This window comes from Brassica napus, chromosome C1 (genome assembly GCF_020379485.1).
Source record: "Brassica napus cultivar Da-Ae chromosome C1, Da-Ae, whole genome shotgun sequence".
Classification (NCBI taxonomy): domain Eukaryota; kingdom Viridiplantae; phylum Streptophyta; class Magnoliopsida; order Brassicales; family Brassicaceae; genus Brassica; species Brassica napus.
The window spans coordinates 44,335,105-44,465,915 of record NC_063444.1 but is presented as its reverse complement, the minus strand read 5'-3'; the positions used below and the strand labels follow the sequence as shown (position 1 = coordinate 44,465,915).

The following is a 130,811-nucleotide window of genomic DNA, read 5'->3' as shown; positions in this document are numbered from 1 at the left end:
TAATAATTGGCAACCGTTTCATATGCAAGATACATTTATATATGATCTGATAAAAATATGTATATGATTCATTATTTAACTTTTAGTTAATTGGACCTGTTGTTAGTCTATTGATTACCTATTACAATTTTGAAAATAAATAGGCCCTCCGCTTTTTAATATATACATTTTAAAAAGGCACATAGATTAAAAAATATTTACTTTTATATTTAAAAAAAAATATCATTATCTATACATCTACTCATAATTTGACCAATAGTAAAATAGGTTGCAGGGATGATTGGTTCAGATGTAGTTGTAAAAATTTTACTATAGAATTTAGTATGTAAATTTTTTTGATGTAGTTGTAGAAATTAAATGAAAAATAAATAAAATTTCTACATCAATTATTATTTTTTTACTTAAAAAACAAGGCTTCTATAACCATTTTTTTTTAAAAAAATTGTTTTAACTTTAAAAACTAGTTTAAACATGATTGGTAATTTATATAGTTGTAGATTTTGCTACATCCTAAACAATCATCCTAAAAATTTTACTATAGAATTTAGTATGTAATTTTTTTTGATGTAGTTGTAGAAATTAAATGAAAAATAAATAAAATTTCCACATCAACTATTATTTTTACTTAAAAAACAAGGCTTCTATAACCATTTTCTTAAAAAAAATTGTTTTAACTTTAAAAACTAGTTTAAACATGATTGGTAATTTATATAGTTGTAGATTTTGCTACATCCTAAACAATCACCCCCCCCCCCCCCAACATTATGAATTATTTAACAAAATTTATCTTGAAAATCGAAAACGTTATCTAATTTAAAATAAAAAAATTCATGAAAAAAACAAAGTATTTAAAACGGAGGGAGTATAAAATGTGACGCACTATGTGTAATAATGATATCTAGAAGGTGGACCATATTATTTTTAGCTCTATTAAACATTAAAGTTAAATTATCCAAAACTGACAAAACTAAATATTAATTCAGACTACTCATGTTGTTGTTTTTTTTTTGAAAAAGACTACTCATGCAGGGCCGGCTTAGATAGGGGGCGAGCGGTGCGACCGCCCTGGGCCCAATCCGTTGTCCCCCTATTTCTTAATAGATAAATGTCCGATTTTTTTAAAAAATACATGTATTTTTATATTAAAAATAAAAAAAGGGGTCCAATTTGTTTTATATGAAAGTATTTTTTTTTATTTCCATAGATTTATTTTTAAAAATACTTCTGGTATTTTGAAAAAAAACATATATCTATCAGATTTTTTTAAAAAAAACAAAAGTTTGGAAATTAAAATTTTTTTTCCTCCAGGGCCTATGACACCATTGAGCCGATCCTGTACTCATGTTGTTGAGAGAATTGTTTTTACATTTGGCCCAGTTTAGATTGTTGCCGTACTGAGTAAAGAAAAATAATTATGGAGCTTCTGCAATTAGGATTTATTACAAGCTCACGGGTCAACAAGGCAAAGTAAAGACAACAAACAAACCAGCTCGAGATTGAATGGAAAAGTCCACCGTGATCAAACAAGACATTTTTTTTTTCTAATTGGAAGGCATCATAAATGTTTAAAGGGCACAATAACTCTTTGAGACTAGATAGATCTCTTCCCTTGGTATTTGTGTTGGTCCTGTTGCTGAATTTCACGTAAGCCTCAAAATCAAAAGGCTTATAGAGACGAGGATGTTCATCATCTACGTACTACCTCCTCAGGCGCATTTATGATCACTCCTTCTCTAGGAGGCGAGAACAGGCAAGCCACATACCAATCTTTCTTTCCGGTTATAACCACTTGGTGAAGGGGAGGAAACACCCCACCATTCAATAGTAGCTGCAAAAATCCATATTATATACAAGTTAATTAATCACATAATTAAAGAATATTAAATGATGAAATTTGAGACTCAAGCAAGGTTAATTTTAATTACATGAAGAGAAGCTCCGGCTATAACAAGGAAAGAAGTGTCTTGAGATGGCCTAGCTTTGATCCACTCTTCACCATTTTTGGTTTTAATTTCCAAGCCGTCTACTACATCGTTCTGGCAAAGTACGGTGAGGAACTGTCTATCGATATGAGGTTTAAAACCCAGAGTTTCTTCTGTCTTATCGCCAAGGCCTTTGTATTTAAATATTTGAAGGTGGTTCTTTGCTGAGTTAAGATGTTCCTCGATGTATTTCTCGAGCCCGAAACTCTCCATGATCATTGTCCTCACCTTCACATTTAGTTCTATCAACCTCTCCCCAAATGACTGGACATTCTTGCTGAAGATTTATCGCAAACCGTAATTAGTGCTTCATAATCGATTCTTCTGTTTTGACATTTCTTAATTATTAAAACTAATACAGTATATAATACAAACGGATAAAACAAACTATGATTATGTTAAAAATGATTATGTAAATCTCCATGCGAAATATTTTAATTTCTGATTAAGTACTTGAATGTTAGTTTTTAAAGTTGTTTTTGTTTCCGCTTTTGAGAAGTTCTCATACACTTCAACAAAAATGTTTATTTAAAATCAATTTATGCATATAAAATCAAAGTTCTCATACACTTCAACAAAAACAAATTTCTCATCTCTACGGTACCTTGTTGTATTATTTATAAAACCCCGGGAGTTATATTTTTATTACTAAAACTTTAGATATATATATATATATATTTATATATATATTTTTTTTTAATTTTAGACACAATAAAATCTAAGAAAAATTATAACAGTAAGTTTTTATACTCCCTCCGTTTTAAATACTATACAAATCACCATTTACGTTTTTGAAAAAACAAAAAAAAAAACTGAATCTTCAATTAAACAATAAGAAAAATACTAATCTAAGAAACTACAAACTTTCATGGCCTTGCCCTTTTTCAAAAAAAAAAAAAAAAAAAAACTTTCATGGCCAAAATTTTCTAAGAGACATGAACAGAACTTTATAAGATGGGAACCTGAAGGTGACGTTGCCTTGAGGCCAAAGCTTGTGAATCAAGTCATCGACAACCTCAGGACTATCTACACCGTAGAAGCCCAAACCTTCGTATAAAGGCATAGTCGGAATCGTCAAGTACCCTTCGTAAATGATTTTGTCTGACTTTGTTCTCAGTTTTGTCTCCAGAGGCAAATCAAAAACCTCCTCCGTGGCCTTGAGAATAGCCTTCCTCAGCTCCGATGAAACTCCATCGAACGTGGCCTCGAAACATCCGTACTCTTCTAGAGCTTTTCGGACTTGGGCTCTCACTGAGTCCCACTCGGGAGTTTCCGGTTTGAGATCTCGATTAGAGAAGTCAATGACTGGGAGAGAAAGAGGAGATTGGCTTTTGGAAGTCGTCATTGTTAATTTAATGAATTAATACTGTATATGTTTGCATTATGTGAAGATTTTGAAGAGCACCTTCGTTTAAAACAATACTATTATAGGTTTGTCGCATGAATAACTAAAGTGTCTACTCTACTATCTTAAAATATATAAAAAGACGACCATGTGCGTTTTTTGTAAGCTAATAATGGCTTGGTAATTCTATATAGCAAGAGGAAGTTGATGTGCTGCCTAATCAATGGAGCACGGGTCCTGCTAAAAATAGTTAATTAATAGTGTGTTAGGTACATAACTATATAATAATGGAGAAAGTTAAAATTATGTAAGCCTCAATGATGCGATGTATTTAACAAACAGTGTAAGATTTTTTTGTTATTACAAGCTCAAGAGTCAACATGGCAAACAGAATACCAACTTGGCCAAATACATGGAGAAAATGTATTTTATGTATCCCTTTCTCGATATCATATCATCGCGACTTACATAAAAGGCCAGGCATATACGGCCCAAAAGGCCCATTTGAACACCCCGACCGAACCTAGTTTAGCTTTAAGCCACTGTTTTGTCTGATTCAGCAAATCGATTCGATATATAACGCTGGAAGCTGGGAACTGAGATGGTGTACATGACGTCGGTTCCATTCACTTCAGCGAAGAGATTCGTCTCAAGATTCTCAACTACTATACCAAGACGTCACCTTCCTCTGACAAAAACAGGTAAAAGTCTGGACACTTTGTTCCTCTTTTTAAAGGACTGCCTTTTTAATGGGTTTTTGACACTGTACATTTATGTTTCCCCGGAATATGATAGGTTTGGTATTTCGAGACAGGCTAGAAGAGAGAGGTCAGTGCGGGTGCTGGGTGAGCCCGTTGTAGGGATAATGGAAAGCTTCAAAAGGAGGAGAAACTTGAAAGACTTGCTTGATTATGCACATAGAGTGGATAATCGCTTTGTTTGTTCAGTTCTTGACATGGACGTTGACATAATTGCCAAGATTACGTTTTTCAAGTGGGCTGGTAGATGTGGAAACTTTCAACCTAACCGCTCCACCTACATGGCCTTTCTACATTGCCTCGAAGAAGAGGCTAGGAACCTTGATGATAGTTCTGATGTGACAGAGAGTGTATACATCGCCCAAGAGTTGATAGTCCAATGCACCTGATTTAGAAGTGATGTATTTGTTTGATCAGATGAAGAAGGCAGACGGTGTTTCCCCTACTAAAAACACTTACTCTGTCCTTATAGATGGCTATTGTCAAAGAAATAGTGGACAAGGCTCTGTTGCTTCTTGAGGAGATGGATGAGGGAGGTCTCCCACCTTTTCCGAAAGTGTATTGCAGCTTCGTAAACACTCTTGGAAAGGCAAATTAGCTTTCTAAGGAAGAGAAAGAGAATCACAGAAATGTGATTATCAAACATTTTGGGAAACATGGAAAGCTCAAGGAAGCTGTTGTTGTGGATCTTCTCAAGGACCAAGGAAGTGGTCTTGATGTCAATGCGCTTATGTCAGGAATGGTGAAGAATATCCTTTCTCCATTAAGATTATACCTTCTGAAATTTTGATCATATCTGAAGATGGTGAAAGTTTTTTTTTTGTTCATTTATAACCGGTAATGTCCTTGACTTTGGTAATGGCTTCACTAGATGACAAAGGAAGCCGGATCAATGAGCATGAGCTAAAAGCTGAGATTGGTGTACAAAGCACTCCTCCAAATCAAACGAGACACACGCTGGTTCCCCCTAAAATGGTGGTTCATGCTCAAGTTATTAGCAAGCTTGGCTAATTATGTTGTGTTGTACTGTATAGTATTATTTAGTTTTAATTATGATGATTACTTTTCTGTGTAATAAAGTAAGTCTATTAATATATTAATTCAGAGGGAATTTTGAAAAATTACTTCAAAAGAAGATTTTATTTTGAAAACTACACATTTTTGAGGATTACTCATTATTCGGTTATAATAGATGATCTGACTTCAACATGTTCACTAGTAAAACAATGGTTTGTTCAGATGACCAAACACAACAATCTGAAACCAATTAGCATTGAGATGTTAGAATCTTGTTTTGTGTTTGCCTTTTAGAAATATTTAAATGATAGAATGCTTCTTAACGAATTATTTCAAAGTCATCATCTGAATAATAAAACCCATAAAATTACTTTAGGCATGGAAAGATATTATAAAATTTTCAAATATTATGACTTTCGACTTGTTATAACAATGTCCCTTTTTAATTTCACATTTGGGCATACCGGAGAGTAGGGGATCAAAAATACAAATCTTTGGCTTCCTAAATGAACGAGTAAATAATAAAGTGAATGGTTGGACAGTTCGGTTTCTTACAAGAGGGGGAAAGGAAGTATTAATTAAATCAGTGGCTTCACCGATGCCAACACATGTCATGTCATGTTTCAGACTTCCTAAAGGGGTAACGAAGAAAATAACAAGTACTCTTTCACATTTCTGGTGGGGAGGTAGTGGAAACAAAAAAGGAATGCATAGGCTTTCATGGGATAAAGTATGTACCCATAAGGAGGAGGGGGGCTGAGTTTTAGAGATCTTCAAGATTTCAATACATCCATGTTGGCTAAACAATTCTGGCGTTTATTGGACATACCAGATTGTTTGTTCTCAAAGGTTTTCAAAGGACAATATTTTCGGAATACCGATCCCCTGGACGAACACAGATCTTACTCATCCTCTTATGGATGGAGAAGTATCTGCTCAGCTAGATCTCTGGTTAAAAAAGGGCTAATCAAAAGAGTGGGAACATGACAGTCTATCTCTGTATGGACAGATCCGTGGATCCCCGCTCCTCGCCCGAGGTCAGCACTACCAAAAAATACTACTCAATTTTTAAATCCTTCTATAAGGGTGAAACATCTCATCAATCCGGTTGATCGTTCATGGAATGTGGATTTGCTAAATGCTTATATACATCCTGATGATGTGAAACTAATTAGGGGTCTGGCAGTAGATTCCATAAACCAGACACATTTGGATGGAGTTTTACGGAGTCTGGTAAATATTCGGTTAAATCAGGGTTCAGGGTTATATCTTTATATCCAGATAGAGTTCAAAGAAGTTTATCTTTTGGACCAAATATTAAACCTTTGTTGGCGTTTTCTTGGAAACTGAAGTGTCCTCCAAAGTTGAGACATTTTGTGTGGCAAATTTTATCTGGTACGCTACCAGTTTCAAAAAACCTTAAGGCACGGGGAATTGATTGTGACACACGCTGTAGTATGTGTGGGGCAGATGAGGAGTCCATTAATCATGTCCTTTTCGAATGTCCCCCAGCACTACAAACATGGGCACTTTCGAGGATCTCGTCCTCCCCGGTAATTTTTCCATCATCTTCGGTTTTCACCAGTATGGATTATCTATTCTGGAGACTGACGAAGGAGGATGATTTTAGTTATTTTCCTTGGATACTATGGTATATATGGAAGGCAAGAAATGATAAGATTTTCTCGAACAGGAATGGAAACCCGTTGGAGATTCTTCGGCTGGCTGATGTGGAATGTACGGTTTGGATGGAGGCTCAATTATTAGTGAACTGGGCTCTGGAAAATTCCCAGCGTGAGAACTTACAACAGACGGATTATACGTCCTTGGAAAATACTAGAGTTTGTTCTATTGATGGAGCCTGGAAAGAAGATGACATATTTACAGGACAAGGGTGGTTCTGCCGAAAGAGTGACTCGACAGATGTTATGATGGGGGCGATGAATCTTCGTAGAAGCCTGTCACCCCTGCATGCTGAGTGTGAAGCACTAATTTGGGCAATGAAGTGCATGAAGACCCTACAATTTTTTGATGTAGTTTTTGCGACGGATTGTTCTCAATTGGTGAAGATCGTGTCGACACCTGAAGAATGGCCAGCTTTCTCTACACACATGAAAGAATTCAGCCGCAATAAAACTTTCTTCCCTGATTTTCGGATCAGACATATTCCAAGAGCACAAAACACCTTGGCGGACAAACTTGCACGTGGTGCGAGAAATTCTCCTTCAGCTATGCTTTATGTCGATTCTATCCCACCGGTTTGGCTTGCTGAATCGGTTGGATCAGCTTAGTAGTTCTAAATGTTATTGTCAAAAAAAAAAAAAATTCACATTTTAAAAATTCAAAAAGAAAGTAGCAAGTATATCACAAGAAACCTAACGAACTCCATTAGGAGGAGGAGCGTGAGTCCAGCGTGGCAAGTAGCCGTTACACACCCAAAAGCCGTTCACATGCTTACGTGGCACGACAGCTATTTTTTTTATTTAAATTATATTAGATATAATAAATAAAAAGATATGGTCGTCGTTGAAATTTACGACAGAAAATCCGACCGTTGTTTGAGTTCTATCTTCTTCTTGCCCGAAACAGAACTCACATTCTCAAAAAGCTTCCTTTTTTCTCTCTCTTAGATCAACAAACACAAAACCTAAAGAGAAAACAGTTGATCTTGTTCTACTCTTCGTGACGAAGATGTTGGGAGATTACGATATAACCGAGGAAGACATGGTAATCGACGAAGCTCAAGGCTACCCGATAGCTTACGCAAAGATCTGTCGCGATTTCGACGCTTATCCGTACAGAAATGGACCTCCTTTCACCTTCATGCCCTACATCCTTCAGCAGAACGAGGTAATAATCTGTTCGAATCATATATTCGCCAGATCGAAAGTTTGATCCTTAATACACTTTTGTGTTGTGTTGTTTGTCTTAAAGAGCTCAAGATGCAGAGAAGCAGATCAGATGTTCCCTGTGATTGATCCGAAAGCAAGACCAACTACAAAACCAAAGATCTTCCTAAGTCTACTCTGGAAACAACTCAATCATCTAGGGTAAGCACTCATTGATAAACTAATCAAGCATAGGCCAAAATATTAGGTTAAAAAATTATATAAAAATATATAGGTTAAAAAAATTATATAAACCATTACTAAATTGTATAACCTTTAAAATCTCAGGACCTGCCATGACACTAACACTAGAATAGTAGATTTTCTGATTCTAATGATTTTGATTTATTTATTTTTTGTAGAAATGCTGGGTTTGATCCAGCTGTAATCCGGATAGATCCATATGGGAACGTTCTCTACTTCCACGCGGATTCAGCTTCTCCTCTCGCTTGGGGGTTTGATCATTGGTTCCCTTGCTCAAGTAACTAACTAAACACATCCCTCAAGTTTTTATCTCATTTTAAGGTTACATGTTTGTTGTCTGATTGATTAAAAAAGCTTTTGAATTGATTTAGGAGGAGGTTTAACAGTACCAAGTAACCTAAGGATAGTGCAGTGGCAAGCACGCAAGAACAAGAAGGACAAACTCGAGTTCCTCGTACCATGGTGGGAACTTCAAGTCGGCATCTCAGTGAACCAGTTCCTCTCCATTTTCGCCGCTTCGAGTTCTGATTTCAAGAGGAGAGCCTTTTCATTCTTGTTCAAAGAAGGCGAAAGCGAGGAGCTTAACGGCTCACAAACCGTTGACTCGCATCGTTTCCCGCAGCATTTTGTTGAATCAAAAGACAAGTTTGGTCTTGCGTCAGCTGCAGTTGTTGTCTCTAGAAGAGAGCCTTATGACCCTTCTTTAGTCTTGAGATCACTTGATCACAATCGTCAAACACGTTAGTAACTACTACCCTCGGTTTTTCGGTTATAGATAGAGACATAAACACTCTTTTATCCAATGTTCAAGAAATCGTTAGGTGGTAATTAGTATTATAAGGGATTAGTGCTTCGTGGGTGTCTAAACCGATTTTTTGAACGTTTTAACCAATTTTGTAAGAAAATAAAATCGTTTCGGTTATGCCCCATTTGCTTCCTAGGCGGCCTAAACCGATTTTTTTTATCACTGCCTTTATCTATTGCTACATTGAAGCAACTACGTATACTGCTGCAGCGAGGAAGATGAAGGAGACTCCAGATTTAATGAAGAATCCGTATCAAGCCATTGTTGCTGCTAGGGACTCGCTGAGACACCGAGAGGAAGCGCAGAGTATGAGAGTTGAGCTGAAGAAGCTAGATGATGGGATGAATGATTTGAAAAGAAAGAACAGTCAAGAGCAGGTTAGTATTCAGGAGCTTGAGAGTGAGCTGATTAAGCGGAGAAGAAGAGCTGAGAAGTGCAGGAAGTTGGCGGAAGCTCAGTGCTCTTATAGGAACACACTTGAGAAGATGATCAGGGATGCCATGCACCAGTAAGAGATTTTTGATTTTCCTCTTATATACAACAACAACTCCATTTTATTATATTAACTTTAGTTTTGTTTTGTTAGGAGTGTTGTGTATAAGGAGCAAGTGAGGTTAAACCAGGCTGCTAGTAGTGCACTGATGGCGAGACTAGAGGCGCAGAAGGCGATTTGTGACGGTTCGGAGAAGGAGCTTCATAAGAAGTTTAAGGAAAGAGAGGAGCTGGAGAATCAAGTGAGGCCTGAGATGGAGAAAGCAAGGAAAAGATCAAGAGTTTTGCTGAATGATGAGGATGAATTGTTGCTAGAGGATAGGGATAAGAAGCTGTCTTTGTATCTTCCTGGAACAAGTGAAGATACGTCATTACAAAAGGAGTTAAGATTAGTATACCTTGAAGAAGAACATAAAGCAGTAGCAGCTTCTGAGAAGCATGGGGAAACAGAGGAAGTGGAAGAGGAGCATAAGACATTAGAAGATGTTGAAGAGAAGCTTGAAGAAGGGAAGAGAGGGAGCAGAAGCTTTAGAGCATTTCATGTATTCAAGGAACCAGAGAATGAGGAAGATGAGGAAAGCAGGAGAGAGCGAGGGAAAGGAAACGTTGAGAAATGGCTCCACGTTTTACTGGAAAACAACAGCAAAGACAACCTTCAAGGTAGCAATAAGATCGATGAAGTGATTGAGAAACTAGACCACAAGCTCCCTCTACTTGAAAAGGTTAATGAAGAAGGAGAAGATGTGGCTGAGGAGGCAAAGAACAAGGTGGAAACAAGAGGTGAAAGCAGCTCACGTAGAAGCAGAACGAGTTCTGATTTGAAGAACACGCCAGAGAAGAGCGGGAGAGACAAAGTGGTGAAGAGATCAGAGAGTGCTAGAGCTTTCAGAAGGATCCCATCTTCTCCTTCGCTCTTCTTTGGAATGAAAAAGGGAAATGACCTCGTCAGGAAGAAGCCTGTGGTCTCAGGTCAGGACGATGAGAACGAGTATCTCGTTAAGAACAACTTCATTAAGTCATCTTTCCAAACAATCAAAAGAGCTGTCAAATTCTAGACCAAACTCTTCATAATATTGGCATTTGTTCAAGCGTGTGATCAAATATTGTTTGTGTGTATAAAAAGACTTCCTCATTGTTTGCTCTCCTCCATGTGTAATAATAACAGCTTGTTGTGTTGTTTACATTAAATACCTTGAAGGTGTTGTTCTTTGACAAGTCTTGTCTTTTGCAAATAGTTGGTTATCAAAGTCGAGTATGTTCTTAAGATTAGTTAACTTATGCCATGGATAACCACAACAACACTACAACTTATACCTTGAAGGTGTTGTACTTTTTTCAGTTTCAGGTTTTTTCAGTTCAATTTGTTGAAAGTTTATTATCCATGTAATGTGTTTTATAAACCATCTTGATATAAATAAAATTTTAGCCGGAAGAAAAAAAAAAGATTAATAAACTTATGCAACTGTTTTCATATGAACAAACACCAAAAACATTAAATCAGAAACAAGAGCAACAAGTCACACGTGAGTCTTTAACAAAACAAACAATCTCCCAAGAGTTTTCTCTCTACTAATGTCTTAACACATAAACGATTATTTAAGCAAAAAGGTTCGAGAGACAGAGACAAAAGCTACTCTTGGCCAGATTTGTTGATGAGGGACTTGTGAATGTGAGGAATGACACCACCACCAGCAATCGTTCCTTTGATGAGAGTATCAAGCTCTTCATCACCGCGAATAGCAAGCTGCAGATGCCTCGGTGTGATACGCTTCACTTTCAGATCCTTGCTCGCGTTGCCAGCCAGCTCCAGGACTTCCGCGGTTAGATACTCCAAAATAGCGGCTGTGTAAACCGCTGCGGTTGCGCCAACGCGTCCGTGAGCGGTTGACCTTCCTTTCAATAGTCTATGGACTCTCCCAACTGGAAACTGCAAACAAGGGACAGAGAAACATGTACTTTTTGTCGTTTTTAAAGACATAAAGATTCAACAGTATCATTAAATATGGATAGTACTTTATTGTCTAACCTTCTACACAGTTCATTTTATCGTCAAAATCTATGGAGAAAAATCTCAGGAAACTAAAACAGAGAGGATAAACTCAACTCCATCTCTAGACTATTATAATCTACATCAGAACCTTACAGATCCGTCACTTATACGGTTCACACATCCCAAGAGAGAGAGAGAGAGAGAGAAACCTGAAGACCAGCACGAGAAGAGCGAGTAGTGGGTTTCTTCTTGTCTTTGTCCTTGTCGTTGCCGCTGGATTTCCCCATTATCAGCCCTTTCGCTCCTTTTCCTGACATTTTCCCCGCCTAAAAAACAATCACCAGTCTTACACGTAGAGAGAGAGAGAGAGTGTCTGTGAAAGATAGAGAGAGATCCGGAGCAGATAAATTAAAAGACAAGTAGACGGGACGCCTTTCTCAAGTTAAGTCAAGTGGATTGATTGACTTTTTTATCTCTGTCTTTGGTAGTCATATTGACATTTTTACCCCTCGGCCCAAGTCTCATCAAAAGCCCATGGCTAATGGATAAAATATAACAAACTGGTCCTTCTATTTAGTTTTAAACAGGAAAGTATCTCTTTTTCTTTGTCTTTTTTAATTTGGCACCGATACTTTAATCCTTTACAAATAGCCTCCTCATCTACTGTTTGCGGTTGACTCGTTGACCTTAAATAGAAGAGCATTTTAACATTAAGCCCATACCACCAGCTACTACAATTAGTTTTTATAAATGCCTATTTCATCAAATCTCATTAGATACTTTAGTACTTAGTTGAGTTTTGGTCGTTGATTCCTGATGTTCGACTCTTCATCTGTCTCAAGCTTTCTCCTCAAATCCTTCAAGTCATCATCACCGATGTTACCATTCATCTTCTTGTTCAATGCGTACGCTTCTCCCATCTTCCTCTTGCACTCCTTGCTTGCTGCATCATGCATAACCACTGCCACCAACAAAGTCACAATTATTTGCAAAAGACTTTCCTTTCCCTAAATATAAATACACTGTATATTGATTCTAGTTTCACAATTTTTTTTAAGCTAGAGTCACAGTTATATTCACATCTTTCTAAGAGTATATGTACATGGAGAAGGGAATATTAACTTGGCTTTGGGTAGTCCTTCCCAACTATGCACTTAGCTTTAGTTTGAACGCTCAACGGCGCTGTCCATGGCTCATAAATATACTGCTTTGGCATATCTGAATCAGACTCACTTATTAGCCAGTTAATGCATAAAATGGTTAACAAACTTACAAGGGTAATGGAACTAACTTCAGTTACCTTTCAGGACCGGGAGAAAATGCCTAATGTACTTGCCTTCAGGATCATACTTCTTTCCAAAAGATACAGGTGAGTATATGCGATTGTACTGAAACCCACCACCAGAGAAACATCGTCTTAGAATGTGAAGCATGACTAATGAAACTATGGAAACAAAAGGAGGAGGCAATGCCTGATAAAAGAAGGAGGAACATGATAACCACATCCAGTTCCCATTATTAATTGCCCAGTCTGAATCAATCAAAAGCCTCTCGAACACATCACGCCCTTGTTCCCAGTGTATGAACTAACACCAGAAACATCGTTATGCATGTCAGTGAGATTTTCTAAAGAAAGGAGAACCAATAACAGTAGAGGCAGCAGCATTACCAGATCCCCACGAGTTAGGAAACAGGCTACAGAGTGACGCGCTAGATGGTGCATCCAACCCCATTTCAGAAGCTATAAATTACAGATGACAGAAAGATTCATACAAGGAAAGCTCAAAGAATTCACTGAAGACTAAAATCAAACCTGAACCATGATGGCATCAATCCAAGGGTACCCTGTCTTACCATCCCTCCAAGCAGCCAACATATCATGATCCTCTTTCCATGGAATCTACGTTACATGTGGAACAAAAGTGGTCCAAAAAGCATTAAAATAACCTAAGCTGAAGGAGCTTGATAAGAAAATACTCAAGTTGTTATCTAGTACCTGTTTGCAGATTGGGTTTCCCTTCATTTTGTCAAAGTTACGAGTTCCAAACGCAGTGGTATAGAAAAATTCTCGCCACAACAACTAAAGAGACAAAAAGGAAGAGAGATATAAACTTCCCTTAGTCAGGCAGCATAAGAAACTGTTAATCAATGACTGACCTGTCCAAGGAGAGAAACTGGCGGCGATGTATGCTTTTTCATATCCTTATAAACACGTTGAAGGCATTGATAAAAGTACCTCGAAGACAGGCATCCAAACTTCTCCAAGGTCAGGTAATAGACAGCAAAAATAAGTAAACAAACTATCTCAGTAACTCACTTTCAAATAAGGTGACAAAACAGTAGTTGCGGGCTTCAAGAGTGCAGATGGATCACCCTTTGGTTTCTCAAAGTTAGCCACCCATGCCTACACTTCAAATAAAACACATAAAGGGTTTACAGTACTATTGACACTGATAAAGAAGATATAATATCTCTGAAGGGAAAGCTTCCAAGTCCTTCACCATACCTTATCACTGATTGACTTGGTCAATCGTTCCAAGGCCTCTGATTCACCTCCTCTAAAAGGCGTCCATTCATCCTACAGACATTTTACACAAGCATAAGTTTCTCAGACGGAAACATTTTTAACTACTATAAGAAACAAGATCATCTCTTAACTTGTTCATCCTCTCTGTATCCAAGCTCCTCAAGCTTTGGTACTTCCGAAACTCCAATACTCCCAACATCTCCAATCGGTGGAAGTGAAGAATAAGACATCAAAAGTTCAGATTCAGCACAAGAAGGCTCCCCGGCGATCTTCAGAAACGACTGATAACTCAAAGGTGCCTTCCCACCATTCTTACTCGCAAGAAAACACAGAATCTTCACAGTTCCATAAAAAAAAAAAATCTAAAACAAGGGCAAAAGAACTTACTTTCTGTATAATATCAGTGGGATTGAAAAGAGTATGGCTCACTGGAGAGAAAACCTCAACACCAACCGAAGAAGCATACTCCTACAGAGACGAACATTACTTGAATTAGCTAAAAGCAAGATCAAAACTTTTTAAGGCGTAATGTTATTACCTTGACTTTAAAGTCTAGAGCTTGATAATACGGATCAGTATCATACTCAAAGCAAAGCCTCTTCACCTTCCACTATCATCATAAACCATTTTTTCAGATGATCTCTACTCCCTCAATTTCACAAAGTTTTGAACTTTCTCTACATTACCTCTCGCAAGCAACGAACCAGGACCTCACCGGGTTCACCTCTCAGAACCAGCAACCGAGAACCGAGTTTCTTCAAACCGGAATCGAGATCCTTGAGGCTCTCAAGCAAGAACCGGATCCGGTTTACTCCCGCGCGCGACGAACCGGGAGAGAACGCAGATGGGTCCGGCTCCATGTAACGCGGGTCGATCACGAAAACCGGGTACATAGATCCGGAGGAGGCCTTTGAGGCGTGTTCGAGAGCCGGGTTGTCGTGGACACGGAGACCTTTACGAAACCAAATCAGTGAATTAGATCCGGTGGCCATGGATGTTACGGGGTTGAGACGGTGACTTGACGGTGAACAGACAGAGGAAGGTAATCGTCGCATGAAATTTGTCGGATAATTCTGGGAAGATTTTCGCGCCTTTGGGAAGGTGGTTAACGTGCGGTTGGTTGATTTACGCTCCCCAACTGTGTGTTTGACTAATATGCGCGCTAATCGGCGTAGGATAAAGGAAGCGTGTAGGTTATTTCTCAACGGTTATATTTGTTCCACGTCATCGCTATTGAGGAGTTTCATTTCAGTGATGTGTTCAATTTTCCAACGTTTAAGTCGCTCAATAAATTGGGGAACTTACTAGGCAAGCCTGTTTATTTATAGACTATCTCTGAAAAATTTTAATCTCATTAGTATATTATAAACCCTAAAGTTTGTAATGTGTTAGGTAGATATTTCTTTTTCTTGATAAATCATATTGACTTATCCGTTCGGCTTTGGAAAGAACGCATTTAGTGCTACAGAGAGATGACTGACTACCACACTATCTGACCCGAGTTTGGAATACTTTTTCAGGAAGTGAACCGATCATCTGTTACAATCTATCATGCAAACCATTTAGACTGAATCCATAAACCAAGTGATTAAATTTAGTTCTCTTAAAAAATCGAACTTTTGTGAATATACCAAATCCCAAGAGATTTGTCACTAGACTACGGTTAAAATTAAAACATGTTTTTATTGTCAAAACAATAGTTCAAGCATTAGAATTTGATAATTCAATGAAAAACTAACTCAATCCAACTTCGAAAATCGATTAGCACCAATTTCGATCGACTAAGTTTTAATTGATCATCCTCATCTTCTTATTTCTACTTCTGTTTTTTTGTCTTTTTGCAGGTTGAACAATGAACACAGATGATACGTTGGGAAGATGATGTGGGCTCCGTGGCCCATTCTAGCTTTGTTGTTTTGGGCTGTGGCATGAGAAGTGTGTTAACTAATAATCGTCAGCTCGTCACCCATTATACTGTGTAATTCGACACGTGCGTACCTTGCTCACGTACGCGTTAGTCTGAAGTAGAGAGTGACCAATTCTCCCAAAGGGCCGGCCACTAAAAAAACGGAGCATCAGTGAAGAGATTCGCTAATCCTTCGCGGTGTGACCTGAGATCACGTCACCATGTGGAGAAGAATCGTCTCCTCTCATCTCAGAACCCTCGCCGCCGCTGCTTCTCCTCGCCGATCGATAGCCACCACCGGTGCACCGGTTGGCTTCTATCTCTCTGCCAATCGATCCGCTTCTTCCTCCGCATCCCTCGCCATTTCAGCTCCGAATCAGGTGGATAAATCATTGCTATAGATTCTCTCCGTTTTCCGAATTCTGTTTATGATGGAGTTAGATGCAATTCTAGCTGTTTATGTTGAATCGCGTTACTGTTCTCTAACCCCATGGATTATGTATTTGGTTTAGTGCTTACGTCGTTGTTAATCCAAGTCTCTGTCACTAATCTAGAACTTTTATCTACTACTGCGTCTTTGTCGATTTTTGCTATTGAAGCTGTGCAAGACGGTGGTGAATGACTGTTATTGTAATTTGCAGTAGAGACGGTTGCGAAGAAGAAGGTGGAGGATGTGATGCCCATTGCTACTGGACATGAGAAGGAGGAGCTTGAAGCTGAACTCGAGGTGATTACTTGTGTTTTCGTCTCTTTGCATCTTAACATATATTAATATAAGTTCAGCTGCGGAAATGAAATTTAACTTTTGTCATTGTAATCTTGGAATCTTGAGGGCAGGGGAGGAGGCTGCTTGACATTGACTTCCCCGAAGGTCCTTTTGGAACAAAGGTTAGTAGTTAAGTTTCTATTACCAGAGATTGGTTCTCACGTTGAATGTCTTAATTTTATTATCACCGCCAAGTTTTACAACGTATCAGTGTTTTTAGCAATCATAGATTTTATACTGAACACCTAGCACAGCTAGTTGATTGACGTATACGAACCACCCTTTGTTTTCATCCGTAGTATTCCATCACCCAGCACAGTTAGTTTATTTATGCTGTGTATATTTCAATCTTTCACACTACAAGATTTTCTTGGTGAACAATGTAATATTAGTTCCATGGATAAAGCACTTATCTTGTATATGGGGTTTGGTGAGTTTAACAAGTCTCTAAGCTGTGTTTGTTAGTTAAACTGTGTCCACGCTAGAGATGTTAAAACGGGCTTGACGCCCGCGGGCCTAACAGGCTAACAGGCTTTAGTATAAACGGGCGGACCCGTGATCTGTTTATTATGATATAAAAATAAACGGGTTTATACGGGTCTGCCCGTTTAGGCCCGTCTCGTTAATGGGTATACCCGCTAAATAAACGGGTACCCGTTTAAACCCGTTTATGAGTTTTTTTTATAAAAAAATTATATTTAAAGATTATTTTTTCAAAAAAATATTTTTTTTTATAATTTTTGTTTTGAAATAAAATAGTTATATTATATATAGTTTGTGTTACAAAACAAATATATATAGTTTGTATTTTTTTTTCTAGAAAAAAATTTAGGTTATAATTGTGTTTAAAACCTATTAAAATTTGTTGATGTTTTTTATGATATTATGAACTGATTAATATTTAATAAAAGTAAAGTATTTTATTCAAATTTTGCTTTAATTGGAATTTCTATTTGTTATAAGTTTTAAAATCAAATAAAAACTATTAAAAATTATATAAAGATATGACAAAAGATTATTGATAAAAAATAGAATTCACAAAAAAAATATTTTAACGGGCCTAAACGGGTACTATCAACATAGATGGGCTTAACATTAAACGGGTCTAAACGGGCTTGACATTAAACGGGCCTAAACAAGCAGGGTCTAAACGGGCAGGGCCTAGACGGGCCCGGGTAGCCCATATTAACATCTCTAGAGCCTAGACTCCACGCTACCTATGATGCTTACACGTCCACGATGATCACGAAATTTTTGCAGATGTCACATACAACATGTGAAAGTGTCTGTAGACCATTAGAATTCATTTCTTAGCATTCCTATGTATCTTTTCTAAATTACTGATATAATATAGGTTTTGCTTGCTGTATAATTACTGATGTCATATAGGAGTGGATGAGGTGCTAAATCTGCATGCTGTATAACCAATTGAAACATTTGATCTTTTTTCATTTTCTCATGTCGTTTTATCTCTTGAATGAGCAGCATTCATCATCGTTTAGCTACCATTTGATAACAATTTTGTCATCTTATTGATACCAATTTGTGTTGACCTCAGGAAGCTCCTGCTATTGTAAAGTCATACTATGACAAGCGAATTGTGGGATGCCCTGGTGGTGAAGGCGGTAAGTTAACCTCGTCTTCTCTCTATAAATGGCATATACTCCAAGTTTCCGATATTAATTGTTGTCTTTATTAGATATTTCGTATACATATGTATCCAACAAAAACAGTTGTACACATTATCTACCAAAGACATGTCTAATCAATATTCCTCCTGAAAACTGCAGAGGATGAACACGATGTTGTGTGGTTCTGGCTGGAGAAAGGAAAGTCTTTTGAGTGCCCGGTCTGCACTCAGTACTTTGAGGTAAGTTAACCATGAATCAATCAGATGATCTAAATGGTAAAAAAATTCAAACGAGTGTCGTATCATCATAGTCATAGGGTCTGAGTCAGAGGAATCTGTAAAAGGATTAGAGCACAAGAGAACCCTGTTGAGATTTTCCATATATGAATATTGACTTGGTTGAAAATGTATGATTGATTGCAGCTGGAAGTAGTTGGTCCCGGTGGGCCTCCCGATGGTCACGGCGACGAAGACAATGATCACCACCACTGATTCCAGCTTCTTAGTTACCGGCGACTAGTTTAACATTATATTTTCACTTTGTTACATATATTATACAATATTTGTTTAATTTGGAGTGAAAAAAAAAGATTCCTCCGTTGGTGAAACAAAGTTGAAAGTGTTTTTGCTCCTTTTAGAACAATGCTGTTTGTGACTTGCCATTCTCATACTTCTTTATTATCAAGTTAAAACACCATAAACAAGTTAACACATGATCGGGTTCAGGTTGAGAACGGCGAGTGGCTAAGAGATACAGTATATATTAAAAATCGATTGGCACGTGCGTGCTTTCATTTCACACGTAGGAATTGATTTTGAAATGGAAGTATTAGTACGAGTGACCAATTCCAAATAAGAATCTGAGCAAAGAGCCGCCACCACTCAGAAAGTAAAAGCATCGGAATCGTTTCGCTTGATTCCTTCATCATCAATTCGTCATCATGTGGAGAAGAATCGTCTCCTCTCATCTCAAAGCCCTAGCCGCCGATGTCGCCGCCGCTTCCCCTCGCCGATCCATAGCCACCACCGCGAGACCCGTTGGCTTCTACCCCGCCGCCAATCCATCAGCCATTTCCTCTTCTTCTTCTTCCGTCATCCCTCGCCATTTCAGCTCTGAATCAGGTGATTAAATCGTCTCTGTTTTCAGATCTCGGCGGTGGATTTTGATTCAGTTGTCGATGTAGTCTTTCTCGCATACACGTGCCATAGGTTTTAGAGGATAGTATATGTTATCTACTTTTCTGGTCTCTGAGATTATATTTTGTTGCGTTGCCAAAAAGAAGCGGGAGGATTTGATTCAATTCTCATCGCTGTTAAATTTAGTTTTCTGAAATGTGATTCTACTATACAGTAGAGGCGGTTGCTGCGAAGAAGAAGAAGGTGGAGGATGTAATGCCTATTGCAACGGGACATGAGAAGGAAGAGCTTGAAGCTGAACTTGAGGTGATTCCTAATCTTTGATTCTCTATGCATTTTTTAAAAAAAAAAACATATATGATTAGTTGATACGAATTTGCTTTACCGCAACATATATTTTTTTTAACTTTGTCATTGTCTTGTTTGGTTAGGGGAGGAGGCTGCTTGACATTGACTTTCCCGAAGGTCCTTTTGGAACCAAGGTTGGTTTACTTTCTTTTATTTTACATATCTTGCAACTCTCAAGCTTATTTTAACGACCTGTGTGGGCTAACTTAACACCCTTTATTTGGGTCCGTGTTATTCCTTCATCGAGGACTCTGTTAGCATGCGACGCTCACTTTCGTTATGTCTATTTTGTCTTGTTTTGGGCTTTTGTTAATTTCTCTAACGAGTATTAGTTCGCTGAATGAGGCACTGGCTTGGATTTGAATCATATATGGGATTTGAATAGTGCATTCAACAAGTCTTTAAGCTCTGTGTTTATTTGTTTTCCATGGTCCACTGCCCATCTTTCCAGATGTCTATGGATCATGGAAATTTATTTCTTAAGAATCATTTCTCCTAGTATAACACAGTTGAGACGTTTGATCTTTTTCGTATTGTCTCTTGAGTGAGCAGCATTCATTCTTGTTTGCCTACTACCCATTTGATAACACTTTCCAAATTGTTTTACGTCAGGAAGCACCTGCTATTGTGAAGTCCTACTATGACAAGCGAATTGTGGGATGCCCTGGTGGTGAAGGCGGTAAGTTCATCCATTCGTCACTCTTTTGGTGGATATAAATTGGATGAGAAGTGGCATAAAATGAATAATTTGTATCTACTGCAGAGGATGAACACGACGTTGTGTGGTTCTGGCTGGAGAAAGGAAAATCTTTTGAATGCCCTGTTTGCACTCAGTACTTTGAGGTAAGTTAAACTCGTATCAGTAGCTTCTGCTAAATGGTAAATACAATAGTCATAGCTCAGACATAACTGTAAAAGGATTAGAGCAAGCACTAGATTGTCCATTTATTTTGGTTGTGACTGTATGTCACTTCTAGAGTAAATAATAAAAGTGAAAAATCTGTTACTCTCATTTACTCTGAAATTTCTCCAATCAGGTTAAAAAGCATTTCCACCTATTTCCTCTAGTTACTGTTATAGGAGAGTAAAACACACAAATAAATTTACTCCATCTTAAGCAAGAGTAAATATGTTTACTCTACTTTACTCTCTCTCCCATTTTCATTTTTCCACTTATTTTCACCTTTTTATTTCCCTCTTATTTACTCCATTTTTTTCCGATCACACTCTTAATAATGAATTGGGTTACATGTATGTTTGCAGCTGGAAGTGGTTGGTCCGGGTGGGCCTCCCGATGGTCACGGCGATGAAGACGACCACCACTGATGCAAGCCTTCTCCCTTACCGCGAGTTTTGCTTTTTCTATTTTCACGTTCTTAAGATATTTTAGATTTTTTATAATTGGAATAAAAAAAAGAAATATGCCGCTGGCGAAACACGGTTGAAAATGTTTTTGATCCTTTTAGAACAACAACACTTCGGGTATCGGAAAGTTTGTGAAAATGCCAAAACTCTGACGACCGTTGTTTTACTTTTGTAACAACTCTTGAATCAGAATCATTCTTGCCTTTTGCTTATTATATATTCAACTTTTGTTTTTATGGGTCGACGTCTTTTCAATATTGGACGTTTTGATCTTGTCCTTTGATTCCTTGTGAACGGAACAGCCATACACTTCTATATATTATCGAAAACCCAAATTTTCTTCCGACCTTATGCAGTAATTGGTGTAACATTAATTTACTCATACAATGCATGGCACCTAAGTTTTACTTTCCATCTTTTTTTAAATTTATAATGAAGGTGTGTGCAACACGGTGGGGGTGAACATCAAGGCCTCTTTATTCCCTTGCGACTCTAGAATTCATAAATTATTCTCATAGGACTTGAGACCAAATTAGTAAACTTGATTAATCGTAAATGAGACTATGCAGATTGTTAATATCACAAAATTTGTCAGTTCTTATTTATTTCGTATGCCTTTTTGGTTTCATGTCATTTATATGTTGACAATGAAAAGACCAAGCAGAAACTGAATGCTTTTTTTTCTTTTACCAACACAGAAACCTAAATGCTAGTACATATATTATATATGTTTTTTTTTTAAATAGACCACCCTATGAAACCAAAGCAAAACCTAACTAAGCTATAAAATAGAAGGAAATAAAGACAAACAGACGACACCATTTTCGGAAAAAGCCCGTGGAATATATTCGAGAAAACAATCTAAAATGTTCCGTTTCTATTCTTTTAAACGAAAAAGAAACAAACTATCAAGAAAAAGGACGTCGGAGTTTAATATTCCGTCTCTACTTCAGGACAAATCACCAGATAAATTAGTTTTTCTCTAATAATGTTCGACACAGCTTGCCCTCACTATGAAACCCTCTCGTCTTCAGACATGCATGCATATATATATATCGTATAAGTGTACTATGTATAAGTTAGTCTTTCTGGTATTAGATTAGATAATTACTAGGTGGAGAAAATAATAGTATGCCTTTGGAAAAATGTGATGATTTTACGCCCTTTCCAGTTAGGTGCTTTTAACAAACTAAATAATAAAATTGAAAGCCTTTTAGCAAAAAAAAAAAAAAAAAAAAAACTAAATAATAAATTAAACGTGGTTGACAAAAAAATAATAATAAATTAAACGCGTATATTTTGTTAGCTATACACGTGTTTAATATTCTTTGATTTTATTTTCATTGGTATTTGTTGTGATATGGATACTGGATATAGTTATGTTAACCAGTTGTATATGATTAATTATTATTTTAGTATTATTTATCTAAATAAAATTGTGACATGAGGAATATACTATTGTCAAAAAATATCTTTTAGAGTTTTCGTATTATATATAACATACCTTTAATATACTATTGTCAAAAATATATTTTACAGTTTTCGTATTATACATAACATACCTTTAAATAGTACAAACATTACATAAGAATTTTAGTGCTAATTTATTACAAAAAGTTATGCTTAATTAGTACCATTTGCCGATATAGTTACACCATCGTAACGATATCAGATGCCACTCGTTCCCCAAATAAAGGATTATAAAACTTGTATCAATATGTACTAATACATCATGGACATATACTCTTATTGATGTGCTCGATAATAATAATAATCAATACGTCTACTAATACTTTGAAAGGGCGAGTATATTTTTTTCTTTAATTTTTTTTAGAAATTTAACTTTTATATTTTTTGTAATCATATATGTGTATACCTGTATTCTTTAATTTTTTTTAGAAATTTAACTTTTATATTTTTTGTAATCATATATGTGTATACCATTTTAAAAAAATTATTAGTAAGAAGTTTTGATAATTATATTGAATTTGTAATATTGCATAGCTATACACTTGTACCCAGTGTTTTGAAATCCGATCCAGATCCGCGGTTGAATCGGTAAATCAGGTGATCCGGTATGTAATCCGATTTGAGTTTTAAGAAAAAATTATTATTTAATAATACAGTAAAACCTACGAAACCTGCTAAAACCTAGAATCCGGCTACCAATTAAACCAGTGGTTGAATCAATACATAACTTTTAATTATTAATTTTTATAAAGTTATAGTATTAGAATGTTTTTGTATTCTAATTAGGAAGTTAAATTTTTAGTTTTATAAAAAGAAAGATGATATGATTTTGTAGATTAAATAAAACCCGCTAAAATTCAGAATCCGACCTACCAGTTAAACCACTGGTTGAACCAATACATAACTTTCAATTATCATTTTTAGTTATATTATTATAATCTGTTTGTAATATAAATAGGAAGTTAAATTTTTAGTTTTTATAAAAAAAAGATGATATGATTTGTAGATTTTGAATCTATTAACAAAACTAATTGTTTGATTTGGATTAGTTTATTTTTATTATCAGTTATCAATTATAATTTTATGATAGTCCACTGTATATATATGTTGTAAAATATAATAAAAGAAAATCCACAAGAAACCTGTGTAACTAATTGGTATGAAAAAATATTTTATATTATTTTCTATCACCCAGTAATACAACATATTTGTTATTATCCTCTTTATGTTGTATAATATAAATAAAAAAATCTTCAACTGCGTTTTGACAGTTCTATTAAGATAGCATCGATGGCGTTTTACAATGATCATAAAACGTTATAAATTGTTTCAACTGCGGTTGCGGATGGTTGTAGATAAATAAATGTAAAAATATTTTATAAATGTATTTTAAATCTTAAAATTTAAATATTATAAATAAAAATATCATAAAATTCATTTTATATTTTAATTTATAGTCACTAACAATATTATAATTTATATTACAAAAAATTTAAACCAAGAATATCCACTATAATTTGAAGTATTAATATTTCTCTTGCTGAAGATATGAAATTTAAATAGTGTAATCCAATTTCTTAAGGTTATTAGATATATCATAGTTTTCAGGTTTCTTAACTATATAAAAAAAAACAAAGCCTATATTAAAGTTCATAACCCAATTTGGTTTAATCAATTTACGGGTTAGCTGTATAAATATTAGGATGATATGCTTTTTTGAAAATAATAATAATATTGATATAGCATTACATACTATAGAGGTTGTATGTAGACTTGTAAGAAATGTATGTTACGGAACTAATGTCAGTGGACAGTTTTACATATTAGCTATTGTTAGTGGGTTCCTACTATTAAGGAATTAAGTAGATATTAATCCGTACTTCCGTGCGGATATATTTATATTTTTAAATTAATATTTAAAATATAAAATATGTTATAAAGATATATATCTAATATCAATTTTATGTATATAATTTTTATTTTGAAAATTTATATTTGTTGAAATTTGTTTGATGATATTGTACAAATCATATATTAATGAAGTACTTTTTTATTTATTTAAAATGCAACATCAATATTAATAGTTTAATTTTAAAAATTAGTTTTATATGAATTAATAAAAAAAATTATTACCTTCTTTGTTTAGAAATTTTTATACTCGAAATGTTTTTATGTGAATAAATTAAATTATTTTCGTTATATTTTAAAATATTATTTTATTTAATATATTATATTTCAGTTTAATGTTTTTATTTTTACTAAAAATATCAAACATAAAATGTTACAACCAATAAAATATTATTTATTTTGTTTTATATAAAAATTTAATTTGATAATTTAAAAAGAATTGGGCTATACTATTTAATTTCAAAATTAGTTATTGGAATATATAAAATATGGTCTATATTAAATATGATAAACAACCAAATGATAATTACCTAATGATAATATATTTATCTTTTCTTAGAAATGTTATTTTTTTTTGATGAAATTTGAAATTTATTGATCAACATTTGAAATTTTTACAAACGATTAAAAGTTGTTTAGTGTCTTAGGTGCCAACGACAGACAAATCGAATGCTAAAGAGTAACTTGAAACCATCTTCTTAGTAACCCTTCCAATCTGTGGCCATGAGTGTATCGCAAAGAGCAAATGCGGTTCCGAACTGCCTTGTCTATGAGTTTTCTTAATTGATCCCTCTGGATCCCTCGTTGCTGGTGACGCCTTGAATTTCTTTCCTTCCAGACGTAGTACACGGCAGTTTGGAATAGCATCCTTGCGAGAATTGAGTCGAGGCTTTTTCCTCCCATAGTACGTAGCCGATTGACAGTCCATGCCCAATCTGGGTTGATGTTCCGTCCAACAAGTGGTCTTGCCAGAGATTCCCATATCGTGTAAGAGTATGGGCAGTCGAAGAACAGGTGATCTCTTGTTTCATATCTCTCTCCACAAAAGCCACAAACCTGAGTAATACCCCATGTTCGCATGCGATCTCCCGTTGATAACCTGTTCCTTATTGACAGCCATGTTATGAAGGAGAATCTAGGAACCCCCTGTGCGAACCATACCACTTTACACCAATCCACGTTACTTCTCCTTTCTCTTAGTTGATCCCAAGTTCTTGCCGCTGAAAACGTGGTCCTGTAATCATCAACCCCATGCTTCCATAGTATAATATCGCGCCCTTTAGTGGAGGAGGGAGCAGCCGCCGCTAAGATCTTGCTATAAAGCTCCCCGTACCGCCGACTCCTACGTCCGCGAATGTTCCACGTATTCCCCCTCGCTGCGTCACTGACTTTGGCATGGCGTGATATACCCAGATAAGTGGTGCCCACCGCTCCTGTAATATTAAACAATTTCCCAATTCCAAGCCAATTGTCAAACCAGAAGGAAGTAGTTCTACCATCCCCGATATCAAATCTAACGAACTCATAGGCCACATCTCTTAGTTTCAGGAGCTTCCTCCATATCCAAGATCCATTTTGTTCTCCTCTCACATCCCAAAAGGAATTATACCTGAGCAAGTAGTGTCTCACCCAACTTACCCATAGGGAAGCCGGTTTTGTGTAAAGTCTCCAAATGAGTTTAAGGGCAAAGGCTCTTGCCGTGTCCTTGAATTTCCGCACACCCAGACCACCTTCGTCCTTAGGCAAACAGAGATCCTCCCAGCTGACCTTAGCTTTGTGAGTTTGTGTAGGTGAGCCCGACCATAGAAACGCGCTGCACATGCTTTCGATGGTGTCATAACACTTGGCCGGTAGGATAAAAGCCGAGCTCCAGAAGTTAACCATGCTTGTAATGACCGACTGGATCAGTTGTAGTCTTCCTGCAAAGGACAGAAATCTGTTGGACCAACACAGCATCTTCCCACGAATCTTTTCTATAAGCGGTTCATAGTCATGGCTGGATAGTGTCTTCGTTGTTAACGGCATTCCTAGGTACCGGATTGGTAGGGTACCGAGACTGATACCCATAGAAGCCGCAGTAGTGAGGAGAGCAGAGATGTTCCTTCCTGTAACATAGATGGAAGACTTTGCTACATTTATGTGTAACCCAGAAACAGATGCAAACCGGCGCATTACACCCAGAATACCCAATAGCGATTCGGAAGTCCCGTTGGTGAAAACCAGTATGTCGTCCGCGAAGCACAAGTGAGTAAGTTTTACATCTTGACACTGCTGATGATAACCAAATTCCCCCGCATCTGCAGCTTTGTTGATCATTTTTGATAAAACATTATTTAGGATGACATACAAGTAAGGCGAGAGAGAACATCCTTGTCGGATCCCTCTGGCACTCTGAAAAAAACCCTCCAAACTTCCATTCACATTGATAGAAAAAGCTGCAGTTGAGATGCATAACCTCATCCAGTGGATAAACTGAAGAGGCATTCCCATTGCTTGAAGCACCGAAGTAATGAAAGACCACTTGACCGTATCGAATGCCTTAGATATGTCAAACTTGATAGCACAATTTTCCTTGTTCGTGCTCCTGTGGTATCCAGTGACCAGCTCAGAGGCGAGTAGTACATTTTCTAAGAGAAGGCGATCTGTTATGAATGCACACTGGTTTGCTTCAACCGCATCGGGGAAAATGATCTTTAGCCTATTGGCTAGTACCTTGGAGATGACCTTGTATAGCAGATTACAGCAAGCGATTGGCCGATAATCCTTTAGCGTCTGTGCAGTAGTTGTCTTAGGTATCAGGGAGAGAATGGTTGCATTTACCCCAGCAGGCATGAATCCAAATACGAAGAATGATTGAACCGCCACGATGAAGTCCCTTCCGATGATTGGCCATGCTGCGATAAAAAATTCTTTAGTGAACCCATCTGGACCTGAAACTTTCCCATTTGGAAGTGAATGAAGCGCCCGTTTGATTTCCGTTGGTGTGATAGGTCGGACCATTGCAGCAGAATGATCACCAGGACACCTATAGGTCAGCAAATCCTGCAGAGCAGTTACCGAAATTACCTCGCTATTTGGATCCTGTCCTTGTAGGAATGATTGGAAATATGAGACTGCTTCTTTTTTGATATCAGGTAACGAAGTGAGGACTTCTCCTTCAGTCGTGACAAGTCTTCTAATTGTGTTTTTTGCATTCCTCGTTTGAACCATACTGTGGAACACCTTGGTATTTTGATCTCCAACCGAAAGCCAGCGAATACAAGACTTCTGCTTGTAGAATTTCTCCTCCACTCTAGCTAAGGTGTTCCATCTGTTAGCTGCCTCCGCTGCCCTCGCAAAGTTTCCAGGGGTTGGGTCTAATAGTGCTATGTTTTGACAGTCACACAGCACATCATAAGCATTCTTCGTACGAGCCGGTAGGTCCCCGTATTGCGTTTTGTTCAGCTCCCGCAGCGGCTGTTTCAGGAGTTTTAGTTTCTTGTGAAAACGTGAAAGGGCTGCTCTAGAATGGAACAGCGGTGGCGTTGTATCCCAGATTCGCTGAACTGTTGGTAGGAACTCGTTGTGCTCAGTCAGGTAGTTGAAAAAACGAAATGGTTTCCTAGCATCGTTAACATTTCCTGTCGTACGGATCAGACACCTTGCATGATCTGAGATTCCACCAGCATCGAAGTGCGCTGAGGAGCTTGGGTATTGACTCATCCAGCTTTGGTTTACCAATGCTCTGTCCAGTTTCTTTCCGATGGGGTCCTCCTCTCGATTGTTCCACCAAGTAAATAAAGCTCCCGTATAGGGGAGATCAGTAACCGAGCAGTCCGCCACTAACTCCTGAAACTGATACATACCCGTTAAGTCTCTACGATACTCCAAAGATCTGGAGTGCTCACTAGAAGCCAGTGTTTCATTAAAATCACCAATCAAGATCCAAGGAAGCTTTAGGTGGCCATACGCAACTTTTGTGCCTCTGATTTCCTCCCATAGTCTGGTCCTTTCCTATGCCGTGTTAAATGCATATATGGCTGAACAAATATATTGTTCTCCGGTGGAGGGATTCTGAATAGCACAAGTGATCACATGTGCACTCATGTGCAGTCGTGTGACTACAACTTCATCCGTCCAGCAAAACCGGATTCTCCCCAAAGGATGATATTCGTAGTTAGTAAGAGAGTTCCATCCCGGCATAGCAACATTCATACACCACTGATGGTTAGATTCCTGGACTCGTGTCTCTACTAGGCAGCCATAAGAAGGCTTTTCCTCCTGTAACCATGATTTGAGGGCTCGATGTTTGCGTGGTAGATTGAACCCACGCATGTTCCATGCAAAGAAAGAAGTCATAACTTCCTACCGGAAGTTTTTTTTGACGATCCGTGCCTTCCTCCATATCCGCCTTTACTCATATCTTTAGAACCAGTTACTCTCCCCCGAAGTTGCCTTGGCACCGACCCCTGTTGCCTACTTGTCGATGACACCTGCAATTCCTTTTCTTTTTTGCCATCCACTATATTTCCCTGAAACTCGACCTCTTCAACTTCCGTTCCACTTCCTTCTAAGCATGTTTCCTCCTCTTCATCGATGTCCTGTAAAGGACTAAATCTTGACGGGGAGATCGTAAACTCCTTTTCTCCGTTCACGTCGCCTGATGCCTTCACTCCCTTCCCGTTAACCCACACGTCAATGGTATTAGAAAGCTCCTTAGATGTTTCAGATATCTTGCTCGTTTTTTCCTCGTGTGAAGATGCTACAGGTGAAAGCTCTTCCAGGTCCTTTATTAGATGCTCCATAGCGTTTCCCTCCTTAGGCATTGTCTCCACTGCTTCCACAATCCCAGTCTCGTCCCCTCCTCTTATCTTATCATCCTTCACACCAATATCCCTGCTACCCTCCACTTCTTTGCCCTTGCCTCCTCCGACAGTTATCCCTTCACGCGGCATCGAGGCGTAGATAGTTTCCCCTGTTCGCTTACTAAGGATTTTTATCTCCTTACTCGAACAGTCCTGTCCCTTATGTCCCCACCTGCAGCAGACATTGCAGCGGGGAGGGAGCCAAGGATAATTGACTTCAACTTCGTGTGAAGCTCCCGCTTTGTCCGTGAAAGTGATCTTTTCCACCAGAGTCTTATGTAGATCGACTTCCACTAGGATTCGGGCCATGTCCAGCCTCACACATTTCTTCGTGTTCGGATGCAGTTTCACAAAATGTCCCACTGCCCCAACCAGGCACTTCAGTCCTTTATGGGAATAAAGTGTGTTTGGTACTCCTCTGAGGTCAACCCAGAGTGGCATGGCTGACAAGTCTGGAGGATGCTGAGCAGACTCTGGGGTCCAGACATTAACCACCAACGGAATATCCGCTATATGCCAATACTTTCTTTGAATCACCCGGTTCCTCATTTGATCATTTTCAATTCGGAACAACACAGTATTCTTCGCAATAAACTGGACATCAATCTTGCTACCCGCCTTGGGAGCGGTCCAAATACGATTGACGGTTGCGTGAATTGAGCCCACGTGGGGAGCGTCTCCAATGAAGTAGCCCACTACGAAACTTTTCCAGAGAAGCTCCGCCTCGTCAAAGATCGCATCTGGGATTTGAAGTGTTGCAATGCCATCGACAATGTCGATAACAGGTTCCGCTCCTGCTCTACCGGCCAGGTCCTTCGACCATGGGCTTGATCGGACACGCTCTTCCTGCTTACCTCCGTCCCTCCCTTCCGAATGTTCTCCATGGTTTCCGGCCATAGATTTGTGCCGATTCTCTCCACCATCGCGTACCTCCGAAGCTGCTCCTCCGTCAGTTGACTGAGTGAGCAGGGCGAGAGATGATGCGCCACCGTCATGAGTCTCTGAAGCTCCGACTCCCTGGACAGCTGGTGGTGTAGTGAGCGACGTAGAGCTTTGAAGACTGTCCGTTTCATGCGTTGACCCCTTCGCCGGAGCTGCAGTGTCGCGCGAGGTCACGTCTGGATCCTCTGTCGGCTCGCTTGGATCACCAAGCTCAGATGCGATCGGATCTCCCATAGTCGTCGCTGGCTCGCCCATGAAATCGCCGGTTTGAGCTCCCGTGATAGGAACTCCTGGCAGCGTCGCTGGATCGCCATCGCCTGTAGCTCCCGTGATTGACTCCATCATTTTTATTTCTATAGTTTTTCTTAGAAATGTTATTGTTTAGATGTGTATTGTTTTTGTTAGGAGAATATCATATATGAGTAATTTTAGGATGTCTAGTTAAATTTTTAATGAATAGTCTAACATAGACTTGCGATGGTAGATAAAAAATAGGACTCTATCTTAATAGAGTAGAAGTAGTGGTTACAAAATATATATTTAGATACAGTTAGAAATTATTATGGTATATTTTTATAAGTATATATTATAGGATTATTTTTTTTGGACTAAACCTATATCAATAGGTCATATTCTTAATTTAATAGTATTGATGCAATAATAAAAACAAAGATGCAATAATATTTAACATTGGTACGTTATGTAATAGTTTTATCTGCGAACATTCTGTATGCAAATGAAAACAACCAGTATCGGTTCTTTTTGGTCGGCAGAAAAAAAGAGTAACAAAATTAAGTTTTAGAGTATATATTCTATAAGCGATGGTATTTATATTATTTAAAATGCATAATATCCTTTTATTCTAAGAACAACGCTATATATATTACTTTATTTAATTTAAATGATCAAACTAACAAAGTAGTGCTGGAAGCATCCATTATTTTGTTTTATGTCAACTGATTTAGGAAAGTCTTGATGTAAATGAGTTTATAATCAACTCTTTCTAGAGATGTCAAATGGGCGGGATGGACGGGTTTGGGTGTGTTCGAATGGGCTTCATTTTTTGCTGGACAGTTTTGGTCGAAGTCCAAATAGAATCATGTTCAAATGAGACCTTAACCAAATAAGCCCGTGATTCGTTGGGTTATCCATGGACGACTCATATGTCCACTTAATGTAAACAACATAATTTCAATTTTAAAGATGCAAAGATTCTTAAGTTTTCAATTTTAAAAATGCCATATACAGTTCAAAAGATTTATAAATATGATATACTTAAGCTTTATGTTTTAAACTTCATGTTTCAAAGTTAAAAAAAACACAAGATAAGTTCAAAAGATAAGTTAAAGTGATAAAAGAAAACACACAAGATAAATTCACAAGATAAGTTCAAAGTGATAAAAAAACACACAAGTTCACACAGCAATGAAAAGTGAAAATACATAAGTTCACAAGTTCACAAATCACAAGTTCACAACATTGTTTTATAACAAAGAGAGTTTCATTTCTTCACTTGGTCACCACCTTCTTCTTCTTCTTTCTTCCACCTTCTTCTTGTTCTCCTTCTTCTTTATTTTCACTTTCATTTTCCTCATCTTCATCTTCGGAATCACCTAACATATCAACAAGCAAAAGATATGAGACTGGAATCAAACCAAATGACTATATATACATAACAGAAACAATCAAAGATTTCATATAAATCTAGGCAAAGACAGCAAGCAAAAATAAGAGCATTTAGCATAACAACATCAAGCAAAAATCAGAGCATTTCGCATAACAACATCAAGCAAAAATCAAAGCATTTCTCACAACGCCAACAAGCAAAAATCAGAGCATTTCTCACAACGCCAACAAGCAAAAATCAGAGCATAACATCGGTTCATCCCCTAACTAAGCATCAAGTACAAGTTCATCCCCTAACTAAGCATTTCACATACCAGAATCAACATGAAATCTAGATGAGACGACTTACTCATTGGTTCAAACCCACGGAGCCAGTTTCTTGTACAGATGAGAGCTTGTACATTGGATGGTAGTAGTCGGCTTCTGTACTTAGTAAGGACCCGGCTTCCAGCACTAAAAGATTACTCTGAAGATACAGTTGTTATGGGGATGCAAAGAACATCACACGCCATACGAGACAACTCCTTAAACCGAGCTTTATTATTTTTCAAATATTCCAAAACATCTAGTCTCGGAAAGGCAAACATATCCATGGCCGGTTCAGCCAAGTACACATCTAAAGCTGATTTCCCTTCTCCTGCATTTTGAGTAATGAATGCATAAAATCCCTGCAGTATAAACATTAAAAAAAAGTGATTAAGACTTAAGATAAACCAATGAGCAAAACAAGTGACTTTGATTGACAACTTACCCCATATCCGACAGGTAGACTGTTCTCCATTGATGTTTCTGAAGTGGTTGTAGTAGTGGCCTTAGTATTCTTCTTGTACACTCCAAACAGCTTTTCCAGCTTCTTACGAATGTGATCCACTTTAGCCTTGCTTGTTAACGGGTTCAAAGTGTTATAACAGTATTCTAAGCACCCGAATTTCAATCTTGGATCCAAGACAGCAGCAATTGCAAGTATATCACTGTAATCATCTCAATATTTGTCGAATTTAAGCCTCATGATCTTCACCATGTCACGTATTGTCTCATCATCTGAAGTCGCATGCTCTCTCAACCAACTCTCAATTTTCCACACTTGCATAAAGTATAAGTTGGCAGTAGAGATTACGCAATGTATCCTTAAAATCAATAGCTCTAGACAACATTAAGAAGGTCGAGTTCCACCTCGTTACCACATCCAAAATAAGACCAGCATCATTCTTATTCACAATCCCAACAGTTTCCACACAAGCTTCAAACATCTTCTCCCTAGACTCTGAACCTTTTACAAACTTCACATTGTCCCTAATCTTCTCTAGAGCTTCACCAATCACTGACAATCCATCTTGAACAATCAAGTTCAAGATGTGTATCGCGCATCTTATATGCATAAACTCACCACTACGAACCAAATCCTTACGAAGCTGTCTCTTTAAAAACCCTTGCATGTTATCATTTGAAGTAGCGTTGTCCACCGTTACAGTAAACACCTTCTTCTCTAAGCCTCATTCTTTCAATATCTCCATTAACTTCATAGCAATGCTTGCACCAGTGTGAGGTGGAGGAAACACACAAAATGTCAATATCTTCGTTTGTAGCTTCCAGTTTGCGTCAAGATAGTGAACTGTCAAACACAAGTAACCCTCTATTGTGATTGCTCTCCAAAGATCAGTAGTGAAGCTGAGCCTACCAGGAACTTCACTCAACACCTTCCTAAGATGGGCTTTCTCCCTCTCAATAATCTTAAGCACATCAGATACAACTGTGTTCCTACTCCAAAATTCAAAACTTGAATTCGCATAAGCAAGAGCATCTCTCACCCTTCTATACTCGACAAATGCGTAAGGCAGATTATGCTCTATTATAGCAATAGCCATCATCTCACGGAAGACCATCATATCCAGATTCCTATTACTACCAGGTGTACTTTCAGGAGTCTTTGAACACTGTTTCGAATGCCTAAGCAAAGTACTAGTTCCATTCCTACCTAGATCTATGTTGTAGAGATCATGGCAATGATTGCACTTAATGTTATGACTACCATCAGACAGCTTATCTCCTATAATTGTAAAGTTCTTCCAACATATCGAGTGCCTACGTTTGTTACCTCTAGTCTGAGCAGCGCTCGTTACAGAATCATCTTGTGCATTCTGCTCATCTTCATTCTCAGCCATCATATCTTCAACACTCAAAAAATCATCATCATTCAGGTTCAAAGTATCTGCATTCATCTACACAAAAGAGAACAAAAGAGAAAGCAACAGTTAACAAACAAGAGAAAGCATCAGTGATCAGTTAATCAAAGTCAAAGCTTAAAACAGTGAGATCTGATAAAACGGAAAGGTCACATGACATATGTACCCTGAGACTTAACACCCATCTTAAGAAATCACCTAATAACACATGTGTCATGATCTCCTGAACCTGATCTCGAAGGTACTAAATTGTAATATTTGATTGTATGAGCAGGTTTCATATACGACACTAGACAGCAGGATCCAGCCAGAAATTTAAAATGAACAAAACCATTATCGTACGTCCATGAGTCATATAGTTTACTGCTTTATGAAGATTGGTATCAAAAGTTATGAACTAAAAGACAATAAGGGAAACAAAAGAAAGTCTTTACAGACAGTAAAGATACCCATTATCAGTATTCAGTACAAAAGAAAGTCTGTACAATCATATACTTAGTGTTCATATGAAGGTTCTAATTCACGAGCAAATAAATTCACGAGAAGATCATTAAACAATACCTTAGTGAGAGGTCAACCAAGAGCTGCAACAGCTTCTCGCGAACTTCCTAGCTCCAGACCCGTAAAGCACCTGAAAAGTTCATCGAGAACAATTAACCATTTCATGATTTGTGCGAGAACAAACCGAAATTAGGGAACTAATCAAAGATTGTAGCTTTTCAACCTTTAGTTCTGCTTCTATGCCAGTGCTGACTCGACCCACAACCACAAAAGCTTGTTTCTGGTTATCGAAGGGATTAGGATTGTTTTTGGCGTAGATAGCCTCAGAAGTCGAATTGAAGGAGAATCGAAGGAATCGAAGGAGAACCGAAGAAGAACGAAGAAGAGGAAGAAGAATCGAACACAAGGAAGAAGAATCGAAGAAGACGAGGAAGAAGAATCGCAGAAGAACGAGACTGCGAAAAAAAAAGATCGTATTTCTCTCAATTCCCAAACCCTAGACATTTAATCTTATTGGGCCGCCCATTGTCCAACTGGTTAAGCTCAAATGTGGCTATGGATGTAGTTGGGTTCGCCCATTTGGACAAAAATTATTTATGGTTCAATATGGGTCTCTCCATTTCGGACCATATCTATTTAGACACGGACCATCCATTTATAACCCGACCATTTGACATTACTGACTCTTTCTAATTTACGTTGACTATTCACCACCAATTTAAGTTGTTTTCTTATTTTAAACGGTGGGTCACTAGAAGAGTTGACTAACCAAACGCTATATACATGTTAACGAAAAAAGGATCGCAAGAAAATATAATTAACTTTAAGCAAAAAAAAAAATATAATTAACTTACAAAAGTTGTTGACCTTTGTTAAAAGTTAAAGTTATGTAACGTGATGCCGTCGTTACTATGAATATGTCAAGTAATAGTTCAACAATATTGTCGAGGATATGAAGTTCTTAACTAATTCATAAGTTCATAACCACTAAGAACACTATTTTCATTCTATATATGTTTGTTACATGAGTTTCTATTGTTTAACTAGTTTTCAGATATATACTTAGGTGCCCCGTAATAGAAACCTCACATTTAAATCATACAAATTCAATGCCATATAAGATAACCGGTCCTAAAGTACTCAGTTTCTATTACTATTTGTTTTTTTAATCAAATAATTAATTAAGTGGTGATATATTCCTTCACGAAAGATAAATAGTAATCATTCCATCAAATCTGTAGAGATCTTTGTGGTAGAAATAGAGACAAAAGGCAATTATCAATTTATTATGCGCAGTGCGGGTCTGTGGCATAAAATAAACCACTTATCAAGGAGTTGATTAGGGCATATTGATTGTGCTAAAACAATTTGCATTACGTATTCAATATCCATGCAACTATGTCCATTGTTTTGATCATATACGTATACATTTTGTTTATGTTTCAACATGATTTTTTTCGTTTTGTTATCTATTTTTCAATGCAACGTGCGTGTTAAATTGTTAATGGGTACTTTCATTTAAATACATAAAATTGTAACGAGATTATACATAAAATTAGATCACGATTAAGCATGATTCCCTTACATTGGCTTCAAAATATACAAATGGTTCTGGCCTTTTGGGTATATTACATGAAAATTTAAAGTTTAAGTGAATGGATTTTGAATCATGCAAGTTGCATTGCTCGGCCTCAGACGGTCAGACCCATTCTGATTTTGTCATCATGTAGGTCACTCCCACTAAAGCTCCTTTTCTTTTATTAATATAGCGTATATAAATACTAGTTAACCTCACTCAAAATAGAGCTACACGTGTGTAAAATATAACTTTTAATAGAATTTCTACCCATAAGTTCCTTCCATTGATTAGAAAACTAAGCACTCTTTTAATGTCAAGAAATACGAGGATCTGAATAATTTTTAAGTGGACCAAACGTACTGAATAAACCAAACTAAGAAAATGTAAATGTCGAAGGAACGAAAGGCGACGAATCTCACCACTACACTCGAAACTCAGGCTTTACAAGGGACAATGGAGTGCACGACTATCTTCAACCCACCTCTATATTTACCTCTATAATAACATTCAGAGATAAAATCACTACAATCTTATTCTATTTCTTTCTCTAAAATACAAATTGCTATTTTCACATCTATATTTAGAGGAAAAAATAACATTCCTCTATAAAAAAGGCATACTTTTATTTACAAAATGATCTTTTAACTTTTTACTTTAACAATTATAACTAAAATAAATATTTTTAGTGAAAATTTACTGTTTATATAAATATATAAACATATTTTTTATTTACATAATAGTTTCTATAAAAATATTCAGTGTAAATAATATCATAATTTTATAAATGTTACACTAAGTTGGGTTGGTTTTCAACTTTCACAAATAAAATATACTATTTGTAAAATTAGAAAAGAATAAATCAAGAATATTTCTTTTTAGAGGAAGAAATAGAGGAATACATTGGAGACAAACTCATCTCTATTATAGAGTTTTTCTATTTTAGAGGAAGAAATAGAAAAATACATTGGAGATGGTCTTACAGCTATCGACTTGTCAATTTTTTAGCACCTATTATAAGGATTTAGTCTCGATGATTCAAGACTTTGGAGCATGACCTAACTTCTCCACCGAGCTGAAGGAGCTGATGAAGTTGAAGAACAGATTCATAGAGTTTTTGATAGTTTTTATTCCTCGTTCAGAGTTTTCGATTGTTTTTATTCCTCGTTCTAAAAATATATTATCTGATTCATTAGCTAAGATAGCAAGATATTTTCATAGAAACTTGTATTACTTGATTGTTCTGTTTCGATCTGGTTTTTTATACCACCTAAATATTGAGTAATAGAATAGCCGTTTCATTTAAAAAATTGCGTAATGGTTTGTCTTATTGTCATGTAATGCTTTGTATTATTGACCTTGATGTCACTATTCATATTAGTTCAAATCAACGAGAACGATGAATGTTAATGAAAAAAAACTTGTTAAGAACAAAAAAAAGAAACATTAATGAATAGAACACATGTTTTACAATGATCACTATTTAGTATTTACATATTAAAAAAAAACAAAGTGTACTTTAGTTAAGGTTCTTTTTTTGCCAACTAGCAACCAACAAGTAAAGTAACAGATGTATGTATTCATCAAATAATTATAAAGTCAACCAATTACATTAAATTTTATTGAAAACATTTTCATGTTAGTTTTTTCATATACAGTTTTTTACGATTTGGATTTAGATAATGACACGATGGCAAACTAATAAAAAGCAACACAACGTTAGAAGATCCATCAAAATTTGAGTGTTATCAGATGCATTAAAGAACAATAATATTGTTAATACAAGTTTTGTATCTTTTTTTTTTGATGTAGTAAAAATGACTAGGTAAAACCGTAAAATAAGTGGACATGATAATTAACGTAACAGGGTCAAACAAAATAGTAATGAAAGAAGCGTTGAAGGAGGTGAGAAAAGATCAAAGGCTTTTGTTGGTTTTATTGCTTCCCCCACATGCAATCCAGGTTGGTCACTGATGTTTCTACGCATCATCATTACACTCAGTGCTTTCAGATTTCACAAATTCAAGAGCCCTACAAAAATCCTGATTAATGGGTATCCATCAATCTTCTCACTTTTATATGTTAATCCATTAAACAAATGATTGAACAAGGAGATTTTGATTTTTCGTTTCCTTCTTTCTTTTTCAGTTTTGGATTATGCCCTCATGTTTCTAGTAATATACTTGTGTTATATTTACATAGAACTAGTTACTTGATACATTACACGGGATAAGATGTCTATATTAATGTTGAAATTATATATTATGATTATATATAATATAATAAGGTATATTTTAAGCGATAGTTAGATACAACTAAAGGTATGATTGTTATCGGGAGCGAAACCAGAAATCTTTTATAATGGGTTCACTAATATTAAAATTTAATATATGGTGTTTGCAAATTTGAAAAAAAAGTTTTGGAAAATATTTTTTTTTGCCTATCACGTTGTAGTAGTATGGATTTAGGGGTTTAACACATAAAATCGAAAAAAAAGGTGGATCAATAACATATTATAAGCAAAAAATAAATGTGTGAAATAAAAAAAATTATAGCTCCTTTAAATTCAGAAAACATAGTTGCATAATAAAATAAATTGAAGGTTATTTGACCCTCTATATTGTAAAGGTTGTTCCAAATGCGACCATCACGTGAGACTTGCTGATGATTCGTTCCTAAAATTTTCTTCTCATCTTCAAGGTCGTCTAATGCAGAGATGAGTAATACACTAAACCGAGACGATTTACAGTGATTCAGTCTCCTCGAAACAGAGATCACCTCATCGAGCAGTAACAAAACCGAGTACGACACATTTATCTAGAAATAGATTTTTGACGTACTCTTTCAGCAATGAGAGGTGTTTCTCAAGAACGTGAGTACTCTGCTAAATGCATGAAAGCATGTACAAAGAAAAAGGTTCTTTCATTAACACTTGGCATCGTACTAAAGTTTCATCGCTTTGTCGTCTCTATGGATCTGTCGATTTAATGGCGATAGATCAGATGTGTTACCGTTTTTAACAGAAACGTATAGAGGAATAAAGAATCTTTATTGATGTTATGATTATATTGAGAGGATTGATAAATCAACTAATCAAACTTGAAGTTAAAAGTTTATGACGTAAAAGTGTTCGTCGGAAAAAGTATAGAAGGTATGAAGCTTTTTTAAAGAAAAGTTAGTGTGAACGCATTAAATTCACAGCTTTGGTAAGAAATGTTCTATGCGTGACACTTAAGCGTTTTACTAAATAAAAGTTTCTCGTAAAACCACGTCACCACGTCACATTTATTGCCAATAAACTTTTAAGGTAAGTTTTAAAAAAGTGATTCTCTTTAAAATACAGAGGATTAATATTCTTTTACGCGGAAGAGTTTATTTTCTTCCACCGCCACAAGGCATTGATTCTCTCCATCTCTCTCCTCTGAGTATTTTTGCCGCTAGCTCTGCTCAAGGTTTTGATTTTGATTCCTTATGTTCCCAAAAGATTTATTTCTTTTGTTATATTAATATAAAGAAAACTAAAAAGAAATTGTGTTTTCCTTATTCTATTTCCATGGATGCTTTCTCTAGCCTTCTCTTAGCAGTAGTTTTTTGTGTAGCTGTTGTACACATTTAACATCTCATAATGAATGATTCAGATTCACATCTCTTTTCTTTTTATTCCCTCTCCTCTCAACATCACCTCAAATTTTTTCTATAAATACACACTTCCCCTCCCATACCTTCTCTTATATTTTCAATCATTGTGTTTTGTGACATTTGAAAACACTACCAAAAATCACAACAAAGTGTCCGAAATTGTAGTGTCCATTGAACAAGAATGAGCTACTCTCGTCAAAGCATGGGTTCTGGTTTGTTTCTACTTCTTGTTTTCTCTGTCTTATGTTATCTCTAATGTCTTTGGTGTTTATTTATGAAGTGTGTGCTTGTAATAACTCTGTTTTTTGATTACTCTGGTTGGATATGTTTCTGGCAAAATCTTTGTAGGTAGTAGCGGTGCAAGGGGGTATGAGTTTGGAAGGACTTACGTTGTGAGGCCCAAAGGAAAGCACCAAGCTACTATTGTTTGGTTGCACGGTCTTGGAGACAATGGCTCAAGGTACTATAATGCTTTTTCACATGCCTTGTACTTATGATCAGTGCCCATTTCTTAAGACATGTCATAAAGAGAAGTAACTAATCATGCTTGTAAAAGTAATGCCCAAATGATGAGTTAAAAGATATCAAACCAATGTCTTGTTGTGTTGAACAACTTCTAACTTTGTCTCCGTTCTCTATGCAGCTCGTCTCAGCTATTGGAGAGCCTGCCTCTTCCAAACGTAAGGATCCATGAACACAAACACACTTGGAAGTAATTTTATTCATTACTGAACTCTCGTTGAATGGTTTCTGATAAACATATATGGTAATGTACAGATAAAATGGATTTGTCCAACTGCTCCCTCACGTCCTGTTTCGCTTTTGGGAGGCTTTCCTTGCACTGCATGTAAGATAATTCAACTTAAAGGCTTCTCTAACACTTTATCTGAGAGAGATAACTAAACGATAACAACCAAACTCATTCCTTGTCAGGGTTTGACGTGGGAGAAATATCTGAGGATCTTCACGATGATATTGAAGGCTTAGATGCTTCAGCTGCACATATTGCTAACCTCTTATCAACCGAACCAACAGATGGTAAGCCAACCAAAGAGTTATATAATATACTACTATCCATCACAATCTCAAGCGTAACTTGAAAAAAAATGCTCTGCTCTTTGTGGTTTGTTTCAGTCAAAGTTGGGATAGGTGGTTTCAGCATGGGTGCAGCAATAGCTCTCTACTCCACAACGTGCTACGCTCTTGGACGTTATGGAAACGGACTTCCTTATACTATAAACCTACGCGCTACTGTAGGACTCAGTGGTTGGCTTCCTGGCTGGAGGTATATAATATAGATACATTTCTTCAACCCCTTCAAATCATGTCACTAGTTAACATAAGAGACTAAATATTAGAACCCTCAACGTAACATTGCAGGAGCTTAAGGAGCAAAATAGAAAGTTCAAATGAGGCTGCAAGGCGTGCTGCATCGATACCAGTTATACTTGCACATGGAACTTGTATGTGTACACATCATTCCGTAGTACAAACTTGAGTTCATTGTTAATTTCTTCAAGATAAACAGCTGATAGTTATGTTTTTTGTTTGGTTGCAGCGGATGATGTAGTTCCTTACAGATTTGGAGAAACATCTGCGCAGGCACTTGCCATGGCTGGATTCCGACAAGTTATGTTCAAACAATATGAAGGGTAATAAATGTTACAAAACTATTCTACCGAAGATATATCTGTTTAGTTTGCTTTACTGTGTTTGGTCTGAGACTGTGAGGTTTGTTGTCAATTGTGTAGGCTTGGTCACTATACGTTACCGAAAGAAATGAATGAGGTCGTTCACTGGCTCGCCTCAAGGCTCGGTCTTGAGGGCTCACGTTAAGGCTTCAAAAAGCATCTATAGCTATTTTCATACATGGTATTATATATAGTGGGTGGTTTCTTGGGGTATACGTCGACTGTTTTGTGATTTAATTTTTGCTTTTTCTGCTCTTTCGATTCTTGATTATGAATAATGAAATAAAAGCTCTTTAATAATATAATATATCAAGTTTTGTTCATAACAAGTTTCTTGAGACTTTTATTATTACCGTACATCAAAAGGCATTCTTATGTAAAGAAGAAACAAGAAAGAAAAAAACATAATAATAGCTTCATTCAGCAGTGCACATATAACTTCAGACTTGGATCAAAACCTCTAGAAGCTTACTGAGACTTATGGTTTGCAGAGACGTCTTTAAGCTTCTCCTCCAGTTCACCTTCCTGGAATTGAACAAAAGGACTTGAGATCATAAGCCAAAACAATGTGAATACAGTAAAACAAAAAGGGTTTAGTCTTGGTGATGGTAACCTTGTGCATGTTGAGAATGATGTCTGAGCCTCCAATAAACTCTCCCTTGATGAAGATCTGTGGAAATGTAGGCCAATGGCTACACAGAAGAAGTCATTAATCAGATTCAAAACATATAATATCCTATCTTGGAATGAGACTACATATAGCTCTCTGTATAAAGCCTAATCTCTCACCTGAATGATTTCACAGCGTTTTTCAACTCTGGATCTTCAAGAATGTTTCTGGCACCTATAGGAACATCTGAACACCAGAAACACATATTGACTGAGAGCATCTAAAAAAAAGCGATGGCTTCAAATTCTACAACTACAAAGTAGATCAAAACTTACTATACTGTTGGAGAACTCTCACGGCTAGTGAGCTAAACCCACACTGAGGAGCTTCAGGGACTCCTTTCATGTAGAGCATTACAGGATTCTCCTTCACATCCTATTAACAATCCAAAGCAAAACATCATCATCATCAAACAACTCCAAGCAGATGCAGAACTCAGAATATAAAATAACAAAAGCTCCAAGGTTACATTCTCAACGAGATCCTTTAACGAGTCCGAGGAACCACCAGGAGGGACTTTCTGTGTAGGCTTGAAGTCATCATGTGTGTCTGAATCGCTGGGAACTGAAGATGAGTACCTCCTCATCCCATTTTGATAGACTGATGACACAGATGCCTGCAAACACAAAACCATATAATTAAAACGGTTAAATCTCCTAGTAAACTCAGCTGACTCGATTCAAGATCAAAACAGAACAAAACATAAAAGAACTAATCTTGTTTATGAGAAGCTCCAGATTCAAGATCAGAACAAAAAAGAACATCAAAGTAGTAATCTTTTTTTAATAAGAAGCTCATGTAGTCTATGTAGGAGACGATAAAAAGAAACCATTTTTTTGAAATTGGGAAAAGAGAAAACTGATGGAGACACATCATCATCAGATACAAAGAAAGAGTTTTGAAGAAGAGACTAACCAATCTGCTACAACGAACGGTGTTGAGAAATCTGCTCGACAAAGCAGCCGCCATCTCTAAATCAAATCAGATTTATTCAGCAGACGAAAGAATTTTTTCGTGGAGGAAAGAAACGACCGTTTCTTCTAATCGCTACACCGTCTCTACAAAGATCTTTACGACGACCGCTTCTAGTGACGGCCGAACCGGAACGACTTCGTGTCATAGCTCATAACCCTAAGGCGTTATACGGTGTCGTTTTGGAGTGGTCACGTTTTTTTTCGTCCTTTTGACTTCTGTTGTTTTTTCGTCATTATCGAATTATTATAAGGCAAATATGTTTTATATCGTTCTATAAATTTATTTTTTTCGTCAGCAACAAACAGACTCATATAAACTCTGTTGACCAAACTGGTAGATCTGCGTCTAAATGAACAACAAATGACGGTTGATTTCTTACACTACGTGCAAGACTGTCCGCCATTAAATTCTATGTCCGTGGTATATGGATGAACTCTGAACTGTTGAAACTCATCTTTAAAAACTTTATATCTTCCAGATAACTTGTAAAGGCTAAACACTCTTCATGATCAGAAACCATCTTCACCAACTGAGACCAATCCGTTGCAAAAGTGACGTTGAACTGTCTTAAATTCTTCATACATTTCATAGCCCAAATAAGAGCTTTTATCTCCGGGTGAAAGGGTGATTGACTCGCTCTTGTATTTCTTGCTCCCATTAGACCATCAAAACCCTCTAGCGTACTATACCACTCTTGGCTTGAAAAAATTTCGCCGTCTTTCCAAGATCCATCCGTGAAACACCATCTATTTTGAATAGATGGAACAGACGCGTCTGTTGCAATCCGAGCTTGGACTGTTCTCTGCGTAATTGGAATTTGCGCCTCATCCCAGAGTACCGACTCCGTTTCTACTAATTTAAGAGTTTCGCGCTGATCGATATCCAGATTACTGAAAACTTTGTTATTCCCTTCTTTCTATATATACCATAAGATACATGCAAGTTGATGATTTTCCATATCCGGTGTAACCCTCCAAAATAAGTGATCCATGTTTGAAATAGAGATTGTAAGGGAAAGATGTCTGGATTCGACGGAATTCGTGAAAGTGCCCAAACCTGAATTGCTGGTGAACATTCAAATAACACATGATTTATGGACTCTTCTGATGCTCCACATCGTGCACAAGTTATGTCCCCATGGATTCCCCGTGAGCGTAAATTTTTCTTTACCGCTATACATCATGTTACTGGTTGCCAAAAAGTGTTTTATCTTAGATGTGCAAGGTACTTTCCAGCAATGCACCTTCAGGGGTAAAACCGAAGGACCATACTCTGGTAATGTCCATCCACTGTCGGGATACACTTGTTTTACCTGATATCCAGATTTAACCGTATACCTCCCACTTTTAGTAAAATGCCATCCATCCCGATCTTCTACCTGAAATCGATTTAAAGGAATACTCTCAATAATTTTTGCATCTTGCGGGTCCACCAGAGTCCGAATAGCCTGTGAATTCCATGTTTTGGATGTTACATCTATGAGAGAATCCACTGTAAGGTCCGAATAAAGATTGTGTTGATTTTTATTTGCTGGTCTTGAGCGAGTGGATGGAAGCCAGAGATCATTCCATACTGAGATATAAGATCTTAATCCCACCCTTTTGATTAGTCATTTGCTAACCAGAGATCTAGCAGGGACAATACTACGCCAGCCATAAGATAACGAGTAGGATCTAATATGTTCCAGGGGTGATGCATTCCTGAAATACCTTTCTTTGAACACTCGAGAAAATAAAGTGTTTGGTTTTTCAATCAGCCTCCATAGTTATTTCCCAAGCATTAATGTATTGAAATCTGCGAGATCTTTGAAACCCAGCTCTCTTTCATCCTTAGAGGCACAAATTTTATCCCATGATTTCCAAAGCATACCACGAGTATTTCCTCCCGGACTTCACCAAAACTGTGCCACTGTACTCGTCAGCTTCTTCATCACCGTTTTTGGGATACAGTAACAGGATATTACTTAATTTGGCAGAGCTGTTACTACAAACTTTATAATTACTTCTTTACCCCCACTTGGTAAAGAACTTGAAAATCCATCCATTTACTCTATTGTTTAAACGTTCTTGAACGAACCCAAAAACTTGGATCTTTGATCCTCCCAAATTCTCAGGTATTCCCAAATATGATCTCATTCCACCTAAATTTTGTATTCCGAGAATATCCCGTAAATCTTGTCTCAATAGTTCATCAATCTTGTGCCCAAATTGGATTGAAGATTTTTCAAAGTTTATCTGCTGTCCTGAAACTGCTTCGTATTCCTTTAGGATTCTGAGAATAATCTGATATTCCTCACTTTTTATTTTGCAGAAGAAAAAATTCATCCGCGAAGAATAAATGGAAGATTGGAGGACAAGCCCTTGCAATCTTTATACCTGTCGGGAGTTTCTCTCTCTGCCTTTTTAATGTTCGCTACCAATGCTTCCGTATACAAAATAAATAAATAAGAAGATAAATGATCCCCTGACGTAGACCCCGCTGCGGCCCTTTGATTGTCCATTCAGTAAAACTCGATACTGGAAGATATGGTTCTGTAGTGTATAACAAAGAAAAGATGAATAAGAATATTTTATAAGGTTAGTATACAATAAAAATAACTTACGTATGATTTTTTTTTAAATCAATAAAGCATCATTTAGATTTGTTTAAAAATAATATTTATAAATATGTAGTTAAATTTTGTTATTATCTTATTTTAAAAATATTTTCAAACTCGATTTATTTTTGTTACTATGTCAATAATAAATTGAAGCCATATCACATTCATAACACATTTTTAACCAAAATATGTCATCATATTTTTTCAAAATGAATAGACATAACAAAAACATGAGAAAATTTTAAACACTTAGAATTGTTTAGGTTAATGAAAGTAAATGGAACACATTCAGTTTAAACATCTACATTGATTACAATACTAATGCTTGAAAATCCATTGCATAAAGTGGACCATGGTATGGGATTAATACCAGTTTATTATAACAAAAATACAAATTGGACGACACAAAAAAAGTTGTAACACGATCGAATATAAACTTATTGGCTGGAAATTAGAAGTCTCCAGGATCACCATCACAACGAAAGAAACAAAACGGAATCACAAACACAAGGACACAACAGAAATTACAAAACAAAGACACATGACATTATTGAAACAAAAGAAAGACGCGTTCATATATAGTTCCTGTTATTCTCACTTCCTCTCATAAGTATGACGAGTCGGATCAGTGCTCTGAGTAGTACAAGTAGTTGTTCCTGGATAATGTTCCCTGTCTTCTTCCTCCGTAGCCATTCCAAAAGTGTGCTTCACCGCATCAGCTGCACCCATAGCCATCTGCTTCACATGCTCACCTGTCTGGCTCAAGAACCCACCGGTCTTGTCTTTACCCGCTTCAGCCGTCTCTTTCGTGTACTGAGCCGCGTTTTGCGCCGTCTCCTTTGTGTACTGAGCTGCGTCTTGAGCCTTTTGCTTCACGGCTTCACCTGTCTCCGACAGGTAGCTCCCGGTCTTGTCCTTCGTCTCACGGGCTTTTTCTTGAGCCGTCTGGGCAGCTTGAGATGTCTTCTCTTTTGATGATTGGGTCGTCTCATGAGCCTTTTGCTGAGTCGTTTGGGCAGCTTGAGATGTCTTGTCTTTCGCTGCCTGAGCCGTCTCTTGAGCCTTTTGTTGGGTCGTTTGGGCAGCTTGAGATGTCTTGTCTTTAGCTGCCTGGGCAGTCTCTTGTGCCTTTTGTTGGGCCTTTTGGGCCGTCTGGGAAGTCTTGTCCTTGCCTTCCTCAGCCTTGTCCCTCATTGCTCCCATTGCTTGTCCTGTCTTCTCCTGTTATTACACAACCAAATCATCTTTATAATTTGTAAACAGAATGAGATTTACGTATATAGATATGTACACATAGATACTCTTATTACCTGAGTCTTGCCTCTGGTTTCACCAGCTTTGTAGCTTTGTTGGTTAGACGCCATTTTTCTTTTCTTCAAATGTGTAAAAATATGAAACGACAATTAAAGCTTCTTCTCAAAGTGATTGTTGCTGTGTATAAACTGTGTATTGTCTCTCCAATCCATCGGGACATTTGTAGTGTGTCTTGGTCGGTTGGAACGGGACACGTGTAAGCACAGAAGATACGTGTATAGCTGCATGGTATGCTGAGACTAAAACTAACTAAATTAGGAGTATGGGGGTGTTGTACTTTGTGAGTGTTAGTATGCGGGTTCTCGATCCTGTACGTGTTGTCCTCTGTGGCTGCGACACATCATGGTTGATTGAAAGATGCTTGATACGTGGTGACACAAGAAGTGTCGTCACCGCATGTTATAATATATTAATATCAATATGGCTTATCTTAACTTTTGTTCTTCATTGTGTATCGGTCGTTACGTGCATGTTCCGTGACCGTTCAAACAATCAAACATCACTTAGAGATAGTACAATTAAAATACTCTTTAGTGTTCTGAAATTAAAATGATAATATAAAAGTATTCACCCAAAACGAGCAACTTCGAGGTTAGTCCTTGAACTACGTATACTCACCTCCACATATGATTAGCCTTGTTGATGTGTGACAACTAGCCAATGAAATACAACCCACGTTGACGGATGCACGTTGAAAACATTAACACAAATGTTAGAACAACATATATGTAGTAAAATTCGAATGGCGCCGGATGACGATGATATAGACGCGCACCCACGATAAATTAACAACAGTTTAGTAAATTTTGTATGGACAGCAATGCATATGATACTATAACGGAGAAAAAGAAACAAAATATGAGTACTTCAACAACGTATCAAACACATCCAGCATATGATCAGATCACAGTTGCAGCTTAACTTTAACTTTAATGATCCCATCTATTTTATTTCTCAAACACACTAATGTTTACCAATAGGCACGGGGCCGTGCCTGACATTTTCCAAACTAGAAGCAAGAAAAAACAAATTGGCCCCATAAGCAAATTAAGAGACTAAATGAAACTAACAGATTAAAAGTATTAGATTAACAAAACTCTACCAGTGTAATCGTAGATGATGTTGAAGAAACAAAAGACTTTGTCGCTTTGTTAATTGAGAGTTAAGAAATAATTAGAACACACTCGATTTTTTTTTTGTCAACATCGGAAAACAATCTATTAGGTTTGGTAACTGGTTCTATTTTTCTTTTTAGGCATTTATATAGGAGTTATTTTTGGGCTCATCCCCCTAGGGTGAACTTTTTTAGGTTCAACAGCCAATAGGATTTCATTATTTCAAATTCGATATCTTTTAAAAAAAGGAAACAAAATATTATCGAGTTATATTATGTTTTTAAAATAAAAAAAAAGTAAAAGAAAAATAGCAGCTACAGAAAAAAGAATTAAAAAAAAATTTTAACGTCGTCAGCAAAACACTAAACCCTAAATCTTAATCCCTAAACCCTAAACCCTTGGGTAAACCTAAACCCTTGGGTAAACCCTAAACCTTTGGGAAAAATCTAAACCTTTGGATAAACTCTAAACCCTTGGGTAAACCCTAGACCATTGGGTAAATCCTAAACCCTTGGATAAATCCTAAACTCTAAATAAAAACACTAAACCCTAAAATTCTAAACCCTAACTCCTAAACCCTAAACTCTTGAATGTTATAGTGTTTAGTGATTTTGATTTAGAGTTTAAGATTTATCCTAGAGTTTAAGATTTATCCTAGAGTTTAGGGTTTACCCAAGGGTTTAGGGTTTAGGATTTAGGGTTTAGGGATTATGATTTAGGGTTTAATGTTTTGCTGACGACGTTAAAAATATTTTTTTTGTAATTACTATTATTTTTTATTTATTCTTTTTTACCTTTTAATTTTAAAAAGATAATATAATTTGACAATATTTTGTTTTCTTTTTTAAAAGATATAGAATATGAAATAACACAATCCTATTGGTTGGTGAACCTAGAGGTTCACCCAAGAATAAGTCTTTATATAGTTAATGTTGATCATTAACCAATTTCCTTTTTATTTATTTTTCTTTTTTTAATAAGTGAAGTTAGTTTTTCTTTATTTTCGTTTATCAAAAAGTATTAACTAAAATAAAACAAAACATCTAACTAAGCATTTGAACACATGGCGTCTGGAGTAGGTTAAGTAACCGCTGCTAACACCATATGGGCTACTTAATTATTATGAAAATTGGCCCCAAGATTAATTTTAAACTTGTTGGCCCTCAAGCAAATGCCTGATTAGCTTATATCGACGCACAGCCCTGAATAGGCAGTAAATTTATATATTTTCCTATTTTATATAGTCAGATTCTTATCCTTATTTATCTTTATCTACAACCATTTTATAGCATTATCATTGAGAATCCCTTGCATAATCTATAAGCAGATGAAAATAATAAAATATATAAGACAAAAACTAAGAGGAGTCTTTTATTTGTGAGAAACTCAAATTACAATATTTGTCTCACACTACAAGAAAACACAAATTTAACGAGGAAATTTAACGAGGAAAAGTAATCTTCGTAACTTTACGAGGAACTTACGAGGAAATATAAAATCAACGTTATTTCTTCGTAAAATAACGACGAAATTATTTCGTCATAAAGTCGATGTAATATCACGTGGCTTTTACGAAGAATTACGATTTCCTCGTAAGCTCGACGTAAACATAGCATGGACTTTACGAGGAAATATTTTACATCAACTTAGCGAGGAAATTTGATTTGTAACACGTTTTTTTCGGCCACCTAACTAAATTTCGTCGTAAATTCCTAGGAAAATTACAACTACCAGATTCAAAAATTTCCTATAAATATGGACATTTGAACATCATTTTAAACACACCAACAAGAAGAAAAAAAACATGAAAGAAAAAAAAATGTCGGGCTCCAAGAATATTTTTGAGTTGCGGAGGTGGATGTATATGCATAGAGATGCTAACGGGAGAGTGACGAAAGAATACCTTGCAGGGCTGAAGACATTTATGCATTAAGCAGATTCCACACTACTCGCCCAAGAAAGTGGTAAGATGTTCTGTCCTTGTCGGAAATGCAACAATTCGAAATTGGCAAATCGTGAAAATGCTTGGAAGCATTTAATAAATAGAGGTTTCACGCCAAATTGCTTTATCTGGTTTCAACATGGAGAAAGTTATAATTATGATCAGAATGAAGCTAGTAGTAGTAATAGCAATTTTCAGGAAGAACCGGTTGATCATCAGTTGCATAATGAACATAGTTACCATCAGAAAGAACAGATGGTAGATTATGATAGGGTTCATGAAATGGTAGCTGATGCATTCGTAGCTCATGATGAAGATGAAGAACCTAATATAGATGCAAAAAAGTTTTATGAAATGTTAAATGCGCGAATCAGCCACTTTACAGTGGTTGTAGAGAAGGTCTCTCTAAATTGTCGTTGGCTGCTAGAATGATGAATATTAAAACTGATCACAATATACCTGAAAGTTGCATGAGTGAATGGACAGACTTGTTTAAAGAGTATTTGCCGGAAGACAATGTGTCTGCTGATTCTTATTATGAGATTCAGAAATTGGTTTATAGTCTTGGGTTACCTTCGGAGATGATAGATGTTTGCATCGACAACTGCATGATCTACTGGGGAGATGATGAGAAGTTAGAAGAATGTCGATTCTGCAAGAAGCCACGATTCAAGCCGCAAGGACGGGGACGTAATAGGGTACCGTACCAAAGGATGTGGTACCTACCAATTACAGACAGATTGAAAAGATTGTACCAATCAGAGCAGACTGCTGAAAAGATGAGATAGCATGCCAAGCATACCCAGACGGATGGTGAGATGACTCATCCATCAGATGCAAGAGCCTGGAAATATTTTAACAAAGTACATCCGGATTTCGCTAGCAATAGCTAGAATGTGTATCTCGGATTATGCACAGATGGATTTAGTCCTTTCAGAATGTCAGGGAGACAATATTCATTGTGGCCAGTCTTTCTTATGCCATACAACCTGCCACCGGAGATGTGCATGCAACGGGAGTTGCTATTCTTGACCATATTAATACCTGGTCCGAACCATCCAAAAAGGTCTCTGGATGTTTTCCTACAACCACTGATAGAAGAGTTGAAGGATTTGTGGTCTACAGGGGTGAGGACGTATGACTGCTCAACGAAGACGAATTTTACGATGCGGGCGATGCTTTTGTGGACCATAAGTGACTTTCCTGCCTATGGGATGTTGTCTGGATGGACTACACATGGGAGATTAGCTTGTCCATATTGTAATGGAACGACATATGCGTTTCAACTGAAGAATGGTAGGAAGACAAGTTGTTTCGATTGTCACCGTTGATTTCTTCCCATTGGCCATCCGTACCGAAGAAACAAGAATTTGTTTAGGCACAAAAGGGTTGTGAGAGACACTCCTCCTCCATATCTAACTGGAGAACAAATTGAAGTGCAAATCGACTACTACGGAGCTAACGAAACAGTTCGTTGTGGTGGTAATTGGCATGTCCCTCGTAATATGCATGATTCTTACGGTGTTCATCACAACTGGCATAAGAAGAATATATTTTGGGAGTTGCCATATTGGAAGGATCTTCTTCTGCGTCACAACCTCGACGTGATGCATATAGAGAAGAATTTCTTTGAGAACATCATGAATACAATATTGAATGTCCCAGGGAAGACAAAAGACAACATAAAATCGAGGTTGGACTTGCCGGATATTTGCTCAAGAAGTGAATTACATATAAAAAGCAATGGACAAGTTCTCGTTCCGATATTTAGATTGTCTTCAGAAAAAAAGTCGGTGTTGTTCAATTGGGTTGCATCAGAAGTGAAGTTCCCCGATGGGTATGTTTCAAATCTCTCTAGATTTGTTGAAAAGGGTCAAAAGTTCTCCGGGATGAAGAGTCATGATTGTCATGTCTTTATGCAACGACTACTTCCCTTTGCATTTTCAGAGCTACTTCCAACAAACGTACATGAAACACTTGCAGGTAGTATATTATAACGCAGTAATTTTATAATGGTTTAGTTTGCAATGATATATGACTAATATAATGTGTTTAATTGTTTTTGGAATATACAAGGCATTTGAACATTTTTCAGGGATCTGAGCACACACACTCTTAAAGAAGAAGTCGTGGAACAGCTTCAGCAGAACATTCTCATCTTATTGTGCAACTTGGAGAAGATATTTTCTCCGGGATTTTTTGACGTCATGGAGCATCTAGCTGTCCACCTCCCATATGAGGCATTGCTTCGTGGACATGTACATTACGGATGGATGTATCAGTATGAGCGAGCAATGAAATATTTGAAGGAAAAAGCAAAGAACCTTGCAAAAGTTGAAGGTTCTATAATTGCTGGAAGTTTGACGGAAGAAATTTCTCACTTCACATCGTACTACTTTTCGTCAAAAGTACGTACTCGGAAAAAAAAAACTCCAAGAAGATATGATGATGGTGGTGTCGCGCCAACATATGCAGTTGCTGGTGTTCCAGACATCTTTAGCCAGATTGGGCGACTCAGTGGGAAATTAAAAAATGTTTGGCGGTCGAATGAAGAAGTCGCTCATAATGCACACACCTATATTCTTCTCAATTGTGAGGATCCATTGATGCATTATTTTGAAAGGTAAGATATATGGACACTTGTAAACACCTATAAGTATAAATTGTATAATTGCCAAAGATTAATTAATATAAAATATGATTTTACAGCCTATTTGTTTCTCAAGTCGAAGAAACATTCACAGGTATTTCCACAAGTGACGTAGACAAAAAGAAAGATCAACACTTTATTAAGTGGTTGAAGAATCAAGTATTAACTCAAACTCTTAATTTTTTCGGGTCGATCAAACTCTTTTTCATACATGATCTATATTTTCAACGTTCTCTTTATTTTCGCATGTTGATTATGACGACGATGCAGATTATCCTAAGTGGTTACACGAAGTAATTCAATCTCCACTTGTAAAGGTCACCACATCACAAATGTATTTCATACGAGGCTATACTATTCACACATATCAGTATGGTAGACAGCGGGCGACCAGTAACTATGGAATATGTGTAAAAGGGGAAACAGATTTCTACGGGATCTTGACGGAGATTATTGAAGTCGAATTCCCAGAATATTGAAGTTTAAATGCGTCCTCTTCAAATGTGAATGGTTTGACCCCGTCGTCAAGAGAGGTGTTCGGTTTAACAAATTCGGTGTAGTTGATGTCAATGGTGGACGAAGGTACAATAAATTCTTTTTTTGCCATACATGAGCTAGGAAAATAAATTTATTTATATGTTTTCTTTATTTTATCCAGGTACAACAAATTCGAGCCTTTCGTCTTAGCTTCACAAGCAGAACAAATTAGCTTCCTTCCATACCCTCGGATGAGAGAATCAGGAATAAATTGGTTACCCGTGATCAAAGTTACACCTCGAGGACGAATCATCAGTGGAGAAGAACCACCATTGCAAGAAGAACAGATAAATGAAGTCAAGGAACCTGAACAAGAAATTGATGACATCCTTCTCATTGATCCGCATAATCATGAGTAAGAAGATCTTACCGACGATGCCACAGACGAAGCTGTTGAAGACGAGTTTAATGAAAATGATGATGTTTCTAGTGATGACGAGAATATCAATGTATCCGATTGATGTATTTGTTTTTAATAAGATTAATTTTCAAACTTAATGCATGTGATTTGATGAATTTAATCATGAAAACTATTTATATAATTTGACTTTGTGTAAGGTAATGGGAGTTTGTATTAGAAATAAGAGATTGAGATTGAAATTGTGGTTTTAGAATTTGAGGTTTGGAATGGAAAGAATAGATTGAGGTTAAAGGGATGATGGGGTTTGGAATATATGAAGTAGAAGATAAGGAAGATGGGGTTTAGGGAAGATGAGGTTTGGGGTTTCGGATTTTAGGGATTTAAACATATTCCTCGTAAACGAGGAAATAACGACGAAAAGAACGTGGGCCTCGCTAATTCCTCGTAAATAATAACACCGGTCTTGCTATTTCCTCGTACATGAGCGACCAATAAAAAAGAAGGAAAAAAAAGAAAGAGAAGAAAGATACCGGAATTATAGGAGAGAAGAAACAAGGCGGGACCTACGTAAGTCTAGCCTTGTCTCCGCCCACATGTGTTCCCGTATCTTTCTCCTCTTCTTTTATTTTCAAATCTTTCTAATTTGAGAAGCAAACTTGTGAGTAATTATCTCTGATTTGCAGAGTTTATCTTTGATTTGAGAAGCAAACTGGTGTATATTTATAGAAACCGCGGGCCTCGCTAATTCCTCGTTAATTCCACGTAAGCACAATTCGTCGTAAAGACGTCGTAAATAAAAACGCGGGCCTCGCTAATCCCTCGTTACACAACGAGGAAGTTACGAGGAAACAAAACGCCAGCCTCGCTAATTCCTCGTATAAAACAACGCGGACCTCGCTAGTTCCTCGTAAAGTTACGAGAAAATTACGACGATAACTAATTTCTTATATAAACACGCGAGCTCGCTCTCCCATTTCCTCTCCACTTCCTCTCTCTTTCGTAGCTATGGTACGTTCTCTCTCTATTTCCTCTCTAATTTGATTAGTTTAGGGTAGGTTAGGTGGTTAGTGTAGGGAATTTAGATAGGTTTACTGATTTTATGTTAATTAGTGTTGATTAGGTAGTTAATGTAGGGAATTTAGCTAGATTTATAGAATTTGTTAATTACTGTTGATGTTAATTTTAAAAATTAATTTTTTTTTCCAGACGATTCGAAAGAACAGACTTACTCCCCATTACAGACAGATGTTCGGTGAGTCTGGTAGTCGTTTAGACCCGTCGTCTTCTTCAGCTCCCGGTTCTTCTTCAGCTCCCGGTTCTTCGGGTCCGGAGACTGTCCCCGAGACTCAGCCTTCTTCTAGTGCACCATCGGTTCCTCATGTGCCTCCTCCGATGGCTCCTCCGACGATATCTCCTCCTATGCCTCCTCCGATGCCCGCCGAGATTCATCCCGATTTGATGGTGCCTCCGAGTGCTCCTTACTCGCAGTACACTGTCGAGGACATTCTCAGTCAGCCAGGCAGAGAAAGTTTACCAGTCATAGACCCCGACCGGCCGGACGAAACTTTGTGGTATGTTACATTAATTATTTTTTTTTACTTCTTTTAAAAAATTTTTATAACATTAATAAATAATTTATACTTTAAATTTGTTTTTTTCAGGTTTGGGGTTGACGCCGATGATGAAAAGTTACTTCTCCATGCCACATCCGAACTGGAAAAAGACGCCGATCTACGTCAGAAAGACGTGGTTCAAAATTTACGCTGTAAGTTACTTCATTAATTATATATACTTTAATTTTTTCATGATTTATATATATATATTTTTTTAACTAATTATTAATTTAATTTTTTTTTACAGCAAAAATATCATTGGTCCATGGAGGTCAATGAGAGGGTGAGGAAAGCGTTTTACGCGAAGGCGAAAGTTCGCTTGTTGGACACGGTCTCCAACTGGAAGGGTGACTGGATCGTGAAGGGATATGAGCGTGGCAAACCCACTGAGCTCACCACGGATGTGTGGGATGGCCTCATCCGTTATTGGCGGGATCCTGAGTCCATTAGAATCGCCCAGTCTTTCTCTGCCTCCCGTAACACAGTGGATGACCACGGCCACGGGCCGATGCTTCACTCTACGGGCCAAAAATCTCACGCCGGTGTCTGTTTGGAAATGGTAATTAAATATTTTATTTAATTAATTTTTTAATATATATATATATATATATATATATATATATATAATTTGTATATTCTAACTTTCTTAAATGTTTTTTAGGCCAAAGAGACGGGACAACTCTCGTCTCTTATGCAACTTTACGAGAGGACCCACAAGAATAAGGCGGCCCAATTTCTATATGGCAAGTCCGAGCAAATCTTCAACGTCTTGGTTGCTCAGGTTGACGACCGCCAGACCCAGCTGACCCAGCAGTCCACCGACGGATTACCCGTCACCTTATCCACACTTGAAGTGGATAAAATTTACGAGGAGGTAAATTTTTTAAAAAATTAATTTTTTATTATTTATTTAATTTAACTTTAAATTTTTACTAACAATATTTATTTTTTGTTTTTAAGGTTGTCCTTAAGAAAAATGGACGTACGTTGGGGATTGGTTCCGTCAACGATGTTCCGAGAGCGACATCGTCTTATGGTCAGACACAGGAAGATGAAGTCACTCAGCTGCGTAGAAAATCCGATCAGCTGCATAACGAGTTGGACTCGACGCGATCTGCGTTCACAGCTCGTATGGGTGGAGTCGATGGCTTCTTGGACGTTATAGCGGCCACAAATCCGGAATGAGAGTCCTTGTTGAGGAACATGCGACGACAAAATCTCGTTCTAGGCGAGTCATCATCCGACACACATGCCGAGGCAGATGTAGAGAGGAGGAGTGATGAATTCTACCGGGCGATGAACGACTCTTAGTTCTTTTTTCGGTTTGTTGTATTTATAAATTCAAAACTTATTTATATATAAAATATTTTTGTATTGATTTTGTTTTTAAATTTTAATTTTATTAATAAATTAAATAATTTTAATATTTTTTTAATTATATTTTTAAATTTTGTAAAATAATAAAACGAAGTGAATTCGTAGCTACTTTACGACTTATTTGCGTGGAAAGTGTACGAGGAAATAACGAGGAAGAATTAATGAGTACTTTACGAGGTATTATTTTCAACGTATTTACGTGTACTTTATGAGGAATTACTTTTGAGATAAATACGTGTAGTTTACGAGAAAATGCTTTTGAGGTATTTACGAGGAATTTTTACGTGGTCTTTACGACGAAATATATTACTTCGTCTTTACGACGAAACCTTTTCCTCGCTAAGTTACGACGAATTGGCGAGGAAATATGCGTTACGACGAACGAGTAACGACGAAACATGTTTTCTCGATAATTCCTCGTAAACCTTCTTTTACGACGAATTCACGAGGAATACCGCTGTCGTAAAACTTTTGTTTTCTTGTAGTGCCATAATCAATGGTTTAATAGTTTAAAAATATATATATTAAATAAATAAAATACACAACAATTGAGAAATTCGTATTGTTTTCACTTTTTATCATTGCTGATATTCTTATAAACCACACAATTTACCGTTTATCTAAATTAGATCTAAGATTGATTTTTAGTGATTCTTAAATGCAAAATCATTTTTTAACGGGTTTTTTTTTTTCAGAAAGTAACAGTTTATCTATACGATTTCTTTTGGGGTTCTACTGTTCTATACGAATCTTCAGCTTTTACTGTGATGAGAACTAATAATAGTCATGCAAAACATGATCGAATGAAACGTGACCATGAAACAAATGAAGAATATGTCTCAAGGGTATATTGTCCATAAACGACCATAGTGAGGCATCCCACTTACATTCTGTAAGGTAATTCGCGTATGTTAGCCATAGAGTTTGTAAAATGTAATACATTTTTCTGTTTTCAAAATCATATTGAATGAAACTTTTCTAAGTTCTTTAAAAATATATTTGGACGTCCGAGGGCATATAATAAAGGTTTTATCATTCATTGTTCTTACAGTTTTAAAATAATTGTTAATGTGTAAATTAGAAAATCAAAAGTAAAAATGAAAGAGGGTGAGAGGTGATGCATGGATGGGAGTCCCAAAGAGAATCGAATCAGCTCAGTTCCTTTTTTGTTACCTACTTTACTCTTCTCCAAGAGAATGGACTCCAGATATTAATTAGCAGCTTCCCCTCTTTTTACCTGGCTAATTATTACAGAACAAATTAATTTGTATTTGGAAGATTGTCTAATTTTCCTTTGTTTTAGTTAATGTTAAAAATAAATATAGGAATAAACAGCGAGAGATATAAAGGGAAATTAAAGTGAGAAATAAAGGAAAAGACGGTCAAAACGAAAACATCGAAGGATTATTCCATCACCATCACCCAAATTTATCTTTATTGAAACTCACTATTTTGCTTCATCCCTTTTGATTTTCCCTTTATCTTTTCTTTTCCCCTCTTTTTATGTTTTTTGACCCATAATTATATTGTAATTTTACATTATTATATTTGTTTGGTTTTCTCATTTCTATCCAATCCACTCTTGTCCACAGTTTGATATTTTGATCTTTTTAGGACAGACATCTAATCTATAATCTATGAACATGACCCAAATATTACAAATTTAATCAATGAGCTAGAACAAAGGGTGGTCGAACAAAAATAAACGAAATTATAGATTAATATATTTGTTATTTAATTATTATCCATCGCAAATGATGCGAAATACTGCTTCAATATTATATCTTTAAACTATAAGGTGAAACAAAAAACATATATCACAATTTCTAAACTATAAGGTCCCTTCTTCTTGATTAACATATAATTCGAAGTACTTATAAGTTTCAGTTATATTCCTTTAGACGATTAATTATACATATTTGAAGTCAAACAAAGAAAGAGTATGTACATTGGATACATACGGCAAATCTTTGCATGCAATGTACATGAGTGCATCTTATCAAAATCCATTATTACATTGATCATTCTGTTTTAGGAAATTCACAGATATTGTTACGTTGCCGCTAAGCAAAGGAGAACTTGTATTATAAAATGCTATCAAAAGTAAAGAAGCACAAAGATAGTGAATATTCAAAATTCAAAAGTAACATAGATTTTTATTCGTGTCTTGGATGTCGATTCAGTTGCCTCCTAAAGTATAAATGAAAGAGACTTACCACAATGTAATTGAGAGATTAAGCCACCTTTTCTATATCAACCAAAAGCTTATATACCACGTACAAGATACCGAATCGATTCTCTATTCAATAGCATCTCTTTATATATGTGTACACCTTTATCTGATTTCATTTCATTTAGCATTTTGTTTCTAACTGAGACCTTAGAAGTTGATATCTCACACGATCTATATGACTATATTTCAAGAAATGTATATGTTTTTGTATATTTAGATGTGAATTTGACACATCTGGGTTATAATGTTATTTATACGTATATAGCAACTTAACCTATCACAAGCATAGGGTACTTCATAATAATAGTACTTTACATGTACAAAAAGATGTAAAATGAATATATACAAGGTGCCATGGGTCATTCTGTTGTAAAATCTAACCATGTTCCGCGACATTCAATCTTTTAAAAATCAAAGCTCGGGATACCACACAAAAACGGTATTCGACAATTTATTTATCTGCTTATTTCGTTATCTACCAATGTTAATATTTTCCAAAGTATGTTAAGAACAAAGAATTTTCGTGGCATATTTTGATATATATATGATTTTAAATTGTAGATGTTATTAATTACAGTTTATTTAAGGAAACCAAAATTATGATAGGAAAGGAACGTCGCCTAGCTAGCTACTTAAATTAAATAGTATTGTTCATAGGCAACTAAATGATGAGCTTCCTTGGTGTTGAAGCATATAATCATAAAATTAAAAAACATAGTTATCAATTGCATTAGAGATAGAGGGTCCAAAAAGGTTCCAGTCAAAGAACTTTGGTGTAGAGCAAGAGGTTAACAAGATCTCTTTCTTTTAGTTGGGTGTGGGCTCCTTAAGCTGTTTGGTGGCTTCTTGTCACTCTTAATTACTTAAAATTGCATTATGCATGCTTTGACCCAAGATTCTCACCAAAGCATATTTATTTTATGATTGATTATATCAAAATTCTAACTAAAATATAACTATCATGTGGAAATGAAGCGAATAAGAGACGATAAAAATGAGAAGAGACTAAAAGAAAGAGGGGGGGGGGGGGGGGGGGGGGGGGCATATCAAATGAAAAATCTATTTGTTGAGTTTTTAATCTTGAATAAACGAAAACAGCCATAACATAGGGCATAGCTATAGCCTCTATGTTCATGCATCAATTTAAATATGTCACATATACAAAACATTCAAAGCCATGGCCAAAGCAAATTTTTCCATATTTTAAAATTTCAGGGCTTCAGAATATCAGCCGAAATTTCACTTAATTAATTTATATATTCTCTTTTTTTGTTTCTCTCCTTTTGCTAAAGTTTACAATTGAGGTGAAGAAAACGAAAAAGTTATTATTATTTAGTTAAATTTTATTTTTCTTAAACGAGACACCAGTTGTTCTTCTGTGTTCTATTTAAGAACATCCACTTCACATCCCCTCTCAAAGCCTCGTGTCTTGTTTTCTTTCACTAAACACATAATAAGATAGCTTCCAAGTTCATCAAGGTCAGTCTATTTTTATTATTTCGTAACTATTTGATTAAATTATATATTGATCTCACAAATATATAGCTAAGTCCAGAACTAGTTGGAAAATAATACGTTATATGTAATGAATATAATAAGAAAAACATATAATACATATCCACTATTAATTTCTACCTATATATATAGTCTTTAACCACACAATTGATTTCTTTGTCCCAACTTTTAAAGAAAACAAGAGTTCAGTACATAAGAAATTCATTTTCATTAGTTGCATGGTACTTAGCATCTTTTTGTTTTCTTTCGAATATGGAATTGTCTAATAAGAATATTCAGATTTAGTTGCATCTCTCTTTTTTTGTAGTAATGTTTTTATGTGCATGTAACAGAAATAAACGTAAGCGCACGCATACAATAATCTATCAAAGATGAGCAGACCCGGAGACTGGAACTGTAGATCATGCACCCACCTCAACTTCCAGCGCCGTGATTCTTGCCAGCGATGCGGTGACTCCCGTTTGGGTGCAGGTGGAGTCGGTGGCTTAGACTTTGGTGATTTCGGCGGCAGAGGTATGTCTGCTTTTGGATTCACCACGGGCTCCGACGTTCGTCCAGGTGACTGGTATTGCACAGTTGGAAACTGCGGGACACATAACTTTGCCAGCCGCTCCACCTGCTTCAAATGCGGTACTTTCAAGGACGAATCCCTCGGTGGGGGCGGCGGCGGTGGCGTAGGCGGTCCGGTCATGTTTGACGCTGACGTTATGCGGTCTAGAGTCTCCGGCAACGGTGGCCGCTCCAGCTGGAAATCCGGTGACTGGATTTGCACTAGGTACCAAATCAAAATATTTTAGATAATTATACCGGTGATATAATACATCGTTTTACACGTAAATTATTCATGTCAAAGTTTAACCGATAGATATTTATTTTTTGTCAGCAACTGATAGATATTTTAATTATTGGAAATACAGGCTTGGTTGCAATGAGCATAACTTTGCAAGCAGAATGGAGTGCTTCAGATGCAATGCACCAAGGGACTTCAACATGAGAACCTCTTTCTAAGTTACACAATAATGCCTTTGAAGTAGCATTGTTTCCAATCTCTTGGGTAATAATTCAATTTTCTATATTGAATATACTATATTGTTTGATAAGTAAGACCAAGACCGGAAACTAAGGTTTTTTTTTTTTTTTTTTTCACCACCACTAAGGTTTATTTAAATGTGTTTTTTTCTTTCTTTTCAAATTTGATATTTTTTTCAGGCACCGCTTCAATCAATGGAAAGGGAGAAAGAGGAGCAAGATTGAATTAAAGATGATAATTTTGTTAGATGTTATGAGAGCCAATATTGTAACTTTAGCTGTCGTGCTTTTGCATTTATAATATTTCTTTTTCGTAATTTTCCTTTTCAGTTTCTTTTAAGAGTTTTATTATTCTAATCATTGTACGCTGCATGTCTTTCTTAAAAGAAGATTCTCTTCTCAATTTCATCGCTTTATACATGAGTTGCTACTTTTTTTTGTTTTTTTGTGTGTCCAGCCTTTTCAATTCTAAAAGACTATAGCATAGGGCCGGCTATAGTTCTATCACTCTGTCATATATCAGTCACTTGAGTTTTAGCGTTCATTATAGATATTATGATTACGAGTTATCAACCTAGTGAGTATTCGACCCAAAAAAAACAAGTAAAAAAAAATCAATTTAGTGAGAGATTCTTGCATGCATATGCATCCAAGTGCGTATTGTGTGATTAGTTACATTAGTGAGTATTAAAAAGAGTCAGACAATGGTTGTTCTAAAACATGTGTAAATATTATGAATTTCTGGACATGTTGCTTTTCTCAAGTTTTGAAAATCAGTGTCCCCTGAAAGGTGGGAACAGCTTCACAATCAAGTGTGGAATGAAGCTAGAAGCTGAGATATCGATTTGTCTTCATATAATTTTATATTCTTCTGTTTCTATTGTTGATTCTGTTTTATGTTCATTTTGTTCTTCTTTGGTCTAAATGTTAAGAAAAGAGGAAACGACATTCAGCTATATCCACCTTTCAACAAAAGATGTTCCGTTTTGTTCTTTACATGATTGTAGACTTGTAGTCCATAAAAGCTAAATGTTAAGAAAAGATAAAACTTAATTAGGGCATCTGAGTTTTATACCAAGTTCTTACCAGTATAAAATAGAAAAATATAAAAGTAAAAATAGTGACGAGAGATATGGAGATAGTTTTCGGGAAAATGACTTATTCCCTTATGAACTAGTCGTTCCCGGCTTTTTTACACATGAACTTTTAAGCCATGCCAAAAACCACATGAACAATGGAAAAATGACTTATTCCCCTATGAACTAGTTATTTCCGGCTATTTCACACACAAATTTTTAAGCCATGCCAAAAATCACTATTTTTTTAATTACATGCACAAACTACCGATTTTAAACTAATTCTCCTAAAACCGTAACGGTGTTATTTAAGCGTTAACTTGGTTTATGATAGGTGGAGAGACGTTTAGTTTGGGTTGATAAAAACAGAATACTACGTCGTTTTTTTTTTCTTTTTCTTCTTTTTTTGTCAACTTCTCTTATTCTTCAGAAATCGTTTTACTCTTCATCATCAATTGGGGATAAAATTTATTATCATGCAGAAGAATAAAACATTTTACATGATGCATAAAGAAAGAAGAGCAGCAAATACTAACTTACCAATCTCCATGTATTGTCACAAGGAAAAATAAAATTAGCGTAGTCTAGGACGCTTGATTGATTCCGTAAGCGGATGTTATTCTCAGGTTCCGGTCCTGCAGGGATTTATATATTCTCCTCAATCCAGAAATTAATGTCATATGATCTCTTTATATGCTTTATGTCATATAACTCGAAAATATCTACCTAACCAGTTACTATGTCATATAACTCGAAAATGCATAATACAACTTTTTATCCTTAATTGATGATGAAGAGTAAAACGGTTTTTGAAGAAGAAAAGCAGTTGACAAAAAGAAGAAGAACAAAATGACATAGTATTCTATTTTTATCAACCTAAATGAAACCGACTATCTACTTGTCATAAACCAAGTTAACGTTTAAACAGCACCATTTACAGTTTTAGGAGAATTAGTTTAAAATCGATAGTTTGTGCATGTAATTAAAAAAATAGAGTTGTTCATGTGGTTTTTGGCATGACTTAAAAGTTTGTGTGTGAAATAGCCGGAAACAACTAGTTCATAGGGGAATAAATTATTTTTCCGTTGTTCATGTGGTTTTTGGCATGGTTTAAAAGTTCGTGTGTGAAAAAAACGGGAACAACTAGTTTCATAGAGGAATGAGTTATTTTCCAGATAGTTTTCAAATAAGAGAGACTCAAAGATGTGTAAAAAATATTATCTCTAGATTTGTATCTTTTGTTAAGCTAAATGAATTCCAACCTAATATGCTCCTTTGAATTGATGGCTTGAGCACGTCAATTTCAAAATGTTTGAGTAAGGATCGATGGATCAAATTTAAACCAGATCGATGTAGATCTAATTGGTCGTGGATTACGTTCTGATACTATTTTAAGGTAGATAGACTTCTAAACTAAAACCAATTAGTGATAGCTGGATTGATCCATTTATCTTATATATTACCTATAATCCCTTCTAACTTCTAATGTCGGAGATCCTCTGTTTCTAATACATTAGATACAAAGTCTACGGCATCGGATGTTCGAATGGATCATTAGCTATATATATAAGACAAATACCTCGTTTATTACCTAAAAACATAAGCATCGGCTATTAATGGGCTAGAAAGCCCAAATCGGATAAAAGTTTCTATCATTTCTTGTTTGGCTGTGCAAAGGACTCGCACTCTGAGACTCTGGTTGTATCGAAAAAACCCAACCAAACGCGAAGTGCTGTTACCCTGAAATTTGATTTTACATCTCTCCTCTCACTCCTCACATCACCTTCCTCGTTCGTATCGTTTTATATAAAACGCTCTGTAATCTCATCATTTCTTTGACTTACACTGTCTGTCTATCGAATCCTCGTCTCCCTCCATGGCTTCCTGTAAGTTTCTCTCTTACCTGTCTTCTTCTTCTGCTGTCTTGTCTAATCTTATGAATCACGAGACATGGGTACATTGGAATTTGTATGGTTTTATAATTTTCTGTTCTCATAGAATCATATTCATCGAAAAAGATTGAAACTTTGGAGACTCTGCTTGTTGAGTGATAGGGATACTCAGAAAATGGACAATCAGGTTTGAATTTGATAATAAATTGGAGATCTAAAGTTGAAGCCTTTTCTCTTTACTCAGCATGTTATGAGATTCAAAGTTACTTCTTTTATATTTGCCCATGACATTTGATTTTTTTTTTTTCCTTAATACTGAATATTCAACAACGTTGAAAACCTTGTGGAGCTATCTTGGATTGAGTGTGGTTTATGTCTAGTGAGTAGTGACCACATATGGGGTTTAGTGCTGATCTTGATTATTTTTGAGTCTGTCTTGTTTTTAGCTGGTTTCATCAAAAGAGATATTGGCTTCTTTTTCAGGTAGCCTAGGAGTTCCGAAGATTAAAATCTCAGCGGTAGACGTGAGTAGATTAAGATCTGGAAGCTTACAGATTCCATACAGTCAGAGATCATTGTTTGTTCAAAGGCAGGTTAAGTACTTGAGTCTGAGGACAAGTGTTGGATCTTTGAAAGCTCTCCAAGTGTCTACTGTCACAGCTGCGGAAACAGCAGGTACTTGTATCTCTCTTATGTTTTTTTTTTTTGATCCAATAGATGCATGCATAATTTTTTGGCAATTTTACTGTTCATGTGTTTTGAACATTGAGAGTGTCTTTTATTTCTGATTTAATACTATTATTATCCGCAGCTAGTGCAGAAGTAGAAGATGCTGAAAAGACCAAGTCATCTCCGTTGAACGCTCAGCTCGTTCCCAAGCCCTCTGAGGTAAGGTTTTGATTGTTAGGATGCCATTTGAGTATCTCTCTGTGTGGCTTGGAAGAGATTGTGTCATCTTGATTTCTTTTTGGATCTTGTAGGTGGAAGCTCTTGTCACTGAGATATGTGATTCCTCATCAATTGCAGAGTTTGAACTGAAAGTAAGTAAGGGGCACATTCAGTTGAACTCTAGTTATGTTATTGCTCTTTTGATTAGTAGGTCAGGTCTCAGCTAAGTTCTTTTTATCTAATATCTTCTACATCTTTCTAATAGCTAGGGGGTTTCCGCCTATATGTAGCAAGGAACTTAGCTGACAACAACATTAGTCCACCACAACCTCAGCCAATTCCTGCTGCCTTTTCTGCAGCTAATGAAACTGCTGGTTCGAATGGATCAGCTTCCTCTACTTCATTGGCTATCACGAAACCAGCATCTTCAGCTGCTGATCAGGGTTTGATTATTCTCCAGTCTCCAAAAGTAAGTAAGAAACCACCACACCACTTAAAAAAGGCTAAATGTTCAGAGCTTTCCATTCAAAAAGTTTGTCACCAATCCAAAATGGTGTTGGTAATGTGTGCAGGTAGGATTCTTCAGGAGATCCAAAACCATAAAGGGTAAACGCACTCCTTCCTCCTGTAAAGAGGTAAAGACCTATCCTCTTGAGCTAGAAGAGAGTGTTTGATTTTTACTCGGAACTCACTAATTACACTTGACAGAAAGACCAAGTGAAAGAAGGTCAAGTTCTGTGCTACATTGAACAGCTCGGTGGCCAGTTCCCTATCGAGGTAAATATAATATTCAATTTAACTATCTCTTGCTTTCACCATGTCTGTTAAAACTGCTTCTTGATCAATGTTTCAGTCTGATGTTACGGGCGAGGTTGTCAAGATACTCCGAGAGGATGGAGGCAAGTCTTTCTTCTTCTTTAACCTTTTCATGTTTTTTTCTTAATACTTTTTGGTTAATGATATTTTTTTCTCTGTTTGTCATTCGAAACAGAGCCTGTAGGATACAATGATGCTCTCATCTCGATCCTTCCTTCCTTCCCTGGGATCAAGAAGCTTCAGTAGTACTTGAACCAGACTTGAGCTGGTTTTGAGTTGTGAAACTATGTCTTGTGTATGCTTTTAGAACAAAAAAACTTCATTCATCTCTCTCTGTGTTTCTGTTTGTCTTTTACTTGTCTGAAAGTTTTTCTTCAAGACATTGTTTTATTCTGTTGTTTACTTGCATGAAAAACATTCTGATACTTTTTTCTCTTAATACATAGACTATTATACAAACATACAATCCCAAGATTTCAAAGATCTTTTTGGGTTAAAAACGATATAGGTGATGATTTCTACTAGTTAAAATTATGGGCATTGCTGTCACTGGCAGTTGATTCCAACCGTTTGGAGGAGCTGCTTTCTGAACTTTTGTATAAATTCCTCCGCACTTTCGTTGATGTCACGTTCTTTCACTGACCTCTTCCTTGCCGGATTATTCTCCACCATCCCCGCTCTCTTTGGATGTTCTCCACCATTCTTCGGCTCGTAGGTTGATGATACGTATGAAGAAGACATTAGATGAGAGAAACGTTCCTCTACAACACTAATAGTTCTTGCTTAGTTTTTGTATTACTCAACTGATGGTTTCTTTGAATATATATAGATACGAATATGTTTATATTATATATAATGTAGGTATGAAGATGGCTCTAGATTTTTCTTTTTGTCAAACAGAAATGGATCTAGATACAATGAACTTTTGATAGATTAAGCTTTTTTGATTAAGATAAACATTATTGTACATAATGCTAGGCCTAAGATACGCAAAGATGTTTGTGTAGAACACTTTTTTTTATCTGTGAAGTATTCTACTTTTGAAATATTAATCCTTAGTATTAGCTATTTTAGAATTCTTCACAGATCCTCTTTAAGAACAGGCACATTTCTTCATTGTAACGTAGAATAATAAACATTGAAAATTCTTCTTTTTTCACGATTTAACACGAGTTGATAATTTGAAGCTTCCAGAAAATAAAGTTTGTGCCGTGATGAAGACAACAAAAGATATAAAAGTATGCGGTGTGATGAAGACAACATATCATATGAATTGATATATCATAGGAAAGAGTACTATTATGGCCTAAATAGCTGCCTAACTCTCCCTTTAGCCAAGCATATATCCTTCAGGTGGACCAATAATTGCGGAAAGCAAGGCTAAATAGCGCCTAACTCTAGCTCCCTTAAGATAGCAATCATTCACGAGAACCAAACCTTAACGATTAAAATAAATTTAAATACAAAACCAAATTAACCATCTACGTTTAAAACACTCCAAGTATTCAACCAAATTCTTCAAAAACTCTAGCTGGTAACATAAACTCTCAAATAAAATACACAAATAAATTACAATCATTAGTCTCCCTAACTCAAGATGTACGCAGTTATATATATTTTTGCTCTCTATGCACACAACAAGATTATTCCTACATGAAAAGAGTAGGTACGTGGGAAATACATATTTATTAATATAGGGTAAATGGACAAGTTATTCATTTTTAAATATGCCAAAAAGATAAAATACCTCGAGTGCACACATTAACTAGTTCCTGTCCAGTAGCTTGAGAACTGTTACACGATTAAATGAAATGTTAGTTAGTAAATTTTATATAAACAAATTAAAAACGAAGTAGTAATAAACAAATGATGTGTAATATTTTGAAAGTTAATAGAATTGGACCTGAAAAATTTGGAGGAGAGTTACTCAAGATGTACAAAGCGTCACGCCATTCCTGAGGTGTCTTCTTAGAGGCCATTGCTCGGCCGATTGTGACCAGAGCCAAGGGGAGACCGTCACACTTGGCTGCGACCTCCTGAGCCACCTTGGTTATGTCCGGGTGGCTCTTCACCGTTTCTTCTCCAGCATTCTTCTTAAACAAGTCCCAAGCTCTCTCCCATGACAGCTTCTCCATTTTGATCTTCGTCTGTGTTCCCATTTCCCGACAAACATCGTCTGAACAGGTCGTGAACACAATCTTCGACCTGTTCTGTCCATCGGGTGGCGGCACACCAGCTTTCACTGTTCAAAATTTGAAATCTTAAAAATTAACTAAAGAAACTTGGGCCACAAGACTTGATCTTTCTTGGGTCACAAGTAATGCTTTATTATTACCTAGATCAACTTTCTCCCAAACGTCGTCAAGAAACAGAGCAAACCGTTTCTTGCTAAGTATCTCGAAGATCTTACCGCCTTTCTCTTCCTCGGTCTTGCTCGTCCAGGACCTGTCAAGAAACCCTATCTTCTCCCGAATCGTGTCTTGAATCTTCTCAAGATTCAGATTCTTGGACACAAACACCCAAATCACAAAGTCAAACCCGTTTGACTTGTGCTGAAGCAACCTGTTGTTAACCTGAGTCAACACCGTCGTCTTCCCAACACCTTCCACGCCGTACAACCCAATAATCCCAGTGTTATCCACCGTCAAACACCTCCACACCAACCCTGAAACCGCTTCTAAACCAACCGTCTGATCATCTCTATCAACGGTCGAGATCATCATCGACCCACCACCAACGCCACTGTTTTCAACCACCACATCAAATGTTCCTCTTCTCTTTATCTCCTGAACCTCTTTCAGCATCTTGCAAATCTTCTTGTCTATCTTGTGACTACTATTCATCATCACGTTTGATCCATTAGATGCAGAAGAAGGCATGTACATCATCAACATCTCTTCTGCCTCTTTGATGGCTGCGTCGGATTGTCTAAGCCACACCTGGACTTTCTCTAGACGCTTCAGCTTCTGCTGATCTTCGTACATTTTGACTCTTTTCATCACACTGTTGTGTAGATCCCTGAGCTCCTCAGTTATGGTTTTCAGCTTCTTGGCGTTATCGTTCTCTTTTCCTACGTAGATGCATCTTGTGACCATGCTTTTGAAATCTTTCCCCATCCTTTGATCTCTTTTCTTCTTCTTCAAATTCACAAGTTAATCTCTCAAATAACAAATAAGTTATAAGCTAATATGTATAGAGATGATCGTGTTAGCCATGGTTCATACTCATACTGACGCGCACATTGTGTTATTATTATTTATGCGAGTGTTAGTTGTTGAAGGATCTTTAAGATTTCCTTATTCACATTTTTTATTCGATCGTGTGATTAATGCTAAGATAAATTAATCGGCTGCTTTGACAAAGTTATGAATTATAAACTAATGGAAAATAATGTTCGTTGAATGTTTATGGTTATCATGTCAGTAGACTCAAATCCATGCATCAAGAAAGGAATGCATGAAACTTTGTTCTCGAGTAGAAAGGCATTTGCAAGCCACAGCTAACTTCTCAGGGACATGACAGAGGAAGAGCTGAAGAAAGTATTTGGGAAGTTCATAATATTAATTTAGATAGGTTTCAACCTTAACTATTTGGTAGAAATGGGATTAGCACATATCTTTTACATATTACGTAAGATTCTTCCAATTTTCAGTTTGGGACGTTGTATCAAGTACACCCCTTCGAGATATTTGTTTTTGACAATTAAATAATGATCAATGGACCGACTTTTGAGTTAAATCAATTATAAATTAAGTTGGATTATTTGATTGAACTCTAATTTGAATTTCTAATTTAAAATCATTTGTGATAAGTGGATTGACACATCTCCTTTATGCATTACTTAGTAGGGGTCATTGGTTGTTGTATTTTAATGGATTTGAAAATCCGAACAAAATCTAGTGTTATTGGTTCTATGATTTTCAAATCTGTATTAAAATCATGTGTTATTGGTTTAATGATTCATAAATCCTGTATCAAATCAAGTGTTATTCAATCGTACGGATTTATTAATATATTTGATTTTATAATGGATTTGAATGGATTTGTATGGATTTTTTAGTTAAAAATACAAAGACTCAAATCCGAGGAAAAACCTCCGGATTTGCATATTTTACTTGGATTTATAAATACTATATGGATTTCTAAATCAATCAAAATATATAAACCAATAACAAATCCTTCTAAATTCCAATGTGAAAGCACCTAAGCCTATTGGTTAAGATTTCTACGCTCAGGTTTATTGTATACTCTTATCGCCCTGCTAGTTTGGAATTGAAAAAACTAGTACATCCCTTCAGAACTCAAGCTATCCGCTTGAGTGGAAGGAAGTCACAGGCAATGCGCTGCTGCATAAACTGTCACAAAAGAAATCATTGCTGACTTAAAGGCAAAATTGTATAAATTATAAAATCTGATTTGTTATTAGGTTTAAGGACATGACTAAAAAAATATGATGATGAGGGTTGCAGTTGAAGAAGCCACTTCCCTGACCACAGACATGCTTATTTGTATGTTGCCTCAGTCTTTGGATGTTATAACGAGCAAACCCAACGCACCAATGAGTATATACTGAAAGAAGAGAGGATAAACAAGATCTTATAGTAAGTACGTACACATATCTCAAGTCAAAAACCATGACATAGTAAATTGCAGGCGGTGTTAGAAGGTTTGTACCTTGATGATAGGCTTCTCTGACATGATAATAGTCACCCATCCAACATAAGGCAAGAACCTGGAAAGAAAAAGGGAAACATTTACCACAACTGATCTTATCGTAGCAGTTTCTTTTGGCATGTCTGGCAGGAAACGTTGTTAAATAAGAGTACTCACCCAACAGCTCTCCCCATTATATGGTGCCTATGAAGCCAAAACTGTCCATCAGCATAGAGACCGATGTCATCCACATCATTGTTGTCACCTGGAACAATGAAAAGTTGTGTTAAGTAATCCATGAACTACACAGGGTTAGTTTTAAAAAGGGGTTAACGTTGAGAAACAAAGCTAGAACCTTTTGTGAGAACATCAACATGTCCAGTGTTTTCCCTCTCATGAACCTGTAATGTAATAGTAATACCTTAACAATGCTGAACAAATCTCCAGAGACGACGACAACGAGAAAAAAAAGAGTAAGAAAAAACATTACTTTGATGGCACGATGGACGATGGGAATATCACGACCCTGAAAAAGAAGAAACGTAATCAATAAAACTAAACCAATCAAGAGACACACAGAGACAAGAACAAGAAAGCTGTGACTTACATCAACATTGAAAACAACAATCTCGCCTGCTCGAATAGGCTCTTTGGTCATGTGCAAGAACAATATATCCCCCTGTCACAACAATGCCCTCAAAACTGATTACAAACTCATTTCGTTTAAATCTGATTACAAGATTGAAACTTTACTCTCTTAAAGCCAGGTTCCATGCTTCCTGAGAGAACAACGACGACTGGAGACTCAGTGCCAGTCACACACATCAAACACTTCCATATTATCAATGCAGACGTCACGATCATACCTTAAGCCCCAATCAAAAGCCAAAACCCTTTAATTCATTAACACGATTGAATCCAAATAACAATTGAGAGGTTTGAATCGGTGATATGAAAAACGAACCGAGCGTGATGGCCTGGGTGAGAAGCTGACGGATCTTGATTGATTTGATCGAGTCTACTGTTTCTCCGATCCAGCCCATGATTGCTACCTTCCTTGGATTTGCAGTGCAAATGATGATTCAGATCCGCAGAAACTCCTCTGAGAAGAAAGATATCTCCACGAAGCGTTTTTGGAAATCGGTTTATATATCATATCTAACTATCGGTTTACTACTACTTCCGGTCAAACCGGTTTAATTACTAAAGATTCCCTTATTACCATCAATATTTCATTTTAGTAATAAATCTACTATTTATTTTTGAGAAATTGTATTGGACACAACCGTTACTGAAGACCAAACAGTATTATATACAACGTTTTATTGCGTTTTTTACATTGGTTCTTCTTTTTAACTGAAGGCAAAACAAAAGGAGTAAATTTAATTAAGTTAACTAGATTTTGATCCGCGCTTTCATTTTTGTTTTTTTTTTCAATTGACAAATATTTAGTAAATGTAACATTTTCATATATTTGTGTTTTATTTTATAAAAGACTTAAAAATTTTATCTTTATTTATCGTATTTCATTTTAAATGACTATTTATGTTAAAAAAATTACACTTTATTTTTTTAATGAATTAAGTTGGTATAACTCTGATAAATTAATTTTATTATGGGGTTAATATTTTAATTAAAAAATTATATACTTTTAATAAAAATTTATACTTTTCAATAATAAAATTCAATTATTTTTATGAATGCTTAAATTATATTAAGAAAAGAAAAAAATAATAATTAAGAATAGTTGATAAAAAATTATTTGAACTTGGACTCAATGGTCCAAAGGAAAAAAAAAGGTGAGAATTGAATCTGATTTTTTAATAGGCCCAAATGGCCCAAGAGAGATTTGATTTGGGCTGGATCCAAAAATAATGACCCAATATAGATTTGTTATTAATATTACTTAATTGCCTTTAATGAAATATGCAATGTTAGTGAAGGAAACATGCCCCTAAGGTAATTATGACAATAGGATCATGCTTTAATAGTATAGATAGTTAAGATATCTACTAAGATATGCTTTTTCTTGTTTTGTTTTTGTTAATCGAATTAAGTTATGTTTTTAGATTATGTTTTATATTCTAAGTTTTCAATTAAGAAGCTAAGTGCTGACAAAAAAAAACTAAGTTTTCTCTTTTCAGTTTTATATTTGTGATTTTTAGATTTTGATAAAGCACTACAAGAAAACATAATCTTAACGAGGGCAGTTTTCCTCGTTAGTTCGTCGTAAAAGAGGCTTTACGACGAATTAGCGAGCAGACACGTTTGCTCGTTACTCATCCGTCGTAACACATATTTCCTCGCCAATTCGTCGTAACTTAGCGAGGAAAATATTTCGTCGTAAAGACGAAGTACATCATTTCGTCGTAAATACCACTTAAATATTCCACGTAAGGAGGTCGCTATATTTCCTCGTAAATACCTCGAAACAAGTTCCTCGTAAACTACACGTAAATACCTTGAAAGTGTTTCCTCGCAAAATACACGTAACTACCACGAAAGTATTTCCTCGTAAAATACTCGTTCAGCTTTCCTCGTCATTTCCTCGTAAATGTTTTCTCGTAAAATACTCGTTTATTATTTCTCGTCATTTCCTCGTAAGGTTTCCACGTAAATAGGTCGTACATTAGCTACGAATTACTTCGTTTTTATTATTTTACATAATTTAAAAATATAATAAAAAAATAATTTAAATTATTTAATTTATTAATAAAATTATAATTTAAAATAAAAATAAATCAATACGAAAATATTTTATATATAAATAAGTTTTGAATTTATAATACAACAACCGGAAAAAAAAGAACTAAGGTTCTTTCATCGCCTGGTAGAATTCATCACTCCTCCTCGCAACATCCGCCTCGTTATGTATGCCGGATGACTTGCCTCGAATGAGATGTTGTTGTCGCATGTTCCTCAACATGGACTCCCATTTCGGATTTGTGGCCGCTATAACGTCCAAGAAGGCCTCGACTCCACCCATACGAGATTTTGTCGCGGCCAACTCGTTACGCAGCTCAGTGACTTCATCATCCCGTCGCTGACGATGTCGCTCTCGGAGCATCGTTGACGGAACCAATCCCCAACGTTCGTCCTTTTTTTTAGGGACAACCTTAAAAACAAAAATTAAATATTGTTAATAAAAATTTAAAGTTATATTAAATGAATAATAAAAAAATAAATTTTTTGAAAATTTACCTCCTCGTAAATCTTATCCACTTCAAGTGTGGATAAGGTGACGGGTAATCCGTCGGTAGACTGCTGGGTCAGCTGGATCTGGCGGTCTTCAACCCGAGCAACCACGTCGTTGTAGATTTGCTCGGACTTGCCATCTACAAATACGCCCGCCTTGTTCTTGTGGGTCCTCTCGTAAAGTTCCATAAGAGACAGGAGATGTCCCGTCTCTTTGGCCTAAAAAACATTTAAAAATGTTAGAATAAGAATATATATATTAAAAAAATTATTTAATAAAATATTTAATTACCATTTCCAAACGGACACCGGCGTGGGGTTTTTGGCCCGTAGTGTGAAGCATCGGCCCGCTTCCGTGCTCATCGACCGTGTTACGGGAGTTAGAGCAAGCCTGGACGATTCTAATGGAATCAGGAAAACGCCAATAACGGATGAGGCCATCCCACACATCCGTGGTGAGCTCAGCGGGTTTGCCACTCTCATACCCCTTCACGATCCAGTCACTCTTCCAGTTGGAGACCGTGTCCAACAAGCGAACTTTCGCCTTCGCGTTAAACTTCGTCCTTACCCTCTCAGTGATCCCCAAGGCCCAAATATATTTTTGTTGTTGGAAAAAATAAATTAACAATTAGTTTTTTAGAAAGTATATATATAAATCATGAAAAAATTAAAGTATATATAATTAATTAATAGAAACTTACAGCGTAAATTTTGAACCACGTCTTTCTGACGTAGTGAGGCGTCTTACTCCAGTTCGGATGTGCCATGGAGAAGTAACCTTTGATCGTGTCGGTTACGTCCGATGCAAGACATCCGTCAACCCTCCACCTGGAAAATACAAATTTAAAATATCAATTATTTTTTAATGTTATAAAAGAATTTTAAACGAATTAAAAAAAATTTAATGCAACATACCACAAAGTTCCGTCCGGTCGGTCGGGGTCGATGACAGGTAAACCTTCTCTGCCTGGCAGACGGAGAATGTCCTCAACAGTGTACTGCGAGTAAGGAGCACTCGGAGGCACCATCAAATCGGGATGAATATCGGCGGCCATCGGAGGTGCCATTGGAGGAGGCACAGGAGGAGGCATCGTCGGATGAGCCATCGGGGAAGGCACATGAGGAGCCGATGGTGCACTAGAAGAAGTAGACCCAGAGACTCTCTGAGTGTACTGAGTCTCGGGGACAGTCTCCTGACTCGAAGAACCGGGAGCTGAAGAAGAGGCTGGGTCTAAACGACTACCCGGCTCACCGAAGATCTCTCTGTAATGGGCAGTAAGTCTTCCTTTTCGAACCTGGGAAAAAAAAATAAATTTTTAAAATTAACATCAACAATATATTTCCCAACATTAACCACCTAATCAACACTAAATAACATAAAATCCGTAAACCTATCTAAATTTCCTATACTAACCACCTAATCTATCCTAAACTAACCAAATTAGAGAGGAATTAGAGAGGCTTACCATTGCTACTAAATGGAGAGGAAGTGGAGAGGAAGTAGAGAGGAAAGAAAGAGTGAGCGCTCGGGGGTATATATAAGATTACATATCGTCGCAAATTCCTCGTAAGGTTACGACGAAATGGCGAGCAGTTACAAAGGCCCGTGTTTTTCTGTACGAGGAAATTGCGAGGAGTCACAAAGGCCCGTGTTTTTATATACGAGGTATTAACGACGATTTTGCTTACGTGGAATTAACGAGCTTTGCTTTCCTATAAATATACCCACAACTCTCATTCTCAAACCACACACAAACTCCCAAATCACACCCTATCTCAAATCACATTCCTCAGCAAAATCCTATTCAAATTATAAATATTTGAAAAAAAAAAGGAAAAGGAGAAGATATTAGAATTCATGTGGGCAAGACTTACGTATTATAATTGCTGGAAGTCTTGCCACATGTGAATCTGGTATCTTTCTCCTTTTTCTGCTTACGTAGTGTTTACGACGATTTCTGCTTACGTGGTGTTTACGACGATTTCTGCTTACGTGGAATTAACGAGTGTTTTTTTAAAATCCTCTTACGTGGTGTTTACGACGATTTCTGCTTACGTGGAATTAACGAGTGTTATGCTTAAATCCCTAAAATCCGAAACTCCAAACCCCAAATCCGAAACCCCAAACCCCAAACCCCATATTCCTTATTTTCTACTTCATATATTCCAAACCCCATCTTTATTTTTAAATGTCGTCGTTATTTCCTCGTTGTCTTACGTGGTGTTTACGACGATTTTGCATATGTGGTATTTACGACGATTTCATCATACGTGGTATTTATGACGATTTGCGCTTACGTGGAATTAACGAGCCCCGCGATCTTTATTTTTATATTTCATCGTTATTTCCTCGTTGGCTTACGAGTCCTTTACGACGATTTTTACTTACGTGAAATTAACGAGTGTTATGTTTAAATCCATAAAATCCGAAACCCCAAACCCCAAACCCCATATTCCTTATTTTCTACTTCATATTTTCCAAACTCCATCTTTATTTCCATTCCAAACCACAATTCCCACATTTGCTTATTCATAAAACAAACCCCACATTACCTTATTCATAAAACAAACTCCCACATCTTATTCATAAAACAAATACATCAATCAGATACATCGACATTCTCGTCATCACTAGAAACATCATCATTTTCATTAAACTCGTCTTCAACAGCTTCGTCTGTGGCATCATCGGTAAGATCTTCGTACTCGTGATTATGCGGATCAATGAGAAGGATGTCATCAATTTCTTGTTCAGGTTCCTCGACTTCATTTATCTGTTCTTCTTGCAATGGTGGTTCTTCTCCACTGATGATTCGTCCTCGAGGTGTAACTTTGATCACTGCTAACCAATTTATACCCGAATCTCTCATCCGAGGGTATGGAAGGAAGCTAACTTGGTCTGCTTGTGAAGCTAAGATGAAAGGCTCGAATTTGTTGTACCTTCGTCCACCGTTGACATCAACTACACCGAATTTGTTAGACCGAACACCTCTGTTGACGACGTGGTCAAACCATTCACATTTGAAGAGGACGCATTTCAGCTTCAGTATCCCTGAAGATTCGACTTCAATAATCTCCGTCAAGATCCCGTAGAAATCTGTTTCCCCTTTCACACATATTCCATAATTACTGGTCCCCCGTTGTCTACCATACTCATATGTATGAAAAGTATAGCCTCATGTGAAATACATCTGTGATGTGGTGACCTTTACAAGTGGAGATTGAATTACTTCGTGTAACCACTTAGGATAATCTGCATCATCGTCGTCATAATCAACCTGCAAAAATAAAGAGAATGTTAATGAAATACAGATCATGTATGAAAAAAGAGTTTGAGTTAATACCTGATTCCGCAACCACTTAATGAAGTGTTGATCTTTTCTTTTGTCTACGTCACTTGTGGATATACCAGAAAATGTTTCTTCGACTTGAGAAACAAATAGGCTGTAAAATCACATTTTATAGGAATGAATCTCTCGCAATTATATAATTAATTATACTTATATGTGTTTCGAAGTGTCAATATATGTTACCTTTCAAAATAACGCATCAATGGATCTTCGCAATTGAGTAGAATATAGGTGTGTGCACTATGAGCGTCTTGTTCACTCGACCACCAAACCTCTTTAGACTTCCCACCGAGTCGCCCAATCTGGCTAAAGATGTCTGGAACACCAGCAACTGCATATGTTGGCGCAACACCACCATCATCATATCTTCTTGGAGCTCTTCTCCGGGTACGTACTTTTGACGCAAAGTAGTACGATGTGAAGTGAGAAACTTCTTCCGTCAAACTTCCAGCAATTATAGAACCTTCAACTTTGGCGAGGTTCTTTGCTTTTCCCTTCAAATATTTCATGGCTCGCTCATACTGATACATCCATCCGTAATGTACAGGTCCACGAAGCAATGCCTCATATGGGAGGTGGACAGCTAGATGCTCCATGACGTCAAAAAATTCGGGAGCAAATATCTTCTCCAAGTTGCACAATAAGATGAGAATGTTCTCTTGAAGCTGTTCCACAACTTCTTCTTTAAGAGTGCGTGTGCTCAGATCCCTGAAAAATGCTCCAATGCCTTTTATATTCCAAAAAAAATTAAACACATTGTTAGTCATATATTATTTTGCAAATTAGACCGTTATAAAATTATTGTGATATAATACACTACGTACCTGCAAGTGCTTCATGTACGTTTGTTGGAAGTAGCTCCGCAAATGCAAAGGGTAGTAGTCGTTGCATAAAGACATGACAATCATGACTCTTCATCCCGGAGAACTTTTGACCCTTTTCAACACATCTAGAGAGATTCGAAACATACCCATCAGGGAACTTCACTTCTGATGCCACCCAGTTGAACAACACTGACTTTTTTTTTGAAGATAATCTGAATATCGGAACGGGAACTTGTTCATTGCTTTTAATATGTAACTCGCTTCTTGAGCAAATATCCGGCAAGTCCAACCTCGATTTTATGTTGTCTTTTGTCTTCCCTGGGACATTCAATATTGTATTCATGATGTTCTCAAAGAAATTCTTCTCTATATGCATCACATCGAGGTTGTGGCGCAGAAGAAGATCCTTCCAATATGGCAACTCCCAAAATATACTCTTCTTGTGCCAGTTGTGATGAACACCGTAAGAATTAGGCATATTACGAGGGACATGCCAATTACCACCCCAACGAACTGTTTCGTTAGCTCCATAGTAGTCGATTTGCGCTTCAATTTGTTCTCCAGTTAGATATGGAGGAGGAGTGTCTCTCACAACCCTTTGTGCCTAAACAAATTCTTGTTTCTTCGGTAAGGATGGCCAATGGGAAGAAATCGACGGTGACAATCAAAACCAACTTGTCGTCCTACCATTCTTCAGTTGAAACACATCTGTCGTTCCATTACAATATGAACAAGCTAATCTCCCATGTGTAGTCCATCCAGACAACATCTCATAGGCAAGAAAATCCCTTATGGTCCACAAAAGCATCGCTCGCATCGTAAAATTCGTCTTCGTTGAACAGTCATACGTCCTCACCCCTGTTGACCACAAATCCTTCAATTCTTTTATCACTGGTTGTAGGAAAACATCCAGGGACCTTTTTGGATGGTTCGGACCAGGTATTAATATGGTCAAGAATAGCAACTCCCGTTGCATGCACATATCCGGTGGCAGGTTGTATGGTGTAAGAAAGACTGGCCACAGTGAATATTGTCTCCCTGACATTGCGAACGGACTAAATCCATCTGTGCATAGTCCGAGATACACATTCCGGCTATTGCTAGCGAAATCTGGATGTACTTTGTTGAAATGTTTCCAGGCTCTTGCATCTGATGGATGAGTCATCTCACCATCCGTCTGAGAATGCTCGGCATGCTATCTCATCTTTCCAGCAGTCTGCTCTGATTGATACAATCTTTTCAATCCGTCTCTAATTGGTAGGTACCACATCCTTTGGTACGGTACCCTATTACGTCCCCGTCCTTGCGGCTTGAATCGTGGCTTCTTGCAGAATCGACATTCTTCTAGCTTCTCATCATCTCCCCAATAGATCATGCAGTTCTCGATGCAAACATCTATCTTCTCCGAAGGCAACCCAAGACTATAAACCAGTTTCTGAATCTCATAATAAGAATCAGCAGACACATTGTCTTTCGGCAAATACTCTTTAAACAAGTCCGCCCATTCGTTCATGCAACTTTCAGGTAGATTGTGATCAGTTTTAATATTCATCATTCTAGCAGCTAACGACAATTTAGAGAGACCTTCTCTACAACCACTGTAAAGTGGTTGATTCACCGCGTTTAACATTTCGTAAAACTTTTTTGCATCTATATTAGGTTCTTCATCTTCACCATGAGCTACGAATGCATCAGCTACCATATCATGAACCCTATCATAATCTACCATCTCCTCCTGATGGTAACTATGTTCATTATGCAAATGATGATCAACCGGTTCTTTTTCCTGAAAATTGCTATTACTACTACTAGCTTCGTTCTGATCATAATTAAAATCTTCTCCATGTTGAAATCAGATTTAGTAATTTGGCGTGAAACCTCTATTTATTAAATGCTTCCAAACATTTTCACGGTTTGCCAGTTTCGAATTGTTGCATTTCCGACAAGGACAGAACATCTTACCACTTTCTTGGGCGAGCGGTGTTGAATCTGCTTGATGCATAAATGTCTCCATGCCCGCAAGGTATTCTTTCGTCACTCTCCCGTTAGCATCTCTATGCATATACATCCACAACTCGTAGATAGTCCCGGAGCCAGCCATTTTTTTTCTTTCACGTTTTTTGTTGTTGGTGTGTTTAAAATGATGTTCAAACATCCATATTTATTGGAAATTTCGAATCTGGTAGTTGTAATTTTCCTATGAATTTACGACGAAAATTAATTAGGTGGCAAAAAAAAAACGTGTAACACCTACAAAGTTGGTGGATTCAAAATTTCCTCGCTAAATACACGTAAACTATTTTCTCGTAAATAACACGCGAAGTTTACGTCGTATTTACGTGGAAATAGTATTTCCTCGTAAAATACTCGTCAAATTATATCCACTTTACGACGAAACGCTTTTGTCGTTACTTTACGAGGAAATAACGATGACATTAGTTTTCCACGTAAGTTCCTCGTAAAATCGACGTAAATTTACGAGGATTTTTTTCCTCGTTAAATTTCCTCGTTAAGCATGTGTTTTCTTGTAGTGAAGATTTCATTATGCCACATGAAGAAAATGGAGTGAACGATGGTAGAGAGAACCAAAATTAGTTTATGTGATTTGATGTTAGTTTATTTCCGTTATTGACAATTTATTACAATGATCTTTTACTTTTGGTTTATTTTGAATTTGAAGTTTAATTTATTATTCACATTTGGCATTTAAATATTTATAAATTTTATGTCTTGATTTTTTTAGATGTCATAACTCCTACCTTGTTACAGAAAATTTAAATAGTTTAAACTATTTTTTGATATTTTGTATCTCAAATGAAAATAAAAATATAAAAACTAAACTTAAGTATTTTCTAAATGTTTTTTAAACATAAAATATATACATATCCAAACTATTATCTTATGTTTTAAAACAACATTTAGAAAATATTAAACTTTAGTTTCTATATTTTTATTTGCATAGCTACCTGCGGTTCATCCGTAGTCAATCCAGTGACCCAACGACATGGTAAGTCGTCCGGTTCAGTGTCCGGGTCGGGTTTAAAAACATTGCTAGAAAGAGTACTGATGACTAGTCCAACCTTATGTTTTCTGATGAAGTCTAAAACATGGTTCCATTTTTGTTTAACCAGGTACTAACAACTTTATTTCCAATAAAAATCAAACTCAAATTAATTTATACTTTGCTCCAAGTTTACTTTTATCACTAGACTACCACCGCCTAGTTAGCTTTAGTTTTAGCTGTAAACTCTTTGATATAAATATTTGTATAAAAATCACATATGTATCACATCAAAATTTAGACATGATTAGCCTGTGCAAAACATTCATCTTCTCATTAGATAACTCTCCTATCATCAATGATGCAATGATCTCAGCGTATGACGTTCATTGCCTAAAGCCTTTATGAATAACTCGCAAGGATGGGAATATAATTCTTCTAATCAAATGAGAAGGACCAAAGAGCCAAATGATAAAGTATTTGACCAAGATGAGTTAGTTCTAGTGGCAAAAGGGTAGCTGCAACTAGCTTCACATGGGTTCGGTATGCACCTGGAGCCTGGGGATCCCATACACCCAGAGCCGGTCCTATACATTTGGAGGCTACAAGCCAAAAATCAAATAAAGACCAAAATAATATTTATGCGTTAAGGTGGAGTCGAACCCAACCCTTCTCACGGTAGAAATGTCACTAAGAACAACTAGGCTAAAGCCACATTTGGAAAATTTGTGACCGATTAAATACTTATTCTTGTGGTGGCTGGAAGCTCATGCTTCATCTGCTTGGGTCAAGGGCCGGCAGTGCATACACCTTCTGATATACAAAAAAAAATATTAATTCGTAGATAACAAATTATGAAGGAGGAGAAGTATAAAAAAGGCAATGTTTTCTTTTCATTACCACACTAACCATTACAAAATATTTAAGGAATATACTTTATTTATTTTTTTGTTTCTCATGATTTTCTTTTTGGTTCTAATGAAAATTTTATAGTTGTCTACTTTCTGTTCAGACTCACTTTTTTTTTATGAACTGATAATTGCATTGATAAAGGAAAAGCGCTCAGCCCAAAACGTGGCCCATTACGGGTCCAGGTTGAAGTTCAGGCTCACTTGCTACCATTTTCAACTGATTTCTTTGAAGGTGTCTCACTGGACTGTGTGGGACTTAACCTCAGAAAGAATACTCACAAAGTCACAGTTATCGATGAGGTTCCTTATCACGTCCGTGTAAATTAATAATACATATCGTGCTCGTCTTTTCCTTCTACTTGTTCTGCTCCTGATTAATTATGTACAATTGGAATTCACATTTAAGGTTGAAACGGAAATATGCACGATAATGTTGCATCCGATCTCTTGATGATGTTGTATCATGTATGCTCGCTGTGGTTCTAATGTAGCTATTCTGTAAGAGGCCTACAGTTCGCTCTATATTCTACGTGTCGATATGCCATAGTCTATTTATAAATGCTAGTACCGCATTTAAATACACTATACTTGGATCATATATAAAGGATAGATTTTCTCAAGGAGAATAGTCGAGACACCTCGATACCCATTGACCAATCAGTTGATAAGCAAATTAGTATTAGCCAATAGAAATAGACATCACCGGTGTCGGCAGCGGGTGGGGGCCATCGTCCATGTCTTAAAGTCTTGAATATCGTCAGGACATTACGATGACTTTTAGTAAATTACCTTTGAAAAGAAAAAAAAATTGAATAATTACCTCACTTCTTCTCTTTTTGTGATGATGATCTATTGTTAAAGGAATCCAATTATTTCGTAATAAGTTTACATGTAAACATACATGATCATATTACATACAGTGATTTTGTGGAAGTTTATAATAAAGTTCTCGATAAATTTGTACACACTCAGCAAAATAATTGACTGTTCTTGAGAGTTGAGCACAAGACACGGCTTCTACGCGTACGTACCTTACATAATGCTGGAGACATTTCTTCCCCAATTAATCGATATATTATTTTGAAAAATATAAAAGTTAGAAGAACGTAAATCGATTTAATAACTTTATGCTACTAGTTTGTTAAGATGATTATATAACACGTTGTGTAACCCATTTTTTCTATGTCGGTTAATAATGTATACAAGAATCCAAAGTCATATTCACTATCCAACGATGAAAAGTTAAAAATAGTAGAAGTGGTTCAGTATGAACACGTTGCAGTGTTGTACATAGATCATTAAGTTTCTCTCGAATGGACGGTGAAAGATTCAGTTTCGAAAACGCCGTCGTGGCACTTGGACGCGGGAGCACGATTTGGATATATTATTATCCCCAAAGGTATATTATAACTTTGGATTATTTTAAGATTTTCTGATAGTCACTAACTCTTCCACTTTCTCCGTTTAGAACCTTTATTATATAATTTGCCAAATTTGAGCACTAAAGTATATTGTTTTTCGGTGTTGAATCATTGAAACTGTATGAGATAGACCCGAGTACTCCAAGCATAATAATTTTATCATTAATACAATAGACTAAAAGGAAAACTAAGAGTAGTTTATGTAACAATTGGACCTATTTGTGAACTAACAAACTTAAGGGATGAAACAAAAAAGTTGATTTTTCTTCGTACGGTGGGGTCATGTTAAATAAATAATCAAAGCTAAGTAGGAAAGAAATAAAAGAAAATGAGGCCCCATGCGTCCCCCCTATCATTTCCTTGAAATAATAGCTCCACCACATAGTAGCTCTTCTTCCATTACAGATTCTTCTTCCTCTCTCACCACCGATTCAGTTTCAAGGAATCTTGCAAGTTAGTCTTTCTCTGAATCTCTTTTGTACATTCATCGCTTTGAATCTTTCTTAAGTTGTCTGCACGTGTTTTTAAGTAATTAGAAACCGTAGATTTAGTGGTTAGGATGAGTTGAACTCGCAAACTCTATCCTCATCTGTGTAGGTTTCTTATATATATACTCTGTATTTAAGGTTTATTACACATATTAAAAAAATTTAATACACTCGTTTGATTATTATTTTTAGTTTTATCAATAAAGTTCCACCATTTATAATTTTATTTTTTTGATTTATGTTTTAGTTTTAAATACAAATGTATTAATTATATTCTTAAACATCAATTTTTTTTTGTATACACTAAAAAAAAAAAGCTAAAACTTCAATTATTTGTGTACGGAGGGATTGAGTATACATTATTTGGATAAACTAATATGTGTTGAACGGTAGATCAATGGCGCAGCATCTGTTGCACGGGACTTTGCACGCTACCATCTATGAAGTTGATGCCCTCCACACTGGTGGTCTCAGGTCTGCAGGCTTCCTTGGCAAGGTATATATGTATATAATATAGCGTTATGTTATGGAATATGATGCTTAATATTCCTGAAGCTGTAACATAAGAGACTATTTTGATCTTTATTTTCTGTATTAACTTTCAGATTATATCAAATGTTGAAGAGACAGTTGGTTTCGGCAAAGGAGAAACACAGCTCTACGCAACGATCGATCTACAAAAAGCTAGAGTTGGTAGAACCAGGAAGATCACAGACGAGCCCAAGAACCCTAAGTGGTATGAGTCCTTCCACATCTACTGTGCCCACATGGCTTCAGACATCATCTTCACCGTTAAAGACGATAACCCCATAGGAGCCACACTCATCGGGAGAGCGTACGTCCCTGTCGACGAAGTCATCAACGGCGAGGAAGTGGAAAAATGGGTTGAGATCTTGGACAACGACAGGAACCCAATCCACGGAGAGTCCAAGATTCACGTCAAACTCCAGTACTTTGGCGTTGAGGCGGATCGAAACTGGAACATGGGAGTCAAAAGCGCTAAGTTCCCTGGAGTGCCTTACACGTTCTTCTCCCAGAGACAGGGCTGCAAAGTTTCTTTGTACCAAGGCGCTCATGTTCCGGATAACTTCGTCCCCAAGATTCCTCTCGCTGGTGGGAAGAACTACGAGCCTCACAGATGCTGGGAGGATATTTTCGACGCGATAACCAACGCGAAACATTTGATCTACATTACTGGATGGTCTGTTTACACTGAGATCACTTTGGTGAGAGACTCGAGGAGGCCTAAACCAGGAGGTGATATGACTCTCGGCGAGTTACTTAAAAAGAAAGCTACCGAAGGCGTTAGGGTTCTGTTACTTGTGTGGGACGACAGAACCTCCGTTGATGTTTTAAAAAAAGACGGTCTCATGGCTACTCACGATGAAGACACTGAGAACTACTTCAACGGTAGCGAAGTGCATTGTGTGTTGTGTCCACGTAACCCTGACGACGGTGGTAGCATAGTCCAAAACTTGCAAGTCTCAGCCATGTTCACGCACCACCAGAAGATCGTAGTTGTGGACAGCGAGGTGCCGAGCCAAGGAGGAGGGTCGGAGATGAGGAGGATCATGAGTTTTGTCGGAGGTATTGATCTCTGCGACGGACGTTACGACACTCCTTTCCACTCCTTGTTCAGGACGTTGGACACTGTCCACCACGATGACTTCCATCAGCCTAACTTCACCGGTGCTTCGATCACCAAAGGTGGTCCTAGGGAGCCTTGGCAGGACATCCACTCTCGTCTCGAAGGTCCAATCGCTTGGGATGTCTTGTACAACTTCGAGCAGAGATGGAGCAAGCAAGGTGGTAAAGACATTTTGGTTAAGTTGAGAGAGCTTAGTGATATTATCATCACTCCTTCTCCTGTTATGTTCCAAGAGGATCACGACGTGTGGAACGTGCAGCTCTTTAGATCTATAGACGGTGGAGCTGCCGCTGGGTTCCCTGAATCACCTGAAGTAGCTGCTGAAGCTGGTTTGGTAAGTGGTAAGGACAATGTCATTGACAGGAGTATCCAAGACGCTTACATTCACGCCATAAGACGTGCCAAAGACTTCATCTATATCGAGAACCAGTACTTCCTTGGAAGCTCTTTCGCTTGGGCTGCTGATGGTATCACTCCTGAGGACATCAATGCCCTGCATCTGATCCCAAAGGAGTTGTCTCTCAAGATCGTTGACAAGATCGAGAAAGGAGAGAAGTTTAGAGTCTATGTTGTGGTTCCGATGTGGCCTGAAGGTATCCCTGAGAGTGCATCGGTGCAAGCTATATTGGATTGGCAGAGGAGGACCTTGGAGATGATGTACAAGGATGTTTCTCAGGCTCTCAGGGCTCAGGGGTTGGAGGAAGATCCTAGAAACTATCTGACGTTCTTTTGCCTTGGAAACCGTGAGGTTAAGAAAGAAGGAGAGTATGAGCCTGCGGAGAGACCAGACCCTGACACAGACTATATGAGGGCGCAAGAAGCACGTCGCTTCATGATCTACGTCCATAGCAAAATGATGATCGGTAAGTTTATATACAATCTTCAATAGACCTGGGCGTTTTTAATCAATTCCTAAAAAAACAAACTACGATCTGAACATAGCATAAATGCTAGGTATGGGTTTGGTACAGCCCGAACCGAATCCAAATTAACTAAGATCCAATTATCTCCGAAATTATTTAAATCTAATAATATTTTAAGGTAATTTATATATTATGGGTTATTTTAGAAATTTTTGTAGTTTGCATAATGAATTTTGTTTTGTTATTTCAAATATTTTTAGTTAATTTAGATTGTGTAACAAGTTTTTAATCATTCTTTTGTAAATAGTTTATATATTTTGAATATATTTTGGTTAGTTTCATTAGTTTAAAAAAAAAAATTTTGGATGATTTTAAACATTGGTTATAACTTGATCCGAACCAAACCAAGAAAGTGAACCCGATCTAAAATTGGTACCCAAATAGAACTTGTGCATGGTGCCGAGAATTCGATAAGTTTCGGAACAACCAAACCTCAACACCCAAGCCTACTCTTCAGTTATAAAACCTAGAGAGTTTTTGCATATATATATATATGTGTGTGTGTGACTCACTTGATCTATTTGCAGTTGACGATGAATACATTATCGTCGGGTCTGCTAACATCAACCAGAGGTCAATGGATGGTGCAAGGGACTCTGAGATAGCAATGGGAGGGTATCAACCACATCACTTGTCACATAGACAACCAGCTCGTGGCCAGGTCCATGGGTTCCGTATGTCACTCTGGTATGAACACTTGGGAATGCTCGACCAGACGTTCCTAGATCCCTCGAGCTTGGAATGCATTGAGAAAGTTAACCGCATTGCTGATAAGTACTGGGACTTTTACTCAAGCGAGTCACTGGAACACGACCTTCCTGGTCACTTGCTGCGCTACCCGATTAGTGTGGACAATGAAGGTAATATCACTGAGCTTCCAGGATTTGAGTTCTTCCCAGACACAAAGGCTCGTATCCTCGGAAACAAAGTAGACTACCTGCCTCCAATCCTTACAACTTAAGCTCACTGTCTCTACATTGCTGCTGCAGTAGCTTTGAATAAATTGAGTGTCTCTCTCTCTCTATCTACCTTTAGATCCTAATAAGTTGGTGTGATGATAAGCACTTTTGTATTCCTTTAATTTGGTTTTATATTCGTACAATGACATGGTGATGATGTAGCTTTGTGATCTTTATCTACCTTCTTTATGTTCTTATGTATCGTACAACTTATATTTGATCTAAGTTATGCTTATTGGTTGTAGGATAGATAAAACCAAATTAATGGAAAAACGGCCAATTAGTACCTGAACTAGGGTCATATTGTCTAATCAATACCCAAACTATTTTACTGTGCGTATTTATACCTGATCTCACAAAAATTTGAATTTGATACATGGATTTATAGAAAAAGGTTTTTACGTACCCACGACTGACACCGTGTCAGTTGACCAGTCATCTAATAGGTCATCATGCTGATGTGGCACAGAGTTACGGTCAAACGTTTCAAACGATGTCGTTTCAATTAAAAAAAAATAAATGGAGCTTTCTAGCGTCGAACCCGGGTTTGAAGCTTAACTCGAACATCATAAGCCATTTGTGCTACTGAATAAACTTTGTTCATATACGCAATTAATAACTATAACATCGTTTAGGAAATATTAAAAAAAAAAAACCAACTGAGTATCAAACCCGGGACGCCAAACAATTACAATGACAATATATACCAGTTTTGCTAGTGGAGATACATTGTTTGCTCATGTAACGACAACTATATGACGTTTGGTAAGCGCCTATTAGAATTTAAAACAATCAATTAAACTCTCCTCTCCGACATTCTCTTCTTTTCCCCAATTCGATGAACCCTAAATAAAATCACGAGTGAGATTATGTGTAATCACGAGGCGTTGATTGGTTTGGAGCAATAGAGCGATTCGATCGAGTTTAGTACAGAACAATCGACACTAAGGGCGTTATATCCTTCGAAAATGGGGTAAAATTTATTCCCATTCCAAGAAGAACATACTTGCACCAAGGATGGTCAATGTAGGTTAATGTCAGAAGGTGTTATTGCTAAGCTGATAGTCAATGATATCAGGAATCAGCCTGCTATGAAGCCGAAAGCCATTCAAGCAAAGATTGAAGAGCGTTACAATTTGCTGGCAACTGATGATCAGTGTAGGAAAGCGAGGAAGAAGGCTTTAGATATCATCCAAGCCGAGTACGATGAACAATTTGCAAGGATAAAGGACTATAAGCTTGAAATACTCGAGTAAGTCTCTTTTTCACATTGTTAAATACAAAATCCATACCTATGTTTATTAAAAGATTTATTAAAGAATTTTTTCCAGGTCAAACGAAGGATCCACTGTAGATGTTAGAACAGCTATAAATGAAGGTGGTTTTGAAGTTTTTGACAGGTTTTATGTGTGCTTTGCTGCACTAAAGAAATCCTGGAAAGCGCATGGCCGACCTATTTTTGGTATCGATGGATGTTTCCTAAAATCTGGTACCAAGGGTCAACTGCTTGTTGCTATTGGAAGAGATGCTAATAATCAGATATACCCTATCGCATGGGCTTGTGTGCAAGTAGAGGACACAGAGAGTTGGTTGTGGTTCATACATAAGCTGAAAGGCGATCTTAATCTTCGTGATTGTGATGGTTTCACACTGATTTCAGATAGACAAAAGGTTAGATGGCTTTACATTAGTTTGCAGAAAAGGTCTTACATTGATTTCATGTTTTTATATATTTCAGTGGTTATTAATAGCAGTGGAGAAGGAGTTGCCTAAAGTCGAGCACCGAATGTGTGCAAGACACATTTATGGAAATTTGAGGCGATTCCACCCAAAGAAACCGAAGCTGAGAACTTTGTTTTGGGAGATTGTCCACAGTTTTAACGAGGCTGACTTCGACGCAGGCATGAAGAAATTGGAGGCATATGATGTAGAGGTCTATGAAGCTTTCAAACAGAGGAATCCCAATAGCTGTAGCCGTGCTTTCTTTGGCATCAGATCATCATGTGAACATGCACTTAACAATTTTTCAGAGTCTTACAACAACGTTATTGAAAAAGCACGAGCACTGCCCTTGATTGAGATGTTAGAGACGATGAGGAGGCAGACTATGGTGAGGATTTCACTTAGGAAAGAGAAGGCTGGGAAGTGGAATAAGAGACACAGTCTGAAAGTTGATAAGGTCATTGCCGCAGAAGAGAAAGAAAGGAAGTATTGTAGTGTGGCAATTCCTAGCACTAATGGAACGTATGAGGTGATTGAGAACGGGATAGCCCATAAAGTTCATATGGGATTGAGGACTTGTACTTGTCGAAGGTGGGACTTGACTGGGATACCGTGTAGAGACGCCTTGAAGGTGGTGTTGTTAAGAAAGCTCAACGTACAAAACTACATCTCCGACTGGTATTTGACAAGCGAATGGGTGGTGCAGTATAGTGATACCATTGAAGCTATGAATGGTTTCAAATTTTGGAAGAAATCAGGTGAACCAACGCTGACAGCACCGCCAAGAGAGCCTTCTACGGGTCGGAATAAGCTGCCAGAAAAGAGAAAGAATGGGATAAACGAGGAGCCAAAAAAGGGGAAGAAGGTGACCAACCATGGACGAACAATGCAATGCTACAGATGTGGTTTGATGGGACATAACTCATTGAAATGCAATAATGGAGGTGTTCCTTACAAGCCTAGGAAGCCAAAGAAGGCAAAAACTAAAACCACAGGTGGCATGGACAGTGGAGAAGGACCAAGCCAACAAAGCCAACCAACTCAAACTTCTGGTTTTTAGTTGTTTGTTGCTAGGGTGTTTTTAGATGTCAGCTAGGATGTTTTAGCAAGGTTTGTAGTGCTCTTGCTATCGGATTGTGTAGGTTTTTGTTTCTGTTTATGGTACTTTGATGATGCTTTTGGACTTGAATGAATGTAATGATGCTTATTAAACAAAAAGACCTAGATTATAATCTTATAGTTCTTTTTTTGTCAATTGGAAAATTTAAACGTAGCTTCATAAGAAGAAGACAGAGAATAAAAATAAATTATATTTCCTCAATCTAACATACATTATTATTAATTCCATATATGAACAAAGTTTATTTAGTAGCACAAATGGTTTAGGATGTTTGATTTAAAGCTTCATACCTGGGTTCAACGCTTGGAAGCTCCATTTATTTTTTTTAATTGAAACGATCTCGTTTGAAACGTTTGACCGTAACTTTGTGCCACATCAGCATGATGACCGATTATATGAATGGTCAACTGACACGGTGTCAGTTGTAGGTACGTAAAAGCTGTTTTCTATAAGTCCATGTATCAAATTCAAATATTTGTGAGATCAGGTACAAATACGCACAATAAAATAGTTTGGGTATTGATTAGGCAATATGACCCTAGTTCAAGTACTAATCGGCAGTTTTTCCCCAAATTAACTTTACTAGGAAGTTACGTAAGGCTTCTTCTCGAGTAGTTCTTTCTTTATCCTGAAACTTCTTATATTTAAAACACGTTGGAACCTTATTGGTTTAATGTTAGAGTCGCTAGCAAAAATATTGGGTTTTTGAAGTCGACAGGACACGAACTAAGTGCTAAGATTCATACGATATTGTCTGGTGGATATGTCATATGTCATACGTCTGTTCAAAATAGGTCAAGTGGTTGACATCATCCAAGCTAATAGAACCTCACAATTATTAAGTCGACAAAGGTTCCACCAATTCTCGTTGCTACACTTGTGTTTTTCAAAAAAAATATCCATCCAATTAGTTTTTATATTAATTTATTGGATAATAATGGACACACAAAGACTGAGAGTTGGATTCTACATGTACATGTGATTTTGTTCGACTTTTTGTATACACAAGTTTTTATCCAAAACCATACAACTGACAACAGTTAATAAACATAAATTAAAAGCTAGACATACAAGGCAGTCTCTTAGAATATAGTTTGTCTATAGACCAATGCCAATCTTATATTATAATAAAAAGTTGTTTTACCATTATTCTTCTTTCCCCACTTGGATATAAAATCCAACTCGTAGTCCTGTTTTCCAACTTTATAGTATTTATTTTCTCATATAACCATTTTTGTACAAGTATAGAAGAGAGCCACGAGGAGAATCCTACCATATCATAATTTCAACAGTTGTTAAGTTACAAGTCTCTGCAAGAACACACAGACACACGTCTCTCCCAAGTCTCAACAACCAATCATCGATCAGCTCAGTTCACATTCTATTTTTCTGGGTATCTTCAAGTCCGTTGGTTAAAGAAACGTCATGCACATGTCTTATATGTTGGGTTGTTCTAATGGCACCGTTGCGATCGCCACCGCCATGGTTTTCTCAAGCACTGCTCTGTTTCTCGCGACGGCTCGTCAGTTCTATGGGAATCAAACCTCGCAGGTTCATGATCAGACTCCACCATCACCACCAATCCTCCGTTCTTGTCTATCTTCTTCAGGTACGTTCTTTTTCTCAAGGGGTCGGAAGCTTCGTTTGATTTTTTTTTCCCGAGAAAATAAGTTTCTTTTTTGTTCTTGTGATGCAGAGGGAATGAAGAAACAGAGGAGGAAGAAGAAGAAAGTTCGCTTTGCCGAGAATGTGAAGGATACGAAAGGGAACGGTGAAGAGTACCGGAAGAGGATGGAACTGAGCCGGAGAACCGTACCGGAGATAGCGACTAAACCGGGAAAGACCGGTTCAATTTGTGGAATATCCACGCTGCCAGCGAACCGGATGGCTCTGTACAATGGGATTCTCAGAGACCGATCTCACAGAACTCAATGTTCTTATTGACTTTTCTTCTTGGACCAAACAAAGTCAATATATTTATGTTTGAAAATTGTAGTAGGTGGCTTCTTTTGTTCATACTTCACACTAGTAGCTGTAGTAGTATGTGGACTTCGTCTTCTCTGCCTTTTCTAGTTGTTTGTTATAAAATCAAAGTGACAATGTAAAAACCATAGAATTGATATTGATTGTGGTAAACTTTTATTTGTTTGGCTAACTATAAAACTTATATTGATTAAAATCACAATGAGAATATATCCCAAACAGGACTGTTATATGTATTGAACATACCAACTTACCAAGACTATGATAATAATCTTTTTCCTAAGCTAAAGACTAAAACTAAAAAAAAAAAAAACAACACAAAGATGCTAGTTTACACACATTTGGAAGTTAAAAGCTAGAGGTCAGTCAAACAATCTATAAACCAAACTTTGTAAAAAAAAAAATAAAAAATTTGAGCAACACTTTCTAAAATTCAAATAATTTGTATTTGTAAATTTTAAAATATTCCTAGTTATATTTGCTATTTTTCTTTGTAAAAAGATTAATATTCTAATTACATTTTTTGCACTAATTATCTAATTAATTTTTATTTAGAAACGATGTACACGTATGCATTTTTTTTTGGAAGGAAGAAAATAATAAAAAGAGAAAATGGGGTCCAAATTAGTCGGGGGAGGAAAATATGGCGACGGCTTTGTTCAACACGACCACCACACGCTCCTCTAACCTCTACCTCCTCCACCACTCAATTCTTCCGCGGCTTCAGTTTCGCCGTCGAAGTATCTCCTTACTCGTGACTCCTCGCAGCTTACGCCGCATCGCCGTCGCTGGTGGCCCTCCATCTCCTCCGACTCCTGATCCGCCTCCGCCTGAGAATACTACTCAGCTCGAAGGTTCAATTCTCGTTTGCTGCCTTTAAATTAGTTTTGCTCGACTTTTTTTTGTATCCATTTATCACTTAATCAGGAGTTTTGGTCGGAAGATTCAGTTAGATGCATATGTCGTTAACTATAGAGTCTTTGTAATTGGAACTTTGTATTGGTTGTGTCTTGAATCCATGGAACTAAAGTTTACATCTTGTAGTATGGATGTTCTTCTTTATGTTGTTATGTTGAATAGCTTTGTGGTGTGATTCATTAACAACAATTGAAAACACTACACTCAACTTACTACACCAAATGAAATGAAAATCTTTTAATTTATATTTTGCTTTTGGATTAGGTCTTGTGGGAGCTGTGACAAGGGTTCAAGACCGTGTAAAGATCTTCCTCGCAGTGCTGTTTTGGATGTCTCTCTTCTTCTGGGTTACAGTGACCGATGGGAGGGGTAAAGGAGGAAAAGGGAAGAAGGGCTCACGTTTCAAATAGTTTTCCCAACTTGGTCATCTATGTTCGAGAGGTCATTCTCCCCAAGTAAGTAGGCATCTTCGATCAGTTATTTCAGATGATAATAGGATACAGTAATAATATACATGATATATGGTGAGATGATTCTCTTATGTTATCTTTGTTAATTCTATAATATTATATAGTTATCATCCCCTTTTCGTTGCTCTAGAATGTAACATGATGATAAACTATCGCCAGATCAATTTTCATGCAAGTGATGCTTAGTCAAATGCTCTGACTTATATAGTTCCTCACTTCCTCTTGTGAGTATGACCAATGTTTTTAATAACCGAACCGGTTAAGCTTTTGCTTCCACTTGATTTCCAGCTTAGGCTAAGATAGATTAATGGGCCGTAAAGATGATATCGATGGGCCTGAAAGTGTCTATGGTTTATTTTTTCCGGACTCCAAATCGATAATATTTCAAAAGCGGATGCAGAGAAGAAGGTCGTTGAGTATATTCGGGCACGTGCATTTCATGACCACCAAGTGATTGATTACCCCAAAAATACGCATTTAATGCGAACATCCCAGAGTCGACGACGTGCCCTTTCATTAGCACCCTTCTCATTAAAGGCTTTATAACGTGTCGTCGCTATATATGAAAAGAAGCATTATACCAATTTTAGAGATGAAAGACGTGGTTAAATATCATTGGGCTGTTAGTTTTGAAATGTGTGTTACCAAAGTGACTTTATCTTTCATGCTCCTTTCTTCGGTTCCGACAAGTCCCTAAAGCTATTTCTATGTTTCATACACGGAGAGAGAGAGAGCCAACTAACCACCAAACACACAACAAAATCCCTAATTTTTCCAACCGTCTGTCTTGTCTTCTCCGTGGTAACTCTTTTTTTCTTTTTCCGACAATCAAACCCTCCTCCTAGGTTGTCTGTTTTTAAATTGTAATTTGTTTAACTTTTGTGGCATTTTTTGTGAATTTTTCTTTTTGTGTGTTTTAGGGATTGCAAAACAAAATGGGTACAGAAGAGGAAAGTGTACCTGTGGAGCTACCAGCACCTTCTTCATGGAAAAAACTGGTTTGTTTCCTCTCTGATCATTTGAGACCTAGACTTTACTGTATAATGTTGAAATGCAATTTTACCAAATCATCTAGTACTTGAGAAAAAAAGTCACTTTGTCTTTTTTTTCTTTACAATTATTCCCCTTTAAAGACATAGGGAAGGTAGTTGTCTGTAGCATTGATTGGATGATTCAAAAGGTATAAACTTGGAAGAAGAAGAAGAAGAAGAAAAAAAACACATTTTGAAATGTTATCTTGATTAGTATCGCTTATAACTTGCTAAAGCTTTTTTTGTAGCTCAAATTACAGTTTTTTTGTATGTATTTATGTCAAAGGTTGCTTATTTTTTTCTCCTTTTTTTGTTTTGCAGTTTTTCCCAAACAAAGTGGGATCAGTGAAGAAAACAGAGATTGTGTTTGTTGCTCCAACGGGTGAGGAGATCAGTAACAGGAAGCAGCTTGATCAGTATCTCAAATCTCACCCTGGAAACCCCTCCATCACTGAGTTTGACTGGACCACTAGTGGGACTCCTAGGCGATCTGCAAGGATCAGTGATAAGAAGACTAAGTCGACTCCCTCACCAGATAAAGAGCCGCCTAAGAAGCGAGGTAGAACTAAATCTTCAGGGTCAAAGAAAGATGCAGACGAAGAAGGTGAGAAACCAGAGGGAGGAGGAGTGGGGAACTCTCATGCGCAAGAAGAAGATACTGAAATGTCTCCTCTTAAGGGAACGGAAGAGAATGTAACTGTTAAGGATGGCTCTGGTGAAACAAAAGACGACATGGTTGCAGAGGAGACTCCTGATCCTGCTCCGGTTCAAGAAGCTGGTGGTGAGTCGATGAAGGAGCAAACACATGATCTAGTTGGTGACACTAGCAAGGAGAGTGTGGAGTCTCCAACTAACAAAGAAGAGGCGACTGAGATCAAGACTGCTGAAGCTAACACTGAGCAGAAGAAGGAAGATGCAGGCCAAGGCGCACCCGAGTCTGAGCCTGAAGCTGAGACCAAAAGCCACGAGGGAAATGGCCTGACAGCAGAAGCTGAGGGGAAAGAGAAAGCTGCTGAGTAACCCTGCCCTGCTCTCCTTTTGTTAGAGCATGAGTTTGTTTCTATTAATCTATTGGAGTATCCTTTTGCCTTTCTTGCTCTTTTTTTTTGTATCTAATTAATGATTAAATCTGTTAAAGATGATGTTATTAGGCTAAAACTGTGTACTATTTGAATGACTTAAGTATTATGACTATGCATGTTCTCTATGTTGAGGGTTAACTCTTTCTACTGCTGCAGCCTTTAGTTTCTTTTTTTTTTTACATTTTTAATTGATAAACCAAGTTATGGAAATAACTCAGATTAATAGGATTAGCAAAATGGTTGTTATTCTCTAGTGATTTTGATTTTGGTCCCAAATTTAAATCAGAGAGCAAAAGGGAAAAAGAAAAGTTTTGCTTTGAAGGTAAAGTAAGAATCTAATGCAAAAGAAAGACCCACAATGCTAGTTTTCTTATGTCTTTAGATTTAATTTCAGTTAGAATCTTTTCATTTTGCCTTCTAAACAACTTCCCTTGATTCCTTTCCCTTTGCATGGTCTCGGTGACAAAGGTTTAGAATCTTACTATTAAGGGAATAACATAACATAACACTATAAACTCTTTCTTGTTCCCATTTTAGGACCACAAGAAAAAACAAATGAACCTGCTCTGTTTATAAAACATAATCATTTGAAGCAAGTCTCAAATGCATTCCTCGGAGATGAAATATTCATGTATGGTTCGTTCTACTTTCTTCCTCTCGCTTCTTTTCCTCTTCGCTTCACAAACGGCCGTGGCATTCATTGGAACGTACGGTGTAAACTACGGTCGCATAGCCGACAACCTCCCATCTCCTGAATCAGTAGCAACTCTCCTTAAATCAGCGAAGATCAGAAACATACGTATCTACGACGCTGATCACTCCGTCCTCACGGCCTTCCGTAATACCGGGATAGAGATCATCGTTGGCCTAGGCAATGAGTTTCTCAAGGACATTAGCGTTGCGGAAGACCGAGCCATGACTTGGGTTAAAGAAAACGTCGAGCCTTTCATACGAGGTGGTACTAGAATTAGCGGTATAGCCGTGGGAAACGAGATTTTAGGTGGCACCACTATCGAGCTTTGGGAAGTTCTTTTACCTGCGGCCAAGAACGTTTACTACGCTCTTCGCCGTCTCGGACTTCACAATATGGTCGAGGTACATTAAGCCAAACACATTGTTATCATAAATAGATAAGACCAAAGAAAATAATTATTCTTAAACTTTGTGTTAAATTTAAGATCATGATTTTTTCCAATTTAAAATCAATTGACCATAATGAATTTAGCATTATACTATACTCACTCTGTTTCAAAAATATGAAAATTTTGAAAATTTTACACATATTATTAAAAAAACATATTAAATTTTGATTATTAATGTATTTTCTTTTGTAATTGATTCTTTTCATAATTTTTAACCAATATAAAAACATATCTTTTTTGAAGTTTACATTACCATTAAATAATATACTAAAATGTAAAATATGTCTACGAAATAATTTTTTTTCTAATTTTCTAACGACCAATTAATGTGACTGACTTTCATTTATTAACACTTTGTTTATAGGTGTCGAGTCCACACTCGGAAGCGGTGTTTCAGAACTCGTATCCACCGTCATCATGCACGTTCAGGGACGATGTGGCGCCGTTTATGAAGCCGTTGTTAACATTTTTCTGGCAAATTGGGTCGCCGTTCTACATTAACGCTTACCCTTTTCTAGCTTATAAATCTGATTCAAAGGAAATTGACCTTAACTACGCCATCTTCGAGCATACCAAAGGCATATACGACCCCAAAACTAAGCTTCATTACGATAACATGTTCGATGCTATGGTCGATGCTTCTTATGCTGCTCTCGAAAAAGCTGGCTTTCCAAAAGTGCAGGTACGTATACTTTTTTTTTTTTTTTTGGTAAAAGAGGTACGTATACTTGTTATTTATTTATGTTTAAAGTTGCTTGAATGTCACGATTTCATGGTACTAACTCTTTTCCATCATTATAAATATTCTTCTATTTCGAAAGTAAACACACTACCGTATAAAACGTAAACATGGCCTTCTACGACACTGGGTCAAAAATATTTTTTAGACTCATCGGATTTTATATTTATATTTAAAATTCTAGAAAAGATTTCCTATTTAAAAATTTATATCAGTAATAATTTTACAAAATTTGTGATGAAAACAAAGCTATATACTTATAAATAAATTATCTTTGAAACATTTTTAACTTAAATTATTATATTTGATTTGTATAAAAATATGTATATATAGAAAAATCAGACTTTTAACTACTAAAATAAGGTGGATACGGTATTGGATTTTGGGGTCGGTCACATCATTTGTCCCCTTAAAAAACCACATACACGCTATAAAAAGACCTTTGAAGAAGATGATTAATTAACGTAGGTAACGTTGTGAGTTCACTTACATTATGCGTAGGTCATTGTTTCGGAGACCGGGTGGGCATCAAAAGGCGACCCAGATGAAGCCGGAGCATCGGTGAAGAACGCGAGAACATACAATCGGAATCTTAAAAAACGACTAAAGAAGAGAAAAGGCACACCGTACAGACCAAACATGGCGGTGAAAGCTTACGTGTTTGCTCTATTCAACGAGAATCTGAAGCCCGGTCCCACTTCCGAGAGGAACTTTGGTCTTTTCAAACCCGACGGTAGTATTGCCTACGACATTGGTTTCAAGGGACTCAAGGACTCTTCTGCCACACGGTGTGGGTTTGGGACGTCCTTGAACGCTCTTGTTTCGGCTTGTGTTGTTATGTTTCTTCTTCTTCACCGTTTGGTGTGAGTGTTGTGGTTTTCGATGATTTCAAATTGACCCCTTTGGTTTATGTAAATGTATTAAATCTAACCCCGTAATTCTTGATTTGTTTGTGATTAATCACTTCTTAAGTTTTAAGCGTTACATTGTTATCATAAGAACTTATTTTTATCTATGTGTTTATATTGGAGTGTATGGTTTAGAAAACTTGAAATGATAGTTTTTTTTTATACAAGCTCTTTATATACGTCATAAGAAATTTCGGAAGTTACAAACACAGATTGAAGATACTAATTTTAATCTAATTGAATGAACAAATGTTGTGAAACTAAAATGACGTTTGTTTTGTTTATGGTTGGTATACAAGTACATGTTGGGGAAAGTCACACGGCGCAGCGGAAATACTAATGGTCGTGTTCCCCTGACCTTGTGCGAACCTGTGAGGAAAATACTTCGACGATGGCAAGATATCAAAGTTGCGATAACTAAATGAGACACACAATTTTTACGTGGAAAACCTCCTCGATGTGAGAAGGAAAAACCACGGGACCGTAGTCCTCTCAAAAATCCACTATATAAATGGTATGAGTACAACCACGTCCTCCCTGTTCAACAGCCTGAACAGAACAGAGAGTTTAGCTACAAAGAGCTATCTCCAACACAAACAACAACAACAAGAGAGCAACACAAAGCTTCAAAACCGGCAGCAACCAAACGACCTCAGCTCACAAAGATTACGGCTTCCAGAAACTAATCCAACCGTACAAATCCAAGATAAACAAGTCGACAATACGTCTGCCAAATTTCAGCTCAAGAAGAGAAGATCGCACCGTTGGATTTACCAAACACCCAAGACTGCTCTGCTGAAGAACTATGGCGACCAGCTTCAAGAAAACCCAGACAACAGAAGATCCAACCGTTGAAAACCAAATCCCTTCGGTGAATCTCTAACCCACTGACTGAAGAAGCTTCCCACAAAATATCAGCCCAATCAGGATCCGTTTGACCCTCCAAATCCAGTCTTGAAAACACCTTACGAGTTTTCTCCTTCTTCTCTCTTCTTTCTCTCTTTTGTCTCTCTCTCTAAACTCTATTATTTTGAGTCTACAGTGCAAAGGGGAACATCATTAATTACTTAAGGTCACCCCAATTGGTCCTCTCCATCTAGGAGGGACCCAACAAACTCCCCCTCCGACTAGATGGAAGAGACAACCATTCCGGCTATCCCTCGGCATACTTCAGCTCCATTATCATCCGTATGAACTTTCTCAAGTTCCACTTCCTTAGAAGCAACCACATCACATATCCAATGATACCTCCTCTGAATGTGTTTTGACTTCGAATGAAATGTAGAATTCTTCCCGAGACAAATAGCGCTTTGACTATCACAAAGCAACACATACTTTTCTTGCTTGAAACCGATCTCTTCACAGAAGTTCTTCATCCACAACAACTCTTTACAAGCTTCAGTTGCGGCAATGAACTCTGCCTCAGTGGTAGATAGTGCAACACACTTTTGCAACCTTGACTGCCACGCCACAGCTCCACCCGCAAATGTTACCAAGTAACCCGAAGTAGATTTGCTAGAATCAGCATCTCCCGACATGTCAGAATCAGTGAAACTGACCAGCAAAGGCTTCTTACCCCCAAATGTAATCTTCAAATCACAAGTCCCTCGGAGATATCTCAAAATCCACTTCACAGCATTCCAATGTTCTCTTCCCGGATTGGAGAGAAACCTGCTGACAACTCCAACGGCGTAGGCTACATCTGGTCTTGTACAGACCATGACATACATCAAACTACCCACTGCAGAAGCATATGGAACCTTCGCCATATCTTCCTTCTCCGCATATGTCTTCGGACTTTGTTGACTGCTCAGTCTTAAGTGTGGAGCAAGAGGAGTACTCAACACTTTAGACTTGTCCATGTGAAACCGCTTAAGTACTTTTTCAATGTACTTCTCCTGAGATAAGTGAATCAGCTTCTCACCTCTATCCCGAATAATTCTCATACCAAGAATCTGTTTCGCTGGACCCATATCTTTCATGGCAAATGACTCACTGAGCTGCTCTTTCAACTCCTTAATTTTGTCCATGTTCCTGCCCACAATCAACATATCATCGACATACAGCAACAAGATGATAAAATCATCCTCACCGAACACCTTCACAAATACACAATGGTCTGAATCAGTCTCTGCATAACCATGCTCCCCCATAACAGACTTGAACTTCATGTACCACTGCCTTGGTGCTTGCTTCAATCCATAAAGGCTTTTCTTCAAGCGGCAAACCAAATTTTCTTTGCCCTTTTGCACATAGCCTTCCGGTTGTTCCATGTAGATCTCTTCCTCCAAATCACCATGAAGGAAAGCAGTCTTCACGTCCATTTGCTCAACCTCTAGATCAAGGCTCGCTGCCAATCCAAGTACAACCCGAATGGATGACATCTTCACAACAGGAGAAAAGATTTCATCATAATCAATTCCCTTCTTTTGGCTGTAGCCTTTCACAACCAATCTAGCCTTGTGTCGAGGTGGCAAATTATCATCCTCATGCTTAATTCTGTACACCCACTTATTAAGCAGAGCCTTCTTGCCCTTAGGCAATTCCACCAACTCAAAAGTATGGTTCTCCTCAAAAGAATCCATCTCCTCATCCATGGCTCCAAACCACTTATCCTTGTGTTCATCCTCCAAAGCTTCATCATAGCTTTCAGGCTCTCCCCCATCAGTAAGTAATACATACTCACTAGGATCATACCTTGTCGACGGTTTAAGACCTCTCTCGGATCTTCTAACAATAGTGGGTTGGTTCTCAGCAGCTGGTGTCTCACCATGATCGTCACCATGATCACCACTACCATCTTCATGTGCGGGAGCATCTGCACTGGGTGTATTATCCTGAACCTCAACCTCAACCTCACCGTGAACCGATGTAGAAGGAGTAGCCTCTGTATCGATCAAACCCTCAAAAATCTGAGTTGTCTTTTTGGACTTGTCAATGTCCTTAATCGTTTGATCTTCCATAAACACAACATCTCTGCTCCTTACGAGCTTCCTCTCAACGGGATCATAAAATCTGTACCCGAACTCATCATGACCATAACCGATGAACACACACTGCCGCGACTTCATCTCAAGCTTCGATCTATCAACCTTGGGAATATGAACAAATGCCTTACACCCAAAGACCCTCAAGTGACTGTAAGAAACATCCTTACCAGTCCAAACCCTCTCTGGAACATCACCATCCAATGGAGCACTTGGTGACAAATTCAGCACATGAACCACCGTGTTCAAAGCTTCTGCCCAGAAAGTCATCGATAAGCCTGACTGTGAGATCAAACATCTCATCCTCTCGACAATCGTTCGATTCATCCTTTCAGCCAACCCATTTAACTGTGGAGTATGAGGTGGCGTGAATTGATGCCTTATTCCATGCTCTTTGCAATAAGCATCAAATGGTCCAAGATACTCTCCACCATTATCACTGCGGATACACTTCAGCTTCTTCCCCGTTTGTCTCTCAACCAATGCCACAAAGTGCTTGAAATATCCCAGCACCTGATCCTTCGTCCTCATAGGAAATACCCACGACTTCCTTGAATGATCATCAATAAAAGTCACATAATATGATGCGCCACCAAGAGATCTTGTCTTCATTGGACCACACACATCTGAGTGTACCAAATCCAGTACCTCGGGTTTCCTAGAAGGTGCGGAAGACTTGAAAGATACCCTGTGTTGTTTTCCCGCAAAGCAATGCGAACACTTCTGTAGGTGCAAACCAGAGATTCCTGGAATCACCTCATTCTTAGACAACACAACCATTCCTTTCTCACTCATGTGACCGAGTCTCTTATGCCATAGCTCCATGGCATTATCATTCTCCACCGCATTAACAACATCTTTGGAGACCTTAGCCTGCATCCAATAGAAAGATGAAGACTTCTCACCTCGAGCCACAATCAAAGAACCGCGAGAGAGCTTCCATTTACCACCACCGTGCAAACTGAAATAGCCCTCATCATCAAGTCTTCCCGTCGATATCAGATTCATCCTAATATCAGGAACATGCTTAACATCCTTAAGCACCAGCCTAGTACCAAGACTAGTCTCCAAGCAAACATCACCAATGCCAGCAACCTGAGCCATCGCATCATTCCCCATCTTCACAGAACCATAATTACCCGTAGTATAGGTAGAAAACAAATCCCGCTGTGATGTAGCATGAGTAGTAGCTCCACTGTCAATCACCCAACTGGTGTCCTGGCATGCGACATTAATGGCATCACCCTCAAGAAGAATGAGAAACTGATCTTCGGTGAGAGTCACCCGATCCACCTTTTCTTCTTGATTTCCTTGCTGCTTGTTTTTCAACTTCCAGCAATCCTTCTTCATGTGCCCTTTCTTATGACAGAAATAGCACTCCATATTTGCAAATCTATTAGACTTGCTCCTGCTCCTGTTCTTGTCTCTCTTGGGATCTCTACTTGTACTTCTCCCCCTTGACTCAGTAACAAAGACATCTGAACGCGAACTGCTAGCATTCGACTGCCTTCTTGCTTCCTCATTAAGAACACTGTTCTTCACTGAATCCATCGAAATAACACCTTCCGACGCGGAGTTACAAAGAGACATCCTGAAAACCTCCCAAGAGTCCGGTAAAGTACCGAGAAGCCACAGACCGTGAATCTCATCATCAAACTTGATGCCCATATCAGACAACTTGTTGAGCAATCCCTGAAACGCATTCAAGTGATCTGTCATCGGAGTCCCCTCCTGATACCTCAGCTCAATCAACTTCTTGATCATGTACATCTTGTTGTTTCCGGTCTTCCTAGCATATAACTGCTCCAGCTTCTTCCACAAAGAACGAGCATCCGTCTCAGTCTCAATATGATGCAACACATTATCATCTACCCACTGCCTTATCAACCCACACACTTGGCGATGCTGCAGCTTCCACTCTTCATCCGTCTTCTTCTCAGGTTTCTGCTCCTCGAAGACTGGAACATGGAATTCTTTAACAAAGAGCAAATCCTCCATCTTGCCCTTCCATAGATGATAGTTAGCACCATTCAAGCTTATCATCCTGCTCATATTTTCCATCTTTCACACAAGCAAATAACAACCCAAAGTTATCAAAACCAAAGCTCTAAAACCAGAAGCTCTGATACCACTCTGTTGGGGAAAGTCACACGGCGCAGCGGAAATACTAATGGTCGTGTTCCCCTGACCTTGTGCGAACCTGTGAGGAAAATACTTCGACGATGGCAAGATATCAAAGTTGCGATAACTAAATGAGAAACACAATTTTTACGTGGAAAACCTCCTCGATGTGAGAAGGAAAAACCACGGGACCGTAGCCCTCTCAAAAATCCACTATATAAATGGTATGAGTACAACCACGTCCTCCCTGTTCAACAGCCTGAACAGAACAGAGAGTTTAGCTACAAAAAGCTATCTCCAACACAAACAACAACAACAAGAGAGCAACACAAAGCTTCAAAACCGGCAGCAACCAAACGACCTCAGCTCACAAAGATTCCGGCTTCCAGAAACTAATCAAACCGTACAAATCCAAGATAAACAAGTCGACAATACCTCTGCCAAATTTCAGCTCAAGAAGAGAAGATCTCACCGTTGGATTTACCAAACACCTAAGACTGCTCTGCTGAAGAACTATGGCGACCAGCTTCAAGAAAACCCAGACAACAGAAGATCCAACCGTTGAAAACCAAATCCCTTCGGTGAACCTCTAACCCACTGACTGAAGAAGCTTCCCACAAAATATCAGCCCAATCAGGATCCGTTTGACCCTCCAAATCCAGTCTTGAAAACACCTTACGAGTTTTCTCCTTCTTCTCTCTTCTTTCTCTCTTTTGTCTCTTTCTCTAAACTCTATTATTGTGAGTCTACAGTGCAAAGGGGAACATCATTAATTACTTAAGGTCACCCCAATTGGTCCTCTCCATCTAGGAGGGACCCAACAGTACACAGCTAATCAACTATAATGAAGGACTCTCTGAGTATATATGATTATCTCTATATTATTTAGTTGTGTATTTGTTTAAGTAATTTATGTACAATTGCATATATCGAATATTTGATGAATGTCAAGATTTTGTATATAATAAAATAAAGTTATATTCAAATCTAATTTCTCGAATATTTTACACCAATTCAACATGTTTTGGATTTATGCATTATGAATCCAATAAGAGCAATAGTTATCTTAAAAAGTGTGAAAGAAAATTTGCGCCCAAGGGAACTATATAGTCCTTAATGCAAAAGTAGTAATGTATTCAAGGAAACACCAAATCTTTCGACATCCTCCATAATCTTGAATTAGACCAGAGTAGAGTTCTACATATTGTTAATACTTAATATACCACTAACGTGTTTCTGTATGAAAAACTAGTGTTATTATAAATAATGAAATCTCATACTCTTTATCTCTATTTTTCTTTGGTTGTCTCAAGGCAATACTGGAAATATAAAGTGAACAACATGCCGGTACAAAACGTACCTCCCAACAAAGAGAAAAACAAAACAAAACCTTGCGTAAACGTAGCTCTCAAATCTCATATTCATCGTTTTCGTATGAACTTTTGTAGCCCAAACAACCTTCCTTTCCTTCCACAAGTTTCATAATATCTCTTATATAACCCATATCTCCAAGCCTCTCGAAATGTTCTTCTCCGTTAAATCTAACGGTCATGTCAACTACAACAATCGTCCCTCTCCGTCGCAGTTCTAACTCTCTCAATGAATACCACACTAACGCAGTCGCCTTTGACGGAATCGTCGGGTCAACAAGTACTAGCCAAATGGAGGAGATTGTTACGCAAACCGACGACTGCTACGCCAATCACAACGGAGATGGAGGGAGAAGCAAGGCATCGTTTATGACGTGGAGGATGTGCAATCCTGTCCAGGTGGCGAGAGTCCATTGGATACCGTGTTTGCTAGCGGTAGGAGTTCTGTTCTTCACGGGCGTAGAGGAGTACATGCTCCAGATGATTCCGGCGAGTTCTGAGCCGTTCGATATTGGTTTTGTGGCGACGCGCTCTCTGTATCGACTCTTGGCTTCTTCACCGGATCTTAATACCGTTTTAGCTGCTCTCAACACGGTATGTCTTAAGAAACTTAGGGTTAAAAATATATTTATTGAGTATCCTCAATTCTGCATGCTTCACCTAACAAATGAGATTTTGTTTGTTTGCTTCTTTATAAAGAAGTTAAACAATATAAATTTATTCGTATATGACCGTTTTTAGCTTTAAAAGTCTTAAACACAATGAAAAGGCACACTTGGTGATAGGTTGGGGAAACACCACGAACCATATGAAAAGTCGATCCTGGACATATGAAAATTAAAAAAGATGCATAAAGCTCATAATATTCTTAAGAGAAAAAAATAATAATATTTTTTAGAGATAATGTATAGAAACATAAGTTCTTAAATTGTTAAAAACCAAAATTTTTTTTTTAATCTCTTACTAAATTGTGTATAGTAAAATCTTTTAGGTCCGTCTATTCTGACCTCATGCAATATATATAATGAATCTGGTTAACTGTATTCGACATATCGTATAGTTTTAACTATATAAATTTGTGGGGCTGTGGAGACAGGTGTTTGTAGGGATGCAAACGACGTATATTTTATGGACATGGTTGGTGGAAGGACGACCACGAGCGACCATCTAGGCTTGCTTCATGTTTACTTGTCGTGGCATTCTTGGTTACTCTACTCAGCTCCCTCTTCCTCAGGTTCAAATCATCATATTTCTCTCTTTTATATATTATATAGCATTTTGTTTAGTGATGTTCTACCAATTTAGTTATTTTTCCTTTTTTTGTGATGTAACATCGACACATGATTTTATTTATGTGTCGTCTTGTTATACTATGTATTTACATGTTCAAGAATAAAAACTGGTTTAAGGTTAATTTGCTCTAGTGCGTGATTAAGATATATACAATCCTGAAAATTATTTAACTATTTTCATAACAGGATTTTCTAGGATCAGGGGTAGATTTTCCGGTAGGAAACGTCTCGTTCTTCCTCTTCTACTCAGGCCATGTCGCAGGGTCGACGATAGCATCCTTGGATATGAGGAGAATGAAGAGGTTGAGACTAGCCTTGCTTTTTGACATCCTCAATGTATTACAATCGATCAGGCTTCTCGGGACGAGAGGACAATACACGATCGATCTCGCTGTCGGAGTTGGCGCTGGGGTTCTCTTTGACTCACTGGCTGGAAAATACGAAGAGATGATGAGCAAGAGACGCAATGTAGGCAATGGTTTTAGTTTGATTTCGTCTCGCTAGTTATTAATTTTTGTTTTTTTTTTTATGTTTTTAGTCTGGACATATTTAATTTAGTTGAAATCTAATGACTTAAATTTGCTTTCTTTCAAAATGCTCTAACTGACGGACCTAACTAAATGTGTACGTTATTGTGTAGTTACCATAGAGGTTTCGTATTGTCTTGAGCCTGATATTTTGATTTTAGAGCTCGTTTATACGGTAGCTAATAATAAAAAAGAATCAACATGTGACATTTATCGTACTCAATTACCATGCACATGTATATATGTTTTTGTTGGAGTAAGCTTGAAAGAAAAGGAAACTTGAGTTATAAGTTTCTAACCTAATCCTACCGAGTTATGGAAATAGGAATACTAACATATTTAGGAGTCATCTAAATGTATTACCTATAAGGATTAGGAAATATCAATCTCTATATAAGAAGATGTCAAGATGTGACATAGCTTATGAGTTTAGAGATTGAGAGCTTAAGTTTTTGAGTTAGTTTTCTTAAGCATTAATAAAGTGAGTTATACTTTATACATTCTTTGAACTCTAGATTTGGTATCAAAATATTGCGACGAAGAAGGGATATCACAAGGCATCTAACAGCTCCGTATACTCCACAACAGAATGGAGTGGTGGAAAGAAGAAATCGAACGTTAATGGAGATGACGAGAAGCCTGCTTAAGCATATGCACATGCCTAATTATTTGTGGGGTGAAGCAATAAGACATGCAACTTACTTGATAAACAGGATAGCCACACGATCCTTGCTGCTTCAGACGCCATACGAAGTGCTACGAAGGAGAAAGCCAAATATAAGTCACCTACGGATATTTGGATGTTTGAGTTATGCCAAAGTTGATAAGGCGCACCTAAGAAAGCTCGACGACAGGTCAAGAATGCTAGTTCATCTCGGAACAGAGCCGGGATCCAAGGCCTACAGATTGTTCGATGTTGAAACACGGAGAGTTGTAGTAAGTCGCGACGTCGTATTTGACGAGACAAAAGGCTTGAACTGGAAAAAATATGATGCGAAGGTAGAAAACTATGATGACTTCACGGTCACGATGGGTGAGTTCGGTAATCATGGGATCACTGAACACTCAAACCACGACAAGCTTGCAGAAATTCAAGCGTCGCACGATGAGGAAGAAAACAAAGATGATGATGATGATGAAGCTCAAAACTCGGGAACAGATATTTTTGGACCAGTCAGCGAAGGAGAACAAGAAACAAGAGTGTTGAGAAGAAGTGAGAGACAAACTTCCAGACCAAAATACCTTGAAGATTACGTGATGGTAGCTGAAGAAGAAGGAGAGGTGCTGCTAATGTGTATAAACAACGAACCAAGAAACTTTGTGGAGGCTAGTATGCTAAAAGAATGGATAGACGCGTGCAAGGATGAGATACAGTCCATCGAGAAGAATGAGGTATGGAAACTAGTTGACTTACCAGTTGGAGCTAAACCCATTGGTCTCAGATGGATATTCAAGATAAAACGCAATTCTGATGGATCGATCAATAAGTATAAAGCTCGTCTAGTGGCAAAAGGGTATGTACAACAACAAGGGATCGATTTCGATGAGGTTTTTGCTCCCGTAGCACGCCTTGAAACTATCAGACTACTCATCGGTGTTGCAGCTACGAACGGATGGCAAGTTCACCACCTCGACGTTAAGACGGCCTTCCTTCATGGAGAGTTAAAAGAAATCGTTTATGTTACACAGCCTGAAGGTTTCGAGGTGAAGGGAAGTGAGATAAAGGTATACAAGCTCAACAAAGCATTGTACGGACTGCGACAGGCACCGAGGGCTTGGAACAACAAGTTGAATCGGATACTACTCGAGTTTGGGTTCGAAAAGTGCTCCAAGGAACACTCTGTATACAGGAAAACCGTGGGACAGAGCATTCTCGTCGTGGCTGTTTATGTAGATGACTTGTTCGTGTGTGGAGCACGCGAGAAGATCATTGGAGATTTTAAAAGAGAGATGGGGTCAAAGTTTGATATGAGTGACTTGGGTAAACTAAGTTACTATCTTGGGATTGAAGTTCATCAAGAAGAAGGATATATAAGCCTAAACCAAAGAAGATATGCATTGAAAATCTTAGAAGAGAGTGGGATGAAGAACTGCAATATGACGCACACCCCAATGGAGAATGGTTTGAATCTATCAAAATCTAGTGAAGAAGAAGATGCTGATGCTACAAGGTATAGAAGAGTCATCGGATGCCTAAGGTATCTTATACATACAAGGCCTGATCTCTCATACACGGTGGGAGTTCTAAGCCGATATATGACATCTCCGAAGGTGTCTCACGAAGCAGCAATGAAGCATTGCCTTAGATATCTTCGAGGAACTACGTCACTTGGTCTCACGTTTGCTAGATCATCGCTAGGGATTCCAAAGCTCATTGGGTACAGTGATAGCAGTCACAATGTGGACATAGATGATGGAAGAAGCACTGCAGGTCACATATTCTACTTGGGTGATAACATGATTACGTGGTGCTCAAGTAAGCAGGACACAGTTGCTCTCTCTTCCTGCGAGGCAGAGTTCATGGCTGGAACATAGGCTGCTAAGCAAGCTATATGGCTACAAGAGCTACTAAGTGAAGTCACCAAGCGACCTATCGAGAAAGTACTCATCAGAATTGATAACCAGTCCGCAATTGCTCTTACTAGGAACCCTGTTTTCCATGGCAGAAGCAAACATATACACCGACGTTATCACTTCATAAGGGAGTGCATTGAGAAGGGACAAGTCGATGTTGAGCATGTTTCGGGGGATATGCAAAAGGCTGATATTATGACCAAAGCTCTTGGAAGAATCAAGTTTAGAGAAATGAGAGACCTCATTGGGATGCAAGACATATCGAAAGGAGATTTCAAGTTTAAGGGGGAGATTGTTGGAGTAAGCTTGAAAGAAAAGGAAACTTGAGTTATAAGTTTCTAACCTAATCCTACCGAGTTATGGAAATAGGAATACAAACATATTTAGGAGTCATCTAAATGTATTACCTATAAGGATTAGGAAATATCAATCTCTATATAAGAAGATGTCAAGATGTGACATAGCTTATGAGTTTAGAAATTGAGAGCTTAAGTTTTTGAGTTAGTTTTCTTAAGCATTAATAAAGTGAGTTATACTTTATACATTCTTTGAACTCTAGAGTTTTTAATTCAGATGCTGATATTAACATATCTATATTATATTTACATGAATAATGATTAGTTTTATTAACTAGAATCAGATACCTCGACGGGACAAGAACCATCATCATTCATCAACCTTATTTTTCTCCAAGTCTCTGCCATTCGCTTCTCTGAAAATTTCAGAAAACATAATTGTAACATCCCGAATTGTGATATGTGAAAAAGCTTAAAATTGATTTAACTACTTATGTCACCAAAGTTGATTTACCCTTTCCATCACACATTCGTTTAGAACTCCAGAGTTAAGCGTGCTTGGTCTAGAGTAGTGGAAGGATGAGTGACCTATCGGGAAGTGATTCGTGATATCGTGTGAGTGAGGCCAAAACACGGGGAAAGGTCGGATGGTGATTGCAGGGTCAGTAAACAATGATTCGAGCCCTTGAAAAAATTAACGGACCGATCGTTGGAACGGGATGGGTCCACGGGCCAAGAGAGCGGGCGTGGGTGGCCCGTTAGCCGTGGGCGGTCGGGACGTTATAAGGGGTATCAGAGCTGGTTAGCCATCTTAGTTCTGACCTGAGAGGCGTCTTGAGACTTGTCGTGGGGCGCAACGAGGATGTTGCGTTCATTGAGAGGGGGTGAATGGTAACATCCCGAGTTGTGATATGTGAAAAGGCTTAAGAGAATTGATTTGGCTACCTATGTCACCAAAGTTGACATACCTTTTCCGGAGCACATCCTGAAAGAACTCCAGAGTTAAGCATGTTTGAGCTGGAGTAGTGGAAGGATGGGTGACCTATCGGGAAGTGATTCGCGATAGCGTGCAAGTGAGGCCAAAGCACGGGAAAAAGTCGGGTGGTGATTGCAGGGTCAGTAAACATGAATTTCGAGCCTTTAGAAAAATTAACGGACCGATCGCTGAAACGGGATGGGCCCACGGGCCGAGAGAGCGGGCGTGGGTGGCCCATTAGCTGTGGACGGTCGGGACGTTATAATAATCGTTATATAAGTCTCGTCCTTCTAATCTTTTATTTTTAAATGTGTCAAAATACAGTTTAGAGCATTTCCAGCCCTTCCTTATTTTGCCTCTATTTAGAGTCAAATTCATGCCATTCCTATTCTTTTTTTTTTTATAAAAATAGAAATTGCTATTTGTTTTATAAATAGGAGAAGAAATAGTAAAAATTAGGAAACATATTGTAAACAGTTTTACTTTGAATTTAATACATTTTAGCCTCAGATTTTGTTTATATAGCTCAAAATCAGTTTCAAAATCCCCTCCCCCGATGGTTTTCCCTTTCCTGAAGCGAAGACGGAGAAGCTTTCCTTTTCCCGAGCTCCATCTTCGGTGAGTAACTCCGGCCAATCGTCTTTCACTGCTCCCATCCTCGTTTTTCATCTATCTTCTCCTAGCCGCCGTGTGCTCGTACTTTTCGATTTAAGGTAGTAAATCGAATTGCATGTACGATGCACGTGGACGGCATATCCTCGACGTCTCCCGTACCAGCTGCGTTTCCGGGACGGGGACAGCGTGGGGACGACATGGGGACGTTTCCGAAACGTTTCAGAGAAGATAGGGACGGCAGAGGTTTTTGGGGACGGCGTGGATAGGTTGTGGAAACGTTTCCGAAATGTTTCTTATGTAAAGTCAGTGTCGTTTATCAAAGATATATTATTTAATTTTTTATATGTTTTAGTTTTGGAAAATAATTGAAAAAAAGGAAGCACATCTTATATACACGATTAGGGTTACAAAGTTTTAATCTATCTTCTCTTAATCTTTTTTTTTTTTGCATAACTGTGAATATCATAAATATGAATGTTTAGGTTACAAGAGCCTAGGTTAGTGTTTCCTTGCCAAAAAAGAATAAAAAACAAGGAGAACACATTGAGAGAATTAGGTTGACGTAGTCACCGAATCCATAAGGACATAAGAGAGTTGAATTTTCTCCTATGTCTTCTCGCCGTTAAGGTGTTTCGAATGTCTCGATCAATGGTCTTGAACGTTATCTGCGCTGTGGCGAATCCGTTGAGATGAACCGCTGAGTTCCTCTGTCTCCAGATGTTGTATATTGCTGATTGAGTCACTAGTTCCGAAGCGTTGTGGCCGCTGAGGTAGATGATCTTTTGATCCAGGAGAGGAGCTCGTTCCAACTTAGAATCAGACGGCGGTTTGGGTCCAAGCGAGCGATGATCAGGTTCCAGATAGATATGGAGTAGGCGCAGGAAAGGAACAGGTGATCACGATCTTCGTCAAAACTATTGCAGAGGCAACATGTTTTCTGAACAGTTAATCCCCAGGAAGCAAGTCTAGCCTTAGTTGGTAAACGGTTGAGGTTGGCCATCCACATGTTGAAGGCATGTCTTGGAATTGCACCGCTGAACCATATTAATTTTGACCACTGTTTAGGAGGTGATCTTGGTCTGAGAGCCTCCCATGTTGGCCATCCACAGGTGTATTCTCTTCATCTTCTTTCTCAAGTGTCAATTATCACCTCTAAGGAAAACACAGTAAGTATTGTCACAAACTCTGTTTTGTTTTGTCAAACTCTGTTTTATTTACGTATGTGTTTTTGGTTTGTTTTCATGTAAGAAAAAGAAAACAATATTGGTATTAGACAATATTTGGTTTGTTTCATGTACGCATGTGTTTTTTGGTTTGTACGTAAAAGAACAGTATTAGACAAGAAAACAAACTCTGCTTTTTGGACGAATTATATGCTTCTCAAGCTTCTTACGTATGTCGGTATATGTGTTGTTTCTGTTTTGTCTATATACAAGTTTCTCACAGTATTTTTTTTTCAGGTTAATCATATTAGTTATGACTTCTCAAGGATCAAGTGATAATATTGAAAATGCTTCCGAAGAAGCTCCATTATGGAACTACGTGACTAAATTGGAGAAATCAGGAGCAAAAGGAAGCACTTGGAAATTTAAGTGCAATATTTGCAATAAAGATCGACAAGGCTCGTATTCCAGAATTAGAGCTCATCTACTTGGAATTAAAAATCAAGGTATTGCTATATGTAAGAAAGCAACAAGGAGTCAAAAAGCTGAAATGCAAAAGTTGGAAGATGAGTTCGAGAAGAAGATAAACGAGTGTGGTTCTCGAGCAGTTCCACTGCCTTGTGAAAGTAGTGAAACCAATCCTGCTTCAAAGAAAAGAAAGTCTGCTGATTCTGCAATTGTTAGAGCTTTTGGTATTGAAGTCAGGGATCAACTGGATCAATAAATTGCAAGAATGTTCTTCAGTGGAGGTGTGCCGTTTAACCTTGCAAGAAACCCACATTATCATAGGTCTTACCAGTTTGCTGCTGAAAACAAGATTGATGGTTATGTGCCCCCTGGTTACAATAAGCTTAGAACTATGTTGCTTCAGAAAGAGAGAAACAATGTTGAAAGATTATTAGTTCCATTTAAGTCAACATGGAAAGAAAGAAGGGTCACGATTGTGCAGATGGTTGGAGCGATCCTACTAGAAAAACTTTGATTAATTTCATTGCTACTTCTGGAAGTGGTCCTATATTTCTCAAGGGTGTGAACTGTTTTGGAGAAGTGAAAGATAGATTCTTCATCTCTGGTCTCTGGTCTTATGAAGGAGGTTATCAATGAAGTGGGCCATCAAAACGTTGTGCAAATCATCACTGATAATGCAGCAAATTGTAAGGCTGCTGGAGAGATTATTGAGAGTACGTTTCCTCATATTTATTGGACACCATGTGTGGTTCACACCCTTAATCTTGCTTTGAAGAACATTTGCGCAGAAAATAATGTGGAGAAGAATGAAGCAACATATTGAGAATGCAGCTGGATAACTGATGTTCATGGAGATGTACTTGCAATAAAACATTTCATCATGAACCACAACATGAGACTAGCCATCTTTAGTAAGTTCTATCCTCTCAAATTGCTTGCAGTTGCCGATACACGTTTTGCTTCTATCATTGTGATGGTTAAGAGACTGAAGATCATCAAAAGAGGTCTTGAAGCTATGGTCATAAGTGAGGAGTGGTCTACTTACAGAGAAGCTGATGTGGGGAAAGCAACACTACAAGAAAACATAATCTTAACGAGGGCGGTTTTCCTCGTTATTTCGTCGTAAAAGAGGCTTTACGACGAAATAGCGAGGAAACGCGTTTGCTCGTTACACGTCCGTCGTAACACATATTTCCTCGCTAATTCGTCGTAACTTAGCGAGGAATATATTTCGTCGTAAAGACGAAGTAGAACGATTCGTCGTAAAGACGTCGCTACAATTCCTCGTAAGGACGTCGCTACAATTCCTCGTAAATAACTCGAAAACAGTTCCTCGTAATCTACACGTAAATACCTTGAAAGATTTTCCTCGCAAAATACACGTAACAACCACGAAATGATTTCCTCGTAAAATGGTCGTAAACATTTCCTCGTTATTTCCTCGTAAATACTTCCTCGTAAAATACTCGTAAACTGTTTCTCGTCATTTCCTCGTAAGATTTCCACGTAAAGAGGTCGTACATTAGCTACGAATTTACTTCGTTTTTATTATTTTACAGAATTTTAAAATATAATAAAAAAATAATTAAAATTATTTAATTTAATAATAAATTAAAATTCAAAATAAAAATAAATTCATATGAAAATATTTTATAAATAAATAAGTTTTGAATTTATATAATACAACAACAAAAAAAAACTAAGGGTCGTTCATCGCCCGGTAGAATTCATCACTCCTCCTCGTAACATCCGCCTCGTTATGTACGTCGCCGGATGACTCGCCATGAATGGGATGTTGTTGTCGCATGTTCCTCAACATGGACTCCCATTCCGGATTTGTGGCCGCAATAACGTCTAAGAAGCCCTCGACTCCACCCATACGAGATTTTGTCGCGGTCAACTCGTTACGCAGCTGAGCGGACTCTCTACGCAGCTCCGTGACTTCATCATCCCGTCGCTGACCATAAGACGATGTCGCTCTCGGAACATCGTTGACGGAACCAATACCCAATGTCCGTCCCTTTTTTTTAGGGACAACCTTAAAAACAAAAAAATAAATATTGTAAGTAAATATTTAAAGTTAAATTAAATGAATAATTAAAAATTAATTTTTTTGAAAATTTACCTCCTCGTAAATCTTATCCACTTCAAGTGTGGATAAGGTGACGGGTAATCCGTCGGTAGACTGCTGGGTCAGCTGAGTCTGGCGGTCTTCAACCCGAGCAACTACGTCGTTGTAGATTTGCTCGGACTTGCCATCTACAAATACGCCCGCCTTGTTCTTGTGGGTCCTCTCGTAAAGTTCCATAAGAGACGGGAGATGTCCCGTCTCTTTGGCCTAAAAAACAGTTAAGAAAGTTAGAATAAATTAATATAATTATTAAAAAAATTATTTAATAAAATATTTAATTACCATTTCCAAACGGACACCGGCGTGGGGTTTTTGGCCCGTAGTGTGAAGCATCGGCCCGTTCCCGTGCTCATCGACCGTGTTACGGGAGTTAGAGCAAGCCTGGGCGATTCTAATCGAATCAGGAAGGCGCCAATAACGGATGAGGCCATCCCACACGTCCGTGGTGAGCTCAGCGGGTTTGCCACGCTCATACCCCTTCACGATCCAGTCACCCTTCCAGTTGGAGACCGTGTCCAACAAGCGAACTTTCGCTTTCGCGTTAAACTTCTTCCTCACCCTCTCAGTGATCCCCAAAGCCCAATTATATTTTTGCTGTTGGAAAAAATAAATTAACAATTAGTTTTTTAGAAAGTATATATATAAATCATGAAAAAATTAAAAAATATATAATTAATTAATAGAAACTTACAGCGTAAATTTTGAACCACGTCTTTCTGACGTAGTGAGGCGTCTTACTCCAGTTTGGATGTGCCATGGAGAAGTAACCCTTGATCGTGTCGGTTACGTCCGATGCAAGACATCCGTCAACCCCCCACCTGGAAAATACAAATTTAAAATATAAATTATTTTTTAATGTTATAAAAGATATTTAAACGAATTAAAAAAATTAATGCAACATACCACAACGTTCCGTCCGGTCGGTCTGGGTCGATGACTGGTAAACCTTCTCTGCCTGGCAGACTGAGAATGTCCTCTACCGTGTACTGCGAGTAAGGAGCACTCGGAGGCACCATCAGATCAGGATGAATATCAGCGACCATCGGAGGTGCCATCGGAGGAGGCACAGGAGGAGGCATCGGAGGAGGCACATGAGGAGCCGATGGTGCACTAGAAGAAGTAGACCCAGAGACTCTCTGAGTGTACTGAGTCTCGGGGACAGTCTCCTGGCCCGAAGAACTGGGAGCGGAAGAAGAGGCCGGGTCTAAACGACTACCCGGCTCACCGAAGATCTCTCTGTAATGGGCAGTAAGTCTTCCTTTTCGAACCTGGAAAAAAAAATGAAATTTTTAAAATTAACATCAACAATATATTTTCCAACATTATCCACCTAATCAACACTAAATAACATAAAATCCGCAAACCTATCTAAATTCCCTATACTAACCACCTAATATATCCTAAACTAACCAAATTAGAGAGGAATCAGAGAGGCTTACCATTGCTACGAAATGGAGAGGAAGTAGAGAGGAAGTAGAGAGGAAAGAAAGAGTGAGCGGTCGGGTGTATATATAAGATTACATATCGTCGCAAATTCGTCGTAAATTTACGACGAAATAGCGAGCAGTTACAAAGGCCCGTGTTTTTTTTTACGAGGAAATGGCGAGGAATCACAAAGGCCCGTGTTTTTCTTTACGTGTACTTTACGACGATTTTGCTTACGTGGAATTAACGTGATTTATGTTTAAATCTTTTTACGTGGTCTTTACGACGATTTCATCCTACGTGGAATTAACGAGGGTTATGTTTAAATCCCTAGAACCCCAAACCCGAAACCCGAAACCCCAAACCCCAAACCCCAAACCCCAAACCCGAAACCCCAAACCCGAAACCCGAAACCCCAACCCCGAAACCCGAAACCCCAAACCCGAAACCCGAAACCCCAAACCCCATATTCCTTATTTTCTACTTCATATATTCCAAACCCCCATCTTTAATTTTCTACTTCATATATTCCAAACCCCAAACCCGAAACCCGAAACCCGAAACCCGAAACCCGAAACCACAACCCCGAAACCCGAAACCCGAAACCCAAAACCTGAAACCCCAAACCCGAAACCCGAAACTCGAAACCCCAAACCCGAAACCCCAACCCCGAAACCCGAAACCCGAAACCCGAAACCCCAAACCCGGAACCCGAAACCCCAAACCCGAAACCCCAAACCCGAAACCCGAAACCCAAATCCCCATCTTTAATTTTCTACTTCATATATTCCAAACCCCCATCTTTAATTTTCTACTTCATATATCCCTAGAACCCCAAACCCGAAACCTGAAACCCGAAACCCCAAACCCCAAACCCGAAACCTGAAACCCGAAACCCAAACCCCAAACCCCATATTCCTTATTTTCTACTTCATATATTCCAAACCCCCATCTTTAATTTTCTACTTCATATATTCCAAACCCCATATTTAATTTTAGGTTTCGTCGTTATTTCCTCGTTGTCTTACGTTGACTTTACGACGATTTTATGCTACGTGGACTTTACGACGATTTCATCCTACGTGGACTTTACGACGATTTTATGCTACGTGGACTTTACGACGATTTCATCCTGCGTGGACTTTACGACGATTTCATCCTACGTGGACTTTACGACGATTTGTGCTTACGTGGAATTAACGAGTGTTATGTTTAAATCCCTAGAATCAGAAACCCGAAACCCGAAACCCCAACCCCCAAACCCCAAACCCCATATTCCTTATTTTCTACTTCATATATTCCAAACCCCCATCTTTAATTTTCTACTTCATATATTCCAAACCCCAAACCCGAAACCCGAAACCCGAAACCCGAAACCCGAAACCCCAACCCCGAAACCCGAAACCCAAAACCCGAAACCCCAACCCGAAACCCGAAACTCGAAACCCCAAACCCGAAACCCCAACCCCGAAACCCGAAACCCGAAACCCGAAACCCGAAACCCGAAACCCCAAACCCGAAACCCCAAACCCGAAACCCGAAACCCCAAACCCGAAACCCGAAATCCAAATCCCCATCTTTAATTTTCTACTTCATATATTCCAAACCCCCATCTTTAATTTTCTACTTCATATATCCCTAGAACCCCAAACCCCATATTTAATTTTAGGTTTCGTCGTTATTTCCTCGTTGTCTTACGTGGACTTTACGACGATTTAATCCTGCGTGGACTTTACGACGATTTCATCCTACGTGGACTTTACGACGATTTCATCCTGCGTGGACTTTACGACGATTTGTGCTTACGTGGAATTAACGAGTGTTATGTTTAAATCCCTAGAATCAGAAACCCGAAACCCGAAACCCGAAACCCCAACCCCCAAACCCCATACCCTAAACCCGAAACCCCAAACCCGAAACCCGAAACCCCAAACCCGAAACCCCAAACCCGAAACCCGAAACCCGAAACCCAAACCCCCATCTTTAATTTTCTACTTCATATATTCCAAACCCCCATCTTTAATTTTCTACTTCATATATCCCTAGAACCCCAAACCCCGAAACCCGAAAGCCCAAACCCGAAACCCAAAACCCAAAACCCGAAACCAAAAACCCGAAACCCCATATTCCTTATTTTCTACTTCATATATTCCAAACTCCATCTTTATTTCCATTCCAAACCACAATATCCCACATTTGCTTATTCATAAAACAAACTCCCAGCATTACCTTATTCATAAAACAAACCCCACATTATCTTATTCATAAAACAAACTCCCTCATCTTATTCATAAAACAAATACATCAATCGGATACATCGACATTCTCGTCATCACTAGAAACATCATCATTTTCATTAAACTCGTCTTCAACAGCTTCGTCTGTGGCATCATCGGTAAGATCTTCGTACTCGTGATTATGCGGATCAATGAGAAGGATGTCATCAATTTCTTGTTCAGGTTCCTCGACTTCATTTATCTGTTCTTCTTGCAATGGTGGTTCTTCTCCACTGATGATTCGTCCTCGAGGTGTAACTTTGATCACTGCTAACCAATTTATACCTGAATCTCTCATCCGAGGGTATGGAAGGAAGCTAACTTGGTCTGCTTGTGAAGCTAAGATGAAAGGCTCGAATTTGTTGTACCTTCGTCCACCGTTGACATCAACTACACCGAATTTGTTAGACCGAACACCTCTGTTGACGACGGGGTCGAACCATTCACATTTGAAGAGGACGCATTTCAGCTTCAGTATCCCTGGAAATTCGACTTCAATAATCTCCGTCAAGATCCCGTAGAAATCTGTTTCCCCTTTCACACATATTCCATAGTTACTGGTCGCCCGCTGTCTACCATAGTCATATGTATGAAAAGTATAGCCTCGTGTGAAATACATCTGTGATGTGGTGACCTTTACAAGTGGAGATTGAATTACTTCGTGTAACCACTTAGGATAATCTGCATCGTCGTCGTCATAATCAACCTGCAAAAATAAAGAGAATGTTAATGAAATACAGATAATGTATGAAAAAAAGTTTTAGTTAGTACCTGATTCCGCAACCACTTAATGAAGTGTTGATCTTTCCTTTTGTCTACGTCACTTGTGGATATACCAGGAAATGTTTCTTCGACTTGAGAAACAAATAGGCTGTAAAATCACATTTTATAGGAATGAATCTCTCGCAATTATACAATTAATTATACTTATATGTGTTTCGAAGTGTCAATATATGTTACCTTTCAAAATAACGCATCAATGGATCTTCGCAATTGAGTAGAATATAGGTGTGTGCACTATGAGCGTCTTCTTCACTCGACCACCAAACCTCTTTACACTTCCCACCGAGTCGCCCAATCTGGCTAAAGATGTCTGGAACACCAGCAACTGCATATGTTGGCGCAACACCACCATCATCATATCTTCTTGGAGCTCTTCTCCGTGTACGTACTTTTGACGCAAAGTAGTACGATGTGAAGTGAGAAACTTCTTCCGTCAAACTTCCAGCAATTATAGAACCTTCAACTTTGGCGAGGTTCTTTGCTTTTCCCTTCAAATATTTCATGGCTCGCTCATACTGATACATCCATCCGTAATGTACAGGTCCACGAAGCAATGCCTCATATGGGAGGTGGACAGCTAGATGCTCCATGACGTCAAAAAATCCGGGAGGAAATATCTTCTCCAAGTTGCACAATAAGATGGGAATGTTCTCCTGAAGCTGTTCCACAACTTCTTCTTTAAGAGTGCGTGTGCTCAGATCCCTGAAAAATGCTCCAATGCCTTTTATATTCAAAAAAAAATTAAACACATTGTTAGTCATATATTATTTTGTAAATTATTGTGATATAATACACTACGTACCTGCAAGTGCTTCATGTACGTTTGTTGGAAGTAGCTCCGCAAATGCAAAGGGCAGTAGTCGTTGCATAAATACATGACAATCATGACTCTTCATCCCGGAGAACTTTTGACCCTTTTCAACACATCTAGAGAGATTCGAAACATACCCATCGGGGAACTTCACTTCTGATGCCACCCAGTTGAACAACACCGACTTTTTTTCTGAAGATAATCTGAATATCGGAACGGGAACTTGTCCATTGCTTTTAATATGTAACTCGCTTCTTGAGCAAATATCCGGCAAGTCCAACCTCGATTTTATGTTGTCTTTTGTCTTCCCTGGGACATTCAATATTGTATTCATGATGTTCTCAAAGAAATTCTTCTCTATATGCATCACATCGAGGTTGTGGCGCAGAAGAAGATCCTTCCAATATGGCAACTCCCAAAATATACTCTTCTTGTGCCAGTTGTGATGAACACCGTAAGAATCTGGCATATTACGAGGGACATGCCAATTACCACCCCAACGAACTGTTTCGTTAGCTCCGTAGTAGTCGATTTGCGCTTCAATTTGTTCTCCAGTTAGATATGGAGGAGGAGTGTCTCTCACAACCCTTTTGTGCCTAAACAAATTCTTGTTTCTTCGGTAAGGATGGCCAATGGGAAGAAATCGACGGTGACAATCAAACCAACTTGTCTTCCTACCATTCTTCAGTTGAAACGCATCTGTCGTTCCATTACAATATGGACAAGCTAATCTCCCATGTGTAGTCCATCCAGACAACATCCCATAGGCAGGGAAATCACTTATGGTCCACAAAAGCATCGCTCGCATCGTAAAATTCGTCTTCGTTGAACAGTCATACGTCCTCACCCCTGTTGACCACAAATCCTTCAACTCTTTTATCAGTGGTTGTAGGAAAACATCCAGGGACCTTTTTGGATGGTTCGGACCAGGTATTAATATGGTCAAGAATAGTAACTCCCGTTGCATGCACATCTCCGGTGGCAGGTTGTATGGAGTAAGAAAGACTGGCCACAATGAATATTGTCTCCCTGACATTCCGAACGGACTAAATCCATCTGTGCATAATCCGAGATACACATTCCGGATATTGCTAGCGAAATCTGGATGTACTTTGTTGAAATGTTTCCAGGCTCTTGCATCTGATGGATGAGTCATCTCACCATCCGTCTGAGTATGCTCGGCATGCCATCTCATCTTTCCAGCAGTCTGCTCTGATTGATACAATCTTTTCAATCTGTCTGTAATTGGTAGGTACCACATCCTTTGGTACGGTACCCTATTACGTCCCCGTCCTTGCGGCTTGAATCGTGGCTTCTTGCAGAATCGACATTCTTCTAGCTTCTCATCATCTCCCCAATAGATCATGCAGTTGTCGATGCAAACATCTATCATCTCCGAAGGCAACCCAAGACTATAAACCAGTTTCTGAATCTCATAATAAGAATCAGCAGACACATTGTCTTCCGGCAAATACTCTTTAAACAAGTCCGCCCATTCGTTCATGCAACTTTCAGGTAGATTGTGATCAGTTTTAATATTCATCATTCTAGCAGCTAACGACAATTTAGAGAGACCTTCTCTACAACCACTGTAAAGTGGTTGATTCGCCGCGTTTAACATTTCGTAAAACTTTTTTGCATCTATATTAGGTTCTTCATCTCCATCATGAGCTACGAATGCATCAGCTACCATATCATGAACCCTATCATAATCTACCATCTCCTCTTGCTGGTAACTATGTTCATTATGCAAATGATGATCAACCGGTTCTTTTTCCTGAAAATTGCTATTACTACTACTAGCTTCATTCTGATCATAATTAAAACCTTCTCCATGTTGAAACCAGATATAGTAATTTGCCGTGAAACCTCTATTTATTAAATGCTTCCAAACATTTTCACGGTTTGCCAGTTTCGAATTGTTGCATTTCCGACAAGGACAGAACATCTTACCACTTTCTTGGGCGAGCGGTGTTGAATCTGCTTGATGCATAAATGTCTCCAGACCCGCAAGGTATTCTTTCGTCACTCTCCCGTTAGCATCTCTATGCATATACATCCACTTCCGCAACTCGTAAATATTCCCGGAGCCAGCCATTTTTTTTTCTTTCACGTTTTTTGTTGTTGGTGTGTTTAAAATGATGTTTAAACATCCATATTTATAGGAAAATTCGAATCTGGTAGTTGTAATTTTGCTATGAATTTACGACGAAAATTAATTAGGTGGGCAAAAAAAACGTGTAACACCTATAAAGTTGGTGGATTCAAAAATTTCCTCGCTAAATACACGTAAGCTATTCCCTCGTAAATACCACGCAAAGTTTACGTCGTATTTACGAGGAAATAGTTTTTCCTCGTAAAATACTCGTAAAGTTACATCCACTTTACGACGAAACAGTTTTGTCGTTACGTTACGAGGAAATAACGATGACTTTAGTTTTTCACGTAAATTCGTCGTAAACTCGACGCAAATTTACGAGGATTTTTTTTCGTCGTTAATTTTCGTCGTTAAGCATGTGTTTTCTTGTAGTGCAACTTTCGTGAAGGGTATGATTCTTAGTGATGAATGGTGGGAGAAGGTGTCATACATTATTTATTTCACAAGACCTATATATGAGATGATAAGGTTTTGTGACACTGACAAACCTAGTCTTCATTTGATATATGAGATGTGGGATTCTATGATTGAGAAGGTGAAGTATGAGATCTATAAGAAAGAAAAACGTCCATTGATTGAAGTTAGTCCTTTCTACAAGGTTGTTTATCAGATTTTAGTGGAACGTTGGGCAAAAAACAACACTCCTTTGCATTGTCTAGCTCACTCTTTAAATCCAAGGTATATGATTTTAAACTATATGGTTTTTTCTTTCTTTTTGTTTCGTTGCCTCATATAAAACATGTTTTTTTATTGTGGATTTTATAGTATGAATGGCTAAGTGAAGATTCTGCAAGACTTGGTCCACACAGAGATCCAGACGTCTCCAGTGAGAGAATGAAGTGTTTTCGAAGATTGTTTCCGAGTACTGATTATCATCTTAAGGTTATAGATGAATATGCTTTGTTCTCCATGAGAACTGGTCTTTGTAAGGATTTGACATGTATTTCGGTGATGTTTACTATGGAACCCAAGAAATGGTGGGCTAACTTTGGTGCCAAATTCCTTTTCTACAGACTTTGGCTTTTAAGTTGCTTGGACAGCCTAGTTCATCTTATGTGCTCAGCGTAATTGGAGTACTTGCTCATTCATTCATTCACTTAGAAGGAATTAGTTGAATCCAAGTCGTGCTCAAGATCTAGTTTTTATCCACAACAGTTTACGTTTCTTATCAAGGAATTCCGAGCAATACGAAGAAGAAAAGACAAAGATGTGGGATGTTGGTGGAGATGATTTCTATTCTATGGAAGATGTGGGATATTTGGAGTTTGCAAATCTTTCACTAGATGAGCCAGATTTGGAGAACAGATCGATCAATGATTAGTTTATTTTTTTATTTTACTTAAGATATTATACTATTATAGTGATATTTTATTTTACTTAAGATGTTATCTTGATGTTTTATTTTACTTAAGATGCTATTTTGGTGTTTTATTTTATATGAGAATTATGATTTTTTTTTTGACATCATGAGAATTATGATTTGGTTTAAATATTTATTGATATTAGGGCTGGGCAAAAAACGCGGATCCAAAGAACCGAACCGAACCCGATCCAAAAAATAGTACCAAACCCGAACCAAAATTGATTAAATATCCGAACGGATTCAAAATTTTGGTATCTAAAGAACCGAAACCGAACCCGACCCGAACCGAAGTATCTCGGGTACCCGAATGTAACTGAAATAGATTTATATACCTAAATATATTACTTTTTTTTAGATTTAATATATATTAAAAACATCCAAAATATTTAAGATACTTTAAAGTTGTCTAAAATACTTGAAAATATACATAAATAGTCAAAAGTAAATGTCTAAAATAGCTAAAATATATTCAAAACACCAAAATACTTGAAATATCTATTGATTTTCTATCCAAATATTTAAATCAAACCAATTTATATGTTAATTTTAGGTATTTTGACATATATTATACAAATTTATATGTAATATATCATTTTGATTTATAGATTTTGAGAAATTTTAAGCATATAATGAATATTAAAATTTTAAAAATAATTTAAATGGGTTATCCGAACCCGAACCGAACCCGCAAAGATCCGAACCGAACCCGAACCAAAATTTAAAAATACCCGAATGAGGCTGAAATCTTTAAACCCGAAAACCCGAAACCCGATTAGATCCGAACCGAACCCGAATGGATACCCGAACGCCCACCCCTAATTGATATATATATATTTCTAGAGGTACCCATGCCGTACCCGTATCCACAAATTTTAAGTTTAGCCGTTTCATGTCTCCGCCCCGTCCCGTATCCAGTACCGGTCCGGACCTAAATGGCGCCTAAAACATACTAAAAAAATGCTGCCCTTTAAATAAAATTATTTAATATTTAAATTTATAATTAAAATAAAAATATTATTGAAAACTAATTTGTTACCAAAGAACAAAAAAATATCAATACATTATTCATGAAACCAGAGAGAGTTTTTATCTTTGTTTATATTTCAATTTTTCTTTTCAAAAATAATAGAACTTACAAAAAAAAAGAGGAAAAGAAACCTAGAACCAAAGAAAATAAATTTTAAAAGGTAAAGTTTTCTTGTGTAATTCAAGGAAAATATAGATACACTTCAGGATGGTAGAGAAAAGGTATCAATGATAGAAAGGTAGTAATAGAACAAAAGGAAATAATTAGGTTTGGATTAACTTATTTGTTTTATATTACATAAAAGTAAGTTAAAGTTGTTAGTTGAGCACGTGTTTGGCTAAGATCGGATGTTTAATATTTTTAATGATTATCATATTAAAAACGAAAAATAAAAAAAGAAGAAGAAGGTGAGGGTCGAAGACTGGATTCCTTAGGTATTAATGCATGGGAACACACCACTAAACCAAAGCATCATACCTTATAGTTGGCGCCCCAAAATATATATAACCCCTGGCGCCTAAAGCCCTTGCTTTACGGGCTTAAGCCCAGGGCCGGCCCTGCCCGTATCCCTCCTTGTGCATCATAGGACTTCCGGCTGCTTAAACACAACATGATCAAACTTGCCACTTACTAATTTGGCTTCAGCATCGAGTTTTTTGGTTCGGAGATTCCTTGGAAAGAGTTTGCATCTATCACGATGCCTTCTCAAACCACTTGTTCCATGCCCGTGGGAACTCCATGCATAGTCATTCTTACAATAATTGCATTTAGCTTTCTCCTCACCATTAGAATTTCGAATCTTAGTAAAATGGGGCCATACATCAGACCACATTGCCTACCCTCCTTCTCGTTCTCCATCTCCTTCTCCAGCTCGTTCTCTTCAAATTCACCTTCCGAATCAAGCTGCTCCTCTTGAATCTTCTTCTTTTTCTTACCATTGCTTTGTGTCAGCCTGGAACTCTTTCTCCCCCCACGGATGGTAAAATGAATAGATTTGGTTTTGGTTTTCCTTTTAGTGGCCGTAGAAGAGGATCCAATGCCACCGTCTAGAGTAGACTGTATCATTGGTTTTTTTGATTTCAAGGCTTGCCCGATTCCGCAGGTGGATTGTTTGCACAGAGTAATAGCTTGGGTTGGTGGAGGAGTGATTTCAACATCACTATCATCTTCATCATCAGCAACCTCAATAAGCCTTCTTTTTCTTCTGTGTTTCTTTTTTTTCCATCAGATGAACCAGAACCATCATCAGCCTCGTCAGCTGCCAAAAGAACTCCAATGAGTCGCTGACTCTCTAAATCCATTGTATTCAACGGCGTAAAATTTGGATCGAAACTTGAATCATCATCTGTCATCTCTTTCTCTCTTCTTCGTTAGGTTTAGTTTCTGGTTGTTTCTTTTTGGCTTTGGTCGTGAAAGCCGTAAAGCCGTAAACTGTTTAGGTAATATTGTTTTAGGATTTTGTTTGTATTTTTATGTAATTTTAAAAATCATACCAATTATTTACTTATTTCCCATTGGTCAGAGACTTATGCATTATAAGAAATTTTTATTATCTAAATTATTAGACTAAAAGATCAAGTCTCATAACGTAAACTGTTTAGGTAAAATTGCACTCTTCGTACTTTTTTCTTAAACATTGCACTCGTCTACAAGAAGAATTCTTCTTTCTCCCAAGGGCTAGTCCTTTAGCTAATCCTTGTCTTACACGGTTACACCTAGCTTCATCGAGCCCTAAAGTGCAGCTGAGAATTTGGCAATCAACTTAGTCTCACTGCCGAATGCGTAGACAGTTCGCACCAAAGAGATGGCTTGCTCACCAATAGATCCAGCTTCTTTGTACTCTTCCCGTATTTTCCTGGTGATGCTGATGAGGGATCGTCCGTACATCAATCCAGGGATCAAGAGGAGAACGATGAATGGGAAGCCTACGATTGCGAGTCTCCACAGCATGATGAAAGCCACTACGATTGCGTGTCCCCATCATCGTCACCGGTAACGATTTCTCCACCCTCTACACTCCTCTCATCCGTGATGGACGTATGGAGAAGTTCTACTGGGCCCCGACTCGTGAGGACCGTATCGGTGTTTGCAAGGGTATCTTCAGGACCGACAAGATCAAGGATGAAGACATTGTCACGCTTGTTGACCAGTTCCCTGGCCAATCCATCGGTAATAAAAAAATATTAGTACCTTTATGTTTGTTGGTGCATTGAGGGCGAGAGTGTACGATGATGAGGTGAGGAAGTTCGTTGAGGGACTAGGAGTGGAGAAGATAAGCAAGAGGCTGGTGAACTCGAGGGAAGGTCCTCCAGTGTTCGAGCAGCCGGAGATGACTCTTGAGAAGCTTATGGAGTATGGTAACATGCTTGTGATGGAGCAAGAGAACGTCAAGAGAGTACGTCAAGAGAGTCCAACTTCACTGTGTAACTTGCGTTGCAGGTAAAAGTGCACAGTAAGTGAATTTGCCGGTTCAGGACTTTTGAGTTGATCAAGTTGTTTATGACCTGGGATGTAATAAAGACCGAGACTAGTTGATCTTCACAGAGGAGATGGAAACCATATCAGGACTTTTGAGTTGATCAAGTTGTTTATGACCTAACCGAAGCAAATACTCGATGTACTGAAAGGAGTGGTGAAAGAACGTACGATGATCAATGATAGAGACCAGTCTTTGCGGATCCCCGCGCGTCCCGCGGGATACACCGAACCCATCCCGCTTCTGGCCCAATCCCGCACAAGCTCATCCCGCGAAGCCCGCAAAAAATTCGGGCCTGGATCTTAGTAACCAATCCCGCCCCGCAACAGGTTCAAACGGGCTAGGCCCGCAGACAGGTTCAAATTTTGCCATCTCTAGACTTCCCCTTATTTGATTTTCTTCAACATATTTTGAGTTCGGTTTCGTTTCGGTTGTTCTATTTCATGGGTATGTATTGTTAAAGTTTGAGACTTTAGATTCACTATTGTGTTTTCCTCCCTTCAGAAGGCTTAGACCGTTGTTGCTTTTGTGAGATTATATATTCCTACCTATCAAAGTCAAATCCCATAGTTGCATGTTGTTTTCTTTCCAGATTCTGTTTGACTTCTTGATAATCTCTGTCTTGTCTATTACAAGTAAATGAATCAACCATTCTTTATTGGGTTTCTGAGATTTTCTCTATTGACTAGCATTCTCAAGCTTTATCTGGTTGAAATTGTTGTCGGATTTTATACAAAGTCAAGCAGGACAAACTTTGATGGGTTCTTTAGATTCGCTATGGATTATGTTTTTATTAACTTGAACCTATGTTTCTTATCAAGTTGTTTGTGTGATTTGCCATTAGTTTGTGTGATTTGTAACTCCCTATATTTTGTAATCAAGTAATTGTTAATGATGAATTCTTGACTAATTATCATATTGGCAATTAAAAAAAGTGTAAATCAATGGCTTTTTGTGCGCAGACTAACTGGAGGTGGACAGTGACAATTAAAGCTGTTCAGCCAAAAACAAACAAGAAAGATTATACTGTTAGTATGATAGAGATAACGAATGTAATCTCTATAATCAGACTACCGTTCATGAAACAATAGACTGTAGCTCACAAGTATAGATTCTGGATCAAGAAAGAATCTAAAACTCCATGACAAAAGATCTCTCAGAATTGTTACAAGACTCAAGAAGAAATTACTCACAAAGTCGATGATACTCCAAATGATGCAGAAACAGAGTTATATACTCTGTTTCCGTTACAACGACTCTAACAAACTAAACACGTGTCACTTCTTTATCCGTCACCGTTTCCTAACGACTTCCCTCTCTGTTACTTCTCTTCCACGTCATTACTCTTCTATGTTTATCTGTATCAAATCTCCCCTCTCTAAAGAAACTTGTCCACAAGATTCAGAGATCCATCTCCGGAAACTTCTTTTGAAGATCAAAAAGGAACTCCCACGTCGCTTCTTCTTCGTTTTGACCCACCCATTGGACCAACACCGATGTCACTGCTCTCCCCTGAAGCTTTACCATTTTCCTCTCTAAAATAGCTTCAGGACGCTTAGTATGCTCTTCAGATACTACAGAAGGAAGTTGAGTTGAAACAGTCACATCTCCTACTGCTCGTTTCAACTGAGAAACATGAAAGACTGAATGAACTCTCGTCTCTTCTGTAAACCTCAACTTATACGCAACCTCTCCAATCTTATCACAGATACGATAAGGACCAAAGTACTTTGGTGTCAGCTTTTCATTTGATCTCCTGGCCACTGATTGTTGACGATAAGGTTGCAGTTTCAGGTAGACCCAATCCCCAATCTCAAAGCTTCTTTCTGATCTATGTGAATCTGCTTGTTGCTTCATCCTGTGTTGCGCCCTCATCAAATGAAACTTCAACAACAACAACATCTTTTCACGATCTTCTAAACACTTGGTTACTACTTGCACTTTCGATTCACCAGGCAAGTAAGGCAGATGCACTGGTGGAGTTTGACCATAAACTACTTCATACAGAGTCACTTGTGTTGCCGTATGAAAGTTAGTATTATACCAAAACTCTGCAAGCGGTAACCACTTACTCCACATAGCAGGTCTCTCATTAGTCATACACCGAAGGTATGTCTCCACACATATGTTTACTACTTCCGTTTGTCCATCACTCTGAGGATGATATGCGGTTGACATGTTGAGAGAACATCCTTGTAACTTGAACAACTCTAGCCAAAAGTCACTGAGAAAGACGGCATCCCTGTCACTGACTATCGACTGTGGAAAGCCATGAAGCTTATACACGTTATCCAGAAACGCTTGAGCCACTGATGCTGCGGTATAGGGATGAGCTAACGCAATGAAGTGTGCTGCCTTACTCAAACGGTCTACCACCACAAAAATGACTGTCTTCCCAAACGAGTATGGTAATCCATCGATAAAATCCATTGATAGATCAAACCACACTGCCTTCGGTATAGGTAACGGTTGCAATAAGCCTGGAGAAGCTGCCACATCGTATTTACATTGTTGACACGCACTGCAGTTACGCAGGTAAGCTTGAATGTCTTTGATTAGCCCTTTCCAGTAAAACAACCCTTTTACTCTCTGCCTCGTCACTTCCCTTCCCGAATGTCCTCCTTGACTAGAACAATGTAACCACTCCAATATCATGTTCTTGATCTCAGCTACATTGGGGATCACTATTTTGCTTCCTCTTCTCAATACATTTTGAACCCATGAGTACTTCTTTACTGCATTTGGATCCTTCTTCAACCTCTCAATTATCTCCATACTGTGATTATCTGATACATAAGCTTCTTGTATCTTTGTTAACAAATCACAGTCCAATACTGACATTGCCATATGAAGTATCTCTGCTCCCTCTACTCTTGACAATGCATCCGCGGCAACATTATCCTTCCCTTGTTTATACTGAATCTCATAGTCAAACTCCAGAAGCTTAGGTAGCCATTGTTGTTGTATTGGTGTATTCAACCTTTGCTCTAACAGATACTTCAAGCTCCTTTGATCTGTTTTGATCACAAAGTGATTAGTGAGAAGATAGTGGCGCCATTTTTGTACAGCAAACACAACTGCCAACAACTCTTTCTCATAGATAGAAAGATTGAGTTGTTTTCCCTTTAGGTGTCTGCTGATATAAGCCAGTGGTCTCCCTTCCTGCATAAGTACTGCACCAATACCCTCCTTGCATGCACCAGTTTCCACAACAAAAGGAAGATCAAATCTCGGTAGTGCTAATACCGGTGCATTGCATAAAGACCTCTTTAGATTCAGGAATGCTTCTTGTGCCTCTACATTCCAACTATAAGCATCTTTCTTCGTTAATGCCGTTAGAGG

At 37.7% G+C, this 130,811-nt stretch overlaps 19 protein-coding genes and 3 pseudogenes across 22 annotated transcripts; 14 read left to right on the top strand and 8 right to left on the bottom strand.

Annotated features, from left to right (window-relative positions):
- Nucleotides 1–1,270: 1,270 nt before the first annotated feature.
- Nucleotides 1,271–3,581, bottom strand: LOC106387068 (annotated as a pseudogene).
- Nucleotides 3,582–7,634: 4,053 nt separating this feature from the next.
- Nucleotides 7,635–10,700, top strand: LOC106387508 (trichohyalin-like). The gene is made up of 6 exons (XM_013827371.3): nt 7,635–7,952; nt 8,037–8,152; nt 8,353–8,471; nt 8,566–8,934; nt 9,210–9,507; nt 9,586–10,700. The coding sequence occupies exons 1-6, from the start codon at nt 7,794–7,796 to the stop codon at nt 10,544–10,546; spliced, it is 2,022 nt and encodes a 673-aa protein (XP_013682825.1). The 5' UTR covers nt 7,635–7,793; the 3' UTR covers nt 10,547–10,700.
- A 220-nt stretch (nt 10,701–10,920) lies between these two features.
- Nucleotides 10,921–11,935, bottom strand: LOC106387511 (probable histone H2A variant 3). The gene is made up of 2 exons (XM_048746319.1): nt 11,691–11,935; nt 10,921–11,418 (listed from the first exon to the last, which is right to left on the bottom strand). Exons 1-2 carry the CDS (start codon nt 11,796–11,798, stop codon nt 11,122–11,124), a joined length of 405 nt encoding a protein of 134 aa, XP_048602276.1. The 5' UTR covers nt 11,799–11,935; the 3' UTR covers nt 10,921–11,121.
- A 118-nt stretch (nt 11,936–12,053) lies between these two features.
- On the bottom strand, nt 12,054–15,235 carry LOC106387503 ((6-4)DNA photolyase). Its single transcript, XM_013827364.3, has 14 exons — nt 14,695–15,235; nt 14,547–14,618; nt 14,396–14,476; nt 14,140–14,319; nt 13,988–14,059; nt 13,799–13,885; nt 13,639–13,737; nt 13,478–13,561; nt 13,295–13,381; nt 13,151–13,222; nt 12,954–13,067; nt 12,782–12,869; nt 12,604–12,699; nt 12,054–12,442 (listed from the first exon to the last, which is right to left on the bottom strand). The coding sequence occupies exons 1-14, from the start codon at nt 15,061–15,063 to the stop codon at nt 12,270–12,272; spliced, it is 1,674 nt and encodes a 557-aa protein (XP_013682818.1). The 5' UTR covers nt 15,064–15,235; the 3' UTR covers nt 12,054–12,269.
- A 743-nt stretch (nt 15,236–15,978) lies between these two features.
- Nucleotides 15,979–19,014, top strand: LOC106387507 (annotated as a pseudogene).
- Nucleotides 19,015–19,033: 19 nt separating this feature from the next.
- On the top strand, nt 19,034–21,396 carry LOC106387505 (cytochrome c oxidase subunit 5b-1, mitochondrial-like). Of its 2 annotated transcripts, none has more exons than XM_013827367.3 (6): nt 19,034–19,432; nt 19,662–19,753; nt 19,879–19,929; nt 20,408–20,474; nt 20,559–20,638; nt 21,059–21,396. In XM_013827367.3, the coding sequence occupies exons 1-6, from the start codon at nt 19,252–19,254 to the stop codon at nt 21,119–21,121; spliced, it is 534 nt and encodes a 177-aa protein (XP_013682821.1). In that variant the 5' UTR covers nt 19,034–19,251; the 3' UTR covers nt 21,122–21,396. The 2 variants fall into 2 exon arrangements, with proteins under 2 accessions (XP_013682821.1, XP_013682822.1); XM_013827368.3 differs by having other exon boundaries at nt 19,130–19,432; nt 19,665–19,753.
- Nucleotides 21,397–33,443: 12,047 nt separating this feature from the next.
- Nucleotides 33,444–34,318, bottom strand: LOC106383726 (zinc finger BED domain-containing protein RICESLEEPER 4-like). The gene is made up of 2 exons (XM_013823790.2): nt 34,300–34,318; nt 33,444–34,159 (listed from the first exon to the last, which is right to left on the bottom strand). The coding sequence occupies exons 1-2, from the start codon at nt 34,316–34,318 to the stop codon at nt 33,444–33,446; spliced, it is 735 nt and encodes a 244-aa protein (XP_013679244.2).
- Nucleotides 34,319–39,844: 5,526 nt separating this feature from the next.
- On the top strand, nt 39,845–41,863 carry LOC106387500 (acyl-protein thioesterase 2). The gene is made up of 9 exons (XM_013827360.3): nt 39,845–40,061; nt 40,198–40,309; nt 40,493–40,529; nt 40,627–40,696; nt 40,783–40,887; nt 40,984–41,134; nt 41,230–41,312; nt 41,408–41,501; nt 41,601–41,863. Exons 1-9 carry the CDS (start codon nt 40,031–40,033, stop codon nt 41,683–41,685), a joined length of 768 nt encoding a protein of 255 aa, XP_013682814.1. The 5' UTR covers nt 39,845–40,030; the 3' UTR covers nt 41,686–41,863.
- LOC106387501 (monothiol glutaredoxin-S15, mitochondrial) lies at nt 41,816–43,396 on the bottom strand. The gene is made up of 6 exons (XM_013827361.3): nt 43,126–43,396; nt 42,680–42,826; nt 42,486–42,585; nt 42,330–42,396; nt 42,154–42,232; nt 41,816–42,065 (listed from the first exon to the last, which is right to left on the bottom strand). The coding sequence occupies exons 1-6, from the start codon at nt 43,177–43,179 to the stop codon at nt 42,009–42,011; spliced, it is 504 nt and encodes a 167-aa protein (XP_013682815.1). The 5' UTR covers nt 43,180–43,396; the 3' UTR covers nt 41,816–42,008.
- A 2,846-nt stretch (nt 43,397–46,242) lies between these two features.
- LOC106387498 (late embryogenesis abundant protein 76) lies at nt 46,243–47,194 on the bottom strand. The gene is given in 4 exon segments (NM_001315725.1): nt 46,243–46,353; nt 46,355–46,386; nt 46,389–47,005; nt 47,095–47,194. Coding segments are annotated over 4 exon segments (774 nt in total). The 5' UTR covers nt 47,149–47,194; the 3' UTR covers nt 46,243–46,282.
- A 12,951-nt stretch (nt 47,195–60,145) lies between these two features.
- On the top strand, nt 60,146–61,873 carry LOC106387497 (transcription initiation factor TFIID subunit 15b-like). 2 transcript variants are annotated; one of them, XM_013827358.3, is made up of 4 exons: nt 60,146–60,405; nt 60,774–61,216; nt 61,359–61,495; nt 61,651–61,873. In XM_013827358.3, the coding sequence occupies exons 2-3, from the start codon at nt 60,813–60,815 to the stop codon at nt 61,447–61,449; spliced, it is 495 nt and encodes a 164-aa protein (XP_013682812.2). In that variant the 5' UTR covers nt 60,146–60,405; nt 60,774–60,812; the 3' UTR covers nt 61,450–61,495; nt 61,651–61,873. The 2 variants fall into 2 exon arrangements, with proteins under 2 accessions (XP_013682812.2, XP_048600838.1); XM_048744881.1 differs by lacking the exon at nt 60,146–60,405 and adding an exon at nt 60,534–60,662.
- A 2,349-nt stretch (nt 61,874–64,222) lies between these two features.
- LOC106387496 (biotin carboxyl carrier protein of acetyl-CoA carboxylase-like) lies at nt 64,223–66,567 on the top strand. Its single transcript, XM_048744880.1, has 9 exons — nt 64,223–64,432; nt 64,922–65,113; nt 65,250–65,326; nt 65,419–65,478; nt 65,592–65,795; nt 65,899–65,961; nt 66,035–66,103; nt 66,180–66,225; nt 66,318–66,567. The coding sequence occupies exons 1-9, from the start codon at nt 64,423–64,425 to the stop codon at nt 66,386–66,388; spliced, it is 792 nt and encodes a 263-aa protein (XP_048600837.1). The 5' UTR covers nt 64,223–64,422; the 3' UTR covers nt 66,389–66,567.
- Nucleotides 66,568–66,602: 35 nt separating this feature from the next.
- LOC106386141 (putative disease resistance protein At3g15700) lies at nt 66,603–70,251 on the bottom strand. 2 transcript variants are annotated; one of them, XM_013826033.3, is made up of 3 exons: nt 68,478–70,251; nt 68,046–68,384; nt 66,603–67,933 (listed from the first exon to the last, which is right to left on the bottom strand). In XM_013826033.3, the coding sequence occupies exons 1-3, from the start codon at nt 69,256–69,258 to the stop codon at nt 67,908–67,910; spliced, it is 1,146 nt and encodes a 381-aa protein (XP_013681487.2). In that variant the 5' UTR covers nt 69,259–70,251; the 3' UTR covers nt 66,603–67,907. The 2 variants fall into 2 exon arrangements, with proteins under 2 accessions (XP_013681487.2, XP_048600836.1); XM_048744879.1 differs by lacking the exon at nt 66,603–67,933 and having other exon boundaries at nt 67,984–68,384.
- Nucleotides 70,252–70,498: 247 nt separating this feature from the next.
- LOC106387495 (signal peptidase complex catalytic subunit SEC11A) lies at nt 70,499–71,920 on the bottom strand. The gene is made up of 8 exons (XM_013827357.3): nt 71,760–71,920; nt 71,549–71,661; nt 71,403–71,474; nt 71,286–71,321; nt 71,151–71,196; nt 70,973–71,060; nt 70,817–70,874; nt 70,499–70,711 (listed from the first exon to the last, which is right to left on the bottom strand). The coding sequence occupies exons 1-8, from the start codon at nt 71,836–71,838 to the stop codon at nt 70,661–70,663; spliced, it is 543 nt and encodes a 180-aa protein (XP_013682811.2). The 5' UTR covers nt 71,839–71,920; the 3' UTR covers nt 70,499–70,660.
- Nucleotides 71,921–83,796: 11,876 nt separating this feature from the next.
- Nucleotides 83,797–87,750, top strand: LOC106387492 (phospholipase D alpha 2). The gene is made up of 4 exons (XM_013827355.3): nt 83,797–83,950; nt 84,379–84,481; nt 84,591–86,496; nt 87,084–87,750. Exons 2-4 carry the CDS (start codon nt 84,383–84,385, stop codon nt 87,515–87,517), a joined length of 2,439 nt encoding a protein of 812 aa, XP_013682809.2. The 5' UTR covers nt 83,797–83,950; nt 84,379–84,382; the 3' UTR covers nt 87,518–87,750.
- A 799-nt stretch (nt 87,751–88,549) lies between these two features.
- LOC106383725 lies at nt 88,550–90,297 on the top strand. Its single transcript, XM_013823788.2, has 3 exons — nt 88,550–88,767; nt 88,847–89,186; nt 89,254–90,297. Exons 1-3 carry the CDS (start codon nt 88,550–88,552, stop codon nt 90,295–90,297), a joined length of 1,602 nt encoding a protein of 533 aa, XP_013679242.2.
- Nucleotides 90,298–91,257: 960 nt separating this feature from the next.
- BNAC01G35820D lies at nt 91,258–92,499 on the top strand. The gene is made up of 2 exons (XM_013825187.3): nt 91,258–91,966; nt 92,054–92,499. Exons 1-2 carry the CDS (start codon nt 91,783–91,785, stop codon nt 92,299–92,301), a joined length of 432 nt encoding a protein of 143 aa, XP_013680641.1. The 5' UTR covers nt 91,258–91,782; the 3' UTR covers nt 92,302–92,499.
- A 423-nt stretch (nt 92,500–92,922) lies between these two features.
- BNAC01G35810D lies at nt 92,923–93,919 on the top strand. Its single transcript, XM_013827353.3, has 2 exons — nt 92,923–93,194; nt 93,523–93,919. Exons 1-2 carry the CDS (start codon nt 92,984–92,986, stop codon nt 93,666–93,668), a joined length of 357 nt encoding a protein of 118 aa, XP_013682807.1. The 5' UTR covers nt 92,923–92,983; the 3' UTR covers nt 93,669–93,919.
- A 458-nt stretch (nt 93,920–94,377) lies between these two features.
- On the top strand, nt 94,378–95,966 carry LOC106387489 (methyl-CpG-binding domain-containing protein 11). The gene is made up of 3 exons (XM_013827351.3): nt 94,378–94,529; nt 94,649–94,726; nt 95,081–95,966. The coding sequence occupies exons 2-3, from the start codon at nt 94,664–94,666 to the stop codon at nt 95,777–95,779; spliced, it is 762 nt and encodes a 253-aa protein (XP_013682805.1). The 5' UTR covers nt 94,378–94,529; nt 94,649–94,663; the 3' UTR covers nt 95,780–95,966.
- A 404-nt stretch (nt 95,967–96,370) lies between these two features.
- LOC106385262 (glucan endo-1,3-beta-glucosidase 14) lies at nt 96,371–98,792 on the top strand. Its single transcript, XM_013825186.3, has 3 exons — nt 96,371–96,936; nt 97,348–97,665; nt 98,224–98,792. Exons 1-3 carry the CDS (start codon nt 96,445–96,447, stop codon nt 98,587–98,589), a joined length of 1,176 nt encoding a protein of 391 aa, XP_013680640.1. The 5' UTR covers nt 96,371–96,444; the 3' UTR covers nt 98,590–98,792.
- A 5,880-nt stretch (nt 98,793–104,672) lies between these two features.
- On the top strand, nt 104,673–107,163 carry LOC106352083 (phosphatidylcholine:diacylglycerol cholinephosphotransferase 1). Its single transcript, XM_013791764.3, is given in 3 exon segments — nt 104,673–105,702; nt 106,205–106,342; nt 106,587–107,163. Coding segments are annotated over 3 exon segments (870 nt in total). The 5' UTR covers nt 104,673–105,288; the 3' UTR covers nt 106,905–107,163.
- Nucleotides 107,164–126,797: 19,634 nt separating this feature from the next.
- On the top strand, nt 126,798–127,436 carry LOC106383723 (annotated as a pseudogene).
- The last annotated feature ends 3,375 nt before the right edge of the window (nt 127,437–130,811 follow it).

What these genes read in the sequence shown, in the direction of transcription:
- LOC106385262 (XM_013825186.3), top strand. Translation starts at nt 96,445, where the DNA reads ATGCATTCCTCGGAGATGAAATATTCATGTATGGTTCGTTCTACTTTC. An exon ending in GACTTCACAATATGGTCGAG is followed by an intron (nt 96,937 to 97,347) that starts GTACATTAAGCC and finishes CTTTGTTTATAG; the next exon opens with GTGTCGAGTCCACACTCGGA. An exon ending in CTGGCTTTCCAAAAGTGCAG is followed by an intron (nt 97,666 to 98,223) that starts GTACGTATACTT and finishes CATTATGCGTAG; the next exon opens with GTCATTGTTTCGGAGACCGG.
- BNAC01G35820D (XM_013825187.3), top strand. Translation starts at nt 91,783, where the DNA reads ATGCACATGTCTTATATGTTGGGTTGTTCTAATGGCACCGTTGCGATC. An exon ending in TTCTTGTCTATCTTCTTCAG is followed by an intron (nt 91,967 to 92,053) that starts GTACGTTCTTTT and finishes CTTGTGATGCAG; the next exon opens with AGGGAATGAAGAAACAGAGG.
- LOC106387505 (XM_013827367.3), top strand. Translation starts at nt 19,252, where the DNA reads ATGTGGAGAAGAATCGTCTCCTCTCATCTCAAAGCCCTAGCCGCCGAT. An exon ending in AGCTTGAAGCTGAACTTGAG is followed by an intron (nt 19,754 to 19,878) that starts GTGATTCCTAAT and finishes TTGTTTGGTTAG; the next exon opens with GGGAGGAGGCTGCTTGACAT. An exon ending in AAGGTCCTTTTGGAACCAAG is followed by an intron (nt 19,930 to 20,407) that starts GTTGGTTTACTT and finishes GTTTTACGTCAG; the next exon opens with GAAGCACCTGCTATTGTGAA.
- LOC106387508 (XM_013827371.3), top strand. Translation starts at nt 7,794, where the DNA reads ATGTTGGGAGATTACGATATAACCGAGGAAGACATGGTAATCGACGAA. An exon ending in ACATCCTTCAGCAGAACGAG is followed by an intron (nt 7,953 to 8,036) that starts GTAATAATCTGT and finishes TTTGTCTTAAAG; the next exon opens with AGCTCAAGATGCAGAGAAGC. An exon ending in ATCAGGGATGCCATGCACCA is followed by an intron (nt 9,508 to 9,585) that starts GTAAGAGATTTT and finishes TTGTTTTGTTAG; the next exon opens with GAGTGTTGTGTATAAGGAGC.
- LOC106387492 (XM_013827355.3), top strand. Translation starts at nt 84,383, where the DNA reads ATGGCGCAGCATCTGTTGCACGGGACTTTGCACGCTACCATCTATGAA. An exon ending in CTGCAGGCTTCCTTGGCAAG is followed by an intron (nt 84,482 to 84,590) that starts GTATATATGTAT and finishes ATTAACTTTCAG; the next exon opens with ATTATATCAAATGTTGAAGA. An exon ending in CCATAGCAAAATGATGATCG is followed by an intron (nt 86,497 to 87,083) that starts GTAAGTTTATAT and finishes ATCTATTTGCAG; the next exon opens with TTGACGATGAATACATTATC.
- LOC106387496 (XM_048744880.1), top strand. An exon ending in TTATTCTCCAGTCTCCAAAA is followed by an intron (nt 65,796 to 65,898) that starts GTAAGTAAGAAA and finishes TAATGTGTGCAG; the next exon opens with GTAGGATTCTTCAGGAGATC. An exon ending in CTCCTTCCTCCTGTAAAGAG is followed by an intron (nt 65,962 to 66,034) that starts GTAAAGACCTAT and finishes TACACTTGACAG; the next exon opens with AAAGACCAAGTGAAAGAAGG.
- LOC106386141 (XM_048744879.1), bottom strand. Translation starts at nt 69,258, where the DNA reads ATGGGGAAAGATTTCAAAAGCATGGTCACAAGATGCATCTACGTAGGA. An exon ending in TTGGGAGAAAGTTGATCTAG is followed by an intron (nt 68,385 to 68,477) that starts GTAATAATAAAG and finishes AATTTTGAACAG; the next exon opens with TGAAAGCTGGTGTGCCGCCA.
- LOC106387497 (XM_013827358.3), top strand. Translation starts at nt 60,813, where the DNA reads ATGAGCAGACCCGGAGACTGGAACTGTAGATCATGCACCCACCTCAAC. An exon ending in GGTGACTGGATTTGCACTAG is followed by an intron (nt 61,217 to 61,358) that starts GTACCAAATCAA and finishes TTGGAAATACAG; the next exon opens with GCTTGGTTGCAATGAGCATA.
- BNAC01G35810D (XM_013827353.3), top strand. Translation starts at nt 92,984, where the DNA reads ATGGCGACGGCTTTGTTCAACACGACCACCACACGCTCCTCTAACCTC. An exon ending in GAATACTACTCAGCTCGAAG is followed by an intron (nt 93,195 to 93,522) that starts GTTCAATTCTCG and finishes CTTTTGGATTAG; the next exon opens with GTCTTGTGGGAGCTGTGACA.
- LOC106387489 (XM_013827351.3), top strand. Translation starts at nt 94,664, where the DNA reads ATGGGTACAGAAGAGGAAAGTGTACCTGTGGAGCTACCAGCACCTTCT. An exon ending in CTTCTTCATGGAAAAAACTG is followed by an intron (nt 94,727 to 95,080) that starts GTTTGTTTCCTC and finishes TTTGTTTTGCAG; the next exon opens with TTTTTCCCAAACAAAGTGGG.
- LOC106383725 (XM_013823788.2), top strand. Translation starts at nt 88,550, where the DNA reads ATGTCAGAAGGTGTTATTGCTAAGCTGATAGTCAATGATATCAGGAAT. An exon ending in TATAAGCTTGAAATACTCGA is followed by an intron (nt 88,768 to 88,846) that starts GTAAGTCTCTTT and finishes AATTTTTTCCAG; the next exon opens with GTCAAACGAAGGATCCACTG. An exon ending in TGATTTCAGATAGACAAAAG is followed by an intron (nt 89,187 to 89,253) that starts GTTAGATGGCTT and finishes TATATATTTCAG; the next exon opens with TGGTTATTAATAGCAGTGGA.
- LOC106387500 (XM_013827360.3), top strand. Translation starts at nt 40,031, where the DNA reads ATGAGCTACTCTCGTCAAAGCATGGGTTCTG. An exon ending in AGAGCCTGCCTCTTCCAAAC is followed by an intron (nt 40,530 to 40,626) that starts GTAAGGATCCAT and finishes GGTAATGTACAG; the next exon opens with ATAAAATGGATTTGTCCAAC. An exon ending in AGGCTTTCCTTGCACTGCAT is followed by an intron (nt 40,697 to 40,782) that starts GTAAGATAATTC and finishes ATTCCTTGTCAG; the next exon opens with GGTTTGACGTGGGAGAAATA.
- LOC106387501 (XM_013827361.3), bottom strand. Translation starts at nt 43,179, where the DNA reads ATGGCGGCTGCTTTGTCGAGCAGATTTCTCAACACCGTTCGTTGTAGC. An exon ending in TAAAGGATCTCGTTGAGAAT is followed by an intron (nt 42,586 to 42,679) that starts GTAACCTTGGAG and finishes GATTGTTAATAG; the next exon opens with GATGTGAAGGAGAATCCTGT. An exon ending in AACGCTGTGAAATCATTCAG is followed by an intron (nt 42,233 to 42,329) that starts GTGAGAGATTAG and finishes TCTTCTGTGTAG; the next exon opens with CCATTGGCCTACATTTCCAC.
- LOC106387503 (XM_013827364.3), bottom strand. Translation starts at nt 15,063, where the DNA reads ATGCGACGATTACCTTCCTCTGTCTGTTCACCGTCAAGTCACCGTCTC. An exon ending in CAGTTTCTCTCCTTGGACAG is followed by an intron (nt 13,562 to 13,638) that starts GTCAGTCATTGA and finishes TTGTCTCTTTAG; the next exon opens with TTGTTGTGGCGAGAATTTTT. An exon ending in GTTCCTCCTTCTTTTATCAG is followed by an intron (nt 12,870 to 12,953) that starts GCATTGCCTCCT and finishes GGTGGGTTTCAG; the next exon opens with TACAATCGCATATACTCACC.
- LOC106387511 (XM_048746319.1), bottom strand. Translation starts at nt 11,798, where the DNA reads ATGTCAGGAAAAGGAGCGAAAGGGCTGATAATGGGGAAATCCAGCGGC. An exon ending in CTTCTCGTGCTGGTCTTCAG is followed by an intron (nt 11,419 to 11,690) that starts GTTTCTCTCTCT and finishes CCTTGTTTGCAG; the next exon opens with TTTCCAGTTGGGAGAGTCCA.
- LOC106387495 (XM_013827357.3), bottom strand. Translation starts at nt 71,838, where the DNA reads ATGGGCTGGATCGGAGAAACAGTAGACTCGATCAAATCAATCAAGATC. An exon ending in TCGTCCATCGTGCCATCAAA is followed by an intron (nt 71,197 to 71,285) that starts GTAATGTTTTTT and finishes ATTACATTACAG; the next exon opens with GTTCATGAGAGGGAAAACAC. An exon ending in TGTTGATGTTCTCACAAAAG is followed by an intron (nt 71,061 to 71,150) that starts GTTCTAGCTTTG and finishes TCATTGTTCCAG; the next exon opens with GTGACAACAATGATGTGGAT.